At 45.9% G+C, this 144,179-nt stretch overlaps 2 protein-coding genes across 3 annotated transcripts; both read right to left on the reverse strand.

The window, feature by feature from the left end:
• Positions 1-8,704: 8,704 nt before the first annotated feature.
• Positions 8,705-55,717, reverse strand: hao1 (hydroxyacid oxidase (glycolate oxidase) 1). Its single transcript, XM_087991647.1, has 8 exons — positions 55,094-55,717; positions 41,403-41,554; positions 30,862-31,117; positions 27,578-27,750; positions 25,519-25,610; positions 23,702-23,860; positions 21,679-21,748; positions 8,705-8,920 (listed from the first exon to the last, which is right to left on the reverse strand). Exons 1-8 carry the CDS (start codon positions 55,228-55,230, stop codon positions 8,850-8,852), a joined length of 1,110 nt encoding a protein of 369 aa, XP_087847773.1. The 5' UTR covers positions 55,231-55,717; the 3' UTR covers positions 8,705-8,849.
• A 5,389-nt stretch (positions 55,718-61,106) lies between these two features.
• tmx4 (thioredoxin-related transmembrane protein 4) lies at positions 61,107-120,464 on the reverse strand. 2 transcript variants are annotated; one of them, XM_043696582.2, is made up of 8 exons: positions 120,142-120,464; positions 107,638-107,753; positions 92,663-92,708; positions 91,343-91,471; positions 89,696-89,741; positions 78,300-78,401; positions 74,795-74,858; positions 61,107-64,735 (listed from the first exon to the last, which is right to left on the reverse strand). In XM_043696582.2, the coding sequence occupies exons 1-8, from the start codon at positions 120,303-120,305 to the stop codon at positions 64,515-64,517; spliced, it is 888 nt and encodes a 295-aa protein (XP_043552517.2). In that variant the 5' UTR covers positions 120,306-120,464; the 3' UTR covers positions 61,107-64,514. The 2 variants fall into 2 exon arrangements, with proteins under 2 accessions (XP_043552517.2, XP_043552518.2); XM_043696583.2 differs by having other exon boundaries at positions 61,107-64,732; positions 120,142-120,462.
• Between the last annotated feature and the right edge of the window lie 23,715 nt (positions 120,465-144,179).

A 144,179-nucleotide genomic window follows, 5' to 3' on the forward strand; every position in this document is an offset into this window, starting at 1 on the left:
ATAACATTCTCACTGATGCAATACTTTGTCAGATGAAGCAATAGGAATGAATTTCCCAATGTCGGTTTGTACTCCAGCTTGTGAAGCAGATCTTTTTCCATTACATTCTGACTAGACACTCAGGAAAAATCTGCAGCTGTTCTATTCCATGGAACATATGTAAAAGATGTTTTTCAAAACTGTAAAAATGGGGTGAATTTAGTGCAGACGTGATGGATATCTTTCTCTCTGAATTTTAACACCAGTTGTGTCCCGTACCTACGAGACACAGAATGCTGAGTTTATGACTGCAATTACATTTTGACTTCAGTTATTTCATACAGACACAAGTAGTCCTTCTACTGTTTGAAATAACTCAATGACATTGCCGCTGATCTGAATCTTAAAACCCGTCTCAGTTCTGTGAGCCTTAATACCCTGATGAAGACAGAGCAGCGTCTGAAAGCTTGTGATTTCAAATGAACCTGTCGGACTATACCCTAGTGTTGTGTGACTTCTGACCTTGTCCAGCCCCGTCCAACACCGGCGCGTCCACATCATGACCTTGTTAGACCCTGGCATAACAAAAAGCCACCCATCACAGTCCTGAAATTTTCATTCGACCCTCCAGCCTGAGTAATTATTTCTGTTTTGTCGGAGAAAATTCCAGAATTCCCTCCAGGTGAAGAAACGTTTTTGCAAAGATGCGATATTGGAAATTACACAAGCGCAAGCATTGACCAGCAAATGGAGAGACCTCTGAACCTGTGCATTATTATGGACTGAAGTAAAGAAATTAAAAAGAAAGGGTTGAGTTAAATCAGCTTACACAATTCCACAGATCAATAAACATAGGAATGTAGAAAATTGGAATAGGAGGCATTCAGCCCTTTGAGCGTGCTCTGGCATTCAGTATAATTAGGTTCCCTACAGTGTGGAAACAAACCCTTCAGCCCAACCAGTCCTCCGAACAGTAACCCACCCAGACCCATTTCCCTCTGACTAATGCACCTAACACCATGGGCAATTTAGCGTGGCCAATTCACCTGACCTGGGACTGTGGGAGGAAACTGGAGCACCGAGAGGAAACCCACACAGACACGGGGAGAACGTGCAAACTCCACACAGACAGTCACCCGAGGCTGGAATCGAACCTGGGACGCTGGTGTTTTGAGGCAGCAGTGCTAACCACTGATCCACTAAACTCACTATGTTCCCAATTTCTCCATATGCCCTTTAACCCTAATATATATCTAAGTCCTTCTTGAAAGCATTCAATGTTTTAGCCTCAACTGCTTTCTGTAGCAGAGAATTCCACAGGCTCCCCACTCTCTGGGTAAAGAAATTTCTCCTCATCCCAGTCCTGAATGGCCCACACCGTATCATTGGAATGTGATCCCTGGTTCTGGACTCACTGCTCTTTAGGAACATCCTTGTAGTTTCAATGGAATCCCCACTCATTCTCCTAAACTTCAGTGAATATATAACTTTGAGGTGCCGGTGTTGGACTGGGGTGGTCAACGTTACAAATCACACAATACCAGATTATAGTCCAACAGGTTGATTTGGAGGCACTAGCTTTCGGAGCGCCACTCCCTCATCAGGTAGTTGGACTAAACCTGGTGTTGTGTGATTTTTAACTCAGTGAATATAATCCTAACTGATCCAGTCTCTCTTCATGCATCAGTCCTACCACCCCAGGAATCAGTCTGGTAAAAATTCACTGCCCTCCCTCTGTAGCCAGAACATCCTTCTTCTGATGAGGAAACCAAAACTGATCACAATATTCTAGGTGCACACAATACTCCAGGTGTGGACGACAAAGTGTGCATTAAAGTTAAATTCTGAAGCTGCAATCATATTTTGTATGTTTGTTATTATCTAAGTGCCATATTGAATGACACAGGTGATCATGAGTTTCCAAGCATTCTTCTCACAGCAACAGTGAAGACCTCATTATTGGATGTCTGCATTAAGCGAGTCTTTCATCCTAAACCATGTGGACAGAACAGACAAGGAGAAATTGTTCCCACTTGTGAAAGGATCAAGAATGAGAGAGTACAACATTAAATTAAATGACAAAAAGAAGCAAACACAATACCAGGAATGGTACTTATCAAAAATTATCAAACACTTGCATTTATCAAGTAGTTATCGATGGAATGCACTGCCTGGGAGTCTGGTAGAGGTCTGGTTCAATAATGCATTCAAAAGGAAGTTAGACCTAGGAATGTCGGGCAGAACTACAGGGAGAATGGCACAAAGTGATTTGTTCCTTTGGAGAACCAGCACTGAAATGGTGGGTTGAATGGCTTTTGGCTGCGCTGTGATAACTCTGAGATTTTGTCAAGGTGTTTCCTTCACAGTCAACCTTTAGCTTTGCTTCCATTATTCCCTTCCATTGGGTCAATTTGGTTCCAGTCCTTTTGTGCAGAAAACAGTCTGAAGAAGTCCATCCTTCTTCTTTTGAGAGTACCTAAGGGTTTCCTCATCCTTCAAACCTCGTTCAGTACTTTGTCACTCTTTTTTATCGACCCACTTTATCCTTAGAATGCAAATTAGGAAAAGGGACCAAACAAAGGATAAGATTGATAGGAAGCTTACTTTTCGAAGAACTCAACTGCTTGCTGAATCTCATTGAGTTTGTATTTTGGATATGTCAACCCTTAAGCCATAGAAGAGGGTTCATGTGACACATGGTAATGTCTATATGTCTGATCTAGGAGGCCCGGGTTGAAGGCCCATCTGCTTCATAGGTGCGTAATATCTCTGAACAAGGTGATGAGAAAATATCTCAAACACTACAGGTATTCTCTGATACGTATTCACTTTAGATTAGATTCTCTACAGTATGGAAACAGGCCATTTGGTCTTACAAGTCCACACCAACCCTCCAAAGACTAACCCACTGCCCCCGCCCCCCCCCCCCCCCCCTAACTAATGCGCCTAACACTATGGGTAATTTTCCATGGCCAATTCACCTGCACATCTTTGAATTGCAGGAGGAAACCCACACAGCCATGGGGAGAAAGTGCAAACTCCACACAGACACTCACCCAAGGCTAGAATCGAACCTAGGTCCCTGGCATTGTGAGGCAGCAGTACTAACCACTGAGCCACAGATTAGAAAATATGTGTGAGCATGTGCACAAATTAAGGACTATGTTTCCAACTTTTGACTGTCAATTAATTCAGTGATTTTAAAAAAAATTCCTGATACTGCCTGTCAAAACGAGCTCAGCATACCAATATCCCAAAGTTATGCAGGGACATGTATCTGGCAGAGATTTTTGAGCAGGTAAGTAAGAGAGTCAATCTCCTGTAACTAAGTGGGGCAAGCATCTGAATTATGACAATAATTGCATTATTGATCGAACCCAGGTCCGTGGCGCTGTGAGGCAGCAACGCGAACTATTGAGCCATTGCGCCACCCCCAGTGGAGAATGGTTAGCTCAGTTGGCAATGCATTGTGGGTTTAATTCTGGCACTGGCTGAGATTACCATGAAGGACTTTTCTTCTTAGTCTCTCCCCTTGCCTGAGGTGTGGTGAACCTCAGATTAAACCACCACCAGTTGTCTCTCTAATGTAGTTCAGTGGTCCTGTAAGACTATGGCAACTTTACATTTATCGATGAAGTACATAGTTAGTTAAAGCATTTTAACGTACGTTGTGACCACAGGAGTAATGGGACTAGAGAAAGAGAGGGCACTCCTCCAACTACAATCATAATATCACTGTCATCAGCAATGAGTTGCTAAAGAATATGATTGTCCACCTAGGAAATTCCAGATGTCACTGGTCATAGGTTTTTTTAGATTAGATTAGATTAGATTAGATTCTCTACAGTAAGGAAAAAGGCCCTTCGGCCCAACAAGTCCACACCAACCCTCCAAAGAGTAACCCACCCAGACCCATTCCCCTACATTTATCCCTGGCTAATGCACCTAACACTGTGGGCAATTTAGCATGGCCAATCCATGGATGTAGGTTTGCTCGCTGAGCTGGAAGGTTCATTTCCAGATGTTTCGTTACCCTACTAGGTAACATCTTCAGTGGGCCTCAGGTGAAGCAATGCTGAACATTCCTACTTTCTATTTATGTGTTTGGGTTTCTTTGGATTGGTAATGTTATTTCCTGTGGTGATGTTATTTCCTGTGGTGAAGTCACTTCCTGTACCTTTTCTCAGGGGATGGGAGATGAGGTCTAACTTGATGTGTTTGTTGATAGAGTTTTGATTGGAATGCCATGCTTCTAGGAATTCTCATGCATGTCTTTGTTTGGCTTGTCCTAGGATGGATGTGTTGTCCCAGTCGAAGTGGTGTCCTTCCTCATCCATATGTGAGGACACTAGTGACAGAGGGTCATGTCTTTAGTTAGACCCCATCTACCATCCCCTGAGTAAAGGAACAGGAAGTGACTTCACCATAGGAAATAACATCACCACAGGAAACTACATCACCAACCCAAACATATAAACAGAAAGCAGGAATGTTCAGCATTGCTTCGCCTGAGGCCCACTGAAGATGTTACCTAGTAGGTAACGAAACGTCTGGAAATGAACCTTGCAGCTCAGCAAGCAAACCTACATCCAAAGCCTCAACCTGAGCTACAAATCTTCTCAAAACTCGCTGTGGCCAATTCACCCAACCTGCACATCTTTGGACTATGGGAGGAAACCCACACAGACACAGGGAAAATGTGCAAACTCCACACAGACAGTTGTCCAAGGCCAGTATTGAACCCCAAGTCCCTGGTGCTGTGAGGCAGCAGTGCTAACCACTGAGCTATCATGCTGCCCATTAGGTTCTGTGGGTCCTAGTGTGACTGATGAGCCCAATCCTACAGCCACATCTCTGACATTAATTGTAACAATAGTGACACTGAATAGTGGGGCTAAGTGATTTGCATCTGTTTCTAATTACCTCCTTGTGCGTTTAACCAACACGAGAATACACCATAAACAAATTTGTGAATTGACGTTAATTTATATTCCACCATAATGACCTCCACAATACTCAGTTCGATTGGAATTGCATCCTTGGTGGTGGCTAAGTGAGTGTAGATTCAATAGGAATGAGGGGTTACTGGGGATCTGTCATGACCAGACCGTGAGAAATGTTCCTCAATCATTATGGCTCTAGATGGGATATCCCAAATGGCTAAGTTCCTGGGTGGGGAGGGACAAACTGATTCAACTTTCTTTAATCATACGGCCCTCTGTTGTTTGCACCAATATTAATTTAAAAAGGATTCTCTTCACAGTGGACATTTTTCTCCCTGACCCATATTGACTCATACTTTAATAAGACTCAGTTTAACCAGGCTTTGTTGAATTAACACCAAAGAGTAAGTTTATTAGTTACGAAATACAAGGAGAATTAATTATATAAAATGTACACACACAGATTAGAAATAAGAGGTGAATGCAAAAAGATAAAAGTTTTTAAAATCCTGTAAAGTCTGTGAATTGTTTGCAGTGGTCCAAATCAACACCCAGGTTTAACCAATCAAGCACAATGAGCATCAATCAGTTGCCAGCCTCAACTAATTGGGCACAGAACAATTAAACAGTCAACACAGCACTCCTTTCCCTGGCCCTCTTGTGGTGCAGTGGTAGTTACCCTACCTCTGGACTGAGAGGCCTGTGTTCAAGTCAAACCTGCTCTGGAGGTATGTAAAAACATCTCTGAACAGGTTGATAAGAAAAATTAGGTTAAGTGCTCGAAAGAGAGCAGTGTCCCTTCCTCTGAGCCAAGCTGTGAGTTGAATTATTGAACTTGATTGAAAAGCATTCTTGGAGTATCTTAGATTAAAGGATATTCAAGATAATAAGAGTATTAAATTTGATCAAAAGAATCAACAGGGTAAATTGAGAAAAGTTATTTTCAAAAATTGAACACTCAAAAAGGGGCTCTTGTTGTGCAGTGGTAGTGCCCATACCTTTGGACCAGGAGTCCTGGGTCCAAATCCCACTTTCTTCCATTGGATTGTAACAACATCACTGAACAGGTTGATTAGAGAAAATCTTAAATTTTCCCCATAGTGATAGTCTCACTGTTTCTGAGCGAGGAGTCCTGAGTTCAAGTTTCACCAGTCTCCAGAGACATATAACAACAGGTTGATTACAAAATATCTTTAACACAGAATGTTATCTGATATTTGTCCTCTTTTCCTATTATTACCTCTTTTTGTCTTATACCCATTACCCTATGTTTCATTCCTCTCCTAATCAGCATCTCATTACTTTCAACTCTCCTCCTTGCCATCTGTCTCTGTACTTTTCTGCTTGTCTCTGTTTCTACTTATTGGATTTCACGGGGGATAGGAACAGTGAGGTGGAATGAGGTGTGACTGGACTGTAAATTGCTGTTTAAATATAATTTTTTCCAGCTCTGACAAAGAACCATGAGGTCTGAAATGTTAGCGGAGATAAAGGAATGTAGAATTCGGAATACCAGCTGATCGGCCATGACCTTATGGAATGATGAAGTGAATTGAAGGACCAAATGTCCTAACTCATGTTTGTATGTCTATTCCAATGCTCAAAACAATTAACATTTAATAATAGAGAATACAAACCATAGGAAGAAGGGGTAGCAGAATCATTCTGAGGAAGGGTCACTTGACCTGAAACGTTAAAACTCTGATTTCTCTCCTCAGATGCTGTCAGACCTGTTGAGCTTTTCCAGCAATTTCTGGTTTCATTTTCAATAATAGGGACTGCACATGATAAATCCTCCCATGTAAAACACTCTGCGAGATGGGACAAGGATGATAGAAATCGACCTTCTGCTACCTTTGCCAATCTGAGAAAGTTGAAGACCTTTGAACCCATCACTTGTTTGTTTATTAATTTTGGATTCATTCGAAGTAAGTCTTTGCTGACGAGGATATATTCTGAAAACCCTGGGATGCAACTATCTCCTGCTCCATGCTGGAAGGACAAGGACAGCAGATGCATGGGAGAGCTACCACCCCTGTGTTTCTCTCTAAGTCAGTCAGTGTTGTGACCTGGAAGTATATCTGTGTGTAAAGCATTCCTTCAGCATCACTGAATCAAGATAGTGAAAATCCCTTCCTCAACAGCATGGTGGATGTCTCAGGACCGCATGGATTGCTATGATCCATGAACGTAGCCCAACACAACCTTCACAAGGTTGGCTATGGATGGGCTGAAAATGTGTTGCTGGAAAAGCGCAGCAGGTCAGACAGCATCCAGGGAACAGGAGAATCGACGTTTCGGGCATGAGCCCTTCTTCAGGAATGAGGAAAGCGTGTCCAGCAGGCTAAGATAAAAGGTAGGGAGGAGGGACTTGGGGGAGGAGCGTTGGAAATGCGATAGGTGGAAGGAGGTCAAGTTGAGGGTGAAAGGCCGGAGCGGGGGTGGGGGCGGACAGGTCAGGAAAAAGATTGCGGGTTAGGAAGGCGGTGCTGAGTTCGAGGGATTTGACTGAGACAAGGTGGGGGGAGGGGAAATGAGGAAACTGGAGAAATCTGAGTTCATCCCTTGTGGTTGGAGGGTTCCTAGGCGGAAGACGAGGCGCTCTTCCTCCAACTGTCGTGTTGCTATGGTCTGGCGATGGAGGAGTCCAAGGACCTGCATGCCCTTGGTGGAGTGGGAGGGGGAGTTGAAGTGTTGAGCCACGGGGTGGTTGGGTTGGTTGGTCCGGGTGTCCCAGAGGTGTTCTCTGAAACGTTCCGCAAGTAGGCGGCCTGTCTCCCCAATATAGAGGAGGCCACATCGGGTGCAGGAGATGCAATAAATAATGTGTGTGGAGGTGCAGGTGAATTTGTGGCGGATATGGAAGGATCCCTTGGGGCCTTGGAGGGAAGTAAGGAGGGAGGTGTGGGCGCAAGTTTTGCATTTCTTGCGGTTGCAGGGGAAGGTGCCGGGAGTGGAGGTTGGGTTGGTGGGGGGTGTGGACCTGACGAGGGAGTCACGGAGGGAGTGGTCTTTTCGGAACGCTGATAGGGGAGGGGAGGGAAATATATATATCTGGTGGTGGGGTCCGTTTGGAGGTGGCGGAAATGACGACGGATGATATGATGTATATGGAGGTTGGTGGGGTGGTAGGTGAGGACCAGCGGGATTCTGTCCTGGTGGCGATTGGAGGGGCGGGGCTCAAGGGCGGAGGAGCGGGAAGTGGAGGAGATGCGGTGGAGGGCTATGGATGGGTAATCAATGATGGCCCAGCCAGGGGCACCCACATCCTGTGAAAGAATAACTTTAAAAAGAAATACAAAAGAGGTGATTTTTAAAAAATTCATTCACAGGATGAGGGCATCATTTATTGCCCAGAGGGCAGTTAAGAGTCAACCACATTGCTGTGGACCTGGAGTTACATGTAGGCCAGACCAGGTAAGGATGGCAGTTTCCTTCCCTAAAGGACATTAATGAACCAGATGGGGTTTTCCCAATCAGTTCATGGTCAACATTTGATTTTTAATTCCAGATTTATTTTTAAATTGAATTCAAATTCCACCATTAACCACAGTGGGATTTGAATCCAGTTCCCTAGAACATTACCTGGGTCTCTAGGTTAACAGTCCAGCAATAACACCACTCGTCCAGTCCCTCATAATGCTTGAGATAGCTAACTGACATATCGAATACCCAATTTGCAGTGGTGCTTAATTTGAACCAGCAGTATTGGCTAGAAAACACCAAAGGGTGGATTTTTTTAACAGTAAATTGTGCAGCAAATTGAAATTACAACACTGAAGGACTAACAAATGGTTTACTGTTTTCATGGCAAAAATAATTTCAAATAGAGTATAATAGTGAATCAAATCCTGCTCAGAGAATTCTTGAACGTGCTTTGAATAGGCTGTTGATGACTCCCTCCAGACTTTAGAACAGGGCTTGCCTTCAGATACGGGATGTTACCCAGGGACTCCTTTTCACAAGAGACTTGTCAATTTCTTTCACACTGCGACACCCTGAAACAATATTTTACATTTAATTCACGACTCTGAGACGGGGACAGTGCAAATGAGTTTAACGTGGTTCTCTTCTGAGTATTGCTTAAGGTATTTGGTTTGTATTATCCCAGTTTCAATTTCAGCACAGAAGCAGACCATTCAGGCCTACATGCCTGTGCTAACACTTTGAGAGAGAAAAGCCATTAAACTCGCACACAAGCTCTTTCCACATGTTCCCAGAAATATTTTCTTCTCAAACCCCCAGCCAAGTTTCATAGGATCCTTACAGTGTCGAACCAGGCCATTTGGCCCAATGAGATCATGCTAACCCTTCAAAGAGCATCCCACCCCATCCCTGGAACCCTTCATTTCCCATGGCCAATCCACCTCACATCTTGGAACTCTGAAGATGGACGAGGGATATCCAGTAGATGTAGTGTACCTGTATTTTCAGAAAGCTTTTGATAATGTCCCACATGGGAGGTTAGTGAGCAAAATTAGGGCGCATGGTATTGGGGACAAAGTACTAACTTGGATTGAAAGTTGGTTGGCTGACAGGAAACAAAGAGTAGTGATAAACGGCTCCATTTCGGAATGGCAGGCAGTGACCACTGGGATACCAGTGCTGGGCCCGCAGCTTTTTGCAATATATATTAATGATATAGAAGATGGTATTAGTAATAACATTAGCAAATTTTCTGATGATACGAAGCTGGGTGGCAGGGTGAAATGTGATGAGGATGTTAGGAGATTACAGGGTGACCTGGACAAGTTAGGTGAGTGGTCAGATGCATGGCAGATGCAGTTTAATGTGGATAAATGTATGGTTGTCCACTTTGGAGGCAAGAACAGGAAGGCAGATTACTACCTAAATGGAATCAATTTAGGTAAAGGGGCAGTACAAAGAGATCTGCCGTGGGCGGCACCGTGGGTGGCACGGTGGCACAGTGGTTAGCACTGCTGCCTCACAGCGCCAGAGACCCGGATTCAATTCCCTCCTCAGGCGACTGATTGCGTGGAGTTTGCACGTTCTCCCCGTGTCTGCGTGGGTTTACTCCGGGTGCTCCGATTTCCTCCCACAGTCCAAAGATGTGCAGGTCAGGTGAATTGGCCATGCTAAATTGCCCGTAGTGTTAGGTAAGGGGTAAATGTAGGGGTATGGGTGGGTTGCGCTTCGGCGGGTCGGTGTGGACTTGTTGGGCCGAAGGGCCTGTTTCCACACTGTAATGTAATCTAAAAAATCTAATCTAATCTAATGTAATCTAATCTGGTTGTTCTTGTATACCAGTCAATGAAGGTAAGCATGCAGGTACAGCAGGTAGTGAAGAAGGCTAATAACATGCTGGCCTTCATAACAAGAGGAATTGAGTATAGAAGCAAAGAGGTTCTTCTGCAGCTGTACAGGGCACTGGTGAGACCACACCTGGAGTATTGTGTGCAGTTCTGTCTCCAAATTTGAGGAAAGACAATCTGGCTATTGAGGGAGTGTAGCGTAGGTTCATGAGGTCAATTCCTGGAATGGCGGGACTACCTTACGCTGAAAGACTGGAGCGACTGGGCTTGTATACCCTTGCGTTTAGAAGGCTGAGAGGGGATCTGATTGAAACATATAAGATTATTAAAGGATTGGACACTCTGGAGGCAGGAAGCATGTTTCCGCTGATGGGTGAGTGCCGAACCAGAGGACACAGCTTAAAAATACGGGGTAGATCATTTACGACAGAGATGAGGAGAAACTTCTTCACCCAGAGAGTGGTGGCTGTGTGGAATGCTCTGTCCCAGAGGGCAGTGGAGGCCCAGTCTCTGGATTCATTTAAGAAAGAGTTGGATAGAGCTCTCAAGGATAGTGGAATCAAGGGTTATGGAGATAAGGCAGGAACAGGATACTCATTAAGGATGATCAGCCATGATCATATTGAATGGTGGTGCAGAATGGACTACTCCTGCACCTATTGTCTATCTTTGGACTGTGGGAGGAAACAAGAGTACCTAGCAGAAACAGGGAGATCGTGCAAACGCCACACAAAGAGTCAAGCAAGAGTGAAATCAAACCCAGGTCCGTAGTGCTGTGAGGCAGCAGTGCTAACCACTGAGCCACTGTGCCATCCCACTTATTTGTGAAATTTATTTGTAAAATTAGTATTGAATCTATTTCCACAGCTTGGTGTGTTTGCCTCAATCAGTTGTTTTAGCTGGAACAGCAATGCTGATGCTATCTCCCATAATGTAAAAAAACTGGGCTCAGCTATCATGGTATTGAAGAATTCAACAGATGTTTACTACAACTAACCATCACGTGCAAACATGACATTCCTCAGGCCAAAAAGTGTCAGGGCTAATATTGAGCTACTACGTTAAAACAGAGCAGAATGCTTCCTGTAGAGTCTACTGCTTCAAGTGATCCAAGATAAGATGGTAAATATCCTCGAGTCACATGCTATGAAGCAGAAATGAATTCATGAGCATGTCTCTTAAAGATATAAGGACAGAAAGATAGAATACATCACCCTTGCAGATATTCGCACTCTCCTGCATTGTCAATTCTGCTGAAATGCAACAATGCAATTCTCTCAGGTTGGAAAACAGGTGACCAGGGCAATGAATCAGGTGACGTTTAGCTTGATTCAAAGCACACGAGATTGGAGATATTTACAAATTCCATTTACAAGGTGGAAACACCCAATGGAAAACCACAAGTTAATCTTAAAATCCATATCCATGGTGTCTCTTCTTCTGCCTGTAGTTCCAGCAATGGCCACCGCTTCTGGTGGCGCTGCTGGACCTGGCAAGGTCCCCACTGTGGATCTTCTGCCTCAACCTAATTCATGCCCCAGCAGTGCCCAGACCTCATCTGGAGGTGTAGTCACCACTTCCTGGTAAAATTCCCATCAAATTCCACCTTAGTAGCTATGGAATTTAAATACGTTCTATTAAATAAACTTAAAGTCAAAGAGTCATAGAGATGTACAGCATGGAAACAGAACTTTCGGTCCAACTTGTCCATGCCGATCAGCTATCATAACCTAATGTAATCCCATTTGCCAGCACTTGGCCTATATCCCTCTAACCCCTTCCTATTCATGTACTCATCCAGATGCCTGTTAAATGTTGTAATTGTATCAGCCTCCACCACTTCCTCCAGCAGCTCATTCCATACATGTACCACCCTCTGCGTGAAAACGTTACCTCTTAGGTCCCCTTAAAATCTTTCTCCTCTCACCCTAAACCTATGCCCTCTAGTTCTGGACTCCCCGACCCCAGGGAAAAGACTTTGTCTATTTATCCTATCCATGCACCACATGATTTTGTAAATCTCTATAACGTCACCCCTCGGCCTCCAACCCTCCAGGGAAAACAGCCCCAACCTGTTCAGCCTCTCCGTGTAACTCAGATCCTGCAGCCCTGGCAACATCCTTGTAAATCTTTTCTGAACCCTTTCAAGTTTCACTTGTGAGGGAGACCAGAATTGCACGCAATATTCCAAAAGTGGTTAACCAATGTCCTGTACAGCCGCAATATGACCTCCCAACTCCTGTACTCAATACTCCGACCAATAAAGGAAAGCATACCAAACGCCTTCTTCACTATCCTATCTACCTACGACTCTACTTTAAAGGAACTATAAACCTGCACTCCAAGGTCTCTTTGTTCAGCAACATTCCCCAGGACCTTTCCATTAAGTGTATATATCCTGCTCTGATTTGCTTTTACAAAATGCAGCACCCCACATTTATCTAAATTAAACTTCATCTGCCACTCCTCAGCCCATTGGCCCATCTGGTCTAGATCACATTGTACCATGAGGTAACTTTCTTTGCTGTCCACTACACTCCAATTTTGGTGTCATCTGCAAACTTACTAACTATACCTCGTATGTTCCCATCCAAACCATTTACATAAATGATGAAAAGCAGTGGACCCAGCCTCGATTTGAAATGGAAAATGCTGGTATCAGTAAGATGGGCTGTGAAGCTGTTAGGTTATTGTAAATACCCCTCTGGGTAGCTCATGCCCTTGTAAAGAAAAATTACTGCTCCTGCCAAGTCTGACCTCCAGACCCCCAGCAAAGTGGGTGACCCTTCAATGCCCTCTGAAATGGGCTAGCAAACCATTAAATTTTATTCAGAATCTGCGCAAGAGTATTCAGGGATATACAATAATTTAAGTATTGGCCTTGCCTTCCCAAGAATATCGAGTGTTGAGTGGATTATTTTGGTTACCCTCTCCATGGTTCAAAGTAGAGGGACAAGGTTTTTTTACGATATCAAAGGAGCATTCTGAACTCACACTGCAGCCTGTGGAAGGTCTGGCCAATGGTCACAGCCAGAGGTACCTCATTGGCATCCTGATAGGTTACTCCTTACCAGACAGAACCAGGCCAGCTGACTTCAGGCAGGTAAAGATCATGTGAGTCAAGGAGTGGGGTGCTTACACTGATTTCCTGCATCAATAATGAGGGGGCCAGCCAAGAAAACAGAGGCCGAGACATTCTTTGTGAGGCCTGAAGTGGCTGGGCTACAAACCTTCCGGCAGCCCCCCCCGTCACGTTGATCTCAGTGGCTAATTCGAGATCGATTAACTCTGTGGGATAGTTTATTGAAAACAGTAAAGCACAATACAAGTTAAGAAGACATTGCCACAACATTGTCTACGAAGTCCTTCAAGGCGAATTCCTTTGAAGACACAGTCCAACTACAACATCTCCTTGCCAGACACTGAGCAGGGTACATCCTCCGCCAAGACATAGCTCTGAACCAACATGATAGACAACAAAATATTTGTTTTGTAAGAGTTTGCTGGTGCAATTTAGCTGCTGCCAACTTCACAGTGACTAGACACTCCAAAGACTATCTTATTGGCTGTAAAATATCCCAAGACATTGTTTGTTTCCTGAGAGGTGTTAGGTCAGGTGTGTTCTGCTTCACGAGAGATATGAAGGAGAGGGAAAGAAAATCCAACCCAATATCTTTTATTCTTATAGAAGCACCATAGACAGGTGACTTACGCTGTAATGCACTTCGGGAAGGTTGTGGGTCACCAAACTAAATCAGAATATTGCAAAGCCTCCTGATGCAGAGAGAGAGGGCAAACTGCGAAATGGATGTTGAGGAATTCCACTTTCTCAACCCCAGTTCAGAGAACATCCTGGATTCCTCTCAGGCACTAATGAAGATTCAGGGCCCCTTGCCTGGGGCATTGAGCTAAAGTGGTAGTTCTGACTGGGCCACCTTTTGAGTAGGCCCGGAGAAATCCTGCAAGCCAGCTGGGAGCATTTAACTTCAAATGAGTTAATAAATCAGCAATAAAATGCTAGTCTCGCTGATAATAGCCGTAGAACTGTCAGATTGTTGCAAATATCCCCACCCAGATCACTTTTAAGGAAGGAAATCTGCCATTCCTTTTTGGTCTGGTCTGCCACATGGTGCTGCATCCATTGAAAAACATTGTGTCGTTTCTTATCCGCCCTTGAAATTGTATAGTCAGTTCAAAAGCAATTAGGGACAGATAATAAATGCTGGCCCAGCCAGTGATGCCTTCATCCCAAAAATTGATTAAAATCATCCGGTAAAGAAGTGAATACTTTTCTCCTTTGATAGTGGCCTCTCCTTTATTCTTGCTCTGCAGCACTAGAAATCCCAGCAACAGGGCATGAAGAAGTTACCATAGTAACGTGGCAACCATTCTCCTCTGCATTTTAAAAATATATCTATTTCCTAGACAACTAACAAAAACAGCACCTTCTTTAAAGCAGAGGAGCAGCGTAGCCTCGGAAGCACAAAGGAACATTAATCATTGGCAGGAGACTCAAGTGAACACATGCAGACATAATTACCAGAAACTGGCGTCGCTGTGTTCGGATGAAATAACGGAGTGAATTTGTCGGGAACTACGACAAGTCGAAGCAGACAGTGATGTTGACATGGTTGGGACAGGCTGGGGCTGTCTCTTTCACCCCGGGAGCCTCACCCCAGTGAATGACGTTGGCTTGCACCACCCAGTATCAAGCTAAGACTGCCGTCGGGAACTGCAACTCACTCACAGCACAGCCCTTCTATCAAAGCTAAGTTCAGCGTAAATCCTAAACAAGATGGAGAAACCCAGCTGCGTCTGCAAAGAGCTGTGTCTCCCTCCCCACAGACACTGCCAGCCCTGCTGAGTTTCTCCAGCGCTTCTGGGATTGGTTACAGCCTTCCAGTGTGGTCTCAATGATCACTCCAGACAGATCCAAACTTTGACAACCACTGTTCTGTCACCCTTCAGTCATTTCGTGGAATCCCTACAGTGTGGAAGCAGACCCATCAGCCCATTAACTCGACACTGACCCTCATCCCACCCCCACCTGCATATCCCATGGCTAATCCACCTCGCCTGCACATGCCTGAACACTACGGGTAATTTAGCATGGCCAATCCACCCTGACCTGCACATCTTTGGACTGCGGGAAGAAACCTGGAGGTTGTAGACACAGGGAAAACGTACAAAGTCCACACAAAGAGGCTGGAAGCGAACCCGGTCCCTGGCACTATGAGGCCTCAGTGCTAACTACTGAGTGACCCTTTCATGAGTGAATATTAAGCTTCTATGATTCTGTCTGAGATAAAGATCAAATGTTAAGTGGGATGTCTGCTTATCTGTATAGATTGGAGTGATCAGTAGTACTATACACTGAGCCCAACACTTGGAAATCACTGGTTGGGGGTTATCTGTACAGTTCATATTGACAGCCAGTCCCTATAAGATTGATTAGTGGTACTCTATCCAACAGCGATGTTGCCAGTTGAGTCAAGAGGATGGATGGGGAATAGAGTAAAGGTGGAAGTAGGCTGTCTTTGCAATGGCGAAGGTAAGGGCTTGGAAGGTTGAGTTTGCAGATTCTGATGGAACAGGCTGGCTCAGCCCACAGCAGGGGGCATGGCTGAAACTGTGGCAGAGCTGAAAAATGTGTTGCTGGAAAAGCGCAGCAGGTCAGGCAGCATCAAAGGAGCAGGAGAATCGACGTTTCGGGCATAAGCCCTTCTTCAGGAATGAGGAGGGTGTGCCAAGCAGGCTAAAATAAAAGGTAGGGAAGAGGGACTTGGGGGAGGGGTGTGGGAATGCCCCTCCCCCAAGGAAGGAGGTTAAGGTGATGGTGAATAGGTGGAAGGAGGTTAAGGTGAGGGTGGCAGGGCTGCGGAGCAGAGACTGAGCCCGAAGGCCGTGTCTTTGGTCACGCCAACCTTCAGCCAAAGGAAGTTGTGGCTCACTCAGTACTTGCATGCTCTACACAGTGGGAGTGAAGAGAATGAGAGAGGCTGCTCTGAGGCAGACGTAACAGACACATTACCAGGACACATGCAAAACTGGGCACCATGACTTCAGAGTTCTAAAAGGAGACAGGCTGTGATTGAGAATTGGGAATGAAGAAAGTGCTGGATCACTGTGAGACTCCAGGGTAATGGTGTAGAAGAGAAACCATTGATGAATTTCTTTGATCATTTATGATAAGCCAACCTACCTCCAGAGACTACACTGTTTGATGAAATGCAAAAGGAATAAAGCTTTATTGAAAAGTTCCAGGTTCATTGCATTGAACTCAATTCTCTGAGTCTCGTAACACACTTGCATGTGTGCAATAACCCACTAGAATTCATTTTTTGCTCTTTCATGGGATGTGAACAATGTCAGCAAACTTATCAATTGCTGCCCACCTTAAATTTCCCATGAACTAAATGGCTCATGAAGCCATTTTATGGGACAATTAAGTGTCAGGGCCATTCAGGTCTGGAGTCATAAGTAGGCCAGACTAGTTAAAGCCAGTAGATTTCTTTTAAAGGGCATTAATGAACCAAATGGGTTGTATTTAACCACAATCAACAATTTACTGAGACTAGTCATTGGTTCCCAGTTTAAATTCCATTAGCCGCCGTCTTGCAGTTTGAACCCCAGTTCATTAGTCTTGGCCTCTGATTTCCTAGCCCAGTGACAACTACCACGATACAGATATCTCTCCTACGCTGTCGGGAATGCATGAAAACTTGTCCGAACCAGTCTAACCTGCCCAGAGTGAAAAGCAAAGGGGATAAAAACCCAGGCTATGAAGTCTGACTGTTGTTATGTTTTCAAGCAAGTCCAGAACTGCCTGAGAATTTGCAAATCAGGTCAGAGCGTTGCAATCGAAATACACCCATTGCTTGCAATCAAGTGGCCATTTATTCCCAATTTTGGGGTCTCGGACTTTAGAATTATCACACCCCAGCACAATGGAGGCTTCAAGTCTATTGTGCTACCCATGCAGAAGATACGCTGAAAGGAATATTGGACAAGATGAATATATTAAGAGTTGTCCTTCCTGGTACTAAAAGACATGCTCGAACTCACCCTTCTCTCACCTTCACCTGGTCCACCTCTGACTCTTCCCTTTGCTTCCTTGAATTCACTGTATCCATTTCTGGAGATAGGCTGTTCACCAATGTTCACTACAACACACCAACCCCCACAGTTACCTTGACTACACTTCCACACATATTCCCGAAACGTCGATTCTCCTGCTCCTCGGATGCTGCCTGACCTGCTGTGCTTTTCCAGCTGTACACTCTTGACTCTGATCTCCAGCATCTGCAGTCCTCACATTCTCCTACACTTCCACACAGCCAGCCTCTTGCTGGGACCCCCACTTCATTCTCCCAGTTTCTCCATCTCCGATACATCTGTTCTGTCAATGCCACCTCAGGTGCCTCCATCATATTCTCCTTTTCCCTCAACTGAGGATAACCCTACCACAGTCAGCAGGGCCCTCACCTGCATCCGACATATTACCCACACTTCCCCTCCCAGATAAGGGTTCCTCCTGCGCTCACTTTCCACCCAACAAATCTCCACAATTCAAAGGACCATTCTCAGCCATCTCTCTTACCTCCAGCAAGGTATCACTGCCAAACACATCTTCCCCTCCCCTCCACTGTCAGCATTCCACAGAGGCTGTTCCCCTCTGTGATATCCTGGCCAACTCCTCCATCATTTCCAACATTTTCCCATTCACCTTTCGCATCTTCTATTTAATCTTGGAAGGCGTAACACACGCCCATTCATGTCCTCCATTCTCACTGTCCAAGGCCCTAAAAACACGTGCCAAGTGAAGAAACTGCTTACTTGCCTTTAAAAGTAACTATCATGTGGCCCTGGTAAAGACTGAGCTATATAGTCACCACAAGCATACCCTCCGTGTGTGTCGTGTGCTAAATGAGATCTAGCTACTTATAACTGGGCATCGATGAGGCGCTGTGGGGCTCATCAGCAGCTGCAGAATTTTATTCAGCCACAATCTGTAATGCGTAGCCTGACATATCCCCCATTACCCATCAAGCCATGGGATCAGCCTGGATCAATGCAGAAGGGTTTGCAGCATGAGGCAGACCTAAAATAAAATGTGGAGCCAACCTGGTAACGTTGCAAATCAGATAAACAGCAGAAGCAGCAGATGACTCAGTTAAGCCACCTCACAACCGACAGGTCAGGTCTCAGCTCTGCAGTTCACCACATCCAGCCATCAACAGCAATAGATAGTTAAATAGCTCGCACGTGGAGGAGCTTCCACAACTAACTCCATTGTCAACAATGAGAGAGTCCAGCACATCGGGGCAAAAGATGGGGCTGAAATATTTGCAACCATCTTTAACCCAAAGTGTCAAGCGAATGATCCATCCTGGTCTCCTCCCAGTGGTCCCCAGAATCACTGATGCGAGTCTTCAACCAGTTTGATTCACTCTTATGCGTTATCCAAAACAGTTGAAGTACTGGATACGGCAAAGGCAATTGTCCCTGACTACATTCCACCAGCAGTGCTAACAACATATTCTTTAGTATTAGTCATGCTCTTTGCTACGCTGTTCCAGTACATTGTTCACTTATATCCTGTCCTCAAAAGAAATATAGGACTAATCTAACATAGCCAATTACCGAGCCATCAGCCTCCTCTCAATCTCAGGCAAAGTGTTGGGAGGTATCATTAACAGTGCTATAAAATAGCATTTAGAATCATTGAACCCATACAGCATGGAAACAGGCCATTCAGCCCTTCAGATAAGTGTCAGGGGAATTGCAAATATGTTGAGTAGATCAAGTCCCTCTAAAGAGCACCCCATCCAGACCCACACCCTTACAACTATAATCCACCTAGTCTGCACATCCCTGTGAGGCAACTTAGTGTGGCCAATCCACCTAACTTACATGATTTTGGATTGTGGGAAGAAACTAGAGCACCCAGAGGAAACCCACACAGACACAGGAAGAATATGCAAATGCCACACAGAGGGTAGAATCGATCACAGGTCCTATGAGGCAGCAGTGCTAACCATTGAGCCACCATGCCACCTCACTTGCACAGCACTGATCTGCTCACTGATGCTCAGTTTGGGTTCCGCCAGGGCCAATCAACTCCTGACTTTGTCACAACCTTGGTTTAAACGTGGACAAGAAAGCTAACTGGTGGGGACAGTCACTGGCCTTGAGATCAAAAGCAACCCTTGACTGAGTGTGGCATCCAGGAACCTTAAAAACATGAAGTCGGTGCCGAGAGGTGTCCACTCACTGGAGTCTGAACTTGCACAAAGGAAGATGGTTCTGAGATTAACAACTCCAGGATCCCTTTGCTGGAATACCCAGGGTTGAAGTGTGCTCACAGACAAACCTCAAATTACAATGGAAACGTTTCTCATTCAGGAATCCGAAAGGGACTTTACTCAGCAAATCCTTCAAATTAACCTGACTGCATTATGCCCATCCATTATCAAAACCGTACGGATCCATTTTTTTTTCAGGTAGATATATTAGGGGATTTGAAAACACAGGTTACAGATCAGTGAGGTTCAAATTGAACAGACTGAATGGCCTCCTCCTGTTCCTATATCCCAAGTTAAGGCCATAAGATATAGGAGCAGAATTAGACCATTTGGCCCATCGAGTCTGCTGCTGCATAGCTGATGTGCTCCTTAACCTCATTTTCTTTTTAAATTACATTACAGTGTGGAAACAGGCCCTTCGGCCCAACAAGTCCACACCGACCTGCCGAAGCGTAACCCACCCATACCCCTACATTTACCCCTTACCTAACACTACGGGCAATTTAGCATGGCCAATTCACCTGACCCTGCACATCTTTGGACTGTGGGAGGAAACCGGAGCACCTGGAGGAAACCCACGCAGACAAGGGGAGAACGTGCAAACTCCACACAGTCAGTCGCCTGAGGCGAGAATTGAACCTGGGTCTCTGGCGCTGTGAGGCAGCAGTGCTAACCACTGTGCCACCGTGCCGCCCACTCATTCTCCTGCCTTCTCTCCATAACCTCTGGTGAATCAAGAACCTATATACCTTAAAGACACTCAATGACCTGGCCTCCACGGCCCTCTGTGGCAAGGGGTTCCACAGATTCCCCACCCTCTGGCTGAAGACTTCCCCCCCATTTAGTTCTAAACAGTTGCCCCTTCACTCTGAGGCTGTGCCCTCGGGTCCTAGACTTTCATACTAGTGGACACATCAACTCCAGGCCCACTGTATTCAGGCCTCTCAGTGTCCTGTAAGTCATGTCAATGATGTACAGGTTGAAAAGAGATGATAGTGCATCCAGTTTTGTCAATTGTGGTCAGACAATCTGAATATTCACTAGACCAGTATGGGACACCAAAATACCTCAGGCAGGCAGGGGGAACGAGGGAGGAAAGGGGTGTTTCGTCAGTGCTGATCGACAGAGATTCACTCAATAGGCAACCATTTCTTGTGACAGACTCAGCAAGACCTCTCGCTTCTTACCAACAAATACAGCGTTTTGTGTCACCATGACAACCTGAAGCAGGCCAGGCCCACTTAGCTCCATACTGGGGGATTTTTGACATTTCATTAAAAAAAACACAAAGCAAGGTGATTCATTTCTGGCAGGGTCAAGTCAATACGGGAAAATGGGTGTCAACCATGAAAGAGACTCAGTCTTTTGACAAATCATTTAATAGTTCAGATGCCGGGAGGGAAATAAAATACTGATGACAGAAATTGAAGAGTTTTGGGAGGGTTTGAGTTATACGAAGAGAATGGGACTTTTTTCAGTGTTCAGGGATGTGTAAGGTGGCTGCATTAGTCAGGGGTAAATGTAGAGTTATTGGGTAGGGGACTGGATCTGGGTGGGTTGCTCTTCGGAGGTTCGGTGAGGAGTTATTGGGCCGGGGGTCCTGTTTCCACACTGTCGGGATTCTATTCTATTCTATTTTTTCACTGGAACGTTGGAGGCTGAGGGGTGACCTTATAGACATTTATAAAATCATGAGGGGTCTGAATAAGGTGAATGGCAGATGTCTTTTCCCTAGGGTGGGGGATTTCAAGATTAGGGGGCATATTTTTAAGGTGAGAGGAGAAAGATTTTAAAAAGACATGAGGGCACCTTGTCTTACACAAAGAGAAGTTCCTGTGTGAAAGGAACTTCCTGAGGAAGTGGTGGATACACATTTAAAAGACATTTGGATAAGTACATGACTAAGAAATATTTGGAGGTATATGGGCCAAGTTCAGGCAGGTGGGACTGGTTTAGTTTGAGATGATGGTCAGCATGGACTGGTTGGACTGAAGGGTCTGTTTCTGTACTATATGACTCGATGACTCTGTAAAGAATTGGAGGAAGGGAACTGAAGAAGCAGATTGACAGATAGTTGGACGAATAATATCGGAGACAGATTCATTTTTTAGCAGGATATGATTCAAAGTGCTATGTCAATATTCTTTATGCCAAGACAATTACTCGCATGCCACTGACCTGCAAGAGCCAATGCTAACTTGAATTCATCCTTGAGCATCTGCAGAACGTCACAAACGCCTTCTTCCCCCTATTGTCTCAAGAGAAAGAGATGTTGACATGACTTTAAGGTCAGACACAACGGCCAAAGAAAAGGTCTCTGCTTTTCCGAAGGAACTCAACTGGTTAGAAATCCCAGTTCGGAAAGGCAAACAACTTGGGATAAAGTCCAGCTCCCTTTTGTCAGACGTGACTCAGTGCGCAACACTTTTCCCAGGTTTCAGAGCTTTCTGGGTTTGATTCCCACTCCAGGGATTAAACTCAGAACTGACTGCAGCGCAGCCAGAGGCGCAGTGCTCTGTGTGAGATGGGAAACTGTGAGGGTGCACCATCCCTCTCACAGAGTTGTGAAAGGTCCGCTGGTACCACATTGAATTTATTCCTCAGTCAACCTTGCAAAGACAGCTTTGTTGGTCATCATTATCCATTTTGAGAGAGCGTGCTGTACACAAATGAACATCATTCCTTCATTACAACTGTAGTTACACTCCACCGGAAACAAGTGTAGGCCATTCAGCACCTCTGACCCTGTTCTACCATTCAATAGCATCATGGCTGATCTGTGGCCTAACTCCATATACTTTTGAAATAGCCCCACAGAGGCTGGGATCCTGTCAGCAAGTCACCCATTATTTACACAAGCATAGTACTTGACAATGGTCTGGTGACCTCAGTACCAACTCTCAGAGTGAACAGAACCTCTGACGAAGGGCTTGTGCTCAAAACATCACCTCTCCTCCTTTGATGCTGCCTGACCAGCTGTGCTTTTTCAGCACCACACTTTTTGGCTAGAACTTCTGAACTCCTGTTTATATGTGTCAGCCAGGGCTCCCTGACCGGACCAGATTAACAGCCCCAATCAGGGACTCCTATTCTCTGAGGTTCATCTGCTCACCTCTTTACAATCACTGTACCTGCCTTTGGCCCATACCCCATAATACACTAGCTTAACAAAAAAATTATCTGTCTCTGATTTAAAATGATCATTAACACCTCTAGCTCCAAACATACTCAGTTGGTTTTAAACTATTCAGGTTGTAAAAGGTGCAATATAAATGAAAATGTTTATTTCTTTCCCCGATGCCAGGTTGAAATTCTAATTCCAGGGCACAGCAACCTTAAGATTGCACTGACCAGTAACTGAAGGCAAAATCGTTTCTACTACAGAATTTCCTTCTTTGTCCATTTGGACCAGACTAGTCCTCCCTCTCTCAGCTACTGGCCAGTGAAGTGTCCAGTACTGCAGATTTCAACATTCTTCAGGAGACGAGGAGAAACGTCTTGGCCCAGAGAGTGTGGAATTCTCTGCCACAGAACGCCGTTGAAGCCAAAACACTGAAAAGGAGTTAGGTATCGTCCTCAAGGTGAAAGGGATGGCAGGGTTTAGGGAGAAAGCGGGAACAGGGAACTGAGTTGGATAATCAGCCATGATGATATTGAATGGCAGAGCAGGCTAGTCCTGCTCCTGTGTTTGACGTTTCAACACTCACAGAGGGGACAGGATGGCCTTGTGGCTTCATTGCAGGGCTGTTAATCCAGGGACCCAGGTAATGGTTGGAGGACCCGGGTTCCAAATCCTGCCATCGCAGATGGTGGCATTTGAATTCAATAGTAATCCGAAATTACGAGTTTAATGATGACCATGAACTGTCAATTGTTGGGGAAAACCCATCTGGTTCACTAATGTCTTTTAAGGAAGGAGATCTGCCATCCTTACCTGGTCTGGCCTACATGTGACTCCGGGCCCACAGCAATGTTGCTGACTCTTAATTACCCTCTGGGCAATTAGAAATGGGCAATAAATACTTGTCCAGCCAGTGAAGAAAGAAAAAAGCAAGTCTTCCAGATAGCACTGAAAATGACATGCGAAAGGTATGCAGAGCCCTATCTCCCAGGACTGAGGACAGAAGGAGAGGTTGAAGATTCTCTGGCAGCACAGCAGTCCAACCACAGGCATCCCAAGGTTTGAGCACTCCCGCTTTACCTGGTATGCCAAGCCCCAGAGGATCGGTCTGCCCACAAACACAGCCTTGGCACCTAGTGCGAGAGCCTTCAGCACATCACTGCCCTTCCGCACTCCGCCATCCAGGAAGACTTCAACCTTCCCTCCCACAGCATCAGTGATCTCAGCCAGGACATCAATCTGAGGAAGGTGGAGAAAAGCTTTGTTAAGAGCGTACGTTTACATTTCTGAGCGGTGGGTTTTGCTAAAGCGTGGTACGGTCCTGCCTGTGAGTTAGCAGGTTGGACATTCAAGTGCCACTGCAGACACCTGAGCAGATGCATCTAAACTGAAGGACAACTGAAAGAGTGCTGCACTGTCAGAAAAGCAATCTCACAGATAAGCCAATAAACCAAGGTCCCCTTTGTTCTCTCAGGTGAAATAGCACTATTTCAAAGGATTCCTGACCAATGTTCATCCCTTCACTAAAACACAGTACAGGTTATTTGGCCATCTTCATGTTGCTTTTGGTGGGAGCTTGCTGTGCATAAATTAGCCACAGCAATTCCTTCTCCTCTCAGCCTTCTCTGCTTTAGGGAGGATACGATGTTGGGGTGCAGAGTGGAGAGGAGAGTGAGCGGGTGGAATAGGGACAAAGGGGCAAGGCGGTGTAAAGCAAGAACGGAAAAATGCTGCCCCCTCCACAATTCCCATCAGCTCTGATGAAGAGTCATCGAAAGTCAAAACATTAGCTTGCTCTCTCTCCACGGATGCTGCCTGACCCATTGTGATCTCCAGCAATGTTTGTCTTCAGTACAGATTCCAGCCTCTGCAGTGATGTCCTCCTACACTTTTGTACCTTGTTTCCCTACCCACGGGATTACCATTAGACACAAATCCAAATGGATTCACAGCCTAACATATACCATAGTGGATCAGATGTTGGCATTTCTGTAATGAGTAACCTAATGTCTGATTGCTGAAAGCTCGTCTGCCATCTCCAACGCACAAGTCAGGAGTGTGATGGAACAGTTTAATGGTCATTTCATTGGCCTTTTTGAGTGTGTTTCCAACATTCAAGAAACTTAACACAATCCTGGTCCAGGCAGCCTGATTGGTTGTTACCCTAACCTCAACCAGTGCAGAATTGTATACCATCGAGGGGATGCATTGCAGCATCTGCCCTAAGGTCCTCCAGTAGTGCTTTCCAAAACAAACAATTTCTACCTCCTTGAAGGACAAAGGCATACGATACGTGGGAATGCCAATGTTTGCAAGTTCCCCTCTGAGACATTCATCGTCCTAACCTGGAACTACATCATGTCTCCTCAATGTCATTAGATCAAAATCCCAGAACTCCCTTCCTAACAGCACTTACTCCACATGTACTCCACATGTACTCCACATGTACTGGAACATTGCTGTGTTAGTTCAGCTGCGTTAGGCACTCACTGCCTCATGGAAGATGGGGTTTGAGTCTTGCACATATCTTGTGGGCAGCCACATGATGCAAGTTATACAAGAACCCTGTAACGACGTAGGAAAAGTGCAAACCTCTAGCTTGGCATCTGGCAACACTTTGCACCTGCCACAGACGCTATTGTTTTAATGACCAGCAGCCAAATGAGCCCTGACATCAACAGAACCCAGAGCCCATTTATTACATGTCCAAAGAACCATAATGTATCCATCGGTGGTAGATTGGGAGTTAGGTAAAAACAATGACTGCAGATGCTGGAAACCAGATTCTGGATTAGAGTGGTGCTGGAAAAGCACAGCAGTTCAGCCAGCATCCGAGGAGCAGGAAAATCAACATTTCGGGCAAAAGCCCTTCATCAGGAATGATGGAGTTAACTTACTGTGGCTGGCACACAATCCAGTTGCCTCGCTCCATGATTTGATACAAGTATCCCGTCAATTCCATGCTTAGCAGCTTCTCTGGCATCATCAGCTAAAGTTACAAAGACCTGGCAGTTAGTAACAGTAACTAAAATAGTTTCTCGTGAAAATGAAATAACAGCATCTGTACAAACATTCAGGAGGGACTGAACAAACTGCGAGAGTGTAGGTTTCTCCAAACACGTCAAGTCCTGGGAGGGAGACGTGCATCTTAACACTTGCACGATGCCTTGCTTTTATTAACATTCTGCTCTACATTCTGAAAGAGGTGCTATAGGTAGCATGGTTACAACCCCAAGGTGTCAGCCAGGTTCTCTTTGTACTCTGATACTTCCATTTATCTTAATTAAGAAACCCTTCCACTGAAATGTTTTTGTATCGTTTTAAGTTATTAATATGATTACAGTAATAATGTGCATTTAATTTAATTACTTCACCATGTCAAAGGAGCATGATTGATTGCTGAACTTGTAAAAGAATAATAAAATTCCGCACTAAGATGGATCATTAGACTTTGTCTGCAACACGTGCTTTTTGCATCAGTATCATGCTACGTTTTCGTTCCAAATTATTTTGTCCTTTAAAATGTAACATTTTTCTTTTACAGTCAGGGCCTAAACCTTTTCATTTGTTGCAAGTGAAGAATGAAATTGAAGGGGCAGAATGCCGAGCGGAAACTCGAGACATTGGCCACCATGCTGGTTTGCAGTTACCACTCACCTCCACCCCCAATTCCCACCTCCACTGACTCCCCCAGCTCACCCCACTTTCCCAGAGGCAGGGTGGGAACCGAAAGGGCCACCCGCTCATGGTTGGCCAATTCCAGCCGAGGTAACGGGCCATTCACAGGAATTGTCCAGTCAGCTCGCAGGCCTCCCCTCGCCACCAGAGACTAGGCCGGCCGCCCGGAAGAGGCCTCCCAACCATGATCCAATGCTTCAGGCTGAATCATTGAGCTCCTCCCCTCCCTTCCATTCTGCTTGGTCACCTTGCAACCACATGTTGCCTCCTAATCTTCATCTCTCCACAAATATCAACCTGGCTACGGAGGCCTTTGTTTTTCATATTGAAAAGAGGAGATATTTCAGGTACCCTCTCTTTCCCCCATTCTTTTGTATTTCCTTTTTTTATCTAAACTTCAGGCTTCAACTCCTTCCAAGTTGAAGATGCTGCTTCTGGCCCTGAGAACCCACCCTCCATCCTTAATGAGATGAGAACAGGAGTAGGCCATTCAGTCTATTGAGCCTGCTCCACCATTCAATACGAATAATTCAATTGAACACTTCAATGATTTTGACTCGTCCCATCACCATAAGCCTGTACATCACTGGTGGTGTCTACTTTAAACATACTCAATGACTGCTCTTCGAAAACCCTCTGTGCTGGAGAATGCCAAAGGGAATTCTGAAATTCTCCTCATCTCAGACCTAAGTGGCAATCCCCTCAATTTTTTTAAAAAACATGCCCTTGACTCTAGACTCCCTCACCAGGGGAAACATCTTAGCTACATCTACGCCCTGGCTATCAGGTGATGTACTGTGTAGGGTTTGATGAGATCACCTCTCAATTTTTGAAACTCGAAAGAGTACAAGCCCAGTTGCCCAATCTCTCGTCATAAGACTGTCCCATATCCCAGAAACAAGTCTGATGAACCTGGCTTTTGAGCACTAATTGGGCAATCTAGGAAAGAAATCACATGACTGTTTCCTATCAGTCCCCCTTCTATTTGACTCTGAACTCTCTTCCCCCACACCCCCAGATACCCAAACTCTTACCCATAGTCTTTTATCCAAATACAATGACTGGATTTTGACCAAACACAAAGACAACTAGCAATACTAGACTGGGCAGTGAGGGGTGGATGATTTCATGACTGTACACACTGCTCATATTCACACAAACTTACCGAGCTGAGCAAAACATCACAAAAGGTATTCCAGCTCACCAAGGCAGGAGGCAAAACAAAATTAGGGCATGTTTCAAGCCAGAAGTGAAGAGTGCTGTTGGATCGCTACTCACCTCTCAAGATTCCTTTGAGAACGATGGGCAGTTTAGTCAGCTCCCGCAGCCAGTCAATGTCCTCCCATTTTATAGAGGAGTCGATAGCATCAGCTGTGTACACAGCCAACCCACTGTCATCTCCATAGTCCTTTTTGGAAAATGCCAGATCGAGTGTCTCAAAGTTTGCCATCCTGAAAACAAAACAGCTCATGTCAGGAAGCTTTTGGCTTCAGCCATTGATGGAGTACTTGAGAGGGAGGCAGATTGGAATTCAGTCATTTGACCCTTTACCTCTCCCTCAGCATTTTGTACTTGTGGATGTTCTATCTTGTTAACCTCAATTTCTAGCCATTTCATAGAATCCCTGCAGCCCGGAAGCAGGCTGTTTGGCCAATCAAGTTCACACTGACCCTCCAAACAGCATCCCTTCCAGACCCATCCCCCTACCCCATAATACTGCATTTCCCATGGCTCATCCACCTAACCTGGACATCCCTGCGCAATCTAGCATGGTCAATTCATCTAACCTGCACATCTCTGGACTGTGGGAGGAAACTGGAGCACCTAGAGGGCACCCACACAGACATGGGGCAAATGTGCAAACACCACACAGACAGTCACCCGAGGGTAGAATCGAACCCAAGTCCCTGGTGCTGTGAAGCAACAGTGCTAACCACTGAGCCACTGTGCCACTCCATGCTACTACTTATGAATGCTCTATCTTGTTAATCTCAAATTCCAGCTATTTCCCCCTACTTCTTAACATTAAAAAATCACACAAAACCAGGTTATAGTCCAACAGGTTTATTTGGCAGCACTAGCTTTCGGAGCGCTGCTCCTTCATCAGGTGGTTGTCGATAGTGGCACTGATGAAGGAGTGACACTCTGAAAGCTAGGGCTTCAAATAAACCTGTTGGACTATAAGATGGTGTTGTGAGATTCTTAACTTTGTCCAACAGCGGCACCTCCAAATCATTCTTAATAGCCTTCCTTCCCCGAATACATTTTGCCCTTTTAAACGCCATCATTATGAAATTGCAAACCTTAATAACAAGAAACCTGTAATATTCTGTCAGAGATGGTGCAGTGCTAATGTTACTGAGGCCTAGGGTAATGCTTTGGTGGGCCATTGGTTCAAAACCCACTACAGCAGTTGGTGTTACTGCAATCCAATTCAGAAATCTGGAATATATAAGGATAGTATCAGTAATGGCGACTATACACCTGGTTAGACTCCACTTGGAATACTGTGAGCAGATCTCAGCTCCACACCTTCGGAAGAATATACTGGGCTTGGAAAAAGTACAATATAGGTTTACAAGAATTGTACCTGAACTTTATCAGTTAAGTTATGAAGTTGGATTATATAAATTAGGCCTGCTTTCTCCCAAATTTAGAACATTATGTGGTTATCGGATCGAAGTTTAGGTTAGATTAGATTCCTTACGGTGTGGAAACAGGCCCTTCGGCTCAACAAGTCCACACCGACCCTCCGAAGAGTAACCCACTTCCCTCTGACCAATGCACCTAACGCTCTGGGTAATTTAGCATGGACAATCCACCTGACCTGCGCATCTTTGGACGGTGGGAGGAAACCGGAGCACCTGGAGGAAACCCACGTAGGCACGGGGAGAATGTGCAAACTCCACACAGACATGAGTGTCACATGTGCAAACTCCACACAAACACGGGAAGAATGTGCAAACTCCACACAGACAGTTGCCTGAGGTGGGAATCAAACCTGGGACCCTGGTGCTGTGAGGCAGCAGTGCTAACCACTGAGGCACCATGCCACAGTCATCAGATTGAAGTCTTCAAGATATTAACAAGGAACAACAAGAGATAAAGATAAACCAGTTCCATTGGATGGGGATTCTAGAACAAGGCAGTATTGTCTAAAAATTAGGGTCAAACTGTTCAGGAGGGATGTCGGAAGCACTTCTACACACAAAGGGTGGGAGAGGTTTGGAGCTCTCTTCCACATTTGGCAGTGGGTGCTGCATCAATTGTTAATTTTACATGTGAGATAGATAATTTATTTTGTTCAGCAAAGGTATTAAGACAGGTAGATGAAGTTAGACCATGGATCAGCCGTGATCTCATTGAGTGGCAGAACAGACTTGAGGGGCTGAATGGCCACTCCTGTTCCTACATTCGTAAAATTATGATCATCTGTTGTTCAAAACCCAGAATATTCTTTAGGGAAGACAGTCTGTCATCCTGATCTGGTCTGGCTTGACATGAGATGCAGACACACCCAGTGTGGGCAGTTTAGTGGCTCAGTGGTTAGCACTGCTGCCTCACAGCACCAGGGACCCGGGTTGATTCCCGCCTCGGGCGACTGTGTCTGTGTGGAGTTTGCACATTCTCCCCGTGTCTGTGTGGGTTTCCTCCAGGTGCTCCAGTTTCCTCCAAAGATGTGCAGGTCAGATGAATTGGCTGTGATAGATTGTCCCGTAGTGTTCAGGGATGTATAGGTTAGGTGTATTAGTCAGGGGTAAAATGTAGAGCAATGGGTCTGGGTGGGTTACTCTTCGGAGTAGGCACAGTGTGTACTGTCCCTGCCTCTGGGCCAGAAGACTGGAATTCAATCATGACTTGACCAAACAGATCAAGTTCGATTTGCAAATGCTTCGGACACACACTGTGCAAGATCTCTTTCGTATAACTAAGTTATGTTATTATAGAATAACTCTACATTTCTAAGCATTGGCCAATCCTTCTCATGCTTTTTGTGAAATTTGACGTGGCCAATAATTTAAAATGGAGTATTGACATCACTAAACATTGAGACAACATTTGGAATTCTATGGCAAGGGGTGGGTGTGTCAGCCTGGGATGGAAAGCAGTCAGAGCCTGTCCCATCACTGTGACTAGGGTAGTTTTTGTCTGTGCAGGTTCGATGGGCCTTTTCTGTACTGCACGTTTCTACATGTGAATCCATAACTCAAGGCTACAACTGGCACGTGCATGTGCACTTTGAAAAATGGTCACAGGACTTGAAAACATTAACTTTGTTTCTCTCTCCGCAGATGCTGCCAGGAATTCACCAGCAATTTCTGTTTCTGCCACTGGAGGGAGTTGGTTGGCTCAGTTGGCTGGAACACTGGTATGGGTTTGAATGATGCTGCTAATAATGTTGGGCGTTCAATAATCCCCTCGAACTGGGTGGATCTAAGCTCCGCTTCCTGCAGTGGAAATGAAGAGATGGGTTTGCCTTTTTACTGAGGAAGAATCGGTGACTGATGGGAGATTAATGGTGCACCACCATTTCCTTTCTGACTTCAAATGCATCATATTACCTCAAGTGAGGGGGCAGTTTGAACTTGTTCCGCATATCCGCCAAACGCTTCCCCAGGTAGGGAGTGTCAACGGTTAGGAAGACTCCGCAGTAGCCAGCCTTCTCCGCTCTCCTCACCAGGGATTTAGTCAGCTCCCGATCCTTGTAGATGTACAACTGCAGCCAACGTGTCGCACTGGGCACTGCCTCAGCCACTTCCTCAATGCTGGAGGTCGCCCAGGTACTGAGCATCATGCCTGTGCCTAGCCTTCCACAGGCTGTTCAGCCGGGTGCACATGTCAAAGAAAAATGTCATTTGTTAGCCTCAGATTGAAAACATATTTCTCATATTAATATTCAATCTACAAACGGGAATTCTAATTGAAAATAACAGCCCCCAAGCACACCATCACTCCTTAGTCAGGCTCTCTTTGGAACATGTGGAGTTTTGCAATAGTCTCCTTTCAAAAGAATATTTGCTCATTTTGTAACGGATTGACCTGGGATGATCAGGATTAACATGTACCTAAATACGTTCTCATAAAGCATTCATTCCACATAGTTCCCACATGGTCAGGCTATTACTTAAATTCAGCCATGGAATGTGTCCACAATGGAACATCACACAGGCTAACTCAGTTCAAGACGATTGTCATTTATCTAACATACTCTAACAACTTTTACACAGACCTATGTTGGAATGGTTTCAAGCAGATGAATCAGATTGGGTGATATGAACTTTAATTGGCAACTCAACTGGCCATTTCCAAGGCACAAAGAGATGGAGGAGGGGGTGAACACAGATAGATCGAGCAATGTCATACCGAGTACCTGCAGTGTACTGTGGGCCAACAGCAGCAGCCAATGTTATATTCAACCACAATCTAAATCTAATTCTGAATCTTTGTCCCAGGGAAGGTAAGGAGGTGTAATAAATGTTGGTGCTGCTCACATCCCTTGAGAAAATCATTAAAAATTCAATCCTTTAAAATTTCATAGCATTAAAAAAAACTTACACTTATATAATGCATTTGATTATTTCCTAAAACATTAGATTACATTACAGTGTGGAAACAGGCCCTTCGGCCCAACAAGTCCACACAGACCCGCCGAAGCGCAACCCACCCATACCCCTGCATTTACCCCTTACCTAATACTATGGGCAATTTAGCATGGCCAATTCACCTGACCTGCACATCTTTGGATTGTGGGAGGAAACCGGAGCACCCGGAGGAAACCCACGCAGACACAGGGAGAACGTGCAAACTCCACACAGTCAGTCGCCTAAGGCTAACACAAAATACTGTGATAAAAGAATGTATAGTATACACGGGGGTCAGTTAGCTTGGATGAATGTTTTGCAATACAGAGTGACACCAACAATGTGGGTTCAGTTCCTGCACTGGCTGAGTTTACTATAGGGACCCTCCTTCTGAACTTCTCTCCTCTCTTGAGGTGTCGTGGCCCCCAGGTTCAACCAACACCAATCATTTCTCTGTCTCTAATGAGAAAGCAGCCTATAGTATGGCAAGTTTACGGCAACTTTACCTCTACCCTTTATAATATACATTTACATTTTTGGAGTTTGGATTTCAAAACATTAGCAAGTGGTGTTAGCTATTTCTATGACAGGTTTACTTTTGTTGAAATGTACACGGTCAGAGAGTCCTCCTGGAACAGTGATTAAATCCAACATTTTGTCACACAGCAGGTAATCCTTATGGTATTAATGGAAAGATGTTTAAACTGTTGCGCTTACTCCAGGTAGGCTAAAAATGTAAGGTCAATAGTTTTGTTTTCAGTTCGGAAGAATCTCGGTTTAAGTTTTCTTTTTAAATTCAGTTCAGAAGACACCAGTGTTGAGTATCAAAGTAAGTTTAGTTGCTCTTCTGGGAGGATTGATTCAGGCGAGTTCAGGGGATTATTTACCTCAGCAGAAGAGTTTAGTTTGCGATAACATCCAAAACCAGAATAGTTTGGTTGGAAAAGGAAAGCTTATTAGAAATAAAAATGTTGATGCACTCAGGTTTGTGGAAACATTCAGGTCATTGGAAAGGTCTCATCAAATTGTCTTCACAGTCAAAAATTAAGGAACAGTCAAGAATCAGTGACGTAGAAACCTAAACGTTGAGATAGGAGTGTAATTTTGCTGGGTTTAAGTTTCCATTAAGGACACTGTCAGGATATAGATTGAACATCTTTTTTACTGTGTGTTTTAGATCCTGCTAACTGTCCCATTCATTTGATTTGATTTTTTTAATTCCCTCTTTGGCGTAATAAACTTCTGCTTGAGCAGTGGAGTTTAAAACTAGAGGGCATATTTTTAAGGGTGAGTGGAGAAAGATTCAAAAGGGATCTGAGAAGCAACTGTTTCATACAAAGGGTGGTTCGTATGTGGAATGAACTGCCAGAGGAAGTGGTAGATACAGGTATAGTTACAACACTTAAAAGACATTTGGACAGGCACATGTTTATTTATCCATTTGTGTGACGTGGACTTTGCTGACTGGCCAACATTTATTGCCCATCCTTACTCACCCTTGAGAAGGTGACAGTGAGCAGTTTAGAGGGATATGGGCCAAACGCAGGCAAACGCAGGGACTAGGTTAGTTTGGAAAAGGTGCTCAGCATGGATGAGTTGGATCGAAAGGCCTGTTTCTATGCTGTATGACTCCATGACTCTATAATATCTGCGTCTTTGTGTGCATTTGTTCCAGTGACAAAGTACCACCCCAAAAAACCAAACAAAAACTAAATATGATCCATCAAGCCAGGTTGCAATCTGGGATCTGATTTGTTCAACAATACCATTAACTCGGATCAGAATGTGACTGAAAGCTTTTACTATTGTATGAGAAACAGCTAATTTGAATGTGCAGGAAATTCACATAAATAGCAACGAGGCCATAACAACATTGTTTTTTGTGAGTTGTTGTTATTAAAAGAATAAATATTGACCAGGACATCATTCTTACTCTTCTCCAGTCCATTGCAGCACCATCCAAGAATCTCTATACAGATACCAGAATTCTACCAGACTCAGCCAGCTGAAGTAGCAATTCTTTATAAGAAGCTTTATGCATTGTTAAAGTTTTGTGGGTGCAACCAACTGCTTGGAATTTTTTTCTCTCTCTCTCTCTTTCCCTGGTTTCTGTCTCCACCCATCTGCCCACTTCTTTCCACGATCCTTCTGTCATCAGTATAAATACCACCTTTAACTAAATACCTTCAGTCCTGAAGCAAGGTCACTGAACTCAAAACATTGACTCTGTTTTCTCTCCACAGGTGCTAGCAGACCTGCTGAGTTTCTTTAGTGATTTCTGTTTTATTTTTGTTTGTCTTGGAAATTTGTGTCTACTTAAATTGCAACTGTCTGATTTTCTGAGCCATTAGGTGCGATTGACAAGAAAATAATAATTATACACTGAAGGAAAAGCATCTGAGGTGGAGGACAGAGTATTATAATATCTTTGACCTGTCTTTGCATTTCTCGATCCCACATCTATTCTCATGGATGGCAACTACATCTTTTAAAAAATTTATTCACATGATGTTGGCATCGTGGGCTAGGCCAGCTAGTGGTTCCCTTAAGGAGTCATAGAGTCATCCACAGAAACAGACCCTTCAGTCCAATATAATCCCAAACAAAACTAGTCCCACCTGCCCGCTCCTGACCTATATCCGTCAAAACCTTTCCTATTCATGTACTTATCTGAACGCCTTTTAAACGTTTTAATTTTGCCCGCGTCCAGCACTTCCTCAGGGAATTATTTCCACACGCAAACCACCCTCTGTATAAAACATGTGCCTCTCACGTCTTTTTCAAATCTCTCTCCTCTCACCTTAAAAATGTGCCCCCTAGTCTTGAAATCCCCCATCCTGGGGAAAAGAGCTTCCATTAACCCTATGTATACCCCTCACTATTTTATAAACCTCTATAAGGTCACCTCTCAATCTCTTATGCTACAGTGAAAAAATTGAAAGCCTATCCAGCCTTTCTTTATAACTCAAACCTTCCATACCCGGCAACATCCTGGTAAATCTCTTCTGAACTCTCCCCAGCTTAATAATATCCTTCCTGTAACTGGGCAACCAGAACTGGACACGGTATTCCAGAAGAGGCCTCACCAAGGTCCCTCCTTGAGAAGGTGGTGGTGTGTTGCTTTCCTGAATTGCTACAGTCTATTTGGTGGAGATACACCCAATGGGTAGGAGGTTCCGGCACGACACTGAAGGAATGGTGATCTTTTCCAAGTCAGAATAGCGTGTGGCTTGGAGAGAAGATTGCAGGTGGTGGCACTCCCATGCATCTGCTTTATCTTGTCCTATGTGGGCGGCACGGTGGCACAGTGGTTAGCACTGCTGCCTCGCAGCGCCAGAGACCCGGGTTCAATTCCCGACTCAGGCGACTGACTGTGTGGAGTTTGCACGTTCTCCCCGTGTCTGCGTGGGTTTCCTCCAGGTGCTCCGGTTTCCTCCCACAGTCACAAAGATGTGCAGGTTAGGTGAATTGGTCATACTAAATTGCCCGTAGTGTTAGGTAAGGGGTAAATGTAGGGGTATGGGTGGGTTTCGCTTCGGCGGGTCGGTGTGGACTTGTTGGGCCGAAGGGCCTGTTTCCACACTGTAATCTAATCTAATCTAATCTAATCAGGTTTTAGGAGTTGGCGTTTTGGAAAGTGTTACAAATGAGAGTAACTAAGTTGCTGCAAGACATGTTATAGATGGTATACACTGCTGCCACTGTGCATTGCTGGAAGTTTGAGTGAACATTTAAGATGGTAATTGGAAAGCCAATCAAATGGGCTGCTTTGTGCTGGATGATATTGATCTTCATAAGTGCTGTTGGAGATGTTTTCATCCAGGCAATTGGAGAGCATTTCATCAAGTTCCTGACCTGTGCCTTGAAGATGGTAAACAGACTTTGGGTAAAGCATGAAACATGATTGACACCACATTCACAAGCATCCAATCCCTCCACCATTGACGCTCAGTAGCAACAGTGTGTACTATTTACAAGAAGGCACTGCAGAAATTCACCAAAGATCCTTCAACAGCACTCTCCAAACCCATGACCACTTCCATCTGGAAGGACAAGGGCAGCAGATACATGCAAACACCACCACCACCTGCAAGTTCCCCTCCAAACCACTCACCATCCTGTGGGTCAAAATCCTGGAATTCCCTCTTTAACAGCACACTGGGTCTATTTACAACAGGTGGGGTGCAGTGGTTCAAGAAGGCAGCTCAGTACCACCTTCTTAAGGGCAACTAGAGATGGGCATTAAATGCTGGCCCAGCCAGCGACACACAAAGCCCACAAATAAGTATTTTTAAAAATTGTAGTAAAAGTTTGAAAATGCTAAATCTTGCTTTGCAATCATTGCATTGATCATGTGGGGGAATTTGTATCTACTTTGAAAGGTATCTGCCCCTATGTAGATCATATAACCTAACAGTTGTTTTATATCAAGTATAGATTAGATTCGCTACAGTATGGAAACAGGCCCTTCAGCCCAACAAGTCCACATTGACCCTCCAAAGTGTAACCCACCCAGACCCATTCCCCTACCCCCTACTAATGCACCTAACACCATGGGCAATTTAGCATGGCCAATTCACCGAACCTGCACATCTTTGGATTGTGGGAGGAAACTGGAGAACACCCACACAGACACAGGGAGAAGGTGCAAGCTCCACACAGGCAGACACCCAAGGCGGGAATCAAACCCAGGTCCCTGGCACTGTGAGGCAGCAGTGCTCACCACTGAGCCACGGTGCCTCCCCATGCTGCATAAGTCAGATTCTCAGAGGATTTTACAGAGTAAGGTTGCTTCCTCATGACATAGGGTCTTGGGCCAGAGAGTAGATTCTCAGTGGAAGAGGTCACCCATTTAAGACAGCGATGCGAGAAAAGTTTTCTCTCAGTGGGTCGTGAATTTATGGACTTCTTTACTCCTGAGCGCTGTGGAGGCTGTGCGCAGTTGAGTGTATTCAGGGCTGAGATAGACAATAAGGGAATCAAGGGTCATAGGGAAAAGGCAAGGAACTGGATTGGAGGGTCAGCCATTGAATGACAGAGTGGACACCATGGGCTGAATGGCTTCCTTCTGCTCCTATCACTTCTTCTTTTGGAAGAAAGTCAACACAATAATAACTTTCAAAATAGGAATTGGATGAACAGCAGAAAGGGAAGTAGGTTACAGAGCCTACAAGAAAGAGCAAGTAAGTGAAATTGACTCACAGAGCCAGCAGAGGGATGGTGGAGCCAATAGCCTCCTTCTGCATTTTAGGATTCAATGATTGGGCAGATGCCATCATTCATGGTGTGAGAGAGCCACCTCCTGGTTCAATACAAGTCTCACAGTCAGGATCACTTTTACATTTACAATTAGATGTTACAGTTAGCAAGGCTGTGATTAAAATACCTTTTTAAAGGACAGTCCATATTGAAGTGTGAACTTAACATTAGAGTTAAGTTTAACTGTCCTTCATTAACATATTAATTTGTGTCTTATCCGTGTGTGCATTTGTATCTGTGTGTGAGTTATCTGTGTGTGTTATCATTGTGTGTGTGTGCATCTGTGTTTGTATGTGCACGGGTGTTTCTGTGATTGTGTGTCTGTGTAAGTGTGTGCACATGCTTGTGTGTGTGTGTGTGCGCGCATGTGCCTGTGTGTGTATGTGACTGTGTGCGTGTGTCTGCATGTGTGTGTGTGCATGCATGTAATGCATGCATGTCTGTGTGTGTCTGTGTGTCTGTGTCTGCGTGTATGTGTGTCTATGTGAGTGTGTGTGTATGTATGTGTGTCTGTGTGAGTGTGTCTGTATGAGTGCGTTTGTGTGAGTGTGTGTGTGTCTGTCTGTGAATGCGTCTGTGTGTGCGTGTGTATGTGTGTGCATGTGTGCCTGTGTGTACATGCATGTGCGTGTGTGCATGTCTGTGTCTGTGTGTATGTGTATCTGTGTAAGTGCGTGTGTGTGTGTTTGTGTCTGTGTGAGTGCGTCTGTGAGTGTGTGTGCCTGCGTGAGTGTGAGTCTGTGTGTGTGTCTGTCTGATGATGTGTGTGTGTTCGTGTCTGTGTGTCCATGTCTGTCTGTTCATGTCTGTGTGTGTGTGTGTGTGTGTTTGTTGTGTATGTGTGTGTCTGTATGGGTGCATGTGTGTGTGTGTGGATGCATGTGTGTGTGTGAAGTGGGCCAGCGGAGTTAACATCTGCCTCGGACGACAGTCTGTGTGGAGTTTGCACATTCTCCCCGTGTCTGTGTGGGTTTCCCCCGGGTGCTCCAGTTTCCAAAGATGTACAGGTCAGGTGAATTGGCCATGGTAAATTGCCCATAGTGTTAGGTGCATTAGTCAGAGGGAAATGGGTCTGAGTGGGTTACTCTTTGGAGTGTCAGTGTGGACTTGTTGGGCCGAAGGGCCTGTTTCCATATTGTACAGAATCTAGTCAAACCTTATGGTTACAAAGCTGAAATAACAATTCTTTTATTTTTAATTAGCCAAATGAAAGCAAGCATCGCATGCAACGATAATATTCCTAGTTTCTTCGAAAATGAACTGAGACTCATATGCAGACTATGGAGGAGGATTTTAATCCTTTTTTAATTCCTACAGAGGGTGTGGGTCCAAGCCAGCATTTATTGCCCATCCTAATTGCCCTTGAGAAGGTGGTGGTAATCTGTATGTCTGTTGTATTTGATACAGCAAAAAGCTTTCTCTGAGAGTACTCAAGCACGTACGTAATCTACTCAACTGACACATTTTGTAACAAAAGGAAATTCTTTTCTGAGGTGTGTTATTAGTATACATTCCTGGTTTCACAGAGGATTAGTGATCTTTCCACACTAAGACACAGTTAGGAAATTTTTCTGTTGAACCATTACTGCAAAGTCCTGCATAATGTTGTATTTAATGAGTAAAGAGACATAATTAATGGCCCAATTTATGGTTACATTTCAGGCGGTGCTCAATGATTGAAAATATTTTTTTTTTAAGAGCCAGCCTTGGGTTATGCAATGTCATTCAACTGCAGACATGACATTGAGGCAGTTACGTTTGTACTGAATAATGGTACAATACGGTACCAGCCAGCTCGTTCTCCTGTGGGATCCGAAAATTGGAACATAAAGAGACAGGAGAAGGGGGAGGTCATTTAGCTCAGTAAGTCTGCTTCACTGCTCAACAGTTTGAACCCAAGCCAACCTTGTGACCACGGACACTCACTCACACTTATAACTGCTGCTTGAGTCCTTGCTATGGCAATGAGCAGACTTTCAGCCCCAGAGAAACCAAACTGCTAAAAGAGGCTGCAGGTCCCACATCATTAAGTTCGGTCCCCTACAGTATGGAAACAGGCCATTTGGCCCAACAAGTCCACACAACCCTCTGAAGTGTAACCTACCCAGACCCACTCCTCTACGTTTACCCCTGACTAATGCACCTAACACTATGGGCAATTTAGCATGGCTAATCCACCCAACCTGCTCATCTTCAGATTGTGGGAGGAAACCAGAGCACCTGGAGGAAGCCCACGCAGACATGGGGAGAATGTGCAAACTCCACACAGTCGCCTCAGGCAGGAATTGAACCCAGTTCACTGGCGCTGTGAGGCAGCAGTGCTAACCACTGAGCCACTGTGCCACCCCAGAACTGGCATGGGTTGGTGGGTTTAATTGTGATTTCCCTTGAAATAATTGCACAGATGCCAGTATCCCATCACAATTCACCCTTCATTTACATGTACGACACTGATCCAGCTCCCTCAGAGCCAGCTCTCAGAGTGAACAGAACCTCAGACATTCCTGTTTGTTTTTTTTTATTTATTTTTTTCTTTCTTTTTTTTTCTTTTTTTTGTGCAGGTGTGAGACACAGTGAAAGACACAAAGTGCACGAATCTTTATTCAAATTCCACCACCAGGAAGATAGGAAAACACCCGGGTGGCCAGTGACAAACACTGTCCTTCACATCAAAGGGCAGTGCTGTGTGATCAAAACAGTGAAGGGGAGGGTAGGGACTAAATCAAAATAGAATTGGAGGGAGAAATGATGCACTCCACTCCCTGCGGCGCCCACCTCTCCCTGAACAACTCCAAGGTGTTGGCCGACACCGCGTGCTCCTTCTCCAAGGAGACATTCCTGTTTGTATCTGTCAGCCAGGGCTCCCTGATTGGACCAGGTTAACAGCCCCAATCAGGAAACTCAGATTCTATGATGTCCAAAAACAGAGGGTTCTGAAAAAGCTCAGCAGGTCTCGCAGTACCTGTGAAGAGAACTCCAAGTTAACATTTCAGATCTAGTGACCCTTCCTCAGAAATGAAGGAAAATGTCAGTTTATATACAAAATATAGGGTTGGGGCATGGTGGGAGATTGTGGGCAGGAAGAAAACAATAGGTGGGGATAGAAGCCAAAGAGAGAGAAGAACAGTTGGACAGACAAAGGAGTGGTTAACGATCTGGCTAGGAGGGTGACTAGCTATTAATGGAGACTGATAGTGGCCAACAATTGGAAGTGTGTAATCTCATTTACTCCATTTTCACCTTACCCGTAACTCTTCATTATATTTTCTGGCTTAACATTAGTTTCAGCTTTCTTTTATGGGTTCGGGCCTAAAAATTGTCTCCCTTTTAAGAGCCTCACCAAGTCCCATTTAATCAGCAAATGGATGGGCTTTCCTTCTCTCAGAGGGTTATGAATCTTTCGAATCCTCTACACAGGGCGGCACGGTGGCACAGTGGTTAGCACTGCTGCCTCGCAGCGCCAGAGACCCGGGTTCAATTCCCGACTCAGGCGACTGACTGTGTGGAGTTTGCACGTTCTCCCCGTGTCTGCGTGGGTTTCCTCCGGGTGCTCCGGTTTCCTCCCACAGTCCAAAGATGTGCAGGTTAGGGGAATTGGCCATACTAAATTGCCCGTAGTGTTAGGTAAGGGGTAAATGTAGGGGTATGGGTGGGTTTCGCTTCGGCGGGTCGGTGTGGACTTGTTGGGCCGAACGGCCTGTTTCCACACTGTAATCTAATCTAATCTAATCAAAACAAGAGCACTGCGGAGGCAGGGTCATTGAACACAGAAAAGGTTGAGATGGAATTTTTGAACTATGGGCAAGTCAAGGGTTACGGAGAGCTGGCACTTAAATGGAGTCAAGGGGAAGACTGGAATGGTGGAGCAGAATCAAAGTAGCATATGGACTACTCCAATCCTATTTCTTATACACTTATTTTATTAAATGGGTATTACAGAAACTCACCCTCTGCAGGACAATCTATGACGAGTTTTGAGGGTGGGCCTGGTAACCTGAGCATGACTTTTTTTTTGAAAACGAGTACAAACAATGGTGCAGAAACTTCATGTGTGCTGGGAGTCATTAGTGCTGGAAATTCCATGAGATCTTTGGCTGTTACGGGTGAACCGCGCTGGAAACAATTTCCCGCCAATCAAGGTAGGCCCTGAGATTCAGCAAATTTCCCATTGGATCGTTGACAATGTATGAAGGAAATGATTATGTAATGAGCATTGCAATGCAAGTCACTTTGAAAAGAACTCAGCTGACAACAAAAATTACCTTTCACAGTCGCCACTTCACCTTCTGGATGTGCCATCCTTTGCATGGCAGTGGCAGATACACAAATGGGCATGTTGATTCTCTGACCCAAGACAGTCACCGACAAATCCACTTTTGACACGTCCCTGAGCACCCTGGGACATAGACTCCATCTAAGAAGACAGATAGGAGAATTAGAATCCATGTGCAGTTCTGGTCCATGGCATAACGATTTGCTACACCAGAGGATAATTGGCATCAGCCGTTGGCCTCCCATTTTGGGAGGTCGCCAATGGTTTTCCTCAGGGAACTGGAATCGAGCAGTTGCCAAGATCAGTTAACATGAGTTCAAATCCCATCATACCTGGAGAGTGAGTAATAAATAAACTGTAAAATAAAATGCAGATGACCCAGAGTGTTGCAGAACATGGTTGGCTCCTTTAAGGAAGGAAATCTACCAGCCTGACCTGTTCTGGCCTACATGTGACTCTGCACTCACAACAACGTGGTTAACTCTTGATTACCCTAGGAAATGGCCAAATATGCCATTCAGTTAGGGTCATAGAGTCTTAGAGATGTACAGCATGGAAACCGACCCCAATTTGTCCATGCCGACCAGGTATCTCAACCCAATCTAGTCCCACCTGCCAGCACCCAGCCCATATTCCTCCAAACCCTTCCTATTCAGATACCCAACCAGATGCCTCTTAAATGTTGCAATTGTACTAGCCTCCACCACTTCTTCTGGCAGCTCATTCCATACATGTACCACTCTCTTCGTGAAAAGGTTACCCCTTAAGTCTCTTTTATATCTTCTCCCCTCTCACCCTAAACCTATAGCCTCTAGTTCTGGACTCCCCAAACCCAGGAAAAAGACATTGCCTATTTATCCTATCCATGCCCTTCATGATTTTGTAAACCTCTGTAAGGTCACCCATCAGCCTCCAATGCTCCAGGGAAAACAGCCCCAGCCTATTCAACCTCTCCCTATAGCTCAAACCCTCGAACCTGGCAACATCCTTGTAGATCTTTTCTGAACCCTTTCAAGTTTCACAATATCTTTCCAATACCAAGGAGACCAGAACTACGCACAATATTCCAAAAGTGGCCTAACCAATTACCTGTACAGCTGCAACATGACCTTCTAACTCCTGTACTCAATACTCTGACCAACAAAGGAAAGCATACCAAACGCTTTCTTCACTATTGTATCTACCTGTGACTCTACTATCAAGGAGCTATGAACCTGCACTCCAAGGTCTCTTTGTTCAGCAACACTCCCTAGGACCTTACCATAAAGTGTATAAATCCTGCCGAGATTTGCTTTCCCAAAATGCAGCACCTTGCATTTATCTAAAATAAACTCCATCTGCCACTCCTCAGCCCATTGGCCCATCTGATCAAGATCCTGTTGTAATCTGAGGTAACCTTCTTCACTGTCCACTCCACCTCCAATTTTGGTGTCATCTGCGAACTTACTAACCATACCTCTTGTCCTTACATCCAAATCATTTATATAAATTAAGAAAAGTAGAGGACCCAGCACCGATCCTTGTGGCACTCCACTGGTCATAGGCCTCCAGTCTGAAAAGCAACCTCCACCACCACCCTCTGTCTTCTACCTTTGAGCCAGTTCTGTATCCAAATGGTTAGTTCTCCCTGTATTCCATGAGATCTAACCTTGCTCACCATTCTCCCATGGGGAACCTTGTTGAACGCCTTACTGAAGTCCATATAGATCACGTCTACCACTTTCCCCTCATCAAACTTCTTCAGAAAACTCAAGTTTGTGAGACATGACCTCCCACGCACAAAGCCATGTTGACCATCCCTAATCAGTCCTTGCCTTTCCAAATACATGTACATCCTGTCCCTCAGGATTCCCTCCAACAACTTGCCCACCACCGAGGTCAGGCTCACCGGTCTATAGTTCCCTGGCTTGTCCTTACCACCTTTCTTAAACAGTGGCACCCGGTGGCTGAACCAGCCTCTCAGAGGCAATCACAGTAGGGAGTAAATGCTTGTCTTGCCAGTGTAGCCCAGACGCTGCCAATGAACACTGGCTAAAAAAAAAAACTAATGGGAAGCACCCAAGAATTGGAAGGATGCCAATTCTTCCTTAGACATTTCTGAGAATTAGTTTTGTTGTCACATGAGTACAGTGAAAAGTTTACAAGTCGCTACCAATGGTGCCATCTTAGGTACAAAGGTACCTGGGTACAGATTCTTAGGGAAAAGTAAATAGAAAAATAAAGGAGTAAAAAGTTCAGAATAACTACAGCAGTGGAGTGGAGTATCCCTGTACCTCCAGCAGCTACTGAGCATTCTGCTGGGCCTGGGTTTCCATAGCAACCACCAACCTGTCCATGGAGCAGGGCAGATGCATAAATATTGGAACACAGTACTGATCCTCCAATCTTCAATCCAGTTTCCTCAGCATCTCTGGTAAACCTGCCTGAGGTTCCTGTAACTGTCTGTGCATTTGCAGAAAGACACAGGGTCATTGTCTACTTTGAGGTGAGCAGATGATGCTCCAGCCACCACCCTATTTTTAATTTTTTGTAATTATCTCTCTGCCTCAATTAATCAGATTATAGGCCATCCCTTCACCTGTTATTCAGCTGTTGACACTTTACTCACACAGTCTGACACTCTTGATCACCCGCGGAGACCTATTATTCGGCCTGTCGACACTCCACTCACACCAGTTGTATGATCTTCTGGTCTCTCTGCCTATAAATTCTACATGCTTTTCTTCTTTTTACCTGACAAAGGGGAAGTGCTCCGTAAGCTTGTGATTTCAAATAAACCTGTTGGACTACAGAACGTAGAACATCACAGCTCAGTATAGGCCCTTTGGCTCTTGATGTTGCACCGCCATGTGAAATCAATCTGAAGCCCATCTAACCTGCGCTATTCCATTTTCATCCATATTCTATCCAATGACCATTTAAATGCCCTTAAGTTTGGCGAGGATACTACTGTTGCAGGCAGGGCGTTCCACACCCTTATTACTCTCTGAGTAAAGAACATCCCTCTGAAATCTGTCCTATATCTATCACCCCTCAATATAAAACTATGTGCCCTCATGTTAGCCTTCACCATCTGAGGAAAAAAGGTCCTCACTGTCCACCCTATCTAATCCTCTAATCATCTTGTATGTCTCTATTAAGTCACTTCTTAACCTCCTTCCCTCTAATGAAAACAGCCTCAAATCCCTCATAAGACCTTCCCTCCATTCCAGGCAACATCCTGGTAAATCTCCTCTGCACCCTTTCCAACGCTTCCACATCCTTCCTATAACGCGGCGACCAGAGCTATACACAATACTGCAAGTGCGGCCGCACCAGAGTTTTGTACAGCTGTAGCATGATCTCATGGCTCTGAAGCTCAACCCTTGCATCAATAAAAGCTAACACAACTTATACCTTCTTAACAACCCTATCAACCATGGTGGCAACTTTCAGGGATCCTTGTACACGGATGCCAAAATCTCTCTGCTCATCCACACTACCAAGAATGTTACCATTAGCCCAGTACTCTGTATAACCCGGTGTCGTGTGACTTCTGACATTGTCCACCCCAGTCCAACCCTGGGCACCTCAACATCAGAATGCCAGCGACCTGGGGTGTTTTCTCCTTGACCAGCTGTGGAGATGTGAATGTGACGTGTTCACCAGAATGTGTTCCTCCTCTGGAAGTGAATGACAGATGGTTGGAACCCGACCCACCAGACGTCTCAAAATGGATTGTTTCTGCTTCCGAAACCAATTGTTAAGACTGAGTTAGGCTTCCCAAGTCAGCCTGCTCACCTGCACCAGGAGAGGGTTTGCTCTATTAAAGGAAAAATACAGGTGAAGGCACATTCTGCACAACCAACATGCTGTCCACCTGAGAGTTTTGCAGCCAATTGCCTTAAAACCCTGCAGTCAACCAATATTTAAAATAGAGACAGATAGGTTCTTGATTTGCCCAGGGGATCAAAGGTTATGGTGAGAAAACAGGAGAATAGGGTTGAGAAAGATGTCAGCCATGATTGAGTGGTGGAGCCGATTCGATGGGCCGAATGGCCTAATTTCTGCTCCTATGTTTTATGGTCTAATAAAGCAACAGCTGCATTGGAGAGAATGATTACTTGCATGAAGATTTTATTTGATGATTGTTGCTAGACCATCTCTCAGCACATCCTGTTTACAATTCCTTAATAAAAATAACATTACAATATTTGAATTGAAGAGAAAATAGTTTCAGTCCAAAGAGCCGTGGTTACAAACGATAGCTTCAGATCTCCTATCCAAGTGGAGATGGGTCCATTTGTTTGGGTCAATGAGCAGGCAAGGGAAGCCTATTTAATTTTACTTTTTTTTGGACTGTGTTACATCCCCTATTGGTGAAGTGTATGGAAGCAAAGGGAGCTGCAAGTATCCCTGATAATAACTGCCTCAAGGATAGATGGATATCATTAAATATGCCAAGTCTCAGGTCTGATGCTACATTTTGGGAAGGCAAATCAGGGCAGGATTTATACACTTAATGGTAAGGTCCTGGGGGGTGTTGCTGAACAAAGAGACCTTGGAGTGCAGTTTCATAGCTCCTTGAAAGTGGAGTTGCAGGTAGATAGGATAGTGAAGAAGGCGTTTAGGAGTTGTACAGGTCATTGGTAAGGCCACTTTTGGAATATTGTGTGTAATTCTGGTCTCCTTCCAATCGGAAGGATGTTGTGAAACTTGAAAGGATTCAGAAAAGATTTACAAGGATGTTGCCAGGGTTGGACGATTTGAGCTACAGGGAGAAGCTGAATAGGCTGGGACTGTTTTCCCTGGAGTGTTGGAGGCTGAGGGGTGACCTTATAGATGTTTATAAAATCTTGAGGTGTATGGATAGCATAAATAAACAAAGTCTTTTCCCATGGTTAATGAAGTCCAGAACTAGAGCACATGGGTGAGAAGGGAAAGATTTAAAAGGGACTGAAGGGGCAACATTTTCACTCAGAGGGTGGTACGTGTATGGAATGTGCTGCTAGAGGAAGTGGTGGAGGCTGGTACAACTGCAACATTTAAAGGGCATCTGGATAGTTACCTGTATAGGAAGGGTTGAGAGGGATATGGGCCAAGTGCTGGCAAATGGGACTAGATCATTTTAGGATATCTGAGAGGCATAGAGTCACAGAGACATACAGCATGGAAACAGACCCTTCAGTCCAACTCGTCTATGGTCCAAGAGCAGGGGGGAACATGACTTGGATAGCATCTTTTCAGGCAGCACGGATACAAAGGGCCAAATAGCCTCCTTCTGTGGGCATTTCTATGGTGATGCCTTTGAGGAACTATCTCATTGTTGCAGTGGGACTATTAAAAACACTGAAGGCTGGCAATATAGTTTGATATTTGGTTGAGCAATGAGTTCAAGAGAACTATTAATTTTGACATTAAGTAACAGTTCCTTCAAGTGTGGCGTTTTGTCTGGGTCAGAAGGGAGACTCCATTTTGGTCTATAAACCCACATTGTTAGGCTGTCATATGCTGTTAGATCGATGTCTTCATTGTTCTTCACAAGGGAGTAGTGCAGGCTGGAACAAGCAGTGTTTATCTAGGAGGGGGATTGTGTAACATTTCAGGTCAATAGCCTCGTCAAAAGTACTGAACAGTTCTTGCTAGCCCCCAACTTAAACATGTAGTCCGTCATCAGAGAGGGCAGTCCCACCACCTGCTGCTCCATCTCCTCCATGTGCAATCCTCTTCAGATAGCACTATTCCAATTCATACATCAATGCTACCGTAACAGTTCAGACTCTGTAGGCTATACCAAAGCGATCACCCTAACCGAGTCAGGCACCCAGAGCATTGTTTTAAGAGACTAGTCGCATGCCTGGTCATTATCCCAGTGATTATGCAGAGGGCTGCTGGGGAAACAGAAAAGTGTCAATGACCATTGATTAGAGAGGTTAAACAATACTTACTACCCACACCTCCACTTCTTGCCTTTAAATCACCACCAAATCTCAAACAGACCATTGTTTGCAGCAAACTGCCCAGTCTACAGGACAACATTGATCACGACACTGTCACAGCAGACGATGCAAGACGTTTCAGAATGTCAACACGGATACCACCATTACACATGGGGACACCACCCACCATGTACATGGCAGGTACTCATGTGACTCAGCCAACATTGTCTATCTCATACACTGCAGGCAGGGATGCCCTCAGACATGGTATATTGGTGAGACTGAGCAGAGGCTACGACAATGGATGAATGGACACCACACAACAATCACCAGGCAGGAGTGTTCCTTCCCAGTCGGGGCACAATTCAGTGGTCCAGGGCATTCAACGTCAGACCTTCGGGTGACCATCCTCCAAGGCAGATTTAGGTTTAGACGACAACACAAAGTGGCTTAGCAGAGGCTGATAGCAAAGTTCAATACCCATGGGGATGGCCTCAACCAGGACCTTAGGTTCACGTCACACTACAGATGACCTCACTGCACTACACAGTCACACACACACAGATCTGCTCTCAAAAACAAGCTCTCTCGCATACACTCACACATACACCTCCCACATTCACACCCATACCATCTCATAGACTTATACCCCATTACACACACACACACTCACACCCACACATTCACTCAGTCACCCCTGCACACACTCACTCAGTCACCCCTGCACACACACATGGAAAAGTTTGTGGGGTGAATGTGTACTTGCAGAATTGTATTTTATTTTGCTCAAAAACTGCATAAATCCCTGTAAGATTCCGTAAATCCCACTATAGAAATAGAATCAGTCTGACCTAACAATCTGACACAGACAGACTTTAACCTCACACCTTCAATCTGAGCATTATCTGAGCTGAGATGGCACCTATCGTTAAATCTACCTTGAAAATGTAATTTTAAAATAGTGCTGGGATTTACTTCTGAAGGAACCAAAACTAACATGATCATTCTGAAAGATAAAAGACTTCAGCTAAAGTTGTTTAACACTGCATTCCATAGCACAGCAATCCTGTTGCTATAAATTCTGTGTCTTATGATAAGTCATCTCCACAACCACCTGAAGAATGAGATTTTTAATTTGATCCACCCTAGTCCAATACCGGCACCTCCAAATTCTCCAAATTCACTCAATCATTCCTTATCAAGTGATAGAGTGGCTGGTTGGTGAAGGATGAGAGATGAGCTGTGCCACACTATGGCAGTGATCATTGGTAACTCTCGGATACATGGTGTTATGGATCAGGCCAGACACCTGCAAAACATTTTAAGAAGATAGCCTAGACCCTAACTTTTCTTTATTTTTAAAGGTAGATGTGAAGTGGGTGTTCCAGAAGCGACTCATCAAACTACTCAACGTTAAGCAAAACACAGTTTATTTAAACCCTGTAATTAAAATACAACCAAAGAAAGAGGAATTTAGCATAACTTAACTCTATTGGAAAACTTAACAGAATAATAGATTCAGTAACTATTACTAATTAACTGTTCCAATACAGTAACATCCCATACACACAACCCTTAGCAAAAGCGAAAAGGAAAATTCAGCCACAGATTCTCACATGCAGTTCTCCAACCCAGGAGGAAAAGAAATCAAGAGAAAATTCAGAGACAATAACAGCCAGGAGACAGACACTGAAGCTTTGAACTCTGTTGAGACCCCAGTAGCTTCTGATGCTACTGAAGAAACCAAAACCTAGAAATTTGGATCACTGTGGGAGCCAGATACACCCACTAGAGCTGTTATAAAAAACCTAAGGCCTCCCAAACTGTTTACGCAAGTCTTCATTAGTCAGCTCAGCACCTCTGCCTTACAACCTTTCTTCACAAAAGAAAACAGGACAAAATAACCTCTGAAAGTGACAGCATCATCATGATGCAATGGAATCTCTCCTCATTAAGAAATGTAGTTGGTTGCTTTTATGGGACTCTGATAGTTTTAGAAGAGCAGGCAACAGCCTTTGGTTACAAGGGAAATCAATCACTGAGTCAATTCTCAAAACCCTCTCGTCCTGACCAATAGCACCCACTAGGAACATATATAGTTGGAGACCTTGGTTTTAGTGGCCCTAGAGTATGGGCCATTGTTAAAATTAGATTAGATTCCCTACAGTGTGGAAACAGGGCATTTGGCACAACCAATCCACACCAACCCTTCAAAGAGTAACTCACCCAGACCCATACCCTTACATTTACCACTGACTAATGGACTTAACCTACATATCCCTGAACACTATGGGCACTATCGGAGTCACTACCGGATTCGAAACATTGACTCTGTTTCTCTCTAGATACACCTGCTGAGTTTCTCTGACACTTTCCGTCTTTATTTTGGATTTCCATTGTCCACAGAATTTTGCTCATTTTGTTCATGATACAGAATTCTGTCCTTGCCCTGCTCCTATGTACCTCTGATCAAACATCAATGCAAACTGAAGGAACAGCACCACATCCTTCAGATAGTCACTTCACAGCGCTCTGTCTGGAGTTAGACACAGTTCTTACATTACATTTACATTACATTACATTACAGTGTGGAAACAGGCCCTTCGGCCCAACAAGTCCACAACACCCCGCCGAAGCGCAACCCACCCATACCCCTACATTTACCCCTTACTTAACACTACGGGCAATTTAGCATGGCCAATTCACCTGACCTGCACATCTTTGGACTGTGGGAGGAAACCGGAGCACCCGGAGGAAACCCACGCAGACACGGGGAGAACGTGCAAACTCCACACAGTCAGTCGCCTGAGGCGGGAAATGAACTCGGATCTCCGGCGCTGTGAGGCAGCAGTGCTAACCACTGCCACCGTGGGCTAAAGGGCTAAAGGGATCAAAGGCTGTGGAGAGAACATGGGAACCAAGTTCAATGATCAGCTGTGATCATTCTGAAAGGTGGAGCAAGCTCAATAGGCAGAATTCCTGCTTGTATTTCCTATGTTTCTGCATTTGGCCATACAAATTGCCCGTAGTGTTAGGTAAGGGGTAAATGTAGGGGTGTGGGTGGGTTTCGCTTCGGCGGGTCGGTGTGGACTTGTTGGGCTGAAGGGCCTGTTTCCACACTGTAATGTAATCTAATCTAATCTAATCTGTGGAGAGAAATCAGAACTGAGGAAGGGTCACTGGAGAAATCTGTGGATTTCTCTTTGGGGGGGGTTTAAACTAACTCGGCAGGGGCATGGGAACCCAGATTGTAGCTTCAGGGTGCAGGGCCTGGAGTGTAGGGAGGTGAGGAACATGGCATCAATTTCCAAGGAGGGTGCCTGTAAACAGGGAAGTGGCTTGAAGTGTGTATACTTCAATGCAAGAAGTATACGAAATAAGGTAGGTGAACTTGCAGCGTTGGTTGGTACCTGGGACTTCGATGTTGTGGCTATTACGGAGACATGGCTAGAACAGGGACAGGATTGGCTGTTGCAGGTTCCGGGATTTAAATGTTTTAGTAGGTTTAGAGGTGGGGGTAAAAGAGGGGGAGGTGTGGCATTGCTTGTCAAAGATAGTATTACAGCGGTGGAAAGGACGATGGATGAGGACTTGCCATCTGAGGTAGTTTGGGCTGAGGTTAGGAATAGGAAAGGTGAGGTCACCCTGTTAGGAGTCTTTTACAGGCCTCCGAATAGTCCTAGAATCATTGAAGAAAGGATTGGGAAGGTGATTCAGGAGATGAGTGACAGTAATAGGGTGGTTGTTATGGGGGACTTTAACTTTCCTGATATTGATTGGGAAAGCTATAGCTCAAGTTCGTTAGATGGGTCAGTGTTTGTTCAATGTGTGCAGGAGAGTTTCCTGACACAATATGTAGACAGGCCAACAAGAGGTGAGGCCATACTGGATTTGGTTCTGGGTAACGAACCAGGCCAGGTGTTAGAATTAGAGGTAGGTGAGCACTTTGGGGATAGTGACCATAATTCGGTGATTTTTACACTCGTGATGGAGAGGGATAAGTGTGTACTACAGGGCAAGAATTATAGCTGGGGTAAGGGAAATTATGATGCGGTGAGGCATGACTTAGGATGTGTGGCTTGGAAAAGTAGACTCCAAGGCAAGAGTGTAAATGATATGTGGAACTTGTTCAAGGGGCAACTATTGAGTGTCCTTGATAATTATGTACCTGTCAGGCAGGTAGGAAAGGGTCGTGCGAGGGAGCCGTGGTTTAATAAGGAATTGGAATCCCTTGTTAAATGGAAGAGGGCGGCCTATCTCAAGATGAGACGTGAAGGTTCAATTGGGGCGATTGAGAGTTATAGGGTAGCCAGGAAGGACCTGAAGAGAGAGCTAAAAGCAGCAAGGAGGGGACATGAAAGGTCCTTAGTAGATAGGATTAGGGAAAACCCTAAGGCTTTCTATAGGTATGTTAGGAATAAAAGAATGACTAGGGTAGGAATAGGTCCAGTCAAGGATAGTAGGGGGAAGTTGCGTGTGGAGGCGGAAGAGATTGGGGAGACACTGAATGAATACTTTTCTTCAGTATTCACTCAGGAACAGGGCATTGTTGTCGATGAGAATACTGAGGCACAAATAAGTAGAATGGATGGCTTTGAGGTATGTAGAGAAGAGGTGTTGGAAATCCTGGAAAAGGTGAAAATAGATAAGTCCCCTGGGCCTGATGGCATTTATCCTAGGATTCTCTGGGAAGCAAGGGAGGAGATTGCAGAGCCATTGGCCTTGATTTTTATGTCCTCTTTGTCTACAGGAGTAGTCCCAGAAGACTGGAGGATAGCAAATGTGGTTCCCTTGTTCAAAAAGGGGAGTAGGGATAGCCCTAGTAACTATAGGCCGGTGAGTCTCACTTCTGTTGTGGGCAAAGTCTTAGAGAGAATTGTAAGGGATAGGATTTATGCACATCTGGATAGGAATAATGTGATCAAGGATAGTCAGCATGGTTTTGTGAAGGGCAAGTCGTGCCTCACAAACCTTATTGAATTCTTTGAAAAGGTGACGAAGGAGGTTGATGAGGGGAAAGCGGTAGATGTGGTATATATGGATTTTAGTAAGGCGTTTGATAAGGTTCCCCATGGTAGGCTACTGCAGAAAATACGGAGATATGGCATTGAGGGTGAGTTGGAGGTTTGGATTAGGAATTGGCTGGATGGAAGAAGACAGAGGGTAGTAGTTGATGGCAAAGTTTCTTCATGGAGTGCCGTCACTAGCGGTGTTCCGCAAGGATCTGTTTTGGGACCATTGCTGTTTGTCATTTTTATAAATGACCTGGAAGAGGGGTTAGAAGGTTGGGTGAGCAAGTTTGCGGATGACACGAAAGTCGGAGGAGTTGTTGACAGTGAGGAAGCATGTGGCAGGTTACAGCAGGATATAGAGAAGCTGCAGAGCTGGGCAGAAAGGTGGCAGATGGAATTCAATGTAGCTAAGTGCGAGGTGATTCACTTTGGGAAGAATAACAAAAAGATGGGGTACTGGGCTAATGGTCGGATACTTGGTAGTGTGGATGAGCAGAGGGATCTTGGTGTCCATGTACACAGATCTCTGAAAGTTGCCACCCAGGTAAATAGTGCGGTGAGGAAGGCATATGGCGTACTGGCTTTTATTGGTAGAGGAATTGAGTTCCGGAGTCCTGAGGTCATGATGCAGTTGTATAAGACTCTGGTACGGCCGCATCTGGAATATTGTGTGCAGTTTTGGTCGCCATACTATAGGAAGGATGTGGAGGCATTGGAACGGGTGCAGAGGAGGTTTACCAGGATGTTGCCTGGTATGGAAGGAAAATCGTATGAGGAAAGACTGAGGCACTTGGGGCTGTTTTCACTAGAGAAAAGAAGGTTTAGGGGTGACTTGATTGAGGTGTACAAGATGATTAGGGGGTTAGATAGGGTCGACAGTATGAACCTTTTCCCGCGTATTGAGTCGGGTATTACAAGGGGGCATAGCTTTAAATTAAGGGGGGGTAGATATAGGACTGATGTTAGGGGTAGGTTCTTCACTCAGCGAGTCGTTAGTTCATGGAATGCCCTGCCAGTAACAGTGGTGGACTCTCCCTCTTTATGGGCATTTAAGAGGGCATTGGATAGGTATATGGAGGATAGTGGGTTAGTGTAGTTTAGGTGGGCTTGGATCGGCGCAACATCGAGGGCCCAAGGGCCTGTACTGCGCTGTATTCTTCTATGTTCTATGTTCTATGTTCTATGTTCTATTTATAAGTTCTGGAGAAGTGTCTTACTGGACTTGAAACGTTAATCTGTTTCTCCCTCCACAGATGCTGCCAGACCTGCTGAGTTTCTCCAGCAATCTCTGTGTTGGTTAAATGATCCTTCTACATGTCAATACAATGCCAGCTCCACTGTCAGTGTTATCATCTTCGTGCCACTCTGTGAGTTGTTTGAAAGATTCACACCAGCACAGCACGAAATTCCCTTTCAGGGAGAAGGGTACAGAGCACTTTAGATTTTCTAGAAAACCAGGTGGGGGCTGGACCACAGAAGTTGCTGGATGAGAGTATTACACCTTTTATAGAAAACACACCACTTTCATCATAGCAAGCCCCTCCAAACACAGCGTAATGATGACCCAATGAACCACCTTTACGACACTGGTCAAGGGATAGATATTGACTGAGGAAACCTTCTCTGCTCTTTGAAATAATCGACTGGGAGTCTTCCCCTGAGTGGGCAGGGAGGCAGGGGCAGCACCAGTGACAGTGCAGCACTCCCTCTGCACTGCACCGGGCTGCCCGTTCCTGGTCGGCCCAAAGTCTCTGGAATGGTTCTCGACCTGCAACTCTCTGAACTGGAGGCAACACCGAACTGGACCAGATCGGTTCCAAAGGCTGTCGACAACTTAATAAAGTCCGAGGGGAGAACGTTCAAGCAGTTGGGGGAGGGGATCGCTGGCAAGAAAGCATGAGGGCAGAAAGACAACCATCTGAGACAAGGTCAAGAGCTCAAGCAGTAGTACCGAGCAATATTGTGGGAATGATGTTCCAGCCATCAACACTCCCAGGAGCAACGCCAATGAAACAATATTTGTTTGAAGTTTGAGGTAGCATGAGCAAAGGAGCAGGAAGCAAAATTGCTTTAACAATATTTTGGAAAAGCTGGATTGAGGGCGGAATCCTGAGAGGAGCAGCCGTTGGGCTCCAGTTGTGTCAGCATTTCAGAGTTTTAATTTACTCTTCCTTTCTCACGGTGCTTGTATTTTATTCACAATTGCAGGATCAACTAAATTTACTTTTATTGTCCTTAGCTAAATGTTCATTTGTCTCCCGTTGCTGGATGCTTGAAAAGGGCCAAAGTCAGCCACCAAACGGAGTTAAGACCCTTCAGTACCTGACTTGTAATTCCAGCTAAACTATTGGACAAAGTGGTCAGCAATGCACAAATTGGGGGCAATTGCAACCAAACCATTTTAATGTCTGCACATGAAATTATTCCAGCCAGTATCTTACCAAGGCTTCAAACATGAAACAGGTAGTACCAAAGTTGAAGTTCAGAACAATGTCAATAATTAGCACGGAGCACCCACTGCTGTGTAAAAACTGTGATTTCTAACCAACCCATAAAATATCAAGAGAGGCTACAAATCAATGTATACGTTTACATGCCCAAACAGACAGACTCAAAATGCAAATTGTTTTATCCATTCAATCTTTCCTGATGTTTAGTTTTTTTAAGAAAATTGCCTTAGGTTTAACAGAATTTCGAAACGCTAACATTGACAAAATCAATCAAGATGATCAAGAACTTCTAAAAAATACCTTGAGAAAGCAGCCACGTTGTCCCTTAATGTCTGTTGTTCATCTGCTCCTGAACGGTAATAATCATATACTGCTTTCGGAAGAATCTCCTTTGCATGTTGCTCGAAATCATTAATGCACACTGGTTTGCTCAGCATTCTTCTCAATTGGGCTTGTGGTACAGGCAAATACAGTCTGCCTGGACACGACAATACACTGCACTCTGTCCTCCTACATAGTTAACGTTTAACTCTCAGGTTGACAGTGGAGTACATCATTGCTTATTGACATGCCAACGCAAAAGAGAAGCAAGCATACGTTCACCTACAGTTGCAAAAAACTTATGTAGACACATTCTGAGTAGGTAGTCCATTCAAGAGCCCCAAGCACTGGCCTCTGTTAGGTTTAAGACACCGTTGATTGCAAAGGCAAGAGGAAATTGATTTTACAGGTCTGTGATCAACATCCTGGGGTTACCATTGACCAGAAACCGAACTGGACTAACCACCACCTGTGGCTACAAGAACAAGACAGAGGGACCACGATCGTTGACATGACATTTTAATGCCGTGGAGCAAGGAAGCCAATGTGCTGTAGCCAATTTTGCATACAAAATAGGTGGAAAGGCAAGTTGTGAGAGAGACACAAACAGTTTAGACAGAGATTGGTCCGCTGGCGCCCTGGGGTTGTTCGGCAGGGGGGGGGGGAGCGCCGCGGGGGGTGGGGTGCGTTATTTCTCCCTCCGGCTCTGTTTTGATTTGGTCCCTGCCCTCCCCTTCACTGTTTTGGTCGCACGCGCTGCCCTTTGATGTGGGGGGCGGTGTTTGTCGCTGGCCACCCGGGTGTTTTCCTATCTTCCTGGCGGTGGAATTTGAATAAAGATTCGTGCACTTTGTGTCTTTCACTGTGTCTCACACCTGCACGCACACACCATGGGTGCTGGGGAAAAATAAGCACCACCGCACTTAGGTGGCAGTGTGGGGGTTAAAAAATATATATATTATATATATAACAAAAAAAAATAAATAGGATGGTAAGGGCACTGCTTGTCACTGGCCACAAAACAAAATAGACAGAGATTGGTTAAGTAAGGGGGATAAGGTTGGCAAAGGACGTATAATGTGAGAAAATATGAAGTTGTTCATTTTGGAAGGGAGAATAAAGGGACATAAATGTAGCACCCAGAAAATGTTGATTAAAATAGAGTGACCAAAGAAAATCTTCCCATCTTCTCATAAATCAGAATTCACACAACATTTTGCCCGGTTATAATCCAACAGGTTTATTCAAAAACACACGTTTTCAGAGGAACACCGATGAACGAGCAACACTCCAATAGCATCTGATTTCAAATAAACCTGTTGAACTATGACCTAGTGTTGTGTGACTTCTGACCTTGCCCACCCCAGTCCAACACCAGCCCCTCCACATCACATCTTCTCATATTCACATGAAAGTCACCCATGGTGCTCGGTTTAGTTTTGAATCTGCAATAGTAATAGATGGAGATATAATTTGAAAAGTGTCCTGTGTAGGAGAGACTACACATTAATGTAAGCCCACATCCACCAGCCAGAATACCAACTTGACTCAAAGTGAAACAGATTTCAATTTTGAACAAAATAAATCTTCTCCAAATCTATTGAGATGGGCATCACTCCGTTGTGTCTACAACAGATAAAACAAGATATAAGAAAGTAAAAGGTATTGGGAGGTATTCAATTCCAGTTCTCTTCAGACAATTAAAGGATTTTCTTCACTAAATGTATTCCAAGGTTCTAGACGGGAAATAAGTTGAACAGGCATTTAATCTTTTTATTGACTCATCAGATTCAATGGCGTTTCTTGTGAAGAAAAATGGAAACAATGCCCTGCCAGTAGCAGTGGTGGACTCTCCCTCATTATGGGCATTTAAGCGGGCATTGGATAGCCATATGGAGGATAGTGGACTAGTGTAGGTTAGGTGGGCTTGGATCGGCGCAACATCGAGGGCCGAAGGGCCTGTACTGCGCTGTATTCTTCTATGTTCTATGATAAAGAATGCACTTTCCTTGACAGCTTACCTCATCTCTCACAAAGCTTAACGCATGGAAGCTCAAACAAAAATTGCTGTAAAAGCTCAGCAAGTCGGGCTGTGGAGAGAAGTCAGAGTTAACATTTTGGGTCAAGTTACCCTTCCTCAGACACATAAAGGACTTTTTTTCATTAATTCACACGCTAGGTCAGCATTTATTGCCCATCCCTAATTGCCCAGAGGGGAGGTTAAAGGTCAACCACATTGTGGTGGGTCTGGAGTCACATATAGGCCAGACTGGGTAAGGATGGTAGTTTCCTTCTCTCAAGGACATTAGTGTTCCAGATGGGTTTGTAAAACAATTGACAACAGCTTCATAATGATCATTGAACTCTTCATTCCAGACTTGTATTGATAACTAATTCTATCACCTGCTATGGCAGAATAAAACTTATTCAAGTACTGTTTTTGTAGCCACTGAGAGAACCGTGGTTAAAGAATTCACCTCAAAGACAAAGGTTTCTGGAGAGCAGAAATTGCCATCACAATGCTGGGATGGCATGGTGGCTCAGTGGTTAGCACTGCTGTCTCACAGCGCCAGGTTTGATTCCAGCCTCGGGCAACTGTCTGTGTGGAGTTTGTACATTCTCCCCGTGTCTGTGTGGGTTCCCTCCAGGTGCTCCGGTTTCTTCCCACAGTCCAAAGATGTGCAGGTTAGGTGAATAGGCTATGCTAAACTGGCCAGCATCCTTTCCAAGAAACCAACTGCTATACAGTCAGTTTAAAGTCTGGTGGGAGTGTTAGCAGAGGGGCAGGTAACTGGTAGAGTGGGTAGGTGGGGAAGTGAGTGCAGTCTTGCAGAGTGAATGGGATATCAGTTCTGGAGTTATTCAAGAGTTGGACTAGGTGCTTTTAGTCTAGAGTTGAAACTTTATTGCTGGAACAGCACAGCAGGTCAGGCAGCATCCAGGGAACAGGAGATTCGACGTTTCGGGCACAGGCCCTTGATTCGACGTTTCGGGCACAGGCCCTTGATTCGACGTTTCGGGCACAGGCCCTTGCGGAGCGATCGCTCCGCAAGGGCCTGTGCCCGAAACGTCGAATCAAGGGCCTGTGCCCGAAACGTCGAATCAAGGGCCTGTGCCCGAAACGTCGAATCTCCTGTTCCCTGGATGCTGCCTGACCTGCTGTGCTGTTCCAGCAATAAAGTTTCAACTTTGATCTCCAGCATCTGCAGACCTCACTTTCTCCGCTTTTAGTCTAGAATTCATCATAGATTCCCCACAACATGGAAGCTAGGCCATTCAGCCCATTGAGTCCACACCAACCCTTTGAGGAGCATCCCACCTGGACACACCCCATTTCTGTAACCCTGCTTTTCCCATAACTAATCCACCTAGCCTGCACAACCCTGGACACTATGGAGCAATTTAGCATGGCCAAATCACCTAACCTGCACATTGGGGCGGCACGGTGGCTCAGTGGTTAGCACTGCTGGCCAGGTTCGATTCTAGCCTCGGGCGACTGTCTGTGTGGAGTTTGCACATTCTCCCCGTGTCTGTGTGGGTTTCCTCCGGGTGCTCCGGTTTTCTCCCAAATTCCAAAGATGTGCAGGTCAGGACAATTGGCCATGCTAAATTGTCCCATAGTGGTTCGGTGCATTAGTCAGAGGGAAAATGGGTCTGGGTGGGTTACTCTTCAGAGGGTCGGTGTGGACTTGTAGGGCCGATTTCCACACTGTAGGTAATCTAATCTAATCTAATCTTTGGACTGTGGGAGGAAACCCACGCAGACACGGGGAGAATGTGCAAACTCCACACGGACAGTTGCCTGAGGATGGAATTGAACCCGGGTCTCTGGCGCTGTGAGGCAGCAGTGCTAACCACTGAGCCACCGTGCTGCCCCAACTCCTGGATCGGCATTCAGGTTAAGTGCATCAGAACTGTCCAGGTAGGTGCATGTTGGAACAGCTTGGGCCAGTGCACTGAAGGGTTCTTGTGGTGCAGTAGTAGTGTTGCTATCTATGATCCAAGAGGCTTGGGTTCAAATCGCATCTGCTCCAGGATTAGAAAATATTTGGCCAAGTGCACTGCTACTTCTGGAGCACGGATTTTCAGTATTAATTATCCTAGTTTTGAGGGGGCAGGTGATGCTCAGAAACGCCTGCATTTGCAACTTCCCCTCCAAACCAGGCACCATCCTAATTTAGAACTATATCACCGCTGTTTTTCACCATTGCTGGATGGAGATTCTGGACTCCCTCCCCACAGCCCTGTCAATGTACTATCCCCATTACACTGCAGCGGTTCTAGAAGATGGCTCTCCACCATCTTGTCCAAGTCAACCAGAGATATTCATGGCCAATACGAGACTCCCCAAGCAGGTGCTCTCCTCCCAGCTCCAAAACGGCAGGTGAGCTACAGGTGGGACAGAGAACGCGCTTCAGGCATACCCACAAGGCCTCACCGGGGAAGTGTGGCATTCCCACAGACACCCGGGAATCACTGGCCCGACACCATCCAAAATGGAGGAGCAGCATCCAGGAAGGTGTCGTGCACTTCGAGACTTGACATAGGAGAAAAAAGAAGCCGAGGGGAAATAGGGAAAGGAGCTGCCAAACCAATGCCTCACCCACCCCTTCCCATGACCACCTTCTGTCCCAAGTGTAACACGGCCTGCGGTAGCTGCATTGGTCTATACAGCCTCCTACAGACTCACCCTGAAAGTGGCACAGAGTTATCCCTGTCTGCGATGGGCCACTGATGATGACAATCCATTATGACAGACGATTCAAAGGTTTTAAGCAACACCTTTTGAGGGGTAAGGAGGCAGAAGAAGTCTAGAGGAAGATATCGCAGGGCCTAAGGTCCTGGGCTAATGGTCGGATACTTGGTAGTGTGGATGAGCAGAGGGATCTTGGTGTCCATGTACACAGATCTTTGAAAGTTGCCACCCAGGTAAATAGTGCGGTGAAGAAGGCATATGGCGTACTGGCTTTTATTGGTAGAGGAATTGAGTTCCGGAGTACTGAGGTCATGTTGCAGTTGTATAAGACTCTGGTGCGGCTGCATCTGGAGTATTGTGTGCAGTTTTGGTCGCCATACTATAGGAAGGATGTGGAGGCACTGGAACGGGTGCAGAGGAGGTTTACCAAGATGTTGCCTGGTATGGTAGGAAGATCGTATGAGGATAGGCTGAGGCACTTGGGGTTGTTTTCATTGGAGAAAAGAAGGTTTAGGGGTGACTTGATAGAGGTGTATAAGATGATTAGGGGTTTAGATAGGGTCGACAGTGAGAATCTTTTTCCACGTATGGAGTCAGCTATTACAAGGGGGCATAGCTTTAAATTAAGGGGGGGTAGGTATAGGACAGATGTTAGGGGTAGGTTCTTTACTCAGCGAGTCGTGAGTTCATGGAATGCCCTGCCAGTAGCAGTGGTGGACTCTCCCTCATTATGGGCATTTAAGCGGGCATTGGATAGGCATATGGAGGATAGTGTAGGTTAGGTGGGCTTGGATCGGCGCAACATCGAGCCGAAGGGCCTGTACTGCGCTGTATTCTTCTATGTTCTATGTAAGGCCTCACACAACTCTGGGCATGACCACCAAAAGAGAACAAGTTAACAACGGGGATGTCAAAGAGACCAAGATGTGCAGATGTGTGAGGCTGGAAGGGAGTACAGAGATCAGGAGGGCTGAGGCTCTGGAAAGCAGACGCAACATTTTGGTAGAAAGGTTGTCACACTGAGAGCGAGACAATGCCAATCTGCAAGTATAGGAGTGAGGGGGTGGGGAGGGGAGTGGAGGGTGCAGTGTGGTGCGAGTTAAGAGGCAGGTGGGTTCACTCAGGGTACAAACTGGAACACCAGCCTGGCTGCACAGGGATGCTCATGCCTGGGGAGCAAAGTCACGGACGAGGGCTTCCATAGCCGATGAGCCGAGATAGGGTGAAGCCGGCTGACTTGGACAACCCGCTTCATCCTCATGCATTGTACATACAAATCAAGCTGGACAGAAAAGGTACAAAAGGCATGCATTTATTGCATCTTCTGTTAACAAACTGACACTTCTATAAAGACTCGCGTTGTAAAAATTGCGTGGTCGCCTCCCTCGCAAAAACTGAACACAACTCGCCATGCCACATCCCTTCTGCCTTCTCGCGAGTGTAGCTATTGACTGAACCTAAAACTCGAGTGAAAGATGTCTGTGCAATTTAACATCGTGGTGCACACCATGTCCATCTCACCTGACTTTGCAACCTTCTGAAGCAGCGAGCTGCTCTGAGCTTCAAGTAAATCCTTCGATTAACACGGCACAGTGCAAAGAAAGGGAATTTTACAAGAGCCTTTCAGAACAAACCACCGGTTTCATAGACAAGTGTTGCAGTCGAGAATCTCAAACTAAAACCTTAACGTGTGCCCACTGTGACACACGGGTGTAGACAGACATAAGGGCGGCAAAGTGGTGAGCACTGCTGCCTCTCAGCGCCAGGGACCCGGGTTCGACTCCCGCCTCGGGCGATTGTGTGGAGCTTCCACATTCTCCCCAGTGTCTGCGTGGGATTACTCCGGTTTCCTCCCACAGCCCAAAGCTGTGCAGGTTAGGGTGCTAAATTGCCGATATTATTCAGGGGATGTGTGGGTCGGGTGCACTAGCCAGGGGAACGTAGATGGAAAGGATAGGGGAATGGGTCCGGGTGGGATATTCTTCGGAGGATCGGTGTGGACTTGATGGACCAAATGTCCCCACACCGTCGGGATTCAATGAAGTTCTCGCATGCCTCACACTAAATTGTAAACAAGACCGGCCAAACTACGGGCAAAGCAATAAATACAAAATTAGGCAGGTACTTCTGCATTCAACTCACAAACAAAGTAGAGAGATCCACCTTCAACATCATTCACATAAAATACAAAAGGTAAATTTTAAAATACAATCTTCCATACCCCCGCAGTAATACAAATCCAAAAAAAATATTTTTTACAAAAATAGTGAAAAATTCTGCACTGCAGGCCTGAACTTTTCATCAGGGGATACTGAACGGTTATGTACAAATGGCGGAACCTGTTAAATCTAACAGAAATGCATGTATCATTGTGGCCGTGCAGTTGTCAATATATTGCTCAGAGTATCAAAATAAAAGTCAACTGTTTCAAAACAGTAGTTACAATATAATCCCCCAAAACACTGTACAGTTATAAATCTGTCCCCTACCCAAGCGACAATCTTTTCAACTTTTCCCAAATTGTACTGGAAAACTTAATATTGCAGTGTATTGCTGTATTTTAAAAGACATCTCGACAAACGTTGCTGAAATCAAAAGCCCGGTGTCCATTTCTGTGGAGAGTCAAGATCCCTCGAATATAAAAGGAATCCATTTGTTTCTAACCCAGGTTGGAGCTGGGGTGTGAGGGCCCTGTGTGAGTCAAATCCGGCCATCCCATAACATTGCACCAGCAGACAAAACATGTGCAGGTTTACAAAGGATGGTAGGTTAAGGGGGTTTGGCATAATTCCAGGAAGAGGCTTTTCCCCAAGAACGCACAAGATTCAGACAGTAATCCACACGTTTTGATCAGCGGCCACGTTATGGTAAGGAGAGCACAACAGTGTTCCGAGCCGATTTCTCTCCTGCTATTCGAAAGGCAAGGCATTAACCCTTATGTTAAAAGACAGAAGTCACATGACACTAGGCTGTAGTCCAACATCAGTCGGGGCGAAGCTGAAAGAGCTCAGCAGGTCAGACAGCATCACAGGAGCAGGAAAATCAAATGGGTCCTGAAACATTGACTCCCCGCATGACCTGCGGTGCTTTTCCAGCTTCACATTACTGACTCTGATCTCCAGCATCTGCAGTCCTCACTGTGTCTTCTAGTCCAATGTGTTTATTTGAAATCACAAGCTTTCGGAACGTTCAGCGGGATGAGGGTGCAGCGCTCTGAAAACTTGTGATTTCAAATAAACCTGTTGGACTGTAGCCTGGTGGCATCTGACTTCTGACTGTGTAAACCCCAGTCCAACCCCAACCCGGCACCTACAAATCATGTTCACAGAGTAAAAGGGAACAAGTGATTAGGTGCATGTGTTTGGTGGTGGTGGTGGGGGGGGGGTGGCAGGTCACTCAGTACCACTCCAAGTGTTCACTCGGCACGGCAGACAGCGATTTTGACCTTTCCACTCTCACGTAAATATCAAAACCAGCACCAAGACACACAGACAGACAACTCCTGCCCTCCTTCAGTGCGGGCACACTCACTCCCCCTCATGATACTTTTGAGGCCATCTTGAAAAACGTCTGCCAACAGCCGCGATAGTAAATCCCACTGTTTGAATCCGATGCAGCAAGTGTTTGACACCGTGCTCCTGAATGGAGTATACACCTAAAAATGGCAAGTTAAAACATGCCAACCTTTACCTGGAAGTAGAACTCCTATTCAAAACATGAGGGAGAGAGAGAGAGAGAGAGAGAGGGAGGGAGAGAAAGAGGGAGGGAGAGAAAGAGGGAGAGAGAGAAAGAGGGAGAGAAAGAGGGAGAGAAAGAGGGAGAGAAAGAGGGAGAGAAAGAGGGAGAGAAAGAGGGAGAGAAAGAGGGAGAGAAAGAGGGAGAGAGAAAGAGGGAGAGAGAAAGAGGGAGAGAGAAAGAGGGAGGGAAAGAGGGAGGGAAAGAGGGAGGGAAAGAGGGAGGGAAAGAGGGAGGGAAAGAGGGAGGGAAAGAGGGAGGGAAAGAGGGAGGGAAAGAGGGAGGGAAAGAGGGAGAGAGAAAGAGGGAGAGAAAGAGGGAGAGAAAGAGGGAGAGAAAGAGGGAGAGAAAGAGGGAGAGGGAGAGATAAAAAGGGAGAAAGGGAGAGAGAGAGAGAGAGAGAGAGAGAGAGAGAGAGAGAGAGAGAGAGAGAGAGAGAGAGAGAGAGAGAGAGAGAGAGAGAAAGGGAGAGAGAGCGCGAGAGGGCAGGAGTAAGAAAATGAGCAGGAGAGAGAGGAAGTGAGGGGAGGGGGGGGGGGGGGGGGAGAAAGAGAGCGAGCACGCGTGCAACCAGGGCACTACCCATTTTGGCCAAGGTTCCAGTATGAAGTTAGCAGGCGGCACTATTTGCTTTAGAGATAACCTCTGCTCACAGAAACTTGGAGCACCGCTGCCCTTTTTTTCATACAAAGTACAAAATGTGAAAACATTCATTAACCTACAAAAACCACTGTCTTTTTTTTTTGGAAAAAAAAAGGTTACAGGCAGAGCCTGCACATTATATTCAGTTAACAATAGATCAAGATTGTCATAGCCGATAAATCTGTCACAAAGAGGAAAGAAAAGTGAATCCAAACAAACCAAATTTCAAAATCCAAGACAAAACAAAATAGGGACAGAAAGTCCACAGAAGCACAATTCTTTGGTCGGAGTCCGAGCTAGTGGCATACGTGCCTGTAAAAGGAGAGCTTAGGAATCTTCCGGGATGATTCGTTTGCGGAGCCCCCCGTCTGTGTCGTTGTCAGACGGCGGCTGATCTTCCTCAAAAGCCGACTCGTCTCCTGAGGGCTTGGCGTCTAGAGGGTTGTCTTCATCCTCAGCTCCTGAGCCGTGCGGTTCCCACTCGGAGGGATCCAGTTCCCTCTTCTCCAGCTCCTCGGAGTCCTCATCTTCCGCTTCCAACATCTCTGCTGATTCAGAAAGGTCAGTCAAACACACAATGGTCACTGGACTGCCCCCCTCCACCCCCCATCTCCTCCTTGCCCTTCAGCCCCCTCCTCAGTAGGTCACTAACTCCCCATTGTCATCAGAAGTCACACGATATCAGGTTATAGTCCGACAGATTCACTTAAAATCACAAGCTTTTGAAGCACTGCCCCTTCATCAGGTGAAGTGGAGGGAGGGCACAGGCACAGAATATAGTGGCGGAGAGGTGATGGCAAGGTAGAACAAAGAAAATTACAGCACGGAAACAGGCCCTTTTGCCCTCCAAGCCTGTACTGATCCAGATCCTCTGTGGGCAGCACGGTGGCACAGTGATTAGCACTGCTGCCTCACAGCACCAGAGATCCGGGTTCAATTCCCGCACAATTCCCCTGTTTCTGTGTGGGTTTCCTCCGGGTGCTCCGGTTTCCTCCCACAGTCCAAAGATGTGCAGGTCAGGTGAACTGGCCATGCTAAACTGCCTGTAGTGTTGGGTGAAGGGGTAAATGTGGGGAAGTGGGTCTGGGTGGGTTGCGCTTCGGCGGGTCGGTGTGGACTTGTTGGGCCGAAGGGCCTGTTTCCACACTGTAAGTAACCTAATCTAATCTCTATTTAAACCTGACACCGAGTTTCTAAGGATCTGTATCCCTTTGCTCCGTGCCCATTCATATATCTAGCGAGATACATCTTAAATGATGCTCTCGTGCCTATCCCTACCACCTCCGCTGGCGTGTTCCAGGCACCCACCACCCTCTGCTTAAAGAACTTTTCACGCATATCTCCCTTAAACATTTCCCCTCTCATTTTGAACTCATGACCCCTAGTAATCGAGTCCTCTACTCTGGGAAAATGTTTCTTGCTACCCACCCTGTTGACACCTCTCATGATTTTGTAGGCCTCAATCAGGTCCCCCCCCCCCCACCCCACACAACCTTTGTCTTTCCAATTAAAATAATCCTAATCTACTCAACCTCTCTTCATAGTGAGTGCCCTCCATACCAGGCAACATCCTGGTGAACTTCCCTCTGAACCCCCTCCAAAGCATCCACGATTCCAGGTATTTAAGTAATGTCGACAGATACATACAAAAACCGAGGGTAGACTGTCAGCAGGCTGAATCACAAGACTTCGTAGGTAATCAAGAGCGCTAACAGATTAGTGGGCGACCGCTGTATCCGCAGGTCCGGTTACTGTGGTTTCAGATACCCGCGGTTTACCGCGGCCCAACCATAGCACATTTGTAAATCCCAGAACCAGGGACCAGGGGTTGCCGGGCAGGTACATTTCCCATTTAAATGAATAGGTTCACGTCTATCCGCGGTTTCAGGCTGCCGTGGTACGCCTTGGAACCAACCCCCTCCATGGGGACGGGACGGGAGGGGGGTGGGGTGGGGAAACGACTGTAATAGAAACGGTGCGAATACATTATTGACGGCTGAATAACCAGTACAAGAATAATCAATGAGCTGATTAATTACGGGCAGAGAAATAATGACAAATCATTGAAAATAAGATGGGGCTAGAGACTAACTAACTGGCTGGGTTAACATGATTGGTATCAGAGTCGCATGATAAGGGTCTAACAAAGTAGCAAATAATCCAAACCTGTGCAAACTAATTCAGGCAGAAAATTAATCACAAGTGATCAAGGTAATGGGGTCATTTGATTACCTGTTTGACCCCCACCATGCAACAGATACCCAACATGTTATCCCAGCCAACCGGTTGTCTCGAGCACCATCTTATTTTTGATAGCTGCTGATTATCTCTCTGCCTTAATTAATTGGTTCATAGCTCATCCCTTCACCGGTGTCGACACTTCACTCTCACTACTTGTACTTAGCTGTTGATACTCTGAACCACCTGGAACTATCTTGCCATTGCCTCTCCACCTATATACGCTGTGCCTGTGCACCTCCCTCCACTTCACCTGAAGAGGCAATGCTCCGAAAGCTTGTGACTTTAAATAAACCTGTTGGACTGTAACCTGGTGTCATGTGACTTTTGACTTTGTCCGCCCCAGTCCAACACCGGCTCCTCCACTGCAAAGTAGTGACCAATCTCCAAATCACTGTTTACTCCTTGAACTGTTGTTCACAGGGTATACAGCGAGAGAAAGCTCTTTACTGGAACCAGCAGTCTTTGCCTGCCAATGGACAAAGGATTCAACTCATGCGGGCACAGACATGCACTGTATTACTCCAGAGTGCAGGACACTACCACTTCTGGAGAGCAACATTAGCAACATCCTGTTCCAGCTTCTGGTAACAGCAAGGACAGTTATCAACGGCAGACAGATGTTTGTTGATTCGAAGAACACATGTCTGGACATAGACAATACAGATCAAAATCATATAATCGCGCTCTTCACAAGGAAAAAGTCCATTGGTCATTCCCACCCTCCCATCACTGGGGCAGCCGGATGGATATCAAAACTAGCCCCGACAATTCAAAGAGAACAAGCCAGTAAAATCAGTAAGATGATGTGAAACTTGAAAGGGTTCAGAAAAGATTTCCAAGGATGTCGCCAGGGTTGGAGGGTTTGAGCTATTATAGGGAGAGGCTGAACAGGCTGGGGCTATTTTCCCTGGAGCGTTGGAAGCTGAGGGGCTTGGATAGGGTAAATAGGCAAAGTCTGGGGTGGGTGGGGGTGTCCAGAACTAGAGGGCATAGGTTTAGAGTGAGAAGGGAAAGATATAAAAGAGACCTAAGGGGCAACTTTTTCACACAGAGGGTGGTACGGGTATGGAATGAGCTGCCAGAGGAAGTGGTGCAAGTTGGTTGCAATTACAGTATTTAAAAGGGATCTGGATGGGTAGATGAATAGGAAGGGTTTGGAGGGATATGGGCCAAATGCTGGCAAATGTGACTAGAATTTAGGATATCTGGTCGGCATGGACGAGTTGGACCGAAGGGATGTGTTTCCATGCTGTACATCTCTATGACTCTGGATGTAGGTTTGCTCGCTGAGCTGGAAGGCTCATTTTCAGACATTTTGTCACCATATTAGGCGACACCATCAGTGAGCCTCCGGATGAAGCACTGGTGGCATGGTCCACTTTCTATTTATGTGTTTAGGTTTCCTTGGGTTGGTGATGTAATTTCTTGGGGTGACGTCATTTCCTGGGGTCATGCCATTTCCTGTTCTTTTTCTCGGATTCAAGTCAATGTGTTTGTTGATAGAGTTCCGGTTGGAATGCCATGCTTCTCGGAATTCTCACACGTGTCTCTGTTTGGCTTGTCGTTGTCCTAATAGAAAGCAGGACATACCACCATCCGGAAGCTCAGTGATGATGTCACCTAGCATGGTGATGAAACTTCTGGAAATGAACCTTCCAGCTCAACGAGCAACCCTACATCCAGGACCTCAACCTGAGCTAAAAATCTTCTCAAAATGCACTAATCTCTATGACTCTAACTACATCATTACAACAACAAGTTGTAGATGTGTACCGTACCTTTAAGAGAGAGTGAAAGCTGATGAGGACTTAACAAGCATAGAGTGAACAATTGTAAAATGTAACATTTGGCTGTGAAACAATTAGCTGAGCTGTTGCTATGTTACATAACAAATTCGAATTTGGCCAGTCAGTTTAAATTATACCCCAAGATACCAAAACCCAATCGAATTTGAATTTTACTGTTTTGACAACATCAAACCAATGAGACAATCCGATGTTTTGGGGGTATCAAAATTGGCCATTTTGAAGAGTTAGCCAGAGTTGCAAAGAGCAACAACAAACACAGACGGCCTGTGGAATCGCTGTCTGAAAGGTACCTGTTCATGTGAAATCTGTGCAGCAAAAAGACCGAAGAGAAGACCCAGAAACATCCACAGAGGAGAATCGACACAGCTGACTGATTTTGAAAGTTGAATGTTTTGTAAATTCTAATCAGGAGGTTTTAACATATCAGTATATTGCTGTAGCGTGGGAGATAGATAAATCGTTAAGACAAAGGAGGTTTACAGCTGTTGGTTAATGTTCTCTTTTTTTCTTGGAGTTAAAGAATAAATTGTTAATTTTTTCTCTAATTAGTGGGATTTGGTAGTTCTTGGTCACTGATATTTTTACAGATTACGAGGCGAGGTGAGCTATGTCAGGTTTAGGTTAGCAGAAGAGTTAAACTAGTGTCACAGCACAGAGTTAAAGTTAGCAGAAGGGTTTAACCCTGTGCCGTGACACTAGTTTAAATCAGAAGGGTTTAACCATGTGCCGTGACACTAGTATAAAATCAGCAGAAGGGTCTACCCTGTGCCGTGGCACCAGTTTAAATTAGCAGCAGGGTTTACCCCATGTCGCAACACCAGTTTAAATCAGCAGAAGGGTCTACCCTGTGCCGTGGCACCAGTTTAAATTAGCAGAAGGGTTTACCCCATGTCGTAACACCAGTTTAAATTAGCAGAAGGGTTTACCCTGTGCTGTGGCACTAGTTTAAATTAGCAGAAGGGTTTACCCTGTGCCGTGACACCAGTTTAAATCAGCAGAAGGGTTTACCCTGTGCCGTGACACCTGTTTAAATTAGCAGAAGCGTTTACCCTGTGCTGTGGCACTAGTTTAAATTAGCAGAAGGGTTTACCCTGTGCCGTGACACCTGTTTAAATTAGCAGAAGCGTTTACCCTGTGCTGTGGCACTAGTTTAAATTAGCAGAAGGGTTTACCCTGTGCCGTGACACCTGTTTAAATTAGCAGCAGGGTTTACCCTGTGCCGTGGCACCAGTTTAAATTAGCAGAAGGGTTTACCCTGTGCTGTGGCACTAGTTTAAATTAGCAGAAGGGTTTACCCTGTGCCGTGACACCAGTTTAAATCAGCAGAAGGGTTTACCCTGTGCCGTGACACCAGTTTAAATCAGCAGAAGCGTTTACCCTGTGCTGTGGCACTAGTTTAAATTAGCAGAAGGGTTTACCCTGTGCCGTGACACCTGTTTAAATTAGCAGAAGGGTTTACCCTGTGCTGTGGCACTAGTTTAAATTAGCAGGAGGGTTTACCCTGTGCCGTGACACCAGTTTAAATTAGCAGGAGGGTTTACCCTGTGCCGTGGCACCAGTTTAAATTAGCAGAAGGGTTTACCCTGTGCTGTGGTACTAGTTTAAATTAGCAGGAGGGTTTACCCTGTGCCGTGACACCTGTTTAAATTAGCAGAAGGGTTTACCCTGTGCCGTGGCACCAGTTTAAATTAGCAGAAGGGTTTACCCCGTGTTGTAACACCAGTTTAAATTAGCAGAAGGGTTTACCCTGTGCTGTGGCACTAGTTTAAATTAGCAGGAGGGTTTACCCTGTGCCGTGACACCAGTTTAAATCAGCAGAAGGGTTTACCCTGTGCCGTGACACCAGTTTAAATTAGCAGAAGGGTTTACCCTGTGCTGTGGTACTAGTTTAAATTAGCAGGAGGGTTTACCCTGTGCCGTGACACCAGTTTAAATTAGCAGCAGGGTTTACCCTGTGCCGTGACACCAGTTTAAATTAGCAGCAGGGTTTACCCTGTGCCGTAACACCAGTTTAAATTAGCAGCAGGTTTTACCCTGTGCCGTGACACCAGTTTAAATTAGCAGAAGGGTTTACCCTGTGCTGTGGCACTAGTTTAAATTAGCAGAACGGTTTACCCTGTGCTGTGGCACTAGTTTAAATTAGCAGGAGGGTTTACCCTGTGCTGTGGCACCAGTTTAAATCAGCAGAAGGGTCTACCCCGTGTTGTAACACATTTACAAAGCACAGAACCATAATAAATTCAACCAGAGGTAAGATAACTGCATTAGCAAAAGCAAAAAGAGAAAGGGAAAGAGAAATAAACAATTGTCACATCAGAAGACACCTCACTCTGGAACAGTTAAAAAGACAACACCCTTAACATTTGAAAGAAAAGGTTTCCAGATTTTTGCAAATTTGTTAGAGATGCCAAGTTAGGATAATCTAATCTTCTCTAATTTAAGAAAGTATAATACATCTCTAACCCAGTGTGTATTTGTAGGCAGAGTTAGATATTTCCAATTTAACAAATCAATCTTCGGGCTAATAGGGTAGTGAATGCTATCGTATCTTTTTTCGAGGAAACAAGATTAGGTAAAGAGGGTAACACCCCAAACAAAGCGGTAATAGCATTAGGAGTAAGATTTTCATCAGATACCTTAGATACAGTGTCAAAGATATCAGTCCAATATCTACTCGTGCAGGAATTGTGTCAGATAGAACGGGTTCAGATTGGTTTCACAGGTCAACGCAATACCTGTACTGCGTTGTGATGTCCTATGTCCTATCTACTTAAAGAAGGACAAAGCCAGAACATGTACACACAATTTACTGGAGTTTGCTCACACCGATTATAGGACAGACACATCTCCTGAAATATTTCTGCAAGTCGAGCTTTGGTGTAGTGGGTGTGGTGGAGAATTTTGCATTAAGTAAAACCATGTTTTGCACAGACAGAAGATCTATGCACTCTTTGTAAAATCTCATCCCATACATCACTCGGAATTAACTCTTCCAAATATGCCTCCCAGATGGTGTTAATAGAGTCAAGAGAATCTGAACATACTTTATGGATTAGCGACTTTTGAGAAGATTTGTAGCTCACGCTCATGATAAATATGTAAGTTAGCTCGCTGAGCTGGAAGCTGTGTTTTCAGACGTTTCGTCACCATACTCGGTCACATCATCAGTGAGAGTCTCCGGTGATGATGTGACCTAGAATGGTGACGAAACGTCTGAAAACAAACCTTCAAGCTCAGCGAGCTAACTTACATACATACTTTATGCCCCCTTTAATGAAGAAAGCAGTTCCATAAAGACGTCAAAATCAGAATCATTAGGAAGGGCAGTGAAAATCTGAAATGAACTACAGACAAAAACAGCAAACTTGGAGGTTTCTAAAGAACTGGCATTTAGGAAGTGAAAACGTTTCACCTAAGTATAGAGTCATAGAGATGTACAGCATGGAAACAGACCCTTTGGTCCAACCCGTCCATGCTGACCAGATATCCCAACCCAATCTAGTCCCACCTGCCAGTACCCGGCCCATATCCCTCCAAACCCTTCCTATTCATATACCCATCCAAATGCCTCTTAAATGTTGCAATTGTACCAGCCTCCACCACTTCCTCTGGCAGCTCATTCCATACCTGTACCACCCTCTGTGTGAAAAAGTTGCCCCTTAGGTCTCTTTTATATCTTTCCCCTCTCACCCTAAACCTATGCCCTCTGATACTGGACTCCCCCACCCCAGGGAAAAGACTTTGCCTATTTACCCTATCCATGCCCCTCATAATTTTGTAAACCTCTATAAGGTCAAAGATGCAAAAACATTATCAACAGGTAAATCTTTCACAGTTTTTATTCCTAACTTAGCCCAACCAGAAAAGGCACTATCCACTAAAGATGGAGAAAAATATGATTTACCACCAACAGCGCCTTTGTCGAAAATGACAGAAAGCCAAAGTGATGTCTAAACCGAAACCAAATTTTCAGACAAAACAGTTAAATTATTCGTGTAAACAGAGGTTGAAGGAAGGAGAGGTGAATGCAGTAAATCCTTCAGTGTTACCAGACGGGTGCAAGTTACCTCAATAGTCAACCAATGTGGGACAGAATCAAGACTTACAGTGCGAGACAAAACACACAGTAACGGATCTTTGTCTTTCCTTAAATATAATCCTTAAAGTTTTCCAACTGCAGGCTAAAACTGTATCCTGTGTTTCCGAGTGAGATATGAACCACAGGAGAAACAAACAGATTTTTTGGAATGCACAAAAACAAAATTTATCCTAATCCAGCATTTCCGCAAGGCAAAATCAAACAACACACAAACATAATGTCGAGTGTGGGGGTGCTAATCACCTCAGGGGATCTCCCACCCACAGCTTCTAACCTCATAGTTCAGGAGCCCCACACCACCCGGTTCTACCTCTTTCCCAAGATCCACAAGCCTGACCACCCTGACCGACCTATCGTCTCAGCCTGCTCTTGCCCCACCGAGTTCAACTCCATACCTCGACACTGTCCTATCCCCCGGTCCAGGAACTCCCCACATACGTTCAGGACACCACCCATGCCCTCCACCTCCTCCAAGACTTCCGTTTCCCTGGCCCCCAATGCCTCATCTTCACCATGGACATCCAACCCCTCTACACCTCCATCCACCATGACCAGGGCCTCCAAGCCCCCCCACCCGTTTCTTCCTGTCCCGATGTCCCCACCAGTACCCCTTCCACTGACGCTCTCATTCGTTTGGCTGAACTGGTCCTCACCCTGAACAATTTCTCCTTCGAGTCCTCCCATTTCCTCCAGACCAAAGAGATAGCCAAAGGGACCCGTATGGGACCCGTATGCCTGTCTCTTTGTTGGCTATGTTGAACAGCTCATCTTCCCATGGTTACACCAGCACCACTCCCCACCTCTTCCTCCGCGTCACTGCTGACTGCATTGGCGCCACTCGTGCTCCCGCAAGGAAGTTGAGCAGTTCATCAACTTCACCAACACATTCTACCCCGACCTTAAATTCATCTGGACCATCTCTGACTCCTCCTCTCCCCACCCCCCCTTCCTGGACCTCTCCATCTACGGTGACTAACCACAGACATTTTCTACAAACCCACAGACTCCCACAGCAACCTAGATGACACTTCCCCCCAACCCCGCTTCCACCGCATCTGTTCCTTGGATGACCAATTCCACCTTAGAAAATCCCAGATGGCCTCCTTCTTTAGAGACCACAATTTCGCCTCACACATGGTTGATGATGCCCTCCAGCGCATCTCATCTATTTCCCGCCACTCCGCCCTCTAACCCCACCCCTCCAACCACAACAAGGACAGAACCTCCCCTGGTCCTCACCTTCCACTCCACCAACCTCCGGATACATCGCATCATCCTCCGCCATTTCTGCCACCTCCAAACGGACCCCACCACCAGGGATATATTTCCCTCCCCACCCCTTTCCACCTTCCGCAAAGGCCGTTCCCTCCGTGACTACCTGGTCAGGTCCACGCCCCCTAACAACCCACCCTCCCATCCTGGCACCTTCCCTGCCACCGCAGGAACCGTAAAACCTGCACCCACACCTCCTCCCTCACCTCCATCCAAGGCCCCAAAGGAGCCTTCCACCTCCATCAAAGTTTCACCTGCACATCCACCAATGTCATTTATTGTATCCGTTGCTCCCGATGCGGTCTCCTCTACACTGGGGAGACTGGACGCCTCCTAGCAGAGCACTTTAGGGAACATCTCTGGAACACCCACACCGATGAACCCCACCGCCCCGTGGCCCAACATTTCAACTCCCCCTCCCACTCTGCCGAGAACATCGAGGTCCTGGGCCTCCTCCATCGCCGCTCCCTCACTACCCGACGCCTGGAGGAAGAACGCCTCATCTTCCACCTCAGTACCCTCCAGCCCCATGGCATCAATGTGGATTTCACCAGTTTCTTAATTTCCCCCCCCCCACCTTAATCCCTGCTCCAACCTTCCAGCTCAGCACCGCCCTCAAGATCTGTCCCATCTGCCCATCCTCCTTCCCACCTATCCACTCCACCCTCCCCTCCAACCTATCACCTTTGCCCCCACCTCCATCCACCCACAGCACTCTCAGCTACCTTCTCCACAGCCCCACCCCCCCTCACATTTATCTCTCCACCCCCGGAGCTCCCAGCCTCATTCCTGATGAAGGGGCTTTTGCCCGAAACGTCGACTCTCCTGCTTCTCGGATGCTGCCTGACCTGCTTTGCTTTTCCAGCACCACACTCTCGACTCTAATCTCCAGCATCTGCAGTACTCACTTTCTCCTACACTAAACCAACGAACCTATCTGGCACGGTTACAAATTCACCGTAGAAGAGAAAACTGATCAGTAAATGATTTAGTATAATCACATGTACCTAAGTACAGTGAAAAGTTTTGTTTAGCGTGCAGTACAGTCAGATTATACCATACAAGGATCACAGGTTGATGGAACAAAGAGGAATACAGTGATATGGCTACAGAGAAGGTACACAGAGAGCGAGATCAACATTAGATTTGAAGGTTGAGAGGTCTAAGTTAATTTGCAAATCTCTTACCTGTTACCTCATATTTTTGTTGCCTTTTGGGTGGACATATACAGTCGGCAATTAGGACTAGAAACTGGAATAACACAAAAACAGATTGATGGTGAGCAGGAAATTTAAAGAAGTGCGCATTGTATCCACTTGGACAGTCTTTTTTACAGCGCTAACTCTGAGAAAGCGCATCAAAAAAAATCTTTAACCAAGAATAAATGCAAAGCATATCCTGAAAAAGCAGATTGAAAAATATCAAGATGTGACATCAAAAAACAGACTGCACATCGAAGAGGGGGAACCAAGTAAAAGTGTTTCATTTACAACCCGAACAGAATTCAAAACGTTTTAAGCTGTCCAAAAGATCCCATTCTTCCAGTAGTTTGTTAGCACAGTACCGCCTGAAGGAAATAATCACATGGCCAATCTCACCAATTTATAAAGACCTTTGAGATGGGGAAACTGGGATGGTACGGTGGTTAGCACTGCTGCCTCACAGCGTCAGGGACTCGGGTTCGATCCCAGCCTGTCTGTGTGGAGTTTGCACATTCTCCCCGTGTCTGCGTGGGTTTCCTCCTCCCACAGTTCAAAGATGTGTAGGTTAGGGTGGATTGGCCATGCTAAATTGCCCCTAGTATCCAGTGATGTGCAGGTGAGGTGGGCTAGCCATGGGAAATGCAGGGTTACATTGCTTAGACAAGGTGATGGGTCTGGACAGGATGCTCTTCGGAGGGTCGGTGCGGATTCAATGGGCTGAATGGCCTGCTTCCATACTGTACGGACTCTATGAAAATGATTTTCAGCCCAGTGTTGCCAATTTCACCATGTAACACCTGTTATTGAGATTACCACTGTGTCCCTAACACACCTGCTCCCCTCCCCTCTCCCTACAATCAGACTGCCCTCCCCCCGTAAAACCCTTCAGTGTGTCAGGGTCGAGCTTAGACCATGAGTGCAGGCTGGGACTCAGCATTCAGCAGTGTGGCAGCGAGGAAAACAAAATGGCATTCAAAAAGAAACTCAATCGGGTAATTCAACAAAAATCACATGACAAAGAGAGAGAGCACGAGCAAAAAGAGAGAGTGCCCGTGCACAAGAATGAGAGACGGAGCAAGAGAGACAGAGCGAGAGACAGAACGCTAGACAGAGCGAGCGCACATGAGAGAGTGAGAGCGCACAAGACAGACTGTGCAAGAGAGTGCACGAGAGAGAGAACTCGAGAGGGAGACATCGTGCAAGAGAGAGAACGCAAGAGAGCACGAGAGAGAGAGAAAGACAGAGCGTAAGTGAGAGACACACACAGAGCACAAGAGAGACAGAATGCAAGAGAGAGAGAGAGAGAGGGGGGGGCACAGTGCAACAGAGACAGACAGGCCGAGTGAGAGAGTGAGACAGAGCAAGCGCACAAGAGAGAGAGACAGTGCGCAAGGGAGACAGAACGCGAGACAGCGTGAGGGAGAGAGAGTGTGTGAGAGAGAGAGAGAGACAGAGAGAAGGACAGAGTGTAAGTGAGAGAAAGAGAGAGAGAGAGCCACAGTGCAACAGAGAAAGAAAGACAGACCGAGTGAGTGAGAGAGACACAGAGAGAGAGAGAGAAAGAGAGACACAGAGAGAAGGACAGAGTGTAAGTGAGAGAAAGAGAGAGAGAGAGCCACAGTGCAACAGAGAGAGAAAGACAGACCAAGTGAGTGAGAGAGACACAGAGAGAGAGAGAGAGAGAGAGAAAGAGAGAGACAGAGAGAAGGACAGAGTGTAAGTGAGAGAAAGAGAGCCACAGTGCAACAGAGAGAGAAAGACAGACCGAGTGAGTGAGAGAGACACAGAGAGAGAGAGAAAGAGAGAGACAGAGAGGTTTTCAGGGTAGGAATTCCCTAGTGGTCAGAGTTATATTATGTGTGAATAACTACAGTTCTTTTGCAAGTTTCAAATCACAGCCTCAGAAAAAGCCAGTTAGACCGGAGATGAGGAAAGCCCTTTCAATCAAACAGGGTTGGGGATCCCTGGAATTTTCTCGAGGGAACACTGAGGATGCTCAGTTGTTGAGTAAATTCGCTAGGGGAAGACAATGGCCTTGTGGGATTATCACTGGGCTGTTCATCCAGAGAGCCAGGGAATGTCTCTGGGGACCTGGGGTCAAATTCAATCAACAAGAAATCTGGAATGAAGATGCTAAATGATGACCATGAACCCATTGTTGATTGTTGGGAAAACCCATCTGGATCACTAATGTCCTTCAGGGAAGGAAACTGCTATCCTTACCTGGTCTGGCCTACATGTGACTCCAGACCCATGGTGATGTGATTGACAGTTACCTGCCCTCTGGGCAATTAGGGATGGCCAGTAGATGCTGGTCAAGCCATTGATGTCCACATGGTAAATACAGGGATAGGGTGGGATGCTCTTCGACCTGATGGACTGAATGGCCTCTTTCCACACTGTAGAGATTCTTTGGATCCTATTGGCTGGTTCCCTCAGGCACGTCCATACACCAGGGCAGTAACACTGAGCTCTGCCGAAAATAACCTCAAGGATCACGATCGAGCCACAGGGAGGCGCTGTGGCAGCACCATGCCCGCTTCACTATTCAGGATCACCACCAGAGGGCATGAGAGCGGACTGAGTTTTCCCGAAGAGCCATGAGCCAATTGGCCGCACAGCAAGATCCCACAAACCAAACTGTGGCAAAGACCAGATGAGCTCATTTCTGATTCCCCCTCAACAATGCAAGTCTCCCGCTTCCGGCACGTGAAGCAGACTATCAGAGTGACAGAGCGTGAGGAGAGGATGGGGGAGAGAGAGAGCATGGGGGTGGGGCGCACAAGAAAGAGGGTGAGACAATAGAGAGACAGAGACAGTTAATGATAGAGAGATAGTTACAGATACAGTGGGATACCGAGTGATACAGGTACAGAGGGAGGGAGAGAGGGATTCAGAGTGATACAGGAACAGAGAGAGGGAGGGGGGGGGAAATACAGTGATACAGGAACAAAGGGGGGGGGGGAATACAGAGTGATACAGGAACAGAGAGAGGGAGGGGGGGGGAAATACAGTGATACAGGAACAAAGGGGGGGGGGGGAATACAGAGTGATACAGGAACAGTGAGAGAGAGAGAGAGATGGAGAGAGGGAGAGAAGGAGAGAGGGATATAGAGTGATAGAGGTACAGAGAGAGGGATATAGAGTGATAGAGGTACAGAGCGAGGGAGAGAGAGAGAGAATGTGATAAGGCAGCACCTGGTCTGCTCAGACAGTTACGAAATAGAGGTGATGGGGAAATGGGGGGCTGTGTCACACTGAGAACAGACACACAGGAAAGGCACAGCGATGATTCAAAAAGCAGCTTTCATTTGACCTCTCCCCTTCCCCCCGGCCTGATTTATTTCACCCAACCCACTACCTTTCATACTTCAAAAAAAATTTCAATTTATAACCTGCGCCACCAATCAACCGTACTCGATGAGTCTCAGCCACTCACGCATTAAACACCCTATTTCAATTCGACATTTGTAGGTATGCACTGACTTACCAGGCCGAGAATGAGGCCTGCCAATAGCGTAGCAACCGCAAAGATAACATATGAACCCCACGCTGGTATGCCCAGTGTTTCAGTCAAGTAACCGTGTATTTGCTGAAAGATCAAGAGAGAGATACGACAGGTCGAGAAACTGATTGAAAATTTACACAGAAGATGCTTATTACTCTGTACAAACAACTGTAAACAAGAGCGAGCATAATATTGTAGCCTAACATTTAATCAGAAACTGTCACTAACTTTCCACTCTCTAACACAAGCGTTTAACTTACACCAGTGCCCTTCGACAGAGTTCCATCATCTGAACCTTTTCAAATACAACAGAGCTGTACTTTAAAACCAGTGCTGACTGGTTCAGTGAAACCAGGTTTTTTTTTAGTTTTGAGGAAAGGGGCAAGGGGTTAAAGGGAATGTGAGGAAATTTGTCTCAGCTAGAGCGCATCTGGAACTTACTGCCTGTGAGGATGGTAAAGACAGAAGCCTTCTTAACATTGAGGACGTGTTTGGATGTGCACTTGCAATGCCAAAGTATACAAGGCTGTGGGTCAAATGCGGGAAGATGGGATTCGGAGAGTTAGGTGGGTGTTTTTGACTGGCACAGACTAAAATGGCTGAAGGGCTTTTCTCTGAGCTATAGAGCTCTAGTGACACTAAATATAGTGGAAACACTGTACAGATAAGCTTTTTAGGATATTTATTATCTAAAAGCAACTTTAAATATCAAGATAGCCATGGGAAATGCACGGGTTACACAGGTGGGTCTAGGTGGGATGGTCTTTGGAGGAGTAGTGTGGACTCAATGGATTGAATGGCCTGCTTCCACACTGCAGGGATCCTATGATTCTCCATCATTCTGTGATAAAACAGTGCGCATTTTGAAATGCTTATCTATTTAGGATTGTTTAAAATTAAATTTGCGATTAATATAAAAGAAATACAACGTATCATTCTAATGCCAACACAGTTAAATGTTAAAATTACACCAGGTTGGCCACATTCCATCTAGTGGCACAGGTTGGTCAGTGCAGGCATAACCACCAGCACTGACCACCTTCCACCAGCAGGTGGTGCCCAAAGCCTCAGAACAGGAGAGACAGGGGCACTGGGAGGTTTTAAAAAGGGGGACAGATGGAGGACAGGATTGGGAACAGAGGGAGCAAGGGCAGCAGCAACCAGAGGACGGTCGGGAAGCTTCCGGACAGAGAGGAGGAAATGGGGCAAAGGTTTTGAAAGCGGGGCACAGGGCGGCACGTCTGAGGCAAACAACGTGGAACTGACACTCTTGACACTAAACAAATATAGTGTCAGAGTTTTGTTCATAAAGCTGAAACATAGAACCAGTTCTGGTCACACCATCCGAAATGTTAACTCTTGGCTTCTCTCTATAGACGCTGCCAGACCTGCTGAGCTTTTCCGGCAACTTCTGCTTTTCTTTCTCATTTCCATTTCTTTCGGGTTTTTAACACTGAGCCAGTCAACTTTAAATGGGCACTGACAGAAATCTGTTCAGATTGCCAACATCCTCTTTACAATCTTGTTAGTTTCAAAGCGATCGGTACACCTTCTGGTATAATCTGGCATTGCATCCACTCCCACCAACACCAGCAGCAGTGCGTATCACCTACAAGATGCACGGCAGAAATTCACCAAAGATCCTCCGACAGCTACTTCCAAACGCACAATGACTTCCATCTAGAAGGACCAGGGCAGCAGATACATGGGAGCACCCCCACCTTCAAGTTCCCCTCCAAGCCAATCACCATCCTGACTTGGGAATTCCTTCACTATCGCTGGGTCAAAATCCTGGAATTCCCTCCATAAGGACATTGTGGGTCAACCCAGAGCAGGTGGACTGCAGTGGTTCAAGAAGGCAGCTCACCCCCCACCTTCTCAAGGGGCAACTAGGGACAGGCAATAAATGCTGGGCCCAGCCAGCAACACCCCCATCCCGCAAAACAAATACATTTTTGAAAATTACACAGTTCTTGGCACATCCCGTTGAACACCAGAATGTTTATGCACAAGCTGCCTCACAACCCATCAACATATCCTTCTATTCCTTACCGCGCCCCCCCACCCCGCCAATGTCTGCTTACTCCTCTAAAAACGGAAAATCGTGTCATGTTTCTGAACTGCTTCTCATGGGAACGATTTCCACATTCTCCGGCACAAAAGGAATTTCTCTGGAACTCCCTGCTGGATTTACTCATGACTACCTTGCAATTAAAAGGCCTCTTATTTCGGTCTCACGTACACACACAAAATAATCAAAGTGAGACAGCATGGAAACAGACCCTTCGACCCAACTAGTCCATGCTGACCATAATCCCAAACTAAAGTAGCCACACCTGCTCCTGGTCCGTATCCCTCCAAACATCCCCAATTCATGCTCCTGGCCTGTATCGCTCCAAAAATTCCCAATTCATGCTCTTATCCAAATGTCTTTTAAACTGTAACCGCATCCACCACTTTCTCTGGAAGTCTATTCCAACACACAAATCACTGTGTAGAAAATAAGTTGCCCCTTATGTTGTTTTTAAATCTTTCTTTTCCCACCTAGTCTTGAAACCACTCCCGTACCCTCGAAGACATTGTCTCCAAAAGGAATAAAGGCTCCCACTCACAGTGGACATCCTCTGATAGTTGGGTTGGTAGGGCCATCAGCCACACTCAAAAGTAGCCTGAGGCGAAAAGAAGGTACAAAAACCTATTCCAGTTTTTGCAAATTCAGACAGGGAACAATGCTGCCCCAAAACGAGACGACACCAAGCAGCTTCCAGAACGGGCACATAGGCCTTAGCTCAGCATCTCGCTTGGGAACTGGCAACTCCAACAATGTCTCCCGTGCTTGGTCTAATCTTCCTTGTCAGAAGTCACACGACACCAGGTTATGGGACGAAGTGAGGACTGCAGATGCTGGAGAGGCACAGTCAAAAAGTGTGGGGCTGGAAAAGCAGAGCAGGTCAGGAGAGTCGATGTTTCGGGCATAAGCCCTTCATCAGGAATGTACTGATGAAGGGCTTTTGCCTGAAATGTCAATTCTCCTGCTCCTCAGATGCTGCCTGACCTGCTGTGCTTTTCCAGCACCACACGTTTTGACACCAGATTATAGTCCAACAGGTTGATTTGAAATCACAAGCGCTCGACAGGAGCTTCCCCGATGAAGGAGCAGCGTTCCGAAAGCTTGTCATTTCAAATAAACCTGTCAGACTATACTCTGGTGTTGTGTGACCTCTGACCTTGTCCACCCCAGACCAACACCGGCTCCTCTGCACCGTCATCTTCCTCGAGCCATTCCCGAGTTCCCTCCTGCACCGGACGGGGCACGTCCGAGGCGTGCCACAACAATCCCCTCGGTGCCCGCCTGGCACTGACCCATTCCCGACACTCACTTCACCCAGCTGGTGGCAAGAACAAAAACCAAAATCTCTGGCCACAGCAGTGGGCACCGGTGCCCTGGATTTCCTAGTCTGCCAGCAACTGGCCACATGGGGCACCAAAAACACACAACTCGGAAATAGACCCTTCGGTCCAACCAGTCCATGCTGACCCTAAACCCAGCCAAACAACAAGTCGACCCAATGGCAGCGAGTCCACGGTCTGATTAACTGCTGTTAAACTTAGTGTCAGGAAATTACAGCTCGTTGCTCAGTTGTGTTCAGCTTTTCTTGTGGCACATGGGTAGTGTCCCTCTCTCTGAACTGGGAGGCACAGGTTCAAGTCACACCTGCTTCAAAGGGGTAATGTAACGTCTCTGAACAAGTTGTCTAGAACACTGTTTATTGTCGCACTTTCAGCCAGTGACCAATTCCGAGATACAGACTCCACAGATCAAAAGGTGCAGGCTAGATGGACAGATCGGTCTCTCTCTCTCTCTCTGCTGGTGTTTGCAAAAGTGCACACTGTGGCCCCCTGCTGGTGCCTCCCGTTCCGACAGCCTCAAGGCCCCCTTTTGAAATCTTCCTTCTCTTCTAACAGTTGCCAAGGTCTAACTGAGATCGAGACACGACTCAATCCGATCGCTGTCCTAAAAAATAAATGCCCGCGGAAATTTCTGACTGCAGGTAAAACTTAGATTGTGGTCGAGAGTGGCAAGTGACAGATCACCAATCTGTCCCAGACTGCCCCGTTGAAGCGATGGTCAAGAAGGGACAACGCCCCTCCTTCCTCAGGACGCTAAAGAAATTCAGCATGTCCGCAAGGACCCTCACCAACTTGTACAGATGCAGCACAGAAAGCATCCTATCTGGGTGTATCACAGCTTGGTACAGCAATTGCTCTGCCCAGGACTGTAAGTAACTACAGAGAGTTGTGAACACAGCCCAGTCCATCACACAAACCAACTCCATCTACAATACTCGCTACCTCAGAAAGACAGCCAACATCATCAAAGACCCCTCCGACCCTGGATATAATCTCTTTCAACCTCTTGCATCAGGCAGAAAAATACAAAAGCTCAAACACACGTACCAACAGCTCCTTACCCGCTGTTACTAAACTTTTGACTGGACCTCTCAAAATTTCAAATTTAATGTTGATCTCGCTCTCTGTGCACATTCTCTGCAGCTGTAACACTGTGTTCCCCGCTCTGTTCAATTAGGAGAAAGTGAGGACTGCAGATGCTGGAGATCAGAGTCAAGAGTGTGATGCTGGGAAAGCACAGCCAAGTCAGGCAGCATCCGAGGAGCAGGACAATTGACATTTCAGGCATGAGCCCTTCATCAGGAACATTGGGATGAAGGGCTTTTGCCTGAAACGTCGACTCCTCCTGCTCCTCGGATGCTGCCTGACTGCAGTGCTTTTCCAGCACCACACTCTCGACTCTGATCTATTAGCTTTACGCACCGTGTATGGCATGACCGGCCTGTACCACGTGCAAAACAACAAAAAATAACTTGTCATTGTACCTGGGTACATGTGACAATAATAAATCAAATCAAACCAAAACGCCGATGATTCCACCGGGAACCTCCCTTGCTCTGCCGCTCTGGGATCACAGCAGTTTTCAAACCCCCAAATCAGATATTTGAGCAGCACATTATAAACCCTGTGCTAAAGTTACCGTTTTGTAAATCATAGAATCCCTACAGTGTGCAAACAGGCCATCTGGTCCCACACCGACCCTCCAAAGAGTAACCCACCCAGCCCCATTCCCCTACATTTACCCATGACTAATGTAGCTGAAAATGTGTTGCTGGAAAAGCGCAGCAGGTCAGGCAGCACCCAAGGAACAGGAGAATCGACGTTTCGGGCATAAGCCCTTCCTGATTCTTGATTCTCCTGCTCCTTGGATGCTGCCTGACCTGCTGCGCTTTTCCAGCAACACATTTTTCAGCTCTGATCTCCAGCATCTGCAGTCCTCACTTTCTCCTCCATGACTAATGTACCTAGTCTACACATCCCTGAACACTATGGTTAATTTAGCATGACCAATTCACCTGACTGCACATCTTTGGATCGTGGAAGGAAATCGGAGCACCCGGAGGAAACCCACACAGACACGGGGAGAAACTCCACACAGACAGTCACCAGAGCCTGGAATTGAACCCGGATCCCTGGCGCTATTAGGCAGCCGTGCTAACCACTGAGCCACCGTGCCGCCCCCATCCCTCGCGGTATTGGAGCAGCGGGAGGACTTGAACCCAGGTCTCCAGGTTCAGAGGGAGCGGTGTTTCTGCTGAATCATAAAAGCTCCAATTGCAATCTCTTTACTGTGAATCGGTTTTAGCAGCTACATTGACACTAATCTCACAGAAAGCTCTAAAACTCTAACAGGACTAGACAGGATAAATACAACAAGGATGCTCCTGATGACAAGGGAGTCCAGATCCGGGGGGCGGAGGGGCTCACAGACTATGGATACAGGGGCAGGCCATTTCAGAATGTCTTCAACCAGAGAGCAGCGAGCCTGTGGAATTCTCTGTCACGGAAAGCAGTTGAGGCCAAAACCTTGAACGCTTTCAAGAAAGACTTAGATACAGTTCTTAAAGTTAAAGGGATCAAAGGGTGTGGAGCAGGAACTGGGGTGCGAGTTGGATGATCAGCCATGATCGAAGGGCTGAACGGCCTCCTCCTGCTCCCATTTTGTGTTTCCGTTGAAAGAGACAAAAATTCAGAAGTTTGAAGAAACCAGACAGGGGGAGGGGGAACTGAAAGAAGGACCCATTGCATCAAAGAAAAAGCTGCCTGTCAATTATTCCACCCACAAATTAAATTCAAAAAAGATTTGCTGTTTCGACTTGTGCATTTCAAAGGCACACTCACGCTCTTAAAAAATTTAGAATCCACGTTATTGACAGATCTTAAGAAAGCCAATTGAGAATCCCAACTGTGGAATTTAACCAGGGTGTGCTTACTCAATATCATCCCTTCAGGCAATGCTCTAGAGGCATCCAAACTGCATTGATTTTCATAATGCATTCTCTTGATATGAAGCATTAAATCAAAGATGTGTTGAAGAGATGAAAGAGCTCTAAGAGATGGGCCAGTTTCTCTGTCTCTCTCTGCAGTTTAGTTCCATCGCACAGGTCTGTACCGGGGAGTGCAGAATCCAATCTTTGGATATGAAAGATAAACTGGACATCATTGTACTAACCAAATTTCTAACGTCACCATTTTCCGCAAAGATCGACCGTGACGCTAAGACACAAACATTCACGCCACATTGCGGGAGGTTTTTAAGCAGAGGGCTACCTTACAACAAAGACAGAGTCCATTCTCCCTCCATCAGTTACAAAACCAATGGGCCTCAGCATCAGGCCCAGTGGGGTGAATTCATCAACGTTTCGAGATTGTCAGGTTCTGTTTTATTCTTAATAATTCATTCAGAGTCATAGAGATGTACAGCACAGAAACAGACCCTTCGGTCCAACTCTTCCATGCCGACCAGATATCCCAAATTAATCTAGTCCCATTTGCCAGCATTTGGCCCATATCCCTCTAAACCCTTTCTATTCATGTACCCATCCAGATGCCTTTTCAATGTCAGACATGATGTGCAGTAGCCAGTTTCTGGATCAGTGGTGCTGGAAGAGCACAGCAATTCAGGCAGCATCCGAGGACAGGCAAAATCGACGTTTCGGGCAAAAGCCCTTCATTGGACAAAGTTAAAAACCACACAATATCTGGTTATAGTCCAACAGGTTTATTTGGAAGCACTAGCTTTCGGAGCGCTGCACGTTTGTGAGGTAACCAGTGGGGCTAGATCACAGCATATTGAATTTATAATACAAGATAACACTAGCTACAGGATGAAGGAGCGACGCTCCGAAAGCTAGTGCTTCCACATAAACCTGTTGGACTATAACCTGATGTTGTGGGATTTTTAACTTTTAAATGTTACAATTGTACCAGCCTCCACCACTTCCTCTGGCAGCTCATTCCACACACACACCATCTTCTGTGTGAAAAAGTTGCCCCTTAGGTCCCCTTTATACCTTTCCCCCTCACCCTAAACCTATGCCCTCTAGTTCTGGACTCCCCCACCCCAGGGAAAAGACTTTGTCTATTTGTCCTATCCATGCCCCTCATGATTTTATAATCCTCTGTGAGGTCCTGAGCCTCCGCGCTCCAAGCAAAACAGCTCCAGCCTATTGAAAGATTTCTGGTGCTCAAGCAAGGGATAATAAAGATTTGAACGAAAAGGATTTTAACATAAGATATCAGAATCCCAATGAGAGAGACTCTTTCCAGGCTGACCTGTTTCTTCATCTGCTTGGATGCAGGAGTCATGAGAAAAATGGAGAAAGGCCATTCAGTCCATCTAGTCTGTGCTGCTATTCAATTAGATCACAGTTGGGTCTCTGTTGCTCTGTGTAGCCCCATTACCCACCACTAGCACAGAAAAGCTTATTAATCTCAGAATCATTAGGGTACCAATGGAGATGGTTGAGCCCATCTTCCCTGCACATCCCAGATTGATCAACTGAGCCCTTCTTTCAACTATCGGCCGATACGCCCATTCTCCTGCTCCTCGGATGCTGCCTGACGTGGTGTGCTTTCTCAGCACCACTCTAATCTTGACTGCCAGAGGAAGTGGTGGAGGCTGGTACAGTTACAACATTTAAAAGGCATCTGGATGGGTACAGGAATAGGAAGAGTTTAGAGGGATATGGGCCAAATACTGGCAAATGGGACTTGATTAATTTAGGATATCTGGTCGGCATGGACAAGGTGGACCGAAGGGTCTGCTTCCGTGCTGTGCATCGCTATGACTCCCAAATACCTCTGCGCTGCAGCTTTCTGCAGACTTTCTCCATTTAAATAACATTCAGCGAGATCTTTCCTGTTTTAGAATAGAAAGCGCAGATAGTGTCACTGCAAACAGACAGCAGGATGCAAGGACGAGAAGAAAAAGACATCAGCCAGGGTCCCATACAATCCTCCAGTAAGGTTTGGAAGGATATGCTTGTTCAGGTTTGTGAAGCACACAGTGAAGACTTGCCTGGAGACAGGGCAACACAGTTAACAGAATGAGAGAGTTAGAGGGTTAAAGTGAGAGGACAGTACGTCAACAGATGTTTCAGAAGGTTTCACAGGTGATCCCAATAGATTGGCACGGTGGCTCAGCGGTTAGCACTGCTGCCTCACAGCGCCAGGGACCCAGGTTCGATTCCAGCCTCGGGCGACATTCTCCAGGTCAGGATGTGTGGAGTTTGCACATTCTCCCCGTGTCTGCGTGGGTTTCCTCCATGCACTCCGCTTTCCTCCCACAGTCCAAACATGTGCAGGTTATGGTGGATTGGCCATGGGAAATTGCCCCATCGTGTCCAAGGATGCACAGGCCAAGTCGATTAGCCATGGGAAATGCAGAATTACAGGGATAGGAAGGTGGGTCTGGGTGGGATACTCTTCAGAGGGCTGGTGTGGACCCGATGGGCTGAATGGCCTGCTCCCACACTGTGGGGATTCCATGATAATCGCACGGATTGAATGTGGAAGACACGGATAACATATTTCTGCTGCAGGTTGAATCCAGGTAGAAAACAGAAGGCCTGCAGTTAAAAATCAGAGTTGGGGCATTTCACAGTGAGATCTTTATGCCTGAGACATAACCTACAAGATGGTGGAAATTCCTCTCACTCGCTCCAGCAAAACATTGCTGTGACAATTGAACTGAGACCTTGCTGCTTTACATCGTGGTGGGACATGGGCACCGCTGGCTGTGTCAGTATTTATTGCCCGTCCCTAGTTGCCCCGGAGAAGGTGGGGGAGAGCTGCCCTTTCTTGAACCGCTGCAGTCCATGGATGAGGGGGCAGAGGAGATTCACCAGGGAATGAAGCATCTCAGCCACGCAGAGGCGCTGGGTAAGCTCAAGTTGTTTTCTTTCAAGCAGAGAAGCGTGACTGGGGAACTGTGTAAGATTACGTGGGACATGGACAGGCTGAACAGTGGGCAGCTTGTCCCTGTTAGTCGAATAACAAGCGGAATCACTTTAAGATGAAAGGCAGGCGGTTTATTGGGAATTTAAGGAAAAGGATTTTCACTCAGAGGGCAGTGGGAGTCTAGAACGCACTATCTGGGGGGGGGGGGGGGGGGGGGGGTAGAGAAGGGAAACTTAATTTTTAAAACCTGCACAGATGAAATAGAACATTCAACACTGTGGGCCAAGTGCTGGAAAGTGGGTAAAGAGTAGATAGGTCAGCACAGACTCAATGGACTGAAGGGCCTCTCCTATAGTGTATGTCTCAATGTGTTGTAGGTTGACCCACAATTTCACAAGGGAGGGAGTTCCAGGATTCTGACCCAGTGACACTGAAGGGACGACCGATATATTTCCAGGTCAGGATGGGGAGTGGTCTGAGGGGTACCTACAGGGGTCAGTGTTCCCATATACCTGCCACCCTTGTCCTTCTAGATGGCAGTCGTCATACATCCAGAAGGTGCTGGCTAAGGAGCCTTGGTGAATTTCTGCAGTGCATGATGGGGGAAAAGAGGGCAAGTAAACGTGGCCAATGTGCAGACCAACCTCGATCTGACACAAGGTCAGACCGTACACAAAGACCTCTTCTGGAATATTGTCTCCAGTTCTGGTCACCCTGTTACAGGAAAGATATTAGTTAGCGAGAGAAGGTTCAGAAGAGATCTACAAGGATGTTGCCAGGAGTGAAGGGATTGAGCTATAAGGAAAGGCTTTGACTTTTTTCCACTGGGAGTTGAGGAGGGACCTCAGAGATTTATACAATCATGAGGGGTATAGAGAAGGTGAATGGCAGGTGTCTTTACTCCAGGGTGGGGACTCCAAGGCCATGGGGTATATTTTTTAAGGTGAGAGGACAGACATTTACAAAAAAAAGATACGTGGGGCAAGTTCTTTTCACAGTGAGTGGTTCGTGTGAGGAATGGCCTTCGAAAGGAAGTGTTGGATGTGGGTACAGTTACAGCATTTAAAAGACATTTAGATAATTACATGTAGAGGAAATGTTTGGAGGGATATGGGCCAGGAGCAGGCAGGTGGGATTATGGTCAGCATGGACTGGTTTGACCGAAGGGTCTGTTTCCCTGCGGTCTGACTCTACGACTGAATCTCTCCTGGATCCTAACAGCGAGGACAATATGTGCACCCTCATCCTACGTTTGTTTACGACTCCTAGGCTCCGGTATCATTCAGGGACCTCCCTTGCGGATTCAATTAAAAGAAAGACATTACAAAATACAACTTGCTGACCTTATTAAGGTTCCCGAGGACTCTGCGCCTCAGAGAAGCCACTATTCACACATCGCCTCAGACCCAGTGAGATCAAACACAAACTCATTTGACAAAACCATCAGAATAAAACAGGGGAAGGAATTCTGAAGGAAATATTTAAACCTGCGCATCAGAACATCAAAGGAGCATTTGCACCGAATTTTAGTCAGCCCCAGGGTAACCAGTGGTAAATCAGTGCACTACTTATTTTTTTAAACTATGCTCACGTCAAGGCAAATGCTGGACACCTGAAACAAAACCAGAGAACGCTGGTGGAACTCAGCAGGTATGGCATCATCCGTGGGGAGAGAGAGAGACAGAGTTAACACTTTGAGTCCAGTTTGACTCTCTTTCAGAACTGAATACTTCCCTGTGAAGGTGGTGGATTCAACCTCTTTTGAAGAAGAGTAACATTGGGCTCAAAATGCTAACGGTGTTTGTCCCTCTGCACCGTCTGAGTTCCTCCAACATTTCGTCTACAGTACACTTGTCCTTTACATTTTGCCCAAGAGTCAAAACGTCGGCTCACTTCTGGTGCAAATTTAAGATTGGTGGACACTGGCAGGTAGCTACGTGCAGCCCGAGCTATGACAGACAGGTATCGGTCTGCAAGAACATTCCACTCTCGCAATCACAATATCCCCCCCGTAAGGAACAGACGACAAAATGTGATCATTCTTCCATACCGTCGCTGGCACTCACCCTGATCCAGACAGAGAGTCGGAAAAGACCAGCCATCCCAGACATTCTGAAAGGAAGACGAGGAAAGAACAGAACAAGTAAATTAATTGGCAGGAATGAATCAACCCCGCTCCTCCGTCTGCTAACAAACTCTGCTTCAGGGCAGGGCGACAGTGTTGGAATGGGTCGGCTATGGGCCAAATGGCCTCTTCCTGTGGTACTTGATGCTAATCCATTAGAGGGCAAGGTGACGGGAGGACCCTCCTCTAAAATGGAGAGGAAAAAATTGCCTTGACACGGTTACTGTCCTGGCACTGCCTCAGGATTTAAGTGTCCCCTACAAGCAATGAGGTTGGTTTGGAAGGTGTAGGTGACACTCCAATGTACCCAGTTTGCCAATGGGATCCAAGCCTCATCCACAAGGCTAGCACCTGTTCTCCCTGAGAAGATGATGGTGAGCTGCACCACTTTAATGTGCTGTAGCCTACTGGAGGAACAGGATTAACATATAAACTTGAAAAAGTGGCAGCACAGTGTCTCAGTGTCTTGCACTGCAGCCTCACAGCGCCAGGGACCCAGGTTCGATTCCAGCCTCGGGCGACTGTCTATGTGGAGTTTGCACATTCTCCCAGTGTCTGCGTGGGTTTCCTCCGGGTGCTCCGGTTTCCTCCTGCAATCCAAAGACGTGCAGGTAAGGGTGGACTGACGTGGGAAAGTGCCCATAGTGTTCAGGGATGTTTAAGTTAGGTGGACCATGCGTGGACAATGCCAGGGTACAGGGATAGGGATAGGGATAGGGGTAGGAGTGTGAGTCTGGGAGCAGTGCTCTTCGGAGAGTTGGTGTGGACTTGTTGGGCCAAATGGCCTGTTTCCACACTGTCGGGATTCTATTCTATTAGATTAGATTAGATTAGATTACAGTGTGGAAACAGGCCCTTCGGCCCAACAAGTCCACACCAACCCGCCGAAGCGCAACCCACCCATTCCCGTACATTTACCCCTTACCTAACACTACGGGCAATTTAGCATGGCTAATTTACCTGACCTGCACATCTTTGGACTGTGGGAGGAAACCGGAGCACCCGGAGGAAACCCACGCAGACATGGGGAGAATGTGCAAACTCCACACAGTCAGTCGCCTGAGGCGGGAATTGAACCCGGGTCTCTGGCGCTGTGAGGCAGCAGTGCTAACCACTGTGCCACCGTGTCGCCCATATTCTATGAAACACAACTATCCAAAGGGATGTTCAAGAATTGACGCTGTAATTAACTAATTAGCTGTTGCTCAGGGTGACAGGGACAGGAGGACCTCCTCACTAACCCCTCTTCAGACAAGGAGCACAGGGTCTTGGGTCAACAATTCATCTCAATGTCAGCACCTCTGACGGTGCCGCATTCCCCCAATAGCGCAGTACCTGCTCTACGAGCTAAACAGACTGTCGAGGTCTCACGTCCAACTCCAGTCTGGACTAAGCCAGCAAAGCATCAGGGCTCACTCCCCGATCGGCCTGATTTGTGTGGAGTGGAGGAAGTGCAACCCATAACAAGCAGGGCTTGAACGTACGTTTCTCTGGAAATAATGCGGCACATCTGACTCAGTGGCGTTACCACCAAGTGGGCTGCCAGTGTCAAGTATTTATTTCTGCGAGCAAGAAATGAAGTCATTACACAACAGAAGACGGAGATTTCCACCCGCTAATCGACTCAACAGCCTCCCACTTCTTCTCCTTAATGAAACTCCGGAAATCCTCCAGCATCCTTGCTCCGTGATATTTCCGAAAGACGCCTTCTTTGGCACTGACAAGAGGGAAACAACGACAAAGGGTGGGTTTGAAATATGAAGCTCGGTCCATTGAAAAAAGAAACAGTCAAGCAATTTCCAGTCATGCAGAAAACCATAACTAAAGTGCGGGCAGGGGGCTCAAAGTGCAGCAGCTGATTGTGTACAAATGAGCAAAACGATAAATAATGGAGAGTTCGCATCATGAATGTTCACACTGCGTTCACCAATCCTGCCTTCCCTGTGGTCAGGAAAGCTGCTGATCCATGAACTCTACCTCACCCCTGGGAACGTGGAGCAACCACCACGAGAGGATTCGGCCATTTTATCCCCAGGAACAGGGAGCATTGGTATGTCAACAGAACTGGCTCACCCTCTACAGTCTATGACAACTGTCACAAATGTCTGCCTTGACAGGAGGGGAAAACACTGATGGCTTCAGCCAGATCTGTTGCAAATCACTTCAGACCAATGGGTCTTTTATGTAATCTCAAGAGATTCTGGCTGGGCCCAGCATTTGATGCCCATCTTCTCCTTGCTCTTGAGAAGGTTTGGAATGAGCTGCCTTCTTGAACCGCTGGTGTCCACCTGCTGTGGGTTGACCCACAATGCCCTCAGGGAGGGAATTCCAGGATTTTGACCCAGCGACATTGAAGGAGCGGCAATATATTTCCAACTCAGGAATGTGAGGGGCTTGGAGGGGAACTTGTAGGTGGTGGCGTTTGCAAGTACCTGCCACCCTTATCTTTCCAGATGGAAGTGGTTGTGGATTTGGAAGATGCTAAGTAAAGTGGTCACTTATTCTCTCAGGTAAAACGGACGCATGCAGGGAATGGGAGTAGGGAGAGGAGGCATTGATGTCAGAGGAGTGCCCAATAACAAGAACCTTGCTTCAGATATATTTAAAATCAAACAATACAGAAGATTTTCATAACACTCCTCTGGAGCAGGTGGGACTTGAACCTGGACATCCTGGCTCAGGAGGTGGGGACACTACCACTGTACCACAAGGGTCCCTATGAATTTTACTGCACTCTTACACAATAAGCACGAGGCCACCGAGCTGAAAGGACGAGTCGGTTTAAGAATACGGGGATCAAGGGAAACTATCGGAGCGCCTGGAAAAGCGGATAACAGCGTAAATTCTACTCGAGTCAATGAACGTTCCAGCCCCACGCAAGGACAAGAAAGGCAATCACTGTACTCACTGGTAAATGGTTGGCAAAGTGGTGACAAAGAAGCGGCCGCTCAAACCTGATTTGAAGGAAAAAGAAAAATTAGACGGTCACTGTATTTCGGTTTCACCCCCTAACAACTATCGAGGTCAGAGAAGACAATACCGGGATTCCTTTATGACTGCACTTTCCGTCCTGTGGAGCCTTCTATGAGTCATGAGGTGGGTGCTTATAGGTTCAAGTGACGTGACTGGTGCCTGAACACATACACGACAAGCGCGATGGCAAGGGGTTGGTCAATTCAGTCCCAGTCCTTGTCCACAGCACCTGCATGCTGTGTCTCCAATGCAATGGTCCCTTATAGAGGTTTATAAAACCATGAGGGGCATGGATAGAATAAACAGACAAGGTCTTTTCCCTGGGGTGGAGGAGTCCAGAACCAGAGGGCATAGGTTTAGGGTGAGAGGGGAATAAAAGTGACCTCTGGGGCAACTTTTTCCACACAGAGTGTGGTACGTGTATGGAATGAGCTGCCAGAGGAAGTGGTAAAGGCTGGTTTAATTGCAACATTTACAAGGCATCTTTGATGAGTAGGAAGGGCTTAGAGGGATATGGACCAAGTGCTGGCAAATGGGACTAGATTAATTTAGGATATCTGGTCAGCATGGACAAATTGAACCAAAGGGTCTGTTTCTGTGCTCTAAGTCTCTGCAACTCTTGAGTCAAGATACATTTACAAAAATAAATACAATGGCGTTGTAAGTGAAGATACAGGAATACAATTACGTGTGGCAGTGCTGCAGTTAGAGTCGCACCTCAAGGATGGTCATGTCACAGGACCAATTCCCATGAAATCTTCCCGCTTCAGGGTCAGAAAACATTCAACCGATGATGTCCACAACACTAGGTGGCGCAACTGTACACAGACTCAGCAGGAACTCCAGCCACTAAATAAAAACCAAAAGAAAATGTGGACGCTGGAAGCTGGAAAAGCTCAGCAGGTCCGGCAGCATCGGTGGAGAGAAATCAGACTTAATGTTTCGTGTCCGCTGTTCTGAGGGAGGCTCACTCTGCTTTCTCTCTCCACAGACCCTGCCGGACCCGCTGTTTTTGTGTGTATCCCTGGGCACACTCGCATACCCAACTGCAGTAGCTGCAACTTTGACTGAACCCTTGAAGTGACTGCTCTGAAGCGACTGGTGGCCGCTAATCCCAAACTGAGCCGCTTTCTTCAAAGAATCACACGCTTTGAGTGTCTTTTTGGCCGGGGGGGGAGGGGGGGGGGGGGGGTGGTGTGCAGAGTTAGCATGTTGGCATCAACAACTGAACAGGCCAATAGCCTACTCTACAGCCAGAGTCTCAAGTCAAAGCACTGTTGTTAACAGCATGGAATCAAACAGCACAGAAACAGACCCTTCGGTCCAACTCATCCATGCCGACCCAGAGATCTGAACCTAATCTAGTTCCACTTGCTAGCACTTGGCCCATATCACTCTAAACCCTTCCTATTCATACACCCATCTTTTAAGTGTTATGATGTGGAGCTGCTGGTGTTGGACTGGGGTGGACAATGTTAAAAATCACACAACACCAGGTTATAGTCTAACAGGTTTAATTGGAAGCACTAGCTTTTGGAGCGCCGCTCCTTCATCAGGTGGTTGTGGAGGACACAATTGTTAGACACAGAATTGCACACAATTTTGCTATAAATTCTGTGTCTTACAATTGTGTCCTCCACAACCACCTGATGAAGGAGCGGCGCTCCAAGAACTATGCTTCCAAATAAACCTGTTGGACTATAACCTGGTGCTGTGCGATCTTTCACTTTTAAATGTTGTAATTGTACCAGCCTCCACCACATCCTCTGGCAGCTCATTCCATACCCGTACCACACTCTGTGTGAAAAAAGTCACCCATTAGGTCCCTTTTAAACCTTTCCCCTCTCACCCTAAACCGATACCATCTAGTTTTGGACTCCCCTAGTCTGGGGAAAAGACCTTAGCTATTTACCCTTTCTGCTGCATGCTTCCTCCTACAAATCAACATTTCATTTTCTGAACAGCGTCTGTATCCACAAGCATTAAAAGAAAGCTTCTCGAAAATGCAGAGTCCGATTCAAACCCAAGTTTAAAAGATGTTAGTGTTTCCGCCTCTCTCTCTCTCTCTCTTCAAAAGGGCTGATTAGTAAGTTTAGGATCTTCAGCATCAAACCTACAGATGGCTTTCCCAACTTCTCGCAGAGCAGGAAACCACTGGGTACTCCATCCCCCACAATGAGGATTGCCTGGCCTCTCATTAAGGAGCTCTGAGGTCAAAACATTAACATGAAACAAAGCAGATGAGCTCACTTCCGGGAATGTGGGCATCACTGGCTGGCCCAGCTGTTACTCCCCTGTCCCTGGTGAGCTGCTCCAGTCCACGTGGTTCAGGAACACTCAGATCGAGAGGGAGGGTCAAGATCCTATCAGTGCAGGATGTGGCCCGATAGGTGTCTGACAAACGTCCAGTTTGTGTCACACCCCCCAGAGCCAGGCTTCCTGAAAACAGATCACTCCCACCAGCTACTGGATGTGATGAATCCTAACACTGGGAGAAACATTATTAACGTCTCATTTTTCCCCATGGGTTAAGACTGTCATGGGCAAGGTCAGCATTCATTGTCCAGCCCTAATCGCAGAGTGCCCTGTGAGGGTAACTTCCAGGGGGCAACTCAAAAGCCAACCACATGGTTCTGGAGTCACGTGTAGGCCAGACCAGGTAAAGATGGCATGATTCCCTTCCCTATAAAGGACATCAGTGAAAAGGGCCTGGGCTTTCTACAACAATCATATCTGACCGTTGTCATGGTCACCATTAAGGAGGTCAAGCTTTTAGTTACAGAGTCTATTCGTTTTCACCTCAGTTTCAGTTTCTCCTTTCTCCAGAAGGAGAAAGAAACAAATAATTTGTGAGATACACCAGGAGACTAAACCTCACTCTCATCAACTTGTTCAAACAAAGGAACAGGTTCGAACCTGCTCCACCACTTAAGGAGATAAATATCGCCTTTATTATGGGCAGCTCAGTGGTTAGCACTGCTGCCTCACAGGGCCAGGGACACGGGTTCGATTCCAGCCTCGGGCAACTGTCTGTGTGGAGCTTTCACATTCTCCCCAGCGTCTGCGTGGATTTCCTCCGGGAGCTCCGGTTTCCTCCCACAGTCCAGAGATGTGCAGGTTAGGGTGGATTGGCCATGCTAAATTGCCCATGCTAAATAAGCCGTGGGAAACGCAGGCTTACAGAGATGGGGTGGGTCTGGGTGAGACGCTCTTCAGCGTATTGGTCAATGGGCTGAATGGGGGATTCGGTAGACTATTAAATATAGTCTTTAGGGGTAAAGGTTATGGGGAGAAAACAGGGAACAGCTGGATGACCATGCAGCAGGAACGGCTGAATGGCCTGCTCCTATCTCTATGTTTCTTTGTCCAACAGAATCATAGCTGATCAAACACTTCAATACCTTCTGCCCACATTACTTCCACAACTCCCTTGGTGTACTGCAGAATGGAGCTCCAGTATATTGGTTGGATGTTCTGTTGGTCTTTCCCTCCAGGTCCGGATTGTTTGCCCAATGTCATTACCACCACAGCACCACAATGTGCTTCCCACAAACCGCTACTGTATTTTAACAACAGGGAGTACGGCTCATTAAGGACGTTCTCAGCTGTGAAGCTGCTGGAGGGCACAATGAAACGCAACATAAATCCATGTTCTTTGCAGAACAGTTCCCTTGCACAAAGGCCTTCTAATTGTTGAGCCCGATCTGAACACAGAAACATCACCGTCCCCAGAATTTCCAATACAGCCTTGCCTAATTAAGCCAATATCACAAACAAGAGCAATTTGATCCTCAGTTTATATTTTGTACCAATTTATTTGAGATAAATCATAGGACATGTCCCAATAGTCTAAATGACATCAATACACTTTGAAAGATTTCTCTGGATTGTTACAGTCCGCTTACTTCATTATTTCACTAGCAAATAAAGTTTTTTTTTTTTACAAGTGTTTACAAATGCAGTCTGATTAATATATTTTACTAAACAGGAGTTCCAGATTACAAAAACTGCATTTTCATAGCGTCTATTATGACCGCCTGCTTCAGAGCAAATTAAAATTCAAGCATCTGTGGAGTTGTGACCACAGTGGTAATGCAAGAAGTGCACACAACAAGCCCTCATGAGCAACCATGAGGTAAGCGTCATAGAGGTCGACAGCACGGGAACAGGCCCTTCGGTCCTACTTGCCCATGCCACCCTGTGCTAACCACGTGACAATGACCAGCTCAGTTGGTTGGACGGCTGGTTTGCGACGCAGAGTGCTGCTTACAGTGTGGGTTCGATTCTCACACCGGACCCTGACCAAGTGTTGCAGACCGGCACATTCCAAGGACCAGGACTACGTGCTGCAAGACACACTGAAGCTTGGGACAGCAGCCACCAATACGCAGTGGGGAAAGACCACTGTCTGAGGTCTTCCTGCTGAAGTTAAATAGAGGCCTGTTCAGTTATCAGACCCTCCTGATGCCTCAAATATATGTAAATATAATCTTGTTGAAGAAAGAAATGCCTTGGGTTTGTTTCCTTCATATACTACTCTACAGAACCGAACTGTTTCAGTAACAGTGTATGTGTAAGTATATTTATGAATAAAATATATTTTTGAAATACAAAACGCTGAGTTAACCATGGAGCACTCTCCTTCTCCACCTCTCCCCCTCGCCTGAGACATGGCGACCCTCAGGTTAAACTCTCCACCAGTCGGGGACATTTTTCACTTGAGCATGGGAGGTTGGGAGGTGACCTTTGTTGGGGAGATTTCACTGCGGTGTTTAATGTAGGGCTAGGGAGGGTGACACTTCCAGCCCTGAAATGGTTAACAACAGCCAAGCGAGCTGCTGCAGGCGATTGCATGACTGCTGGAGCTTGTAAGGGATATGCATAATGTTAATTAAATCTTGGAGCCTGTAAATACCAGCCAGTATCAATTGCCCCATCGAAACTCGGGATTAATAAAGAAATTGATCGGAATCTGTAACTGTTAGACAAGTGTGAATTGCTCTATCGGAACCTGTAACTAGTGAGTGTGAATGGCTCTATTTAAGTCTAAAGTTGATAAGTGTAATTGACAATTTAGTTAAACTAAAACTATTGAAAATGGCTAGCCTGTCAGACGCATAGTAATTCCTTGAAACAATGAACTATTGAATACGGGATCGGAACCGCTCCCGGGGATGGCTGAGCCATTGTCAAGCACAGCAGGAGCTGGACAGGCACTTCGATGCGGCCAATAGGAGGACGGATCCCCAACGCGCGCAGATGAATGGACCAATGGGGAAGGCGAACTGACCGGGGACTCCAGGCAGCGCAAAGTATAATTGTGTCAACTTTGAACGGGAAGGGAGAACGCCTTCTCCAACGAATGCATGCCTGTAGATTCGTTGTATCAGTTAAGATTCTGTGAATAAACTGCTGTCGGCGTCTAATCATAGTTGCCAGTGTGAGTCTCTCCTTCCGAAAGAACACGCAAAGACGGGACCCCGCGGGTCCGTCTTAACACCTTATTGAAGTTTATTAAATAATTAGGGGTACAGATAGAGTTAATGGTAATTGTCTTTTCCCCAGGATGGGGGATTTCAAGACTCGGGGGAACATTTTTAAGGTGAAAGGAGAGAGATTTTAAAAAGACACAAGGGGTAAATTTTTTTTAAAACACAAATGGTGGCTCATGTATGGAATAAGCTTCCTGAGGAAGTCAGCAACTTTTGTAGCTCAGATTGAGGTTCTGGATGTAAGTTTGCTTGCTGAGCTGGAAGGTTCATTTTCAGACATTTCGTCATCATACTAGATAATGTCAACAGTGAGCCTCCGGTCAAGCGCTGGTGTTATGTCCTGCTTTCTATTTAGGTGTTTAGGTTTCCTTGGGTTCGTGATGTCATTTCCTGTTCTTTTACTCAGCGGGTGGTAGATGGGGTCCAAATCGATGGGTTTGTTGATAGTGTTCCAGTTGGAATGAGGAAGGACACCACTTCGACTGGGACAACACATCCATCCTAGGACAAGCCAAACAAAAGACACGCACAAGAATTCCTAGAAGCAAGGCATTCCAACCGGAACTCGATCAATAAACACATCGATTTGGATCCCAGAAAAACAACAGGAAGTGGCATCACCAACACAGGAAATGACATCACTAATCCAAAGAAAGTTGAACACATAAATAGAAAGCGGGACGTGACACCAGCGCTTCACCGGAGGCTCACTGATGAGGTTTTCTGATATGGTGACGAAGCGTCTGAAAACAAACCTTCCAGCTCAGTGAGCAAACCTACATCCAGACTGAGGAAGGGATGGATGTGGGTACAATTACAATGTTTAAAAAGATATTTGGATAGGTACATGAATACGAAAGATTTGGAGGGACATGGGCCAGATGCAGGCAAGTGGGACTAGTACAGTTTGGGAGTGTGTTTAGCATGGGCTGGTTGGGCTGAAGGGTCTGGCTCCATGCTGCATGACTTGTGCTCCTCTGGGACTATAGCAACGTTACCTTTTCAATAACCAGCCAGCCTGTTTTGGTGATGGTGAAATAATCATTGGTTGAGATTCTGGGGATAAATCCCCCTCTCCCAACCTTACCTCTTGTTCGAAACAGTGCTAAGGGATTCTTTACATCAACTGGAGAGCGTACAGGCCCTCCGTTCTCTAACCTGAAAGACTGCCCCTTCTATACAGCAGTGCTCCCTGACTTGCAATGTACCACCTCGGTTTTTATACTCGAGTGCCTGGAGTGACACTTCAAGCAGGATAGTTTTCTGCAAATTCATTTCTTAAATTAACCCAATTGACACAAACATGTTCCATCAACTGAAGTGCACATATTAAGATTTCCTCTTTTTCTACAGAACATTCTCAAGACTGATTAGACTAATTTGCTCATCCAGATTCTAAGAGACGCTGTATGGTGCAGATTACAGCAAAGTTATTCCTTCTGCAACGTACAAGGTTTTGCAACGATTAGCAAGCCCGGATACTTTCCGATTCAAGTTGTGATTTTATCAAGTTGGTTCTTGTCAGCGGGACTGTCATTCTGAAGGTCTCAGAGTCATACAGCACGGAAACAGACCCTTCGGTCCATGCAGACCCTAATCCCAAACTAAACTAGTCCCACCTGCCTGTTCCTGGCCGATATCTCTCTAAACCTTTCCTATACATGTATCCATCCTAATGTCTTTTAAATGCTGTAACCGTACCCATGTCCACCACTTCCTCTGGTAGTTCATTCCACACACGAAAAGATGTGCCCCTCATGTCCTTTTTAAATCGCTCTTCTCCGACCTTAAAAATGTCTCTCCTGTCACCCCCCCTAGTCTTGAACTCTCCCATCCGAGGGAAAAGACAACTACCATAAACTCTATCCATATCCCTCATTAATTTATAAACCTCTAAGATCACCCCTCAACCTCCTACACTCCAGTGAAAAGAGTTCCAGCATTTCTTTATAACTCAAACATTCCATTCCTGGCAACATCCTGGTAAATCTCTTCTGAACCCTCTCCAGTTTAATAATTTCCTTCCTATAAACGGGTGACCAGAATTGGCTCTGACAGTCGCATGCACTGTGTTTGAAAGGGATGGAATCAAACTGCAAGTACACACATTGCAAACAATGAAAGATTTCAAAAGGTAAGTGGTTGGTTTGCCATTTTGGTCAGACAAATAAGACAATTTATCATGCAAAATGGAGAGAAACGTGAAAATACTTCGGTGTTGAGGGATCAGGCTGTCCCTCAAAGTTACAGCAGGTGAAAAGGAGGAATTATATTGCTAAAGGAATGGAATATAAAAGTAGGAAGTGCGCCTGCAACTGTACAAGGCAACGAGGAGATGGTACCTACAATAGAGACAGAATTCTACAGCATGGAGACAGACCCTTTGGCCCAAACTGGTCCATGCTGACCAAAATGTCTGTCCACACTAAACCCATTTCCCTGCACTTGGCCCATATCCTTCTAATCCTTTCCAACACATATCTTTCCAAATGCCTTTTAAACGTTGTTAATGTACCAGCCTCAAACACTTCCACTTGCAGCTCATTCCATATGTGTGCCACCCTCTGTGTAAAAAATGTTGCCCCTCAGGTTCCCTTTTATTTTTTCCCCTCTAACCTTAAACCGATGCCCTCTAGTCCTCAATTCCCCAACCCTGGAAAAAAGACAGAGCATATTCACCCTATCCATGCCTCTCAATTTTATACACTCCTATAAGATCCCCCTTCAGTCTCCTACGCTCTAAAAGAAAAACGTCCTAGCTTGTCCAACCTCTCCTTATAACTCAGACCAAATCTGGGGATGATTTCCCTGAGCGTCAGAGGCTGAGGGGTGACCTGATAGAGGTTTATAAAATCATGAGGGGCATGGATAGGGTAAATAGACAAAGTCTTTTCCCTGGGGTGGGGGAGTCCAGAACTAGAGGGCATAGGTTTAGGGTGAGGGGGGAAAGGTATAAAAGAGACCTAAGGGGCAACTTTTTCACAGAGGGTGGTACGTGTATGGAATGAGCTGCCAGAGGAAGTGGTGGAGGCTGGTACAATGACAACATTTGAAAGGCATCTGGATGGGTTTATGAATAGGAAGGGTTTAGAGGAATATGGGCCGGGTGGGACGAGATTGGGTTGGGATATCTGGTCGGCATGGACAGGTTGGACCGAAGGGTCTGTTTCCATGCTGTATATCTCTATGATTAGATTATATTCCCCACAGTGTGGAAACAGGCCCTTCAGCCCAACAAGTCCACACTGACCCTCCGAAGAGTAACCCACACAGACTCATTCCCCTCTGACTAATGCACCTAACACTATGGAAGATTTGGCATGGCCAATTCACCTGCCCTGCACATCTTTGGACTGTGGGAGGAACCTGGAGGAAATACATGCTGCCACGGGGAGAATATGCAAACTCCACACCCGAGGCTAGAATTGGATCTGGGACTCTGGTACTGTGAGGCAGCAGTGCTAACCAGCACAGATGTGAGGCTTACTGACCCATGGTTCCCAGGCTTTCCTTTGTAGCCCTATCTGAATAATGGCACAATCTTCACTACCCTCCAATCTTCCAGTATCTCACCCGTGGTCAAAGATGATGCAAAAATATCAGCCAGGGCTCCCACAATTTCTTCTCTGACCTCTTGCAGCGTTCTTGGATATATCTGATCAGGACCAGGAGGTTTATCCACCTTCATACATTCTAATACATCGACTGTGATATGGACTGTCCCCAAGGTCACACCACTAACCTCCCCTAGTTCTCAAATCTTCATGTTTGTCTCCACGATAAAGAGAGAAATATTCATCGAGAACATAGCCCATATCCTGCAGTTCTACACACACACACACACACACACACACACGTGTCCAGTTTGATCCTTGAGGGGCCCTATTCTTTCTCTCTAGTATATTTTTCTTTAAATATACTTTAAAAACCTCCTTGGATTCACCCTAATCTTCTCAACCAAGGCTATCTCGTGCCCCATTTTCGCCCTCCTGATTTCCTTCCGTAAACTCCTATATTCCCTGTATACCTCCAGGGGATTCCCGTGATCCCAGCTGCCTGTACCTGAGCCAAACCTCCTCCTTTTTTCTGGTCAAAGCCTCAATGTCTCTTGTCATCCAGGGTTCCGTATTCCAGTCAACCTTGCCCTTCACCCTCACAGGAATATATAGACCTTGAACTCTAGCTATCTCACTTCTAAAGGCCTCCCACTTGCCGGAGGTCCCTTTGCCTGCAAACAAACTACTCCAATCAATTCCTGCAAGCTCCTGTCTAATTCCAGCCTTGCCCCAATTTAGAACTTGAAGCTGTGGACCAGTTTTGTCCCTCTCCATAACTATTTTAAAATTAATAGAACTATGGTCACTGGTCCCAAAGTGCTCCCTGTCACCTCCCTCACCTGTCCTGCCCTATTTCCCAAGACTGGGTCGAGTTTTGCTCCTTCCTGAGTAGGACCCTCTATATGCTGCTTGAGGAAACTTTCCTGAACGCACTTAACAAATTCCACTCTGTCTGAGCCCTTAACGCTATGGCAGTCCCAGTCTATTTTAGGAAAATTTAAATCCCCTGCTATGACAACCCAATTGCTTCTGCAAGTCTCCCCAGTCTCCTTACATATTTGTTCCTCTAATTCCCATTCACTATTTGGGGGCCTGTAGTACAATCTCAATGTCACCGTCCCCTTCTTATTTCTCAGCTCCACCCACAAAGCCTCACTGGATGATCCTTCATCTCTGATTACTGCTGTGATACTCGCGTTAATCAGAAATGTAACTCCCCCTCCCCTCCTTCCTCCACCTCTGTCCTGCCTAAAGCACCTGTACCTGGCACATGAAGCTGCCAGTCCTGTCCCTCCCTTAGCCATGTTTCTGTAATCCCAGTCCCATGTACCTATCCACGCTCTCAGTTCATCGCCCTTACCTGTCAGCCCTCTTGTATTGAGGTCGATGCAATTTAATCCAACAGGCTCCCTGCCGTGTTCCAGCCTGACCCATCTCTTTAACTTAGTATTTCTGATGACTATATCTCCTTCCAGCCTCACACTTGCCTCCCTGCTGTTGAGGATCCCTACGCGCTGCCAATCTTGTTTAAACCCTCCCTTGCAGCACGAGCAAACCTTGCTGCCAATTCTGGTCTCCTTAATTGAGGAAGAGTTTAACTGCATCCAAGGCAGCTCAGAGAAGACTCAACTAGATTAATTCCAGAGGTGAAAGGCTTGTCAAATGAGGAGAGATTGAGCAGATCGGAGATATTCTCAGTCATGTTTAGAAGAATGAGAGGAGATCTAACTGAGCTACATGAGATGCTGAAGGGGATTAACAGAGGAACCTTGATTATTCAGCATTTGATTATCTGAATTTCGGATTATCCAGCAAGATTGAAAGATCCCGATGCTCGGCAAAACTATGTTATCCGGCATTCAATTAACCTATCAAAATTCTCCCCGCCAGTGTCCTTTGGATATTGGAGTTTCCTCTGTAGATGGAGACAGGATGTTTCCCCTTGTGAGGCAACCTAGAATGACAGGTCCTAGGTTTCAGATAAGGGGGTGGCAGATTTAAAGCACAGATGAGGAGGAATTACTTCTCTCACAACGGGTCATGAATCTGTGGAAGAGTGTAGTGAATAAACTGGAGGAGGAGATAGGCAGAAGTTTAATGAGTAAAGGGAATCAGATGGGAAAGGGAGGGAGGAGCTGGGGGGTGTGGGACAGTGCATCGCAAGGGATAGCCACTGCCCTATGCCAGCTTCCTCAATCGGGCACAAGTGCCTTTTGGAAGAAGGAATCCACTCTCCCCACTTCTGCTCACAGCCAGTCCACAGGGGTCTGGTTGCTTGTGGACATCCTTTGGTGAAGACCGGTCCAGCTGCTGTTGGGTTAATATTGACCATGGTGGCATTAATTGTCCATTTAGGACCTTCATTGGCAACTGACAGGATGCCCTCCATTTTGACAGAAGCAGGATGGTGATGGATTCATTCTCAAAGCACCCTTCCACCTCCAAACGTACCACACTACAGCGCAGACGATATTAAATGCTTTATGGAGTGCCCTCTGTAGCTTAGACGTGAGCACTTCCCAAACTTGGGTACACCTCTGAATAAAAATCAAATACTAAACTGCAGTGTTAAGCAATGTACTTTTCAGCTTTGAACATTGTCTTCCTCTACACGCGGTACCAAGGAACAGCGATTGACATGGGAGCTAGGAGGAGGAGTAGGCCTCTCCAACCAGCTACCCCATACAGTCTGATCACAGCAATCTCACCTCAGCCTCAAGTCCACTTTCCTGCCCATTCCCCAGAACCCGTTACTAATTAAATAAGGAGCTGGTTAGCTCAATTGGCTGCACAGCTGATTTGTTGTACAGAGTGATGTCCACAGTGGGAGTTCAATTCCCACCACCAGCTGAAGTGACCATGAAGGACTTTCCTTCTCAAGCTCTCCCGTCACGGAGGTGCGGATATCCTCAGTTTAAACCACCCCAAGATGTCGCTCTCCAATGAGAGTGCAGGACTATGGGCTGTTAAGACAATGGTGACATTACCTTTGCTAATTAAAAATCTGGCTCTCTCTACCTTAAATTTATCCACAGCACTCAGGGGTAGTGAACTCCACAGATTGATGACCCTCTGAGGAAGGTGGCATCAGGGAGAGATCATCCCCTTTCAATTACCACCCACAATCCAGTTGCCCCTCCCTCATTCCCATACAAACCTCCTCCCCACCCCAGAACCCTCCCTATATTACTTACATGCAGGGCCTTAACAGATCAAAGTTTAAGGTGAGGAGGCAGGAGAATGGGGTTGAGAAATATACCAGCCATGAACAAGTGGTGAAGCTGACTCAATGGGCCGAGCGACCTAATTCTGCTCCTGTATCTTAAGGGAATCCAGTGGGTGTCATTCCCACAGCAGCCACTGCTGGGTGGGGGTGTTGAGCAGAGAGTTGCCTTGCTCTGGTTGGTCAGTAGCTCTCAGTGGGTAGGTTTCTGACCCGGATCCCTGGAGAAAGTCCACAACGTCGCCTGCTATGGAGGGCAAGGCCTATGAGGAAAGGCTGAGGGACTTGAGGCTGTTTTCATTAGAGAGAAGGAAGTTAAGAGGTGACTTAATTGAGACATACAAGATAATCAGAGGGTTAGACTGGGTGGACAGTGAGAGCCTTTTTCCCCGAATGGTGAAGGCTAACACGAGGGGACATAGCTTTAAACTGAGGGATGATAGACATAAGACAGATGTCAGAGGTAGTTCCTTTACTCTGAGAGTATTAGGGGCGTGGAGCGGCCTGCCTGCAACAGTAGTAGACTCACCAACTTTAAGGGCATTTAAATGGTCATTGGATGAGCACATGGATGAAAACAGAATAGTGTAGGTTAGATGGGCTTCAGATTAGTTTCACAGGTCGGCACAACATCGAGGGCCGAAGGGCCTGTACTGCGCTGTAATGTTCTATTGGCCACAAAATACCCCAAAAGAGGGCAACATCATTAGACAAGGAGTCCAACATCTCTATAAATTCCACGCCACCCTCCCAATCACCTCCAGGAGGCGTGAGCATGTTAAAATCAATCAGTACAGCCACAGACACGTTTGCAGCTCAGTCCCATCCGCTCTTCGCCCCATTTGAACACAAACACTTCAGGACACAAACATTTCGCTAACAAAAATCAGAAACTGCTAGAGAAACTCAGCAGCTCTGGCGGCATCTGTGGAGAGAGAAAGCAGCCCTGAAGGGTCACCGGACACAAATTGTTACCGCTTGTTTTTCCTCTCTCCCCAGGTGCTGCCGGACCTGCTGAGTTTCTCCAGCAATTTCCGTTTCTATTTCAGATCTCCAGCGTCCACAGTTCCCGAAAACTGCTCCCTCCTGCCCCCTGCCCCCCCCCCCCTGCGCCCCCCCCCCACCACAGGCCCTGCTTGACAATTGGTGCTATGTCACTGCAGGAGTTGGTTGTGAGTGGACAGAGGGTCGGAGTGGTCCAAACGCAAGGCACCCAGCCAATTACCAGCCTCAGCTTTCAGGCCACAGAACTCCTCCTACTATACAACATCCATCGACAGATAAAGAGCACATGTTGGTGGGTCAAGAACCTCAGAGCTGGGGCCCTTCTTAGAACAGTGAGGGGGTGCCCTGACCTAGAGAATAAACCTTGCTATCCACCTAGACAACTCACGCCTTATCATTGAATCACAGAATCCCTGCTGTGTGGAAAAAAGGCCATCCGGCCCATCAAGTCTGCACCGACCATCCAAAGTGCATCCCGCACAGAGCTACCCCACTACCTTATCCCTGTATTTCCCATGACTCATGCAGCTAGCCTGCCCATCCCTGCACACTCTGGGCAATTTAGCTTGGCCAATCTATCTAACCAGACACTGCGGACAATTTCCTACAGCCAATCCAACCTGCACATCTGTGGACTGTGGGAGGAAACAGGAGTACCTGACGGAACCTCACTCAGACACAGGGAGAAACTCTACACAGACAATCACCCGAGGCTGGGATCGAACCAGAGTCCCTCGCGCAGTGAACCACTGAGCCACCATGCTGCCCCGGTCAGGGTAGTGTAGAGATAGGCCAAGAGTTGCTCTGTAGTCAGTGTTGGAAGATGGACCATGGATTAGCCTTTGTAGAAACTGTTTTATTCCTCAACAAGGTGTGGTTTATTACATAACTATGGTCAGGTAACATGAACCCTTAGGCACATTAACTATTACTAAGTAGGAATGTTCGCAATAGAGTAGGTCATAGAACCCGTAAAGGGACGATGGGCTGAATATCCTCCTACACTGTACCAGGTCCGCCCGACCTCAGCTGGAGAATTGTGTACAATTGTGTCCGCCATATTATGGTGGTGGTGATGGAGGAGTGAGTGAGTGAGTGAGAGTGAAGAAAGACAGAGAGAGACAGAGAGAGACAGAGATTCCCCACTTGTAAAGAGGAACGCAGAACTAGAGGCATGGACTTGATATGATGCGTAAAAGCAGCGATGGTGAAGCGAGAGAAACAGTCTAACCCTGCGAGTTGTTGGAGATGTGGAATGCATCACCTGGAAACATGGTGGGGATAGGTTTCGACTGAGGAATCCGAGGGGGCATTGGATGGTTATTCAGATAGAAATGGTGTACGGGAAGTGGGTAATGGCACTCGTTGGAGGAGCTGGTGCAGACACAATGGGCTGAACGGCCTCACAATCCCGTCAAACTGCCTGTTAGCATGGTCTCCATCTCATGGCTGGTATTTGGACCCACGGCTGATGCACTAGAGGGTCCTCCCCACAGCCACCACTGCGGTCTGTCTCAGAGGCTGCCGGCCCGCGTGCTCGACCTACGACCCCTCTACAATGCAAGGATTCACAAACCACACCCAGAGAGAGTAAGCCACACGTGTTTGATAAAGAGGCTAACCCTCCACATACCTGGCTCCCGAGTGACATCTATCTTTCCAACATGGATGCCGAGCTCCCTGCCAGACTTCCCGAGATCCTCCCAGTCTGCCTGGATTTGCTTACACGCTGGGCACCATGGGGCATGACTGTGGGAGGGAATGACAAAAAGAAACCAAATCAAAGCATAATGTTCAAACGTGGAGTTTTACTTAAACCAGCGATTGATTCACACCTGCCTTTTGTTTTGTAAAACCAAAGAGCTGGCAACAGGGGTAGGCCATTCAGCCCCTCTGATTTTTATAACAAATGAAGAAGCATTAAATTCAAAAGATGTGCAGATTAGGTGAAATGGCCATGGTAAATTGCCTATAGTGTCCAGGGATGTCTAGATTAGGTGCTCGAGTCAGGGGTAAATATAGGACAATAGAGTAGAGGAATGGGTCTCGGTGGGTTTCTCTTCAAAGGGTTGGTGTAGACTTGTTGGGCCGAAGGGCCGGTTTCCACATTGTAGGGGCTCTTTGATTTGGTGAGCTTATTTTATTCAAGAAGTTTGTGGTAACTGAATTCAACTCGCACTCAGTGAGGTTTGACCTTAGGCCTTCCCATCATGAAGCTGGGCTCCTGCATTGCTGATCCAGTAACATTACAACCACCACGTCCCCTCATGGCACAATCATTCCTTTTAGGTCTCACTACAGGCTCTTGAGTCACGCGGAGGGGCAAGGACACTGTCTAAATCCAAACTCAAAGAGAGAGTCTCAGTAGCTGATCCAAATCCCAGCCCCGCTCACCGAGGACATTTGCCTGAACCAGCCGCTTGGTTCATCCATTCGCGGGATCTTGGTGTCACCGTCTCAGCCAGCATTTGTTGACCGTCCCTAACTACCCTCGAGAAGCAGTTAATAGTCAACTATGGTGTGCAGGTTTGGACGCACATGGAGGTCAGACCAGTGCTTTATTTAAAAAGGGGATTAGTGAACACTTTAACAAGATGGAAGATAGAATCCTCGTAGTGTGGATACAGGCCCAACAAGTCCACACCGACCCTCAGAAGAGTATCCCACCCAGACCCATTCTCCGACCCTATTACTCTACATTTACTCCTATCTAATGCACCTAATCTACACATCCCTGAACACTATGGGACAATTTAGCATGGTCAATCTGCGGCCTAACCTGCGCATCTTTGGAATGTGGGAAGAAACCACAGTACCCAGAGGAAACTCAAGCAGACACTGGGAGAATGTGCAAACTCCACAGACTGTCGCCCGAGACTGGAATCGAACCCGGGTCCCTGGTGTTGTGAGGCAGCAGTGCTAACCATTGAGCCACCGTGCTGCCCTTTGTTTTTAGAAACAAGGCTCACAGAGCATGGAAACAGAGCCTTCGGTCTAACTCCTCCACACTAAACAACTTTCCCAAACCAAACTAGTCCCGTTTGACAGCATTTGGCCCATACCCTTCCAAACCCTTCCTATTCATATACCCATCCAGATGCCTTTTAAATACTGCATTTGTACCAGCCTCCACCACTTCCTCTGGCAGCTCATTGCATACACATTCTCTGGCTTGCTAGCCCGGTGTTATTACCTTAGTGTCATAGGGAATTACAGCACGGAAACCTTCGGTTCAACGTGTCCATGCTGACCAGATATTCCAACCCAATCTAGTCCCTCCTGTCAGCACCCACCCCATAACCCTCTAAACCCTTCCTATTCATATACCCATCCAGATACCTTTTAAAATATTGTAATTGTACCAGCCTCTACCACTTCCTCTGGCAGCGCATTGCATACCCGTACCACCCTCTGCATGAAGAAGTTGCCCCTTCGGTCTCTTTTATATCTTTCCCCTCTCACCCTAAACCTATGCCGTCTAGTTCTGGACTCCCCCACCCTAGGGAAGAGACTTTGTCTATTTACCCTAACCATGCCCCTCATGATTTTATAAACCTCTATAAGGTCACCACTCACACTCCAACACTCCAGGGAAAACAGCCCCAGCCTGTTTAGCCTGTCCCTATAGCTCAAATCCTCCAACCCTGGCAACATCCTTATAAATCTTTACTGGACACTTTCAAGTTTCACAACATCTTTCCAAAAGGAAGGAGACTAGAATTGCATGCAATATTCCAACAGTGGCCTAATCAATGTCCTGTACAGCCGCAACATGACCTCCCAACTCCTGTACTCAATACTCTGACCAATAAAGGAAAGCATACCAAACACCTTCTTCAGTATCCTATTTACCTGCGACTCCACTTTCAAGGAACTATGAACCTGCACTTCAAGGTCTCTTTGTTCAGCAACACTCCCTAGGGCCTTACCATTAAGAGTATTAGTCCTGCTAATATTTGCTTTCCCAAAATGCAGCACCTCACATTTATCTAAATTAAACTCCATCTGCCACTCCTCAGCCCGTTGGCCCATCTGGTCCAGATCCTGTTGTAATCTGAGATAACCTTCTTCACTGTCCACTACACCTCCAATTTTGGAGTCATCTGCAAACCTAGTAGCTATACCTCCTATGTTCACATCCAAATCATTTATGTAAATGACAAAGTGTAGAGGACCCAGCACCGATCCTTGTGGCACTCCACTGGTCACAGGCCTCCAGTCTGAAAAACAACCCTCCACCACCACCCTCTGTCTTCTACCTTCTGTATCCAAATGGCTAGCTCTCCCTGTATTCCATGTGATCTAACCTTGCTAACCAGTCTCTCATGAGGAACCTTATCGAAAGCCTTACTGAAGTCCATATAGACCTTGTCCCATTAAACAGCACCTCACCTTTGACGATGCACATCACAGCACTTCAATTCATAAATCAGCTCACAGCTAAAACAATACAGTACTGACTGAAAACAAGAGGTGGACCATTCTCATGCAACGACGGTGCAGCACGGACCGTTCTCATTCACCACTGCGGCCATACAAGTGGATGTCAAGTTTTCGGAGTCAAAATATGAAAATAGCTCAGTTTAAAAATAAACCCATTGTTTATTGCTGCTAACGTTGATGAGTCTGCTTTGTAACCTGTAAAGGGTGGACTGCAGGCAGTATAAAATCTTTCAGCCGCACTGCAGAAAGAAGCTCACTGGGAATAATATGCTAATCGTTAAGGGGGTCAACAACTAGGGAGAGCTCTCAGCTCAGAGGGATACTGGCGAGATCACAAAAGTGAAGTCTCAAGGCTGGGTTCTGCATCTTTCATTACCACCCCCACCTCTGAGCTTAAAAACATTTAACGACACGGTGGCTCAGTGGTTAGCACTGCTGCCTCACAGCACCAGGGACCCGGGTTCGATTCCAGCCTCAGGGGGGGTGTCATGGCTGTGTGTGCAGTTTGAACACCCCGTGTGCGCGTGGGTTTCCTCCAGGTGTTCTGGTTTTCTGCTGCTGTCCACAGGTGACTGGCAGGGGGAGCTGCAGATAAAGGGGGTGGTGGGGGCAGGATGGTGAAGTGGGGATAGGTGAAGACAGGTAGAGGGTACGACCTGGTTGGTCAATGGGAGGAACGAATCTGGTTGATGACAGGGAGCAGTGGAAGGGAGAGTGAGGGGCTGGGAAGAGAGTCAGGGGATGGGGAGGGGGAGGTTATTTGAAATTGGGGAACTCAATGTTGAATCCTCCGGGCTGTAGGCTGCACAGGTGGAAGGTAAGGGCTTGTTCCTCCAATAGGCGTTGTGGTTTGTTTTGGCAATGGAGGAGGCCGAGGGTGGTCATGTCGGAAAGGGAGTAGTGTGCAGATTAAGTAGATTGGCCAAAGCTAAATTGACCATAATGTTCAGGGATGTGTAGGCTTGGTGCATTAGTTAGGGACAATATAGGATAATACGGTAGTGGAATGGGTCTGGGTGGGATGCTATTTGGAAGGTCGGTGTGGACTTGTTGGGCCAAATAGCCTGTTTCCACACTGTAAGGATTCCATGAAAACTTAGACTATCTTACCCAAAGATGTGCAAATCAGGTGAATTGGCCACGCTAAATTGCCCGTAGTGTTAGGTGCATCAGTCAGGGGAGAAATGGGTCTGGGTGGGTTACTCTTCGGAGGATCGGTGTGGACTGGTTGGGCCGAAGGGCCTGTTTCCACACTGTAGGGAATCTAATCTAATCTTATCTCCTGTCTTGTCTTCTGCCCATAATGCTGCATAATGAACAAAGCCTGCTACCAAAGCTAAAAATCACACAACACCAGGTTATAGTCCAACAGGTTTAATTGGAAGCACTAGCTTTCGGAGCACTGCTCCTTCATCAGGTGGTAGTGGAGTACTTCCAATTTTAAACTAGTGCTTCCAATTAAACCTGTTGGACTACAACCTGGTGTTGTGTGATTTTTAACTTTGTACACCCCAGTCCAACACTGGCATCTCCAAATCATGCTACCAAAGCTTTCAAATCACTTAGCCTTATTTTCCATAGTTAACTGCTAAACCACATCACAACCTTCAAAAGGAATGGATGCAATAAGGTTATATTTTCAGAGCAAGCAAAATATTGTTCTGAAATGACAGTGTTAATTTAGCTTTTTTTAACATTTTAGAAAAAAATAGGTGCTTTTTAAAAAAATGCACATACTTGTTATGTTTTCGAAAAGGTAAACACAAAGTAAGGTTCTGTATTGTCAAGCACCAATCTTAAATAAACGCTGTGGGGGTGGAGTCACACTTGAGTTAAATATACTGCACCCACTCCATTATCCGGTTCGAGCAGATCTCTGAAAGATAACCCGTTTCTACTCTTGAGTTTTCTACACACGCAAACACAGGAATAAATTATCCATTAAAGTGATGATATTTTCCCACAAGTACAATTCAGCCACAATAATGCAACTTGAAAATGAAGCCACTCCAAATTCCCCACATTGGTGAAACAAGAGGGGGACCTCTTCCTTGGCGTACTGCAGCAGACATTTCATTAACGTGTCCCCAAAAGCTGAGGCACGGATAAACAGAATGACAAACTCTACAACAGGGCCACACTTTTCGCAACCATGAGCAACTCTGACTTTTAGTCTGACTCTTACTCTGACTGGATAAACTCTGGGACAACTAGCAGGAGCCGCAACCTCCTGTCACTTTCAGGAATTAAATAGACTGTCTGTGGGTTGGTTGGGGTGGGGGGGGGTGAAATCGAATACCTCAGTTAATTATTGTCACATACTCAAACAAAGAAGTAAAATTCACCCACATTTGCTCTCGAACACTTAGTCATGGAGATGTACAGCACAGAAACAGACCCTTCAGTCCAACTCGTCCATGCCGACCAGATATCCTAAATTAATCTAGGCCCACTTGCCAACACCCGGCCCATATCCTTCCAAACCCCTCCTATTCATAAACCCATCCCGATGACTTTTAAATGTTGTCATTGCCCCAGCCTCCACCACATCCTCTGGCAGCTCACGTACCATTCTCTGCGTGAAAACGTTGCTCTTTAGGTCTCTTTTATATCTTTCCCCTCTCACCCTAAACCTATGCCCTCTAGTTCTGGACTTCCTCACCCCAGGGAAGAGACTTTGTCTATTTACCCTATCCATGCTCCTCATGATTTTATAGATCTCTATTAGGTCACCCCTCAGCCTCGGATGCTCCAGGGAAAACAGCCCCAGCCTATTCAACCTCTCCCTATAGCTCAAATCTTCCAACCCTGCCGACCAGATATCCTAACCTAATTCAGTCCCATTTGCTTGCACTTGGCCCATATCCCTCTAAAACCTTCCTATTCATGTACCCATCCAGATGCCTTTTCAAAGCTGTGATTGCACCAGCCTCCACCAATTCCTCTAGCAGAGTAGAGAGTGTGGTGCTGGAAAAACACAGCTGATCGGGCAGCATCCAAGGAGCAGAATAGACGTTTCGAGCTCATTCCATACATGCACCACCCTCTGTGAAAAAGTTGCCCCTTAGGTCCCTTTTATATCTTTCCCCACTCACCCTAACCAGCCCTGATTTTCCTCTTCACCATCACATGGCTGAATAAAAACATTTGTGAAGAGCTGAACACACTGTACCACCTCATTTGTGGCTCGGTTTTAAGCCCAAAGTGTAAATGAATACATTCAGGCTTTTTCCAACTCATGTAAGTGTTGTATCCTTCCTTGATTCTCACTGGACTACCAAGTAGTAGTCCTCGACCACACCATGCCAGACCAAGTAGATCCTCATCAAGAAACAGGACAGTGGCAACAAATCTCTCAGACTGATCTTACATCTTGATGAGCGGTGGGGAGGACCCATCAGACAAAACACAAACCATTTCAGCAGAAAACAGTTGCAAAATGAAACGGCAAAAATTTCAGCAATTTCCCAACTCTTTGATAAAATCATATGTCACTTCAGTCGCTGATCTCTTTCATCGAGTCCTACAGCACAGAGACAGACCCTTTGGTCCAAACTGATCCATGCCGACCAAAATGTCCATCTACGCTGAGCCCATCTGCCTGCACTTGGCCCACATCCTTCTAAACCTTTCTTATCCATGTATTTGCCCAAATGCCTTTTAAATGTTGTTAACCCACTTCTAATGGCAGCTCATTCGATTTGTGTACCACCCTCTGTATAAAACAGTTACCCCTCACGTTCCCTTTCATTCTTCCCCCTCTAACCTTAAACTGATGGCCTCTAGTCCTCGATTTCCCCAACCCTGGGAAAACGACCGAGTGCGTTCACTCTATCCATGCCTCTCATGACCTTATACACTTCTGTCAGAGCCTCCCTCAGTCATACAGACATACAGCATGGAAACAGATCCTTCGGTCCAACCCGTCCATGCCGACCAGGTATCCCACCCAATCTAGTCCCACCTACCAGCACCCGGCCCATATTCCTCCAAACCTTTCCTATTCATATACCCATCCAAATGCCTTTTAAATGTTGCAATTGTACCAGCCTCCACCACATCCTCTGGCAGCTCATTCCATACACGTACCACCCTCTGTGTGAAAAAGTTGCCCCGTAGGTCTCTTTTATATCTTTCCCCTCTCACCCTAAACCTATGCCCTCTAGTTCTGGACTCCCCGACCCCAGGGAAAAGACTTTGCCTATTTACCCTATCCATGCCCCTCATAATTTTGTAAACCTCTATAAGGTCACCCCTCAGCCTCCGACGCTTCAGGGAAAACAGCTCCAGCCTATTCAGCCTCTCCCTATAGCTCAAACCCTCCAATCCTGGCAACATCCTTGAAAATCTTTTATGAACTCTTTCAAGTTTCACGACATCCTTCCAATAGGAAGGAGACCATAATTGAACACAATATTCCAAAAGTGGCCTAACCAATGTCCTGTACAGCCGCAACATGACCTCCCAACTGCTGTACTCATTACACTGACTAATGTTAAATGTCTTCAAGGCAGAGATTGATAAATTCTTGATCGCGCAAGGAATGAAAGGCTACTGGAAAAGTGAGGGTAAGTGTAAAGCATACCAAACGCCTTCTTCACTATCCTACCTACCTGCGACTCCACTTTCAAGGAGCTATGAACCCGCACTCCTGGGTCTCTTTGTTCAGCAACACTCCTGAGGACCTTACCATTAAGTGTATAAGTCCTGCTAAGATTTGCTTTCCCAAAATGCAGCATCTCACATTTATCTAAACTAAACTCTATCTGCCTACCTCGGCCCATTGGCCCATCTGATCAAGATCCCGTTTTACTCTGAGGTAACCATCTTCACTATCCACTACACCTCCAATTTTGGTGTCCCTGAGACCATAATGGAAGTAAGGCCATTCAGCCCATCAAGCCCACTCTGCCATTTAATCATGGCTGATGGGAATTTCAATTCCACTTACCCTCACTTTTCCACGAGATCAAGAATTTATCAATCTCTGCTTTGAAGACATTCAACATCCCGGCCTCCACTGCACTCTGTGACAATGAATTCCACAGGCCAACCACTCTCTGGCTGAAGAAATGTCTCCGCATTTCTGTTCTAAATTGACCCCCTCTAATTTTAAGGCTGTGTCCACAGGTCCTCGTCTCCCCGCCTAACGGAAACAATTTCCCAGCGTCCACCCTTTCTAAGCCATGCACTATCTTGTAAGTTTCTATTAGATCTCCCTTCAACCTTGTAAACTCTAATGAATACAATCCCAGGATCCTCAGCCGTTCATCATATGTTAGGCCTACCATTCCAGGGATCATCCGTGTGAATCTCCGCTGGACACGCTCCAGTGCCAGTGAGGTGTGGGGCCCAAAATTGGACACTGTATTCTAAATGGGGCCTAACCAGAGCTTTAAAAAGTCTCAGAAGCACACTGCTGGTTTTATATTCCAAACCTTGAGATAAATGACAACATTACATTTGCTTTCTTAATCACTGACTCAACCTGCAAACCAACCTTTAGAGAATCCTGGACTAGCACTCCCTGATCGCTTTGTACTTTGGCTTGTTGAATTTTCTCACCACTTAAAAAATAATTTATTGCTTGTATTCTTTTTTCCAAAGTGCAAGACCTCGCATTTGCTCACGTTGAATTTCATCAGCCATTTCCTGGACCACTCTCCCTAAACTGTCTAAATCTTTCTGCAGCCTCCCCACCTCCTCTGTCCTGCCTGCCTGTCCGCCTAACTTCATATCATCAGTGAACTTCACCAGAATGCCCCCAGTCCCTTCATCCAGATCATTAATATATTAAAGTGAACAGCTGCAGCCCCAACACTGAGCCCTGTGGGACACCGCTTGTCACCAGCTGCCATTCCGAAAAAGAACCTTTTATTCCAACTCTCTGTCTTCTGTCAGACAGCCAATCCTCAATCCATGCCAGTTGCTCACCTCGAACACCATGGGCCCTCACCTTACTCAGCAGTCTCCCGTGAGGCACCTTATCCAAGGCCTTTTGGAAGGATCTGCAAAGTGTTATCAGCAAACTTACTAACTATACCACTTATGCTCACATCCAAATCATTTATATATAATGATGAAACGTAGTGGACCCAGCATCGATCCTTGTGGCACTCCACTGGTCACAGGCCTCCAGTCTGAAAAGCAACCTTCCACCACCAGCCTCTGTCTTCTACCTTTGAGCCAGTTCTGTATCCAAATAGCTGGTTCTCTTTGGAGTCCATGAGATCTAACCTTGCTTACCAGACTCCCATGGGGAACCTTATTGAACGCCTGACTGAAATCCATATAGATCACGTCTACCACTATGCCCTCATCAATCTTTGTTACTTCTTCAAAAACAACTCAATCAAATTTGTGAGACATCATTGCCTTTGCTCTAAAGAAAAAAGTCCTATCTTATTCAACCTGAGACCCTTGAGTCCTGGCAACATCCTTGCAAATTTCTTCTGCACTCTTTCCAGTTTAATAACATCCTTCCTATAGCAAGGGGACCAAAACTGGACACAATATTCCAAATGCGGCCTCACCAACGTCCTGTACAACTACAACATAGCTTCTCAACTTCTATACTTCTATACTCAATGCCCTGACTGAAGGCCAGTGAGCCAAAAGCCTCACTCACTGTGAGCTTGTATCCATCTTATCCAGACTCTGGTTTGTCCTTGAGTTCAAGATCTCCATTCTCCTTTTTGCCTATACAGATCCCAAAGCTCTGGTATTCTCTCTCTAGACATCTCTCAGTGTCCACTTCCTTCTTTACAATCTGTCCCTTTGACGAAGCGTCTGGTCATCAGACTCCACATCTCCCTAATGGGACTCCGATGTTACATAACACTCCTGTGAAACAATGCCAGAGGCTTCTTGATGTGAAAGGCACCGGACGATTATAAACTGTCGCTGTTTCAATTTTCGAATGACAGCGCATGAAAGCAAGCCTGATATAGAAAAATGGCAACATTTGTTCATTTTTATTCGCACACTCTTGTTTGCACGACTGGACTGCATTTCTGAAATGCCCGATACCACCAGACAACATGTCCAAAGCATCCTCATCGTGACAGAGCCTCAATAAAATCCATATGCTCACTGAAATCAGAGAACAGATACACTTATATCATTAAATAACTGCCTCATTGAAGATTAGCTTATAAAGCACCTTTGACTACTTTTATGCTATTGTTAAATTTTAAAAATGTTACAAAAGCAAATCCCACACTTTGCATTTCTGCAAAGTTTTACCCTGAACAAGCTTCCTACCGGATTATTTTACAAGAACTATCAAACACTAGCCCACTCAGCATGAGATTTATCTCCTTCATATCTCACCAGCGCATGTTACAGATATATATTTGTGGCAGAGTTTTTATTAAAATTACATGAAAAGACACGACACAGGAAATAAAATTTTTAAATGAGGTTTCCCATTTAAGGGAGAGATCAGAGCTGAAAATGTGTTGCTGGAAAAGCGCAGCAGGTCAGGCAGCATCCAAGGAGCAGGAGAATCGACGTTTCAAGGCATGAGCCCTTCTAAAGGGAGAGATCAGCCAGTTTCTTCTCTCAGTGTATAGTTTGCCTTTGGGCATTTCTACAGAGCTGGGTCACTCAGCATTTCTGATCGTGAGATAGGCAGATTTTCAACGGATAAGGGAGTCAAGGGTTACTGGGTTTAAGACAGAATGCCGAGTTAAGACTACGGTCGTTATTGAATGGCAGACCAGGCTCAAAGGGCCGAATATTCAACTCCTGCTTCTGATGAAGCACAAGACTGAGGGATATTCAAGCAGAATCATCAAATGAAAAACAAAGGGGGGTGAGGGGAGAAAAATCACAGAGGTTTTCAGCTGCCTTCTTAGTGCAGTTGATTTTGCTGAAAAACAACCCCTTTTTGAACACACACTTGGCCCAAAATATTTTGAGGGCAAGCAGAAGACAGCTGAAGTAATGGAGGAAGAGTACCTGACCACAAACCTTTGTGAAAGTGCAGTCCCAAGGAAGTTCATAATTATGTCACTTGGGCCCTTGTGCCATAGCGGTAGTATCTCTACCTCTGAGCCAGGAGGCCTGGCTTCAGGTTCCACCTGCTCCAGGAGTGTATTATAACATATCTGAACAGGCAGATTGAAAACACTTATTATTTTGCATTCTCATATCCCAAATCTTCATGCATGTTCTGCGACAGGCAAAATACTTGAACGGGAGAAAATCTGCAACCTGCAGTGGGGCGGGGTGGGTGGGTGGAGAGGGCAGGCCACAAACGCTACAGGAAGGGGTTTAAAAGTTGAATTTGCAATGGGGTGGGCACGGCACCACGATTTCCAAAAGTGAGGAAGGGAAAGAAGTGCACATTTGAGCAGAGGAGGGAAAATGCAAAGGGGGGGGGGGGAGGAGGGAAAATGCAAAGGGGGGGGGGGGAGGAGGGAAAATGCAAAGGGGGGGGGGAGGAGGGAAAATGCAAAGGGGGGGGGGAGGAGGGAAAATGCAAAGGGGGGGGAGGAGGGAAAATGCAAAGGGGGGGAGGAGGGAAAATGCAAAGGGGGGGGAGGAGGAGGGAAAATGCAAAGGGGGGGAGGAGGAGGGAAAATGCAAAGGGGGGGAGGAGGAGGGAAAATGCAAAGGGGGGGAGGAGGAGGGAAAATGCAAAGGGGGGGAGGAGGAGGGAAAATGCAAAGGTGAGGGAGGAGGGAAAATGCAATGGGGGGGGAGGAGGGAAATGCAATGGGGGGGGAGGAGGGAAATGCAATGGGGGGGGGAGGAGGGAAATGCAATGGGGGGGGGAGGAGGGAAATGCAATGGGGGGGGGAGGAGGGAAATGCAATGGGGGGGAGGAGGGAAATGCAATGGGGGGGGGAGGAGGGAAATGCAATGGGGGGGGGAGGAGGGAAATGCAATGGGGGGGAGGAGGGAAAATGCAAAGAGGGGGAGGAGGGAAAATGCAAAGAGGGGGAGGAGGGAAAATGCAAAGAGGGGGAGGAGGGAAAATGCAAAAGGGGGAGGAGGGAAAATGCAAAAGGGGGGAGGAGGGAAAATGCAAAAGGGGGGGTGAGGGAAAATGCAAAAGGGGGGGTGAGGGAAAATGCAAAAGGGGGGGGTGAGGGAAAATGCAAAAGGGGGGGGTGAGGGAAAATGCAAAAGGGGGGGGGTGAGGGAAAATGCAAAAGGGGGGGGGTGAGGGAAAATGCAAAAGGGGGGGGTGAGGGAAAATGCAAAAGGGGGGGGTGAGGGAGTTGAGAGCCCTCATGGGTGGGCACAATGATTTTACAACAGCGGGAGGATGTCGCCAATGGTTTGCCACTGCCTCGGATGCTGCCTGAACTGATGTGCTCTTCCAGCACCACTAATCCAGAAAATGGTTTGCAACAGCAGACTGGAGCTTGCAATTGCAACACTGTTTCCCCCCCCCCCCAAACAAAAACAAAGAAATACATGCAACCCAAATGATGATTCAGCGTGCAAGAGTTTCCGGAGAATGAGGGCCCAGTGCTCTGCATTCATTGCCGCTCTCCTTTGCTGCTGCACTCACTTGTCACTGAGCAGGAGGGGATTCCCCGGCTGCTGCCGGGTCATTGTCCCGCCGCGCGCTCGCGCGCGCCCCCAGAAGCAGGGGATTCCCTTCCCGGGGATACATACGGCGGGGGTTTCCCCGCCCCGCGCGCTCCGGGCCACGTTCCATTCCCATGTTGCCACTTACAATTGCAACATCCACTCGCCGCTCAGGATCAGGGTCCAGTTCGTGTCGCCCAGTTGCTCCACCGCCAGGGCAGCCTCTGTCCCCGCCTGGGGCTGGCACAGGGCCGCACCGGCCAGCAACAGCAGCGGCACGCTCAAGCTCCAGGCCCCCGTGCAACCCTCCATCTTCCAGCTGAGACCCTGTCTGCAACGGCCCGGAAAGTCCTGGAGGCAAGGCCCCGGGGCAAAGAAGACGCACGTAAAGTTTTTTTTCGGGTTAAAGAAAACCCAAAAGTCTCTATTTCAAACTCCCCCTTCCCGCTCCCTCGCCTGGCACAACCTCTTCCTTCGCAGCTACGCAAGCCTCTGCGGGCGAGGTCAAAGTGCCTCAGAGAGTGACCCCGCCTTCAAATGTTCATTCTTGCAGCTTATGTATCCAAATGTGCCCCACTTTTTTCTCCCAGCTCAGAAACCAATAGGTTGCAATCAAGGCACGACTCAAACAAGCAGGCTTATGACATTGTGGTGTTATTATGCATGCGTTGGCACTCCTGTGTCAGAAATCAGCCTTTCCCCTGCATTCCAGACACCCCCATCTGGTAGGCATGTACCCCTTCTCCACAGGCTCTCCGAAAACAGCTATAATAGCAGCAAGAATTGGAAACAAGCTTTATTCCCTCTCCATTTGCTGCAAGATATGCCAGGATTCTCAAGAATGCTGTCAAATCTGTCAAACAGCACAAAAGTCACCTATGGCAACTTGAGAATTTCTGATTTGGAGATGCCAGTGTTGGACTGGGGCGTACAAAGTTAAGATCACACAACACCAGGTTATAGTTTAACAGGTTTATTTGGAAGCACTAGCTTTCAGAGCGCTGCTCCTTCATCAGGAGTACAATAAATGCTATAAGTTCTGTGATTTACAATTGTGTACTACACAACCACCTGATGAAGGAGCAGCGCTCCAAAAGCTAGTGCTTCCAACTAAACCTGTTGGGCTATAACCTGGTGTTGTGTGATTTTTAACTGAGAATTTTTGGCCTGCATCAAGCAGCTGAAGTATCCGATCTGTAGATGGGGCTCAAATGTTCATCAGTTCGACCCGGGAGTGTGCATTTTGTTACCTTCCACATGCAAACAGTCTTAGGAATTGTTTTTTTTCTCAGTGCCTGATTAATTTATTCCTTCATGGACTGTGAGCATTGCGGACAAACCCAGCATTTGTTCCCTAACCACCAAGGTAAAAACAATGACTGCAGATGCTGGAAACCAGATTCTGGATTAGAGTGGTGCTGGAAAAGCACAGCAGGTCAGGCAGCATCCGAGGAGCAGGAAAATCGATGTTTCGGGCAAAAGCCCTTCATCAGGAATATATCTATCCCTAACCACCAAGTCACTTGTTGGATCATTTCGGAGGGTAGTTAAGAGACCAGCATGTGACAGTGGGTCTGGAGTCACCTATTGGCCAGACCCGATAACCAGGGCAGATCTCCTTCACCCATGGAGTTGAGGGGTTTTTGCAACAATGGGCTGTTTTACAATTCCAGGATTTTCATTGCATTTAATTACAGCCAGAAGCTGTGATGGGATTTGAACCCAGGTTCCCAGAAGTTTAACTAGGCCTTGGGATTACTTAGGAGAAAGTGAGGACACAGCAGGCCAGGCAGCATCCAAGGAGCAGGAGAATCGACGTTTCGGGCACAAGCCCTTCATCAGGAATGATGAATTGCCCCCATTCCCGATGAAGGGCTCTTGCCCGAAACGTTGATTCTCCCCCTCAGGATTACTTGTCTAATGGCATTACCATTGTGCCAACATCTCCCTGAATTACTGCTCTGCAGGAGCAGAGATTTTTTTGCCAGCCTACACATGAGACAATTACAGCTGAGAGTACAATCATAGAGATGTACAGCACGGAAACAGACCCTTCGGTCCAACTCGTCCATGTCAAGCAGATATCCCAACATTTTTAACACTTGAACGTTTCTGAATGTCCAGGACATTAACTTGTGTCAGGCTGCACAAAACTGAATATTAAGAGGAAAGCGAGGACTGCAGATGCTGCAGATCAGAGTTGAAAAGTGTGGCGCTGGAAAAGCACAGCAGGTCAGGAGGCATCCAAGAAGCAGGAGAGTCGGCGTTTGGGGCATGATTAATGGTGATCGACAGGAGCAATGTCACTGTCGTGACTGGAATCTGGTGAATCTCATCGACTTTGAGATCCTTGATTAAGCCAGGTTAACAACCTCAATCAGGGAGCCCTGGCTGGCCAGCATAAACAGGGGATTCAGAATCTCTTCACTTCAGGGTTTGACTCTGAGCTGACTGGTCACAGCCAGTGGAGTGCACAAGTAAATAAGGGGTGACTTGGTGACGGGATACTGGCCTCTGCAGTTATTTCAGTCACAAAGAGAAACAAGGAGAAAATTATCTACAGAACAGAATATTAAATTTAATTTATTTTAATTAATTTATTGTCATGTGCACAGAGGCACAGTAAAAAGCTTTGTCTTGCGAGCAATACAGGCAGATCACAGAGTTAAGTATCATAGATAGTAAATAATAGGTAAACAGCAGCAAAAACAAAAACACAAGTACAAATAAATGTTAAGAGTTTGAGTCCATTCAGTATTCTAACAGTCGGGTAGAAACTGTTTCAATCTTTTAATTATTATAAAGTTGCAGGGGATAGAAGTAATAACTCCTGGATTTGAATGACAAGGAGCTTAGGGAAATGGAAATGGAAAAGGTATGACAAAGAAAAACGAAAAAGGAAATTCCAGTCAAGAAATTTACATAGGAAGTTTCTATTATGATCCAGACATGGTCATTTATGATGGAGAAGTTGACCTGAAGTTTGCACAAATGAATAATGATAGATATTATCAATTCACTATACTGTAGCACAGAGGTAGTCCAGGCCCTTGTCTTCAGGTGAGGGTGAGATGGAGAATAAGAGAAGCAGGGCAATTGAATTGCAATTCAGACCTGTGCCATAGATCATAGATCCCATTGCAATTCCTAGAGAGCTTGGGGCCTCAGCAGCAAGCTGTTCTATCATTCCTTGCTGTATGTGGATTTATTGGTAGATGTAAATTCTCACTCATTAAGTTGTATTAATAATTCTTTGCACTACGCGTGCTCACTGTAATGTCCCTTGACCATAACTGAGTTCTCGAAATAAAACAAAGCGGCAACTAACATTGACTTTAGTGCATCATTTTCCAAAATGTAGAAAGTAATTGATTGTCAAAAATCATTAATAAGAGGCAAGAATAGACAAGTTGCTTTCAATCATTGCACTGGACACAGGTAGTGCTGCTTTCAGTTCTCTTGGTTATCTTCTTAGGGGCTCAGTGGTTAGCACTGCTGCCTCACAGCACCAGAGCCGTGGGTTTAATTCCACCCCTGGGTGACTGTGTGGAGTTTGCACATTCTCCCTGTGTCTTGTGGGTTTCCTCCGGGTGCTCCAGTTACCTGCCAAAATCCAAAGATGTGCAGCTTAGTTGGATTGGCCGTGATGGAATTACAGTCATAGAGATGTGCAGCTCAGAAACAGACCCTTCGGTCCAACTCCTCCATGCCGACCAGATATCTCAATCCAATCTAGTCCCAACTGCCAGCACCCGGCCCATATCCCTCCAAACCCTTCCTATCCATATACCCATCCAGATGCCTTTTAAATGTTGCAATTGTAACAGCCTTCACCACTTCCTCTGGCAGCTCATTCCAAACATGCACCACCCTCTGTATGAAAAAGTTGCCCCTGAGGTCTCTTTTATATCTTTCCCATCTCACCCTAAACCTATGCCCTCTAGTTCTGGACTGCCCCGCCCTAGGGAAGAGACTTTGTCTATTTATCCTTTCCATGCCCCTCATGATTTTATAAACCTCCCTCAGGTCACCCCTCAGCCTCTGAAGCTTCAGGGAAAACAGCTCCAGCCTATTCAACCTCTCCCTACAGCTCAAATCCTCCAACCCTGGCAACATCCTTGTAAATCTTCTCTGAACCCTTTCAAGTTTCACAACATCCTTCCGATAGGAAAGCGAACATAATTGCATGCAATATTCCAACAGTGGCCTAACCAATGTTCTGTACGGCCGCAACATGACCTCCCAACTCCTATACTCAATACTCAATAAAGGAAAGCATACCAAACACCTTCTTCACTATCCTATCTACCTGCGAGTCCAGTTTCAAGGAGCTATGAACCTGCACTTCAAGGTCTCTTTGTTCAGCAACACCCCCTCAGGTCTTACCATTAAGTGTATAAGTCCTGTTAAGATTTGCTTTCCCAAAATGCAGCACCTCACATTTATCTAAATTAAACTCCTTCTGCCACTTCTCAGCCCATTGGCCCATCTGATCAAGATCCCATTGTAATCTGCGGTAACCTTCTTCGCTGTCCACTACACCTCCAATTTTGGTGTCATCTGCAAACTTACTAACTTTATCTCTTATGCTCACATCCAAATCATTTAAATAAATGACAAAAAATAGTGGACCCTGCACTGATCCTTGTGACACTACACTGGTCACAGGCCTCCAGTCTGAAAAACAACCCTCCACCATCACCCTCTGTCTTCTACCTTTGAGCCAGTTCTGTAGCCAACTGGCTTGTTTTCCCCATATTCCATGACATCTAACTTTGCGAACCAGTCTCCCATGGGGAACCTTCTCGAACGCCTTACTCAAATCCATATAGATCACATCTACCACTCTGTCCTCATCAATCAGGCAGCATCCAAGGAGCAGGAGAATCGATGTTTCGGGCTGGAGCCCTTTATAGGAAGGATGTTGTGAAACTTGAGAGGATTCAGAAAAGATTTATAAGGATGTTGCCAGGGTTTGAGCTATAGAGAGAGGCTGAACAGGCTGCGGCTGTTTTCCCTGGAGCTTCGGAGACTGAAGAGTGACTTTCGGAGGTTTATAAAATCGTGAGGAGCATGGATAGGGTGGATAATCAAGGCCTTTTCCCCAGGGTGGAGGAGTCCAGAACTAGAGGGCATAGGTTTAGGGTGAGAGGGGAGAGATATAAAAGAGACCTCAGGGGCACACAGAGGGTGGTACATGTATTAAATGAGCTGCCAGAGCTGGTGGAGGCTGGTACAATGACAACATTTAAAAGGCATTTGGATAGATATATGAATGGGAAGGGTTTAGAGGGCTATGGGGCCAAATGCTGGCAAATGGGACTAGGCAAATTTAGGATATCTAGTCGGTATGGACAAGCTGGACTGAAGGGTCTGTTTCCATGCTGTACAGTTCGATGATCCTAATAAAGGTACTTTCGAAAGAGAAAAAAAGATATGAGGCACTTTGCTGTCTGCTAAATTGTGAGGAGATACTACAAGTGGAAGGTAAAGTCAACATAGTCTTACCATAGGATAGACTGTTCTCCACTGTGGAGAGAGAGAGAGAGACGACTGGGGATGGTTTCACCTGAAGTTCATCACACCTCAGGCATGGGGTGAGATTGAGAGGGAGAGACATTGTAACCTCAACCAGTTTGAGAATTGAACCCACAACATTGGTCAACCCCAGCAAGCTATCCAAGCAAACACACCACATGTTAACTTAGTGCAGGATACTGAGCATCAAAATGTGCAGTTTTCCTTGATACACATGAAATCAACAAAGTGTCTGCTGCATAACTGAAGTTCCTACATTGCCAATCCAATGAAAATCGCATCTTCATATCAAATGTTGATGGGAGGAGAACACTGTACAGCACAGCAGGGAATTCCATCTCAATATTGGTTTCATGCAAATTGAGAAATTTGAACTAAAAAAAAATTGTAATATACAATTTCCCTCGAGGAGTTTGTGAAAATACTTTTGAAATATTTGAAAGGAGAGGAATAACAACAACTGTATTCATGTAGCATTCTTCATTGCAAGGATGTTGCCAGGGTTGGAGGGTGTGAGCTAAAAGGAGAGGCTGAGTAGGCTGGGGCTGCTTTCCCTGGAGCGTCGGAGGCCAAGGGGGTGACCTTATAGGGGTTTATAAAATCAGGAGAAGCATGGATAAGGTATTTTCCCCATGGTAGGGGGTTTCCAAAACTAGAAGGCACAGGTTTAACATGAGAGGGGAAAGATTAAAAGGTACCTTAGGGGCAACTTTTTCACACAGAGGGTGGTGCATGTATGGAGTGAGCTATCAGAGGAAATGGTGGAGGCTGGTACAATTACAGCATTTAAAAATCATCTGGATTGATTTATGAATAAGAAGGGTTTAGAGCGATATGGGCCAAATGCTGGCAAATGGGACAAGATTAATTTAGGATATCTGGTCGACATGGATGAATTGGACCAAAGGCTCTGTTTCCATGCTGTACAGCTCTATGACTTGTGAATGTTCTATAATTTGTGAATGTTATCAAACACGAATCAACACTGAGCAACTTGAGATTTTTAACCAAGTAAAGGAAATGAAAATAACCACAAAGAGCTGCAGATGCTGAAGATCTGAAACAAACAAAAATAGAAATTGCTGGAGAAGCTCAACAAGTCCAGCAACAACTGTGGAGAGAGATAAACGAAGCTGACATTTCGATCCAGTGACCCTTCATCAGCCAAAATGTTAACTGTTCTCTTTTTGTGGAAGAAAATACAAACATTGGTTTTTAAGCAGCATTTTAACAGAGGAAAACTTTTACAAAAACTTTAAATTTGCATTTGGTATTAATTTTCTGCTGCTGCCCATCTGCATTTTTCTTCCTGCACACATTTGTTTTTCAGTTTCTCACTTATACAGTAATTGTGGTAAAGAAAACCCCTCTGTTAGCATAACAAATTACTGACAGTTGGTAAAAGTCTGATTTGTAAAGTAGGACAACTACATTGTGTCTTCCTGATGATATGGAACTATTTGCACAGAACCATACAACAGCTTCAAGAGAAAAACAGCAGGTTTTATTTTTATCACAGAGATTTTATTGCAATGTGCCAAAGCCTTAGTTGTATGTACAATGGTTATATCAGTGATGCCCAAGGGCAGAAAACCAGAGAGTCCAGAATGTTAGTAATTTAAAAGTCACGTGAATTGATCTCACAATCATGAAACAATGGTGTCCAAGAAACCACTCACAGTGTGATTAGAATTTGTGAGAAGGAAAAAAAATCACAAATTGCAATGGTGTGTGCTTCTAGAGTCAACAAACCATACAGTACAGATATAAGAGTTTAAAAATAAACTCTTTTAAGAGAAATTCAAGGAGTACTAACAATTGCTTGAAATGTCATAACATTCAAAGCTATGGCCCTATTGTGGGAAAGTGGGTCAAGTGTAGATACGTGTGTATTTTTTGCTGGTATAGACTTAGTCATAGAGTCATAGCAATGTCCAGCATGGAAACAGACCCTTTGCTCCAACTCGTCCATGCTGACCAGATATCCCAACCTAATCCAATCCCATTTGCCAGCACTTGGCCCATATCCCTTCAAACGCTTCCTATTCATATACCCATCCAGATGCCTTTTAATGCTGCAATTGTACCAGCCTCCACCACTTCCTCTGGCAGCTCATTTCATACACGCACCACCCTCTGCATGAAAATGTTGGCCCTGAGGTCTCTTTTATATCTTTCCCATCTCACCCTAAACCTATGCCCTCTAGTTCTGAACTCCCCCAACCCAGCAAAAAGACTTTGTCTATTTATCTTATCCATACCCCTCATGATTTTTAATCCTCAATAAAGTCACCCCTCAGCCTCTAACTCTCCAGGGAAAACACCCCAGTCTATACAGCCTCTCCAGATAGCTCAAATCCTCCAACCCTGGCAACATCCTTGTAAATCTTTTCTGAATCCTTTCAAGTTTCACAACATTCTTCCGATAGGAAGGAGACCAGAATTGCACGCAATATTCCAACAGCGGCCTAACCAATGTCCTGTACAGCCACAACATGACCTCCCAACTCCTGTACTCAATACTCTGACCAATAAAGGAAAGCATACCAAACACCTTCTTCATTCTCCTATGTATCTGCAACTCTACTTTCATGGAGCTATGGACCTGCACTCCAAGGTCTCTTTGTTCAGCAACACTCCCTCAGATCTTACCATTAAGTGTATAAGTCCTGCTAAGATTTGCTTTCCCAAAATGCAGCATCTCACATTTATCTAAATTAAACTCCTTCTGCCACTCCTCAGCCCATTGGCCCATCTGATCAAGATTCCGTTGTAATCTGAGGTAATCTTCTTTGCTGTCCACTGTACACCTCCAATTTTGGTGTCATCTGCAAACATACTAACAATTCCTCTTATGCTCACATCCAAATCATTCATATAAATGACAAAAAATAGTAGATCCAGCAGCGATCCTTGTGGCACTCCACTGATCACAGGCCTCCAGTCTGAAAAACAATCCTTCACCACCATCCTCTGTCTTCTACCTTTGAGCCAGTTCCATATCCAAATGGCTGGTTCTCCCTGTATTCCGTGAGATCTAACCTTGCTAATCAGTCTCCCATGGGGAACCTTATCTAATGCCTTACTGAAGTCCATATAGATCCCATCCACCACTCAGCCCTCATCAATCCTCTTTGTTACTTTTTCAAAAAACCCAAATCAACTTGATGGACCAAAGAGCCTCGTTATTTTTACAGACGTGTTGAAAAGACGACAAAGGATGGATTTTTCCCATTTTTGGATTAAGTGGTGGATATATTAGGTAGTGTCTCTTACAGCTTCCCCTCCCACTGATAAAGCTCATCCAATTGCCACCCCACCGCCACCAACAAATCGGCTCATTAACACATAGACATAAGTGAGTTTCTCAGCGAATCACAGACCTCGATACTGGTGACCCAGATTGCCATTGGTGGTCAATTTCCTTGTTGTAAACTCCACCCCGATCCAGGTCTTCTCCTCGAGGAATCTCCTTGAGTGAGTAGGGAAGTACCTTTTATGTTCTTCTCGTGAGCTGTGGCATATGAGGAAAGGCAGCCCCGGGGGAGGTGAGGGGCAAGGATTGGGGTTGGCTATCAGCAGCCACCCGCTTGCCCCTGAACCGAGCCTCTGATTGCCCCCCCCCCCCACCCTGGGTCATCTGGAGACACCCCTCAACCTGGCAGGCAGGTCACCACATTCGGGAAACTAGCCACTAATCTCCTCCACTGGGAAGGCAGATGATGAGGGAGATGGTGAGTTGAGACCCTTCACACACCAAGCATTGAGCACCAAAGGGCCCTAATTGGTGATCGATCCAGAAGCTCACCCGCTGGCCTTCCCATTAGAGCCCGATTAAGGAGGTGACATGAAATGGGTGAGTTTCTCTCCGGGGTCAACCTGCTCAATTAGTTCCCCTTTACGCCAACTCTTTCCTGACTTCTAGAGAGGGACAGTCACGCCCAAGGTGAATAACGTTAAACTCGATGTCCTTCACTTTTCAGGGACCAGGTTTTAAGATGGCTATGATGACCATGAACTTCCATGATTGTGTTCGGTGTGGTAATGCGCCTTCCTTGGGTCGTGAACCACCTTCATTCATTTTCCAATCAATCGCCACTTCTGCACACAAGAGTAACTGGCCAGCATGTGGCTCAAAACTATAGGGTTCTGACAAAGTAGGACATGAACTCAGGTAGGGACACTACCACTGTAGCACAAGACCTCCTACTGAATTGTTTCCATTCTGAAGAATGGTCACCAGACTCAAACATTAGCTCTGTGTCTCTGCCCACAGCTGCTGTCAGACCCCCTGCTTCCTTCCAGTAATTTCTGTTTTTGTTTCAGATTTCCAGCATCTGCCGTTCTTTAATTTATTTTATTGGTTTGATTTTTTTTTTTAAATGAATCTAGTGAACAGCCTCTAAGTTCATCCTTGTTGAACATGTTGGCAGAAATGGATTTATTATTCAATTTATATTAAAAATAAAAATTCTAATAAATGCTTACTTTATTCAAGAATGGATGATGTGCATCATCCTTCCTTTGCATATTAACTTGACTCTGAATCTATGTCATAGCAAAAAAACAAGCTTAGGGTGGCACGGTGGCTCAGTGGTTAGCACTGCTGCCTCACTGCGCCAGGGACCCGGGTTCACTTCCTACCTTGGGCGACTGTGTGGAGTTTGCACATTCTCCCCGTGTCTGCGTGGGTTTCCTCCATGTGCTCCAGTTTCCTCCCATAGTCCAAAGATGTGCAGGTCAGGTGTACTGGCCATGCTAAATTGTCCATGTTGTTAGGTGCATTAGCCGGGGTGGGGAATGGGTCTGGGTGGGTTACTCTTTGGAGGGTTGTTGTGGATCTGTTCGGCTGAAGAGCCTGTTTCCATATTGTAAGAAATCTAAACTAAGTATCACATGGAGTCAGAAATGTACAGCACAGAAACAGACCCTTCGGTCCAACTTGTCCATTCCGACCAGATATCCTAAATTAATCTAGTCCCATTTGCCAGCACTTGGCCCATATCCCTCTAAACCTTTCGATTCATATACCCATCTAGGTGCCTTTTAAATGTTGTAATTGTACCAGTCCCCACCACATACACTGGCAAATTTAAGTGAACTTATGAAATCTAGCAGCAAAAATGTATCACTTGTCCAGCTGTTAATTCGTATCAGATTTTTGCTCAGATCAAATTTGCACTGTGAATTCATGAGATGGGAATTGTAACTCTCACTTCCAATTCATATTAATAAAAAGTAAAACTCAAAAGTTTTAAATATTGAAAAAAAATCAAGTCCAAGAGCCAGAAATATATTGGACATGAACCAAGGATGCAGAAAATTGATCAGCAGGAGACTCTCCAAGTGGAATAAAATTTGCATCATTTTCAAGATAACTAAATACTCTGTGGTTGGGCTCACACATCAAGCTGAATGCTAAACCTCACTGAGAATTGTAATTGCCCCTTGAATACCGGAGCACAGATCTTGCTGTAATAAAAATACAGAGCCAATCAATGCTTGCCATTGTTTTGAGGTAAATTGGACAAGAGCTTTTGCATCAAGCATATATACAGTGAAACATGTCAGTCAGTCAGGAGGTTGTTGTCACACATACCCTATCCATTCACAGATGCACTGTTGGTGGCCTCACTGCTAGATTGGTCGCTGGAAGCCAATGCATTGGTGCCACCTTGCCATACTTGCCCAATAGCTCTGCAATAAAGATGGCTGAAAAAGTTACTGTTGGTGCATTTAGGATTAAGTGCGTTCTTAACAGTGTCATAATTACCACCAGTCCCCAGGCAGCTTGGCCTACAATGAAAAATTAGGGGAAAGTGGAAAAGGTGTCAAGAAGGAATTTCATACAGGAAAATCAATTTTCCTCAACCAGGTAGCAAGCTCCCCTTTCACACATTCTCACTGGGAAAGTGCCAGCTACCAAGGACCCTTAGGTGTGTCAGTCAGGGGTCCCTTGTTTGTTAGGACTCTGCAAATTGGAATGGAATTTGGGAAAGCACACATATTCCCAGTTATAGAATAGCCTAACAAAAGGGCCTAAAAAAAAATTGCCTTTCCTTTCCTTTAGCTAAGTTTCACATGGAGTCAGGAAGAGGTGCAGTAATACAGTAGTGTACTGAGGGCCTTTGGCCCCTCTCCTGTTTGCCTTCCTCAGGTCTTGCACACATTTCCCAACTCAAAGCTCAGGCCTGCTGACTTGAGAAAACCTGTTAGACCCCATCACAATGTCTAATTGCAAATCACTGACATAGTCCAAGGCGTCATTGCCAACACCGATTTTCTTGTATTCATTCAGAGGATATGAGCTTCGTAGGCTGGGCCAGCATTTCTTGCCCAACCCTAATTGCCCAATGGGCAGCTGAGAGTCAACAACATTGCTGTGGATCTGGAGTCACATATCATCCAGACTGGGTAAGGATGGCAGTTTCATTCCCTAAAAGGCAGTAGTGAACCAAATTGGTTTTCCCTGACAACCACCAATCATCAGGCTCTTAACTCCTGATTTTTATTGACTACAAATTCCACCATCTGCCATGCAGGATTCAAACCCAGGACCCCAGATCATTACCTAAACCTCTGGAGATTAATAATCTGGCAAGAGCACCAGCAGAGTATCGTTTCTTGACAATTCCATCAATGCCACCCAACACATGCTGGCATTTTGATGTGAGATCAATCTCACATCAAAATATTTTTATTTTCCTGCAATATAAATTGTTGTGATCATTTGAAATGAAGCATTCTTGTGTGTGTGTCCTGATGGGTGCAAGGTGAAAAAGCATTGGCCATGTGTCCCTGATTTTCAGTTTGTGCTTTATCAAAGTGACAGAAGCAGCTACACTAACTTTGCACAACTATCGTCCACTGATACCACTTACATTTCCAATTGTTTTGGCAACATTTGTTGGTCTAGTTATGGTTTGTAAGGAAGCAGATTTTTCAATTTCTGGACCCTGTTATATTTCGCCATCCATAGTTTTGGAACATTTGCACAGGTTACGTGAGACTTTGTGAGGTAATTCCATTTTCAAAATAAAAATTATTAACAGCATGAATTTCCCTTTCTAAGCATAGCCCACGCACACAGTGGGATCACAAAAAAAACAAGCAACATTTCAAATAGATTTTATATTCAAAACCTAAAAGCCATATAACAAGCGGAGAGGGTTGTCAGGGATGGAGGGTTTGAATTACAAGGAGAGGCTGGATAGGCTGGGACTTTTTTCACTGGAGCGTAGGAGATTGAGGGGTGACCTTATAGAGGTTCATAAAATCATGAAGGGTATAGATAAGGTGAATGGTAGAGGTTTTTTCTTTCGGGTGGGTGGTTTCAAAGCAAGGCGGCGAATTTTTAAGGTGAGAGAGGAAAATTTTAAAAAGAGGCAATTTATTTTCACAGAGAGTGATTCCTGCGTGGAATGAACTGCCAGAGGAAGTGGTAGATGCAGGTACAGTTACAATGTTTAAAAGACATTTGGATAAGGAAATTAATAAGAAATGTTTGGAGGGATATGGGCCAAGCACTGGCAGTTGGGTTTAGTTTAGTCTGGGATTATGGTCAGCATGGACTGGATGGACCGAAGGGTCTGTTTCCATGACTCTATGACTCTCTAACTTATTTTTGTCATTAGGTTCTTCTCCAAGAACAATATTTTAGCAATTTTGTAAGAGGTTGGAGTTGTGTTCCTGATTGTAAGCAAGGCAGGTTGATCACAGGTGCGAACCTTAAACATTTGTGAACTTGCCGTGAAGCAGAAATTGTTGGTTGCGCCTTTTTGGGCAGATTTTTCTGAAGCATGTAATGAGCCAGTGTTTTTGAGGATGGTAACACAGATGTCATTGTATAGCTTCTTGGAAAATTACTCACAGACTCATAGAGATCTACAGCACAGAAGAAGACCCACCACTCTATCAGGTCCATGCTTGTTAGGATAGACACCAAACTATTCCATCTCATTGTTCAGCACTTGGCCCATTATCTTGCATGCCTTGATAGTGCAATTGGCCATCTAAACACTTCTTCAATGTGATGAGTGTTTCTGCCTCTCACACCATTACAGGCAATGAGTTTCCCCATTCTCACCATCCTCTGGGTGAAATGTTTGCTTTTCTCATGTCTCCTCTGAATCTCCTGCCCCTTTTCCTTAAATCTATGCTTCTGGTCTTTGATTCCCCCCCCCCCCCCCTCTGTGGCAAAAGTTTCTTCCCATCTATGCCCCTCATAATTTTACACATTTCAATCATGTCCTCTCTCAGTCACCCCTGCTCCAAGGAAAGCTGCCCCAGACTGTCCAAACTCTCTTCATAACCGAAACTCTCCAGCCCAGGCAACATCCTGGTAAATCTCCTCTGCTCCCTCTACAATGTTATCACATTACAATCTCCTACAATGCAGACTCCAGAACTGCATGCAACACTCTTGAAATAACTTCACAGAGGCCGGTATCCCATCACCAGGTTACCCCTTGTTTACATGTGTATTGTATTTGACACTGATCTGGCTCCCTCAGAGCCAGCTCTCAGTGTGAACAGAAGCTCTGACACTCCCATTTATCTCTGTCAGCTGGGGCTCCCTGATTGGACCAGATTACCAGCCCCAATCAGGGATCCCTATTCTATCTAGGTCCACCTGGCTGATCTCGTTACAATCACTACAACTTCAGCTGTGGCTTCACCAACATTTTATACAGTTCCAGCATAAACTCCGGAGTCTTCAATTCTGGGCCTCAACTAATAAGGCAAGTATGCCATGTGACCTTTTACCCACGTCATCCACCGTTCCTGATACCTTGAAGGGCTGATGTACATGCACATCAATGTCCCTCTGATCATTGGTGCTTCCCAAGGTCTTACAGTTCATCATGTATTCCTTTGCACAGAGTCCACAGCACAGAAACAGGTTATTCATACTATCTAATCTATGGAAATGCTTGTATACCACACCATCCTCCTACAATTCCTCATCATCAGCCACAAACCACATTTCCTTCCATACCTCCATTGGTAGCATTGGAAATTCCTGATGAAGGGCTTTTGCCCGAAATGTCAATTTTCCTGCTCCTCGATGCTGCCTGACCTGCTGTGCTTTTCCAGCACCACTCTAATCTAGACCCAGCATTGGGGATTCACCCATTCAGCCATTGTAAGCCAATGGGTTATTAGATTAAGTTCACTACAGTGTTGAAACAGGCCCTTCGGCCCAACAAGTCCACACCGACCCTCCGAAGAGTAACCCGCCCAGACCCATTTCCCTCTGATTAATGCACCTCACACTGTGGACAATTTAGCATGGCCAATTCACCTGACCTGCACATCTTTGGAGTGTGGGAGGAAACCGGAGCACCCAGAGGAAACCCACGCAGACATGGGGAGAATGTGCAAACTCCACACAGTCAGTCACCTGAGGATGGAATTGAACCTGGGTCCCTGGCGCTGTGAGGCAGCGATGCTAACCACTGAGCCACCGTGCCACCCTAATTCTGTTCTCATTATAAGTTTCCATTAGATGGCAATAACACTTTTATAGAATAGTGTATCCTCAAACCCATTGTACTGAATAACCAGTTTGGTACCTAGCATGTATTTGACATAACAATTTAAAAAGAAAGCCTGATCTATATAGCACCTTTCGTGACTTCAGGATGTCCCAAAGTGAAGCAACTGAAGAACCCTGGGATTATAACCACTGTCAACTCAATCATAAGCCAGTTTGTGAAGTATGAAATGACATACTAATACTGATTAATGTTACAGACTGCAACATTACATATTGAGTCATAGAGGTCTACAGCGTGGAAACAGGCCCTTTGGCCCAACCTACCCATGCCGCCCAGTTTTCACAATTTAAACTAGCTCCATTTACCTGTGGTCCATATCCCTCCATACCTATCCCATGTACCCAACTAAATGTTCCTTAAATGACAGAATTGTTCTCGCTTCCACCACTACCTCCGGCAGCCCGTTCCTGATACTCACAACCCTCTGTGTGAACAAAATTGCCCCTGGATCCTTTTGTATCTCTCCCCTCTCCCCTAAAACCTATGCCCTCTAATTTTAGATTCCTGTACAGGAAAAAAGCTGTTGGCTACCTACCTTACCTTCTCCGTACCTGCCAACTCCAAGTGTCCCAGCAACCCATCTTTACAAATGCTCCAGATACTTAAGGAAAACTTGTTCTGCATCTGTGTGTCCTAACAGTACAACTAACAAGCTGTTAACAGCCGCTGTTGTAACTTAAGAGAAAATGTGAATGGGAAAATATAAGATGTCAAACTCAGCTGCAGATATCAAACAAACATTTGATGAAAATCAGCAGCAAAGGCAATATCTGACCTGGAGCCTGAGATTTACAAATGGTTACACATTACGGTCTGACTGACCTCGATAGTATGGCTGCTAGCAATGATCTGTATTCATAAGTTCAGACGTGATTGGCAACATAAATACCACAACTGTGCTCCGAACCCCAGGAGCAAAGAGGGCACAAACATCCCAAGAAAGCTATAAACATCTAGAAAAATCTACTTTTGAAGTTTCATCAATGCCTCTACAGCTCAGATGTCATTCACATAAATAACTCATTGGCTCAAATTTTGTGTTTGTAAAACAATAGCAAATCACGCTGACAATTTGCCTCAAGGGGGATGTGATCGTGTGATTTTCTTGCCTTCAGGGCATCCATGTGTGCCAGAAAATCAGGGGATGAAGAAAAATTACTGTGGTACAGCATGCAAGGCCTGGAGTAGTGTCAGACTTGGTCTGCAACAGAATCTTTTAGTTGTTAACTGAGCTTTGAGGATCAGGCTCGGGAGGCAGTTTGTGCTGAATTTAAGCATTTGCTTGGGATATTTCATCTTTGAATTGTTGCACGGAGGGAGCGGGAGCAGCAGTGGTGCCCTGTTTCCATGGTGCTGGGCTATCCAGGAGCTATTGCAATGTGGATGAGGCTGGAGGCTGGGAGAGCCCTTTTCCATATCACTAGGCTGGGAATGTCTTCACGTAAACATACTGAAGAATCAGTCCACGCCTTAACCTCAAGAAGATCCAAGTCCTTTACCAACCCTTCCTAGAGCAAATCCCAGTCCACCCCTCCCTTATGACCTCTGCTACTGAATGTGGATCATATCCCTTCCCTGGGCAGCCACCTCTCATTGAAGCTGACATCAATGTGGAAATCCAACCTGCATCCAATTGGTAAGCGTCCTCTTTGCACACCTAAAGACGAGAGTCTTCAATGACCGTAGCATTCAAACCAACAATTGTGCATCCAGCAGTCACCCTTCCAACTCTTCTGCATGCCTCCAAAACCTGGACTATGCAGAGTTGTCACCTCAAGGTCTTGAGATGTACCATCAAAGTTGTTGGAGATGGATTCTCCACATCGCACTGCCTCCATCTCCACTTACTGTTCCACTGGCTGCCCCTCTTGTTACTCAAGTGCTCAACCTCCCCATCACTAGCTACCTCTCCAGTCACCCCACTTGTATCCCCACCGGCTGCCCTGCTTCAGAGTTCTTGTTGTCTGCTGTCCACTAGTTGCCCTGCTCCCTCATGCAAGGCAAGCAGTACACTGCAGTGGGCACTGGGTGTGTGAGGCAGTGTGGAAGCAGGGCAGAGTCCTTCTCCTATTTCAGGCTGATATAGGTAGATTCTTGATCAGTCAGGGAATCACGGGTTCCAGGGAAAGGGCAGGAAGGTGGACATGAGGAATGTCAGATCAGCCATAATTCTATTGAATGGCAGAACAGGCTAGAGGGGTCCACTCCAGTTCCTATTATTTATGATCATTTGGCCTTATTGTGCATGAGAGGTGCCCTGGACATTAACATTGTTTTGCTGGTAATAGTGAACATTGGAAAACAAGGCTCTGGCCTAGTCACCAGTAAAGGGGAGCCAACTTAAGAGTGAGGTGAGGACGAAACACTTCTCTCAGAGGGACGAGAGTCTTTGGAACTCCTTGCCACAGAGAGCTGTGAGGGCAGAGTCTTGTGTATATTTAAAGCTGATATAGATAGATTCTTGATCAGTCAGGGAATCAAGGGGTTACAGGGAAAGGGCAAGAAAATGGATGTGAGGAATATTGGATCAGCCATGATCCAATTGAATAATAGAGCAGGCTCAAGGGCCAAATGGCCCACTCCTAATCATCACACATAGTCATATTCATAGAATCCCAACAGTATGGGCACAGGCCATTCAACCCATCAAGTCCACACTGATCCTCTGAAGAGCATCCCACCCCTCAACCAAATATTTGCCATGGCTAATCCACCTAACCTACACATCTTTGGACTGTGGGAGGAACCCAGAGGAAACCACACAGACACCAGGAGAATGTGCAAACTCCACGCAGGTAGTCACCTTAGGGTGGAATTGAACCCAGATCCCTAACACTGTGAGGCAGCAGTGCTAACCACTGAGCCACCGTGCCATCCTAATATTCTCCCATGCAAACTGATACGTGGCATAGTCGTCCCTGACATCAGAGGCAGTGAGTGTGCTCCCTGCAGTTGATGGGAGGTCAGCAAATACAACTTTGAAATAAAAATGAGAAGTTAATGGAACCAGCCAATTTAGCTACATTTTAAAATGTCTCTCACAGGGTTTCCTATCTCAAACCTGTAGCACACAAAGGGTGCAGTTAACCAAGCTATTTAGGTTCTCAATGTAATCTCAAGAGATTTAGCAAGCACCAGTTTCAGTTTTTACCTCTAGCTCTCCCCTCACTCCCCAGCTGGAACAATGTGAAGAAAAATGAGACATCTTGATCTATCTGTCTTGCAGTGAGGGAGAATGCCTTGCTTAGTTATTCTCAGGTACCAATCGAAAATGATCAGTTACAACGTCTTGTCACAATCGCTCAGCTGAAATATTAGCTCTCCCCTATTCTATTAGCACAGTGCAATCTCCAAGTTACCAGCGCCATGCACCAACCTGTTAGAAACGAAATCTGTGTGAGATCACAATCAATTACTCAGAATTCTGCATGGTTGCACCAACTGCAACAGTAATCTGTGGGGAGTTTAATTACTGAGTGTTACTTGTGTGGGAAGGAACATCTAAATGCTGGCCACATCAGAGCCAAACATTAGAGGAAGCTGTTCACCCCACGCCTCCTTCTAACCAAAAGCAAAGTCATTCCACCATCAAGCACTAATCTCCAGTTTGTAATTGCTACTTATTTTCATGTTCTATCAAAAACTGAGTCCCAGTCATTATTGACTCATTCTCTGAAGCAGATAGGTTTCTCAATGAATGCAGGGAAGACCAAGATTCACTTTCAATCAACTTGCACAGCACAACACCTCTGAGATGTCAAAATAGACTGAAAAGACTGCGACTTCTTTCACTGGTGCTTGGAGATTTGAGAGCGGGCCTTACTGAGATTCATAAAATCATGAGAGGCATAGGGAAGGTGAATGACAATTTTCCCTAGGGTAGGGGGGTTCAAATCTCAGGGGCATATTTTAAAGTGAGAGGAGAAAGATTTAAAAAGATCATAGGGGAGCATTTTTACATGGAGAGTGCTTTGTGTGGGGAATGAACTTCCTGAGAAAGAGATGGATGTGGGTTCAGTTACAACGTTTAAAAGATACTTGGATAAACATATGAATAGAAAAGATTCAGAGGGATATGGGCCAAATGTAGCCAGGTGGGACAAGTTTAATTTAGAAACACAGTCGATGTGGACTGGTTGAACCTAAGGGTCTGTTTCCATGCTGTGTGACTCTGTGACTCAATGTTTAGAATCAGGAAAAAGATCCTGAAAAAAATGGACTATTTTCCGCATCTTGGGAACCTCCCTCAACTGTCCTCCTCCACATCGGGGTGACAGGATGCCAACTTGTGGATCATTTCAGAGAACATCTCTGGGACACCCACACCCACCAACCCCACCACCCTGTGGCTGAACACTTCAACTCTCCCTCCCACTCCACCAAGGACATGCAAGTCCTGGGCCTCCTCCATCGCCAAACTCTACCAACCCGCCGCCTGGAGGAAGAGCACCTCATCTTCTGCCTTGGGACCCTGCAACAACATGGGATTAATGTGGATTTTACCAGTTTCCTCATTTCCCCTCTCCCACCTTATTACAGTCCCAAACCTCCAACTCAAAACCGCCCTCTTGACCTGTCCATCATCTTTCCCATCTATTTGCTCCACCCGCCTCTCCAACCTATCACCTTCCCACCCACCTCCATCCACATATCGCTTTCTCAACTACCTTCCCCCCTAGCCCCACCCCCTCCCCATTTATCTCTCAGGCCCCCCAGCCCACAAGCCTCTTTCTTGATGAAGGGCTCATGCCCTTCGAAACATCGATTCTCCTGCTCCTCAGATGCGGCCTGACCTGCTTTATCCAGCACCGCACTCCCGACTCCAATCTCCAGCACCAGCAGTCCAAACTTTCTTCCTCAACGAAAGCAAACATGGAGATTGAAATTCATCATCGCACCCCATGCACCAACTCAGTTTTTTAGCCGATTGAGGGAAAGAGTGGGATAGGCACTCAAGCCCAAAGCTAAGGTCATAGCTGACTGAGCAGTAATGACCACCCCTGTCTCAGCTAGAATGTGTTTCAGAATCTTGGACAACCAATAGCAAGAGCCTCAAAACCCTTGAGTAGTTCCACCAATGGTGTCTTCACCAGGCCCTCCAAATCCAGAGGCAAGTAAAGTGGCCCAACACCAGCATCCTTTGTGAAGCCAACATTTGTCCTTTATTCTTTCACAGGGTGTGGACATCCACTAGCCAGGCCAGCATTTATTCACCACCCCTAATTGCCCAGAGGGCAGTTAAGTGTCAACAAGATTGTTGCAGATCTGGAGTCACATGTAGACCCTAAGACCATAAGACTTAGGAGCAGAAATTAGGCCATTCAGCCCATCAAGTCTGCTTCCCTATTCAATCATGGCTAATACAATTCTCAACCCCATACTCCTGCTTTCTCTCCATTACCATTGTTCCCCTTGATGCTCAAGAACCTACCTATCTCAGTCTTAAGTATACTCAATGACCTGGTCTCCACAGCCTTCTGTGGCAGTGAATTCCATAGATTCCCCACTCTCTGGCTGAAGAAGTTTCTCCTTATCTCCATTCTAAAGGTCTTCCCTTTACCCTAAGGCTGTGCCCTCGGGTCCTGATCTCTCCTCGCAATGGAAACATCTTCTCAACATCCACTCCAGTCAGGCCATTCAGTATTCTGTAAGTTTCAATTAGATCTCCCCCTCATCCTTCTAAACTCCATCGAATATAAACCCAGAGTTCTCAAACGTTCCTCATATGTTAAGCTTTTCATTCCTGGGACCATTCTCATGAATCTCCTCTGAACCCGCTCCAGGGTCAGTACATCCTTCCTGAGATCTGGGGCCCAATGTTGTGCACAATACTCCAAATCGAGGCCAGGTAAGGATGACAGATTTCCTTCCCTAAAGGATATTAGTAAACCAGATGGATTTTTAACAACAACTGACAATGGTTACAAGGTCACCATTAGACCAGCTAGATACTTTCCTAACTGCAATTTTAAAAAGTATTCAAATGTCGTGAGCTACCATGGTAGGATATGAACTTACATCCCCAGAGCTTTCGCCTGGGGTAGTAGGTTATGAATCCAGTGACATTGCCACTCTGTCATAGCAAGCTAATTGAGGCACTAATGATTCAACATCCTTCATTGGGTTGGAAGTGTTACTGGTGTACCTAATACCTGATTCCTGGAACAACTGTTCCACTCAGAATTTGGTCACAAAAGGCAACCCCTAGGAGGACAACAGAAATTCTTTACAGATGACCTCAGAGCATTCCTGGAGAGGTCAAATATCCCCATCAAGACATGGGAGTCCCTGGCTAGTGACCAAAATGGAGAAGAACATCAGGAGAGATTCTAAACACATTGAAAGACTTCATTGGGAACATACAAAGGCCAAAGTCAAAGCACAAGGGGGATTTCATCAATCTTCAAGTGCATTGTTGACCTTACCCTTCAAGAACAAGCTGACTGTCTATCATAGAATCCCTACAATGTGGAAACAGGCCATTTGGCCCAACACGTCCACCTTCCGAAGAGTATCCCACCCAGACCCATCCCCCTACCCTATTACATTACATTTACCCCTGACTAGTACACCTAACCTACACATCCCTGGACACTCTAGGCAATTTCCCATGACCAATTCACCTGACCTGCACATCTTTGGACTGTGGGAGGAAACCGGAGCATCCCGAGGAAACCCATGCAGACACGGGGAAAATGTGCAAACTCCACACAGACAATTGCCTGAGGTGGGAATCAAACCTGGGTCCCTGACACTGTGAGGCCATGTGTGGCCAAGTCAGCAGAACATGTAACAGATTTACCAGTCATCACAGAACCCATTGAACCACAGTGCAAACAAGTCACCCTGTATCCTGATGTACTGTCTAAGAAGAAGCTACAGCAAGTGTTTCTGTGTGCACGACTGTGTGTGTCCACGTGTTTGCTTCTGTCTATGTGCACGCATGTGTGCGTATGTACCTGTACATATGTGTTTGCTTCTGTCAGTGTGTGTGTGTGTATATGCATGTCTCTAAACGGGATTTTCTTTAACTCTGTCAAATTCTTTCTAGATATCAATTTCAAAGCATCGTATTTTATTAAGCATGTGAAGCAATTTGATAGGAAAGGAAAGCCATGTATTCCTTCATGGGTTTGTAACATGTTTATAAGATTACTCTATCTTGGGACTGCACCTTTACATTTAAGGCGCTGAAGAGGGTCATATGTCCTGTACTACATTTGGCCTGATAGTAAGCTTGGGTGTTTTAAATTATTAGAGTCATGGAAAGCTAAGATTGATTTATGGAGAATAACGTATGAGGTATTTTTATTATGAGGTATTCTCCATTGGAGACAAGGGCAATGGTTTCTAGGTTTACAATGAGTTAGCCCTGAGTTGCCAGGAAGAAACAGAGAAACATTACTTTCTCCAGTTTAAAGTATGAGTTACCAATGCAAAGAAAGTAGTTTTTAGTCAATAATGCGTTCAGTTGACTAAAATAAATGTTTAAAATTAGATCTCCTTGTGGTCAAGTAAATGATTGAATATCTTCTTAAAAGTTCTAATGCTCTACAGGGCTCATAACAAATTTTATAAGCAAACATTTTTTGAGACTTGGAACAAATGACTTGCAAACAGATGTCAAACCACAGATATGTTTTTAGTGTTTAGCTTTCAATTGTCTTATGAACGTGACTAATTATAAGATTTCACTGCAGGGGAACTCTAACCAGTTTAAACACAGCTCACAAAACATCATGACTATCCTTTGGGATCAGCGATGTCAGAGGGAATAGTCATATCCCTTAAAAGTCTTTGCGGCTCCTATCTGTTTCTGTAAAAGAATTAATAATTTTTGGTTAAGGGTCTAAAAGAGTTATGACGGAAGATTGCCTTAAGCACTACCCATTATGATGGTCTTATAAGAACTAGATGGGAGAGCAGTTTATGAAGGAGTGAGACCTAAAATCTGGGCTCTCCTCATAGTCCCTGTAACAATATCCATCTTGTCAATATAGCCTGTAACTGTTTGTGAATTTGCTGTAAACGAGTTCTTGCTCAGTAAAGAACCTTACCGAGTTAGACATGGGCATGGTTTTCCTTTATCATATTAGACAAAGCATCCCCTGTGGACCACTACTGAAAGAGGAAAGAGGGGTTTACTAATAATCACAAGTATGTACCCACAGTTAGAAGATGTACTACAGTTAGACAATTGAACACATTATGATATGACTGGATAGTGTATTAGTTTGAATATCACACAACACCAGGTTACAGTGCAACAGATTTAATTGGACACACTAGCTTTCAGAGCATTGCTCCTTCATCAGGTAGTTGTGAAGGAGCATCGCTCCGAAAGCTAGTGCGTCCAAATAAACCTATTGGACTATAACCTGGTGTTGTGGGATTTTTAACTTTGTACACCCCAGTCCAACACCGGCACCTCCAAATCATAGTTTGAATATGATTTGTTAACTTCATCACATATACTAAACTGGAATGCAGACTATGTGAATGTTGGATTGAGGTATGGGTGAGTAACCTTTTGATTGGAAAGAATTGTCTGTGGAAATAGTTGATTGGAACTTTGTTATTGGCGGAAATAGTGTCCTTGTTTTTGTAATAATGTTGTGCACCATCTTTGATGCGCACATCTCCCATGAATGCAAGAATGAACATTTAAACATAGAAACCTGAGTCTCATCTTAACTAAGAAGGGACCAAGGGTTAAAATCACCCTTTCACTACATTTCAAGAGACAGTAACATATGGTGAGAAGCAGACTTGACATGTCTGCACTCACAAGTGTAACATTTATTCCAACCATTGAATCTAACCTTTCCAATATTCATTGCATTGTTTATGCTACCCAGTCGTTCCTGTCCTCTATCACAGAGGTCTTAGACGACAGAACACGGGAGAGGCTGGACCAGCCGCTATCTCTGGATGAGCTGACCAAGGCCCTCGAGTCCTTCGAAAAGAATAAAACTCCCGGAAGCGACGGCTTACCGGTCGAGCTTTATTCCGCTCTGTGGGACTTGATTGGCCGGGACCTGCTGGAGGTGTATGTCAGTATGCTTCGGGCAGGTACCATGAGCGAATC

This window comes from Chiloscyllium plagiosum, unplaced genomic scaffold (genome assembly GCF_037043375.1).
Source record: "Chiloscyllium plagiosum isolate Xiang-an unplaced genomic scaffold, Cpla_swu_hap1 HiC_scaffold_10, whole genome shotgun sequence".
Lineage (NCBI taxonomy): Eukaryota > Metazoa > Chordata > Chondrichthyes > Orectolobiformes > Hemiscylliidae > Chiloscyllium > Chiloscyllium plagiosum.

Coding starts and splice junctions, on each gene's coding strand:
- hao1 (XM_087991647.1), bottom strand. CDS start 55,230: ATGCTGAGCAAACCAGTGTGCATTAATGATTTCGAGCAACATGCAAAG. Junction 23,861..25,518: donor TGGATTGTGTGCCAGCCACA/GTAAGTTAACTC, acceptor CACCTTCCTCAG/ATTGATGTCCTGGCTGAGAT. Junction 21,749..23,701: donor TCTGGGGCTTGGCATACCAG/GTAAAGCGGGAG, acceptor TTGAGACAATAG/GGGGAAGAAGGCGTTTGTGA.
- tmx4 (XM_043696582.2), bottom strand. CDS start 120,305: ATGGAGGGTTGCACGGGGGCCTGGAGCTTGAGCGTGCCGCTGCTGTTG. Junction 107,754..120,141: donor GGCGAGTGGATGTTGCAATT/GTAAGTGGCAAC, acceptor TCCCTCCCACAG/TCATGCCCCATGGTGCCCAG. Junction 78,402..89,695: donor GACTCTCTGTCTGGATCAGG/GTGAGTGCCAGC, acceptor TTGATCTTTCAG/CAAATACACGGTTACTTGAC.